The sequence below is a fragment of the Pieris napi genome, chromosome 23, assembly GCF_905475465.1.
Source record: "Pieris napi chromosome 23, ilPieNapi1.2, whole genome shotgun sequence".
Taxonomy (NCBI): Eukaryota; Metazoa; Arthropoda; class Insecta; order Lepidoptera; family Pieridae; genus Pieris; species Pieris napi.
Genome location: NC_062256.1, coordinates 9,876,677 through 10,013,890, shown reverse-complemented (window position 1 = coordinate 10,013,890; position 137,214 = coordinate 9,876,677). Strand labels below are relative to the sequence as shown.

Below are 137,214 nucleotides of genomic sequence, written 5' to 3'. Positions count from 1 at the left end.
TTTATATTTTTAATGTCTTCTAGTTTCCGCTCGGAGCTCATTTCGAGGATTTCAGTGTGATTTAAAATAGTAAATTGAGGCTAACAATTAAAACTTAATTATGTCTGGACGAGCATAATGTCAGTTAACTTATTAATAAAGCCAATAAAAAAGGTAAATAGTAGAACAATAAAGATCTTTGATAAAACTGAGCTGCTCTGCTACGTCGGCTAGGCGGTAAAGTGAACCAGTCTGGAACGCCCTTTTTGCTAATTAATTCGTAACTGTTTATATTCATTTAGTCTGTGCGAACTGTCTCGGCCGTGCAGTATGAGATAAAAACACGCTCAACGTAGAGGTATCAGTGCATGTGAAATAAGAGTAAGGGCATGTCGCACGGGAGGCTCAGCGGCGCAGGCGCAGGACCGTGTAAGTACTCGATCTGGTACTTCCACATAGTTGAGCGCGCGAGGCTCACACACTTTTTGCTGGGCGACAGCGGCGAAGGTCGGTCGAGGCGAACCACGAGCGATCTAACATTCCATAGACTATGAATGAATAGTCGCTCGACTGGTCGACGGGCGCATAATAAGTTACTTCAGATTAATTTGACAACAAACATTAAAGTTGGCGAAAACCGGAATGACAGTGCGCACCCGCCCCGTGGGAACGCCGAACCGCTCGTCTCCGCCGATTGTCCGATCGAAGTACTTATGTGATGCTGCGATCGTTGGGGCTTTGTCGAACGAGCCGACAATTTGCTTCGGAGCGTTTTTGTCTCGCAATTCACACGTTATGTTAATTAAAAAGCTTTAATTGAAGTTGTTATGCAATATTATTTTTTATTAATATAACGTTCTTTCTACAACGTGTTGTACATTCGAAAATACTAATTGGGTTCGAATCTCAACTTCGATAACTTGGCTTTTCGTTCAACCGTAGCATAATCAAGTTTAGTTAAAATTAAAAATGCAAAAATAATGTCCTAAAATTGTATCAATTGATACGAATAAATTAATGGAAATATCGCAGGTACAAATGTTTTCAATCGAGATTCCAACGCTTTCTAATTAGCCAAATCGTTTTGGGCGTCGCGACGTGGTTGTGGCATTTTGTGGCACCCACATTACTTCGAAGAGCAATAAGAATATTAGGACTACAAGGATATTTAGAGGTTTTAGCCGCGGCTAGCCTCGTGTAGATGTTGTCATAAATTATTTCTACCTTGCGACTCCCGTCCTTTAAATTATATACTGATGTGTTCCAGTATAAAAATATCCTATAATTATAGGAACCTATAAACTGCGAACATTAGAAATAGACATAATCCATTTTGCTCCTATGAGCTTATAGCGAACTCAGAACGAAAAATCCATTAGTATAAAGCCTTCTTTCCAACACACGACCTAAGGATCTCTTTAGACATAAAAAAAATAAACAAATGGTTTTCGTAATTACGTAATAAGTTTATCAAAACTTTAGTCTTGAGGAAGGTGACATAACATACGTTTTTTCATAGTTTTCCAACATTTAAATGAAAATTAATTTGGATTCGTTTCCTTTATAAGGCTGCCTTCCTTTTCAATAAAACCTGTAATCTTATTGCAAGAAGCAAGTGGAAAGCAACGGTCGCCCAGCGTTCGTTATTTAAAATTCGACCGTTGCAGAATTATGTCGTTATATTTCTGACGATGCTAATGAACTTCTGTTTTTAAATTTATAACGACAAAGGATTTGAAGGTTTCGCATAGATGAAGCAAATGTACACCACATGAAGAGGTCAAAGTTCTGTCGAATAGCGTCTCATGTGTTATGGAGGCTATTAGAGGATAGATGTATGGCCGAATCGCCCCCCAGCGCTCGACCCTGAACCTCAAGTGATGTTTATCTAGCGAATATCAAAATACACAATTTCGGCAGATGCTCGCCAAAAGATCCTTGATAAATTAAACGTAAAAAAATGACTCGTAGCTCGTGCAGGACAGAGCTCACGTTGCGATGTTTGCTAATAAATAGGGCACTACACGATAATTTTGAATTCCAAAACTAGTTTTGAGTACCGTCGGGCAATTTATCATCTAATTTATCTCATTTTTTATGTTTCCTCTTTTACAGGTTTATGGTGGAAAAACGAGTTGCGTGAATGAAATTGTTAATTTTTTTCTTTCTTGCGTACTCGAACGCGGTAGAGTTCGCGTGTTTAGGCAAGCAAGTCATATGTGATCAGTTTATATTTTTCACTTTTAAATATAAAGTGATAACACATCAACGATTGTTAGTAATCTTTTGTGTAGTTAAAAAAATAAACAAAAGATCGGTTAAATAATCGTCAGCAATTTACCACAAAACCAGTCCGAATTGGGTCCGTCCTTTAGAGAACACCCGCTGTGTGTTATCAGTCCGCTACTTCTATGTGTGCCTACCCCGATGCCTTCACACAACATCCTGTCGTTTACTTTTTCCTTCGGGACCTCTCGTCTTGCCCGCATTCCTGAGATTGAACACGTCCTCTTAGATATCTTACTTGATTAAACATTTCTTAGTAAAGTTAATTTGAATGAAACTCATCGAAAATCATCAAGTTTATACAAAAACAGCAAAAACATTGTCTAGAATGGTGAATATGAATTCTAAAGAACTAACAAAGTTAGCGGTCGTAGTCGCCTTGAGTCGGCCGTGGCAATGACTCGCGGGCCTTGAAACCGTGGTAGACAGAAATCGGGCCTCTTCGCTATCTCAAACTATTTATAAAACACGACATGAAAGGCAGATTCGATTACTAAACGCTTTATTGATAAATAAACAAAGCCTTATCTTATTCATTATTCTGCTAGAAGAAGCTCTAAGATTTTTTTATCAAAAATATGAAGTATTCAAGTTTCACGTATATGGTAAGGAATCTTTTAACATTATCTTAGAAAACACATGTAAGAAACGTATAAATATTAAACAGATGTGCAGCGTTATTGATACAAAGTATACAATCGTTTGCCGAATACTTGGTGATTTGATATTGCGAAATTTGTTAAACCCACTTCGACTCTTATCGAATGTGTTCGGTCATATTTGCGGCCGAATGGAGGTGTTATCGTTACTGCCGACGTACTTGTGAGGCCCATATTGCGAATGTACTAATAAAGCGCCCACTTAACATTCACTAAATAAACTGATCTTGCTTAAACGGCATTCTTAATTATTGTAACCGAAACAAGTTTATAATCAGTTTTTAAAAGAAAATATTTTTTTTTTAAATTAACATTTGTATTTTCATTTCATTATCAACGTACACTTGACATAATAAGAAACCAAGTTAATTTTAAAGACTGAAATGTCTATGAATTGTCTGAGACATTTTATAGCGAAGTGCCGGCGTCAACCAGGAAGAGTTATACAAATATTCAGCTTTAAATGTGTACTGATTGTATGTATAACATGAAAATGAGATCAAATATAACACGGGGCGTTTTGCATATAATAAGTTGTATTACATCTAATCATCAACGGTATACAGAATTCAAAGTTATCGTTGTGTCTCTATTTTGAATGATAACGCTTATTATATGATGATTGATACATTGTCTCTAATCTAATGCTATATTTATGTAACGGGGCAAACAAAGTTTTTAGTAGTCGTTACTGGGAAGGCTGCAATCACCATGCTTATTCATTGCAGTTTTTACTTCATTGCACGGCACTCAATTAATCATTTATTCACCCTCAGACTACTTAATTAGTTCCTAGTTCCTATCGTGGCCTATTAATGGTAATGATGTTCTGTTATCTTTTGTAAAACCTTTATTGCAATATTCAACACAGCGACCATGTGAAATTTTCACCAATACGCCTGGCCGATCGATTGTAATAATTACCGAAAAATGTACATGTAGGTAAGCGAGTTTTATTTAATGATACAATTCAGCACATACAGCCAAGTAATTGATTTATTCTATTCCCGAGGAAATACTATAGAAAACAAATGCCTTTAATTATGAAAGACACAGAATCCGCGTCCCATTTTGTCGGGTAATTAAACAATGTTGTATTTTCAAATAAACGACATTTAATAAATTCACATATCAGTGTAACTATTTACACTCACAATTTTTGTAATTCAAGGGTTTACTATATTCAGGACTGTTAACATTGCGATATCACGAACAAAAACTGCCAATAGCTGTATGGAGAATGCGTGCAAGATAATTAATTAAGAGCTATTAATCGACGATTCTGCTTAAGCATTCTGTTAACGGAATAATATTGATGTGAACTTTTTCCATGGCTCTTCGATTTACTGAGGTCGTCGAGAACTCATCTCAAGGGCTTTGTTTATGTATACTACAGCTCCCCGTCGAAGTCTAGGCAACAACCCCATGATTTATGGCGTAAAAGCGCCATGACTATGTTGTTTACGTATTTAATTTATATTGCACATAGAAAACATGACATAGTGTAATTGAAATAGTAATAATCACGAAATACAGTCTCAGACAACCCATGTGTTATACCGTAGTTATTTATTTAACAACTTTACTACAGTGAAGGAATATATTTTTAGTTACTATGATTATTATGAAAATTTGTTGTCTGTACTTAGGGACTGAAAATTCTGATTTTTATTGAGCTTATTGGGATCACAACTTGAAGAACAGCTTTTTGCTGAACACGTTTCTCTAAAAACATTCGAAACGTCGAGATATATAGAGAATAATAAACATATTAAATAAATGTGTAGTCCTCCTGGAAATCAAAACCTGATTTAAAAAAAACATAAAAAATCACCACAACAATAGAAAACAATGTTCACTTCTAATAGGCTTTAAAAAACACTTTATGGTTTAATATTAAGACTCATTAGAAGAACAGTTTTTCCGGTAATAATTAAGCTACCAGAGGTTCATTTTCTAGGGTTTATTGACCGAAAACAGAGAGACAACTTAGACAAGCACTGTTTCCTGTGGGGCAAGGGGACCACTCGCCAGTTCACACGACCCTGCAATGAGTTTTAATTGAGTACGGACGGCAGGAAGCTGCGGCCACGGTCGTTGCCTAGGGTGACCTTTCTACTCGCAGAATTGGACAACTAACTAATTAACTAAGCAAGCACTAAACATGTGCGCGCATGCGCATTACTTAAGACCATCCGGATCTTGTACTAATTTATAATTCGGCGTTGTCAATTGTTTTGGCTGAATTGTGGTTTAATTAGAGGTGTCAAAAATTTGGTAATTTATTCTTTAATTGGTAAATTGAGAAAAAGGAAACAATTAATAACGAGAACTTAACCGTTTTAAATTTATACTACTTTTCTAAGTTTTGTTACAGAAGTTTAACTAAGAGTTTTAGAACTTATATAATAGGAAAACCCACTTTAAATTAAAGTTATTTTTTTTTAAGATTTTAGGTAATTAAGACAACTCTTTATATTAGTTCAAGGTGGGATAGAGCTCCGGGCCTTTGTTAATGCACTTGAGCTTTAATCGAAAGGCGATTACCAGCTTAATCTTATCTTAAAAAATCATGAATGACGCGGAGATCTACCCCATACGCCATTATGTGATAACAAACTTACGAGTCAGTCAAATTAAATCTCATGGACCCTCGACATGAACGTGAAATTTCAATTATAATTTATTTCTAAACGCTTTGGACACACCTACAATCTGTTAGCACTTTTCTTTTAGATGAATCGCGTGAATAAAATCTTCGAAAATAAAAACTAAAAGTAGACAAGGTGCAAAAAAATCTATTTTCGATTGTAACTTGGATCGACGGTTCACTGAACGAAACAAAATTTTGAATGAGGCTGCGATTGGGAGTTTCGAAGTCACGAATTAATCGGGATTTATTTAGAGTAGTTCAGTTTTGCACTTGGCGGCCTCTTAGCAGAACTATGAGAACGTTAGTTACATTTCTTTTAGGATTAGTAATATAGTAAATATGGTTTTAATATTTATTGCTAAAATATGTTCCTTTAACCGTTTGCATCCAATTAAATTTTCTTTCCATGTGCGCGTTTAATACTTAAAAGTAGAAAAGAAAGAGCCACGCTGCGCTAAGTAAGGGATATACAGACTAAAGTGTAAATTATATTTATGACTTAATGCAAGTACTTTACTAAGTCTCGATTTTGAATCTTTTATCTTACTCTAAGAGAGGTTTTCGTCCTAAAAATTGGCGATGCGCCTGGCGTAGGGTAATCATCAACTTGCCCATCAATAGAATAAAAAACGTGGTATGAATGAGAAGCTATGTGTTGTCTATGGATCTCTGTTTACGTAAAATTAATTTTAGAATAATTGTAAAATGTGTGAAAGCACGAATTTCACCGGTGCATTGCAGCGTCAATAGTTAACAGTTATTCAAATGAATGCTCCACTTTATCGAAAAGACAAACGCTCTCCGCATTCCATGCGACCATCTTTGCCTTATTATAAATACGACGTAAACAATTAAGCAAGCTCATTATTATGTAAGCAATTAAAAAATATATTTATTTATTTTAAAACACATACTTAAATATAAAATATATGTTAAAGTCCGAAATACTTTAATATTGTGTTCTTTTTGTGCACGGGCATCACGTAGAAACTATGCATTACCTTAATTGTGCTATATTTTTAGAAGTAGATTGGTTATGCCTGATCTAACATATAGGCAATAGCTACAAGAATTAGAGAATAGAATAGAACCTTAGGTAAGGTAAAATGCTATAAAAAATTGTAAAAATTACAACCAAATTGATAGACTTTTGCTTAAATTAAATTTGTGACTAAAAAGCTAGTACATAACACAAGAAATAGCAACGTTTAATGTAAGTAACATATAAATTGTCACTAGTTGCGTTCAACAATAGCGCATCATTTATTTTCAGTTCATTTGTTTGTGTGATTATGTTTCAACACACGACAGCGAAATATTGCCTTGATGGAAATAATTTGCGGCACGATTCAGCCTTAGGCCCCTCCCAATACTCGCCACGCGCATCATAATAATTTCATGGACAACCTAATTTGCGGTTTGGCCCATCAAATTATTCACTAACGTCCTAATAGCGCTTATTTGTTTTTCTAACTGGTGCTAATGGATCTCGGGAATTAAGAATTCTCATATCAGGTTACGAAAATAGACAGGACGAGTCCCACAAGAGAGTTAAGCGCGAATAGTATGAGTACACATCCTCGTTAGGAAAGCTTAGTTATTGTGGAGCCGCAGGCTTCGCCGAGCCTCAAGTCGTGACGGCTCTCTGTTTGACTAATGACGAAGAAAAAGAATGCCGCCTCGCATTAGGTACGACTAAACGCGGCTGTTGACTCGAACAATTTGCACGCGCGAATAGTACTTGTCTCAGGTTCGACGTATTGTTATTTATTTCCGCTTGGATACTCGTTACGGTTACAACGTCGCAGGTTTTTAACGCCTTCCTTTCACGTCCGACGAATGGATAAAAAATTACGCTTTTTAGGTGTATTGTCGTCACATCTAAATGGGACAATGGCGATGACAATATTCTTCTGTAATTTATCGCGCTCATTTATCACTCCGGTCTTAAAAGAAAACGATAGAACGCGGCCTACTTGCAGAGGTGTGCATAAGTATCGAGCAGCCATACTTCAAAGGTGAGAAATTATGTTACAGATATTGACTATATGGAGCACTTTTATTCCGAGAATCGGTAATTAGCGACAGTGGCATGTGTGGCGTCCGCGGATCGCAGCATCGCGGGGGTAGGGATCCGCAGATGGAGCCCACGCGACACAACGTCTCAAAAAAACGTAGACACGATAAAAAGCCGAGGCGACAGGCGTGAGAACGACGCCACGTGGCCATTCATGCATTTGATTCATAAACTGAGGGCACTGCTTCATTATTCGCATGACCCCATCACAATAGGACGCTCTACATACCGATATAACGAACCACAATCGACTGCATCGAAATAATGCTTTATTGATGCAACTTTGTTAGCGCGCGCATGATAATGGTGTTATAACTAAACGTTGTAAAGCGCCGTGTATGATATCGTATTTTTTTGTATTCTTAATCAAAGCGAGGTTTTTATGAAGTACCCTATTATATTCTAATAAAATATAAAGATATGGGTATTACGAATAATATTATGTTTTCTTTAAATAGAGCTTATAATGTATGTAGCTTTAGAGAATTAAATAAAAAAAATCTATTATAATTAGGTATAAGATTATTTCATTGTATTCCTTATACATACAACTTATTAATAATAAGCGAGTATTTATGTTAAATACACTTGGTAAAAAAGAAGCGCACTGTGGATGGAATGTAGCAAAACAACTAATTCAATACGTGAGTGGGTGGCGAGCGAGAGTGAAAAAAATATCGTCAGAAAAGGCTGCGCCGGAGTCGGGAGCCTTCATTGTTATATTCTCCGGGATAAAATCGCGGTCTCGCGGCGCCCGCTATAAATCAAGATCGATAGAGGTCGGACGCAAGTTATTTTTTAAATTGCGTGCACAATATAGTGTTTAGGCGGAATATGATAATTGTAGGAGGCGCCGTAAGCCGACACCGACTGAGGATTACAGAGCCCGAAACCCGTCGTGTCTCGCAACCGCCCGCCGCGCCTCATCACGCCTCGTTACTTGCGGAGGAATTTACGAAAATTATATTAGATCCATTCACGGTGAAAATCAAAGGGAACCGTTGGAAAATAAGCTTTATGTACAACGAAGAAAACATCATGTGGCTTGCAAGGTATACGAGTATGGCGAGCTGTTGGTTCGCTAAGTTAGCATTGTCTAAAAGTAACCGAGTGCTGTTTTAAATGGTTTTAATGAAATACTTAAATATCAGTATCTTATGTACTATTTAATTTAAATAGGATTGGTCATAGTTGAGTAAGTTGTTTTTAAATGGACTAGCTTTTGTCCGAATCAACGAAGGACTTGAAAAAGTTCTGTGTAACAAAATAAGCAAAGCAACCCTCAATAGCACGTCAAACGTAATTTTACGGCGTTTGAGGTAAATTATAAAGCGTGTGGTATGTTAACGAGCGGGTTTTGTGCGTTTTTCAACGCTCCTTACCTGATTATTGGGGTCACAGTGACATGACAACTTTTTTATACGATTTCATTTACATTTGAAAACGCATCGGCGGGAAGTTAAACCGCTGACAATTACGAGGGAATGTTACCCAATAATGATAACAAAGCTATTATGGAATCTATGAATAATGCTTCGATATTAGAAATTAACATATTTTTTTGTGGAATCCTTTGGTGGTGGCCGCGAACAGGTACACGCTATGAGGGTGCAGAATTCTTTGAATGGGCTTCATATTGTTCGTCCGATCGAACCATTTTGAACTCTTACACCTATACTTAAAGTTTAAAATCGTGAAACAAGGCCGGAGTTGGAGTTATAAGGTGTACGCTCAAAAGTATCTTTGAAGCATGTTATTAAGGTATTTAATCACTTGTTTCGAAGGTGCGAAGGCAGGTTAGGCTACTATCAATCAGCAAGGCGCCATTGAGGGTTGGTCGAGGCTCGTGAGAAATCATAAACACTTACCCGCTTTATCGGTTACATTTTTTTTATCATCGGGTCCGGTCAATTAATGGTTTGCGCCGTTACTTTTATTTTTGGTTTAGGTATTAGAAAAAACTAATTTATTTTTAACGCCTGACAGGCTGGGTAACGAGGTGCACTAAAGGAATGTTATCTTTGGTTATTATAAATGAAGGGTATAATGTATCCTACGGGAGGCCGAACGATTAAGTCTTTATACGATTATGTATCGATATGAATTTATATTGTCTTAATTTCTAAATTATGTAGTTTAAAATATTTATGTATCCAGATTCCTGATCTTACTAGAAAGACCGATTGTAAGTTTGCACTAAATAAAAAAAGAGAGGATGCCCACCAGAAATCTAGGAAGATGGAATAAAAGGGATAGCGGAAATTGGAAAATGGTGCGGAGGATGATAGAGAAGTGGAAGAAGTTGGAGGAGGCCTGTTCTCTGTCGGAGGTCGTATAATGTACTTAACGTAATACCTACTGATTATGTAGTATTTGAATAAAGGTTCTTTTTACAAAAAAATTATAATCGTTTAGTGATAATCGCACTTCGTTATCTTAATTTAGTATGTTTATTTAGGAAAGTCGATGATGTTATTTAATTTTAAGCAGTACAGCAGGGTGGTCGGTTAGCTATGCGCATTGTCAACACGCACTAACCACACTAAACACTAGAGTTTTTTATAAGCACATGTGCGCCAGGATACCGAGACAACCCCAAATATTTGTCTTCAATTCTAAAACGCTTAAACAATTTGATATAACAAAACTGGTTAATTTTCTACACTCTACGTCTAAGTAAGGCATGACTTGTGACAATCCTAGTGCTTAAAAATTAACTGTACCAGTTCTTACTTGTTCTTCTTTGACCTAATTTTCAGAGCAGGACGCGTTCTTGAACGTACTTGTAAACTTACCCCATTACTTATTTAACTTATTTCTTGATACACATATTTAAACAATAAATAGGAAGCCCTAAGTATGTATCGGATATATTTATATTATGGATATATTCTTTGACTTAACTCAGTGAGACCAAAAATGGCTCACAGTTCTCAATCATAGAGATGAGGGAACAATTAATATGGGAATAATGGGAGAGGAATCCGATATTATTACACACACTTCGCTTTTAATCACAACCACTAATAGTTCAAAAAGCGCACAAAACCAAATAATATATACATTTTATTTACATGAATTAATTAACTAAATTGCCAAATATATAAACAATTACAAACTAAGTTACGTTATATCAAATCCAAAGCGAAATAAATTATTAGTGACAACGTGGCGATCGGCCGTGTAGAAACTCAAATAGAACAAGAGCATTTATTAAGAGAAAAGTAGTAATTTTTTTTTAAATCCACACGAGGACCGTGAGATGCGCGTTATCAAAGGAAGCCTCTATTAAAATATTTAGTTAGAAAACGCCCCGAGATGCCTTTTAGCGTAAAGCGGAGCCATAATAGCAGCTTACTGATTAGATATCGTCTTGGGAATAGATAACAACGTGAATTTGTTTCTATTACTACCAAACAAGATATTTCATGTTTCAAAGTCTAATTTGGTGTTAAACACTCAGTACATAACACGAATAATTTCATATTCATCAACCAGTTATTGTTAAAAAAAATGAAATATTAACTTAAGCCCATAGGGGAAAATTACTATAAACTCCTTTTTATAATATATTAATCTCTACAAGCATTTATAAACAAAATTTAAAATGAAAACAATCCCACATCCCACTATTATTCTATGTCCCATTCAACAGATATTTATATATCTGTTTAGTGAAGTCATTCTTGAGAGTGCGCTATGTTATCTTGCTAAAATTTTATGAATAGTACTATAGATAAATTTTTTTTGGCTCTGTTTGCGACCACGTTGTTTGATGTATAGTATAGAGATAGACATAACATTTGTTACTAAAAAAAACACACACATAAACACACAAAATAAATATAATCAAAGAAAAAAATATAATTAAAAAAAATCCCTTTTCCCATTCCGTTCGTTTCAAGGGTGTAATGCGTGTGTGCTGTGGTTGTAATTGGCCCTGGCTCAGAATTATGATGAGGAGCAGAATGTTCCACAGCGCTGGTCATTCTGCCTGAGACCACAGCAGCTAGTTTGCGCCTCAGTCGCAAAAACAGAAAGAAAAGAAATGTAATACTTAGTAGACAAAAATAATAATATTAGTAAAAGTACTTAAGTTACTTACACTGCTAAGTAATGAAGTCTTGTGTAAAGGTGTATAGTAAATAAAATTAAATAAAATTAAAAAAAAAGAATAATTGTTAAGAAGTAGATAAATCAATTTTTTTTTGGCCGGAATATAAACTAGATTTTAGCGGAGGAGGGATATCATTCCAACACTATATTACTATTCGCTACAATACAGAGCTTTATGACATCCTTGACGACACCAACATGATTCAATTCATAAAATGCAACAGGCTGAAGTAGTTGGGACATGTGCACCACCAAATGGCGGATGACAGCACCCCAAGGGCCTAACTGAACTTACTACCTGATGGCAAGAGAAAACCCGATAGACCGAGGCTGTACTTTCGGTAGTTGACAAGGACCTCGAAATAATTGGTGTTCGAAGTTGGACGCGAGAAGCTTAATAGATTGCGATGGCGAAATATACTTTAGGAGGCTAAGGCCCACAAGGGGCTGTATAGCCATTGATTATAATTCATTGTTTAATTCTTATGTTTCCTTTTACATCACTATTCGCTTAATAGACCAGTCATTATAGACATTCGAAATCGAAAATTTGATAATAATTCCAAAAGTTTTCAAACTTCGGTCAAGTGAATGGTACATTGGGACGACAATAAATCTCATTTTGCAACCTTGTCCGCAGTCCGGAACATTGTTAAAATTGCAATTAAATTAATTTTTGCTGTATGGTCGTGAAAAAAATTCCAAAAGTTCTGCAAACTTGGGGAAGTTTTCGATATAATATTTCATATCACGTATAAAATTTGCAACCAACCTAAGTGTACGGAACATTTTTTGTTATTTATTTTATTTTCGATATATCTGTCAAATTTGCAGAACTTTTGGAATTTTTTTCACGACCAAAACTTATTTTTAACAATGTTCCGGACCGCGGAGCAGGTTGCAAAATTTTATAGTTTGTTTTAATACCACTCCCGACCTTACATCAAAATTTGAAAACTTTTGGAATTATAATGAATTAATTGTCTTGACTGACTGGACTATAAGTTTTTAGTTTGTTATTAATATTTTTTTTTGTATTACTTTAGATTGAGGATTCTGCACTTCTCGCACGCATCATGTTTCTTTTTTTTTTTAGTTTTTCTCTTAACTAGGGTTGCCTGGAAGAGATCGCTTATTAGCGATAAGGCCACCCGTTACATCCCTTATAATTTTTATGTATTGTGTTTCTTCTATTTGCAACGAAGTGTAAATAAAAAAAATAAAAAATAAATCATTATGATGATATGAGAATGAATTTTGTTCAATTTCACTTAATCGAAATAATATGCTTAAAGATTTATCAGCATGAGTCAATAAATAAATAAACATTGCCTGTTTATCTAATGGGACGTGTCGAATGCGTGCCATCTATTCTCACGATCCGAATATGGTAAAAAACGACTCCCAAAATTATCAAAACGAAGCAACAAAGCTTTCACCTTGAAAACAACGAACCCTTGTTGTGATTTGAAAATTTCTCTAAAATGTTCATGTTAAAACATCCTATTTTAGAAATGAAAAAAAAATTCTACGTGTAACCTTTCTATAACAAAAACATTTAAATATTAAAAAATTTGGGCTGCTTTTAAAATGTTTGGTAACTTGCAAAAGTATTACCACATAATTCTTATTCATGTTAAAAGATATTTCCTTTATTAATGATATATTATCAGCAACGTAAATAATTCGGAACTAAGAAAAGTTAATAGGTATTATTTTATGCCCTCAATGGAGCAAAGTCACCTGTGTCTGTTTTAGTAATATCATTTCTATATAACCTTCAGTGTCTACCGACCTTGATGATGGTTTTGCCGGGACTACATTATAGTCGTTGGTCACTGAGCCACGAAGGGTGATTATAATATAATGATTTAACTTATAAGTCGAGATTAACTATTCATGTACCACCTGGATTCGGGCGGATGCTTTCTGTATGACGATAACCTAGTAGCAAATCAAGTAGAAATTTATACCTAGTTTTTAAATCACTTTTAAAATCTAGGTATACATTTTTTGCAAATCTTCATGATTTTTAAAATGATTGATTATTTTGATTAGGAAAACATTTTGCAAGTTGTTCCTATAACAAGGTATTCTCTCATTTTGCCATACCAACTGCTGATAGAAGTTCAATGCTTGATTTTATTATTATGATTGTTTCCATGACATATAAAGAGCAAAATATTTTGCGATTAAAAAGAGTGTAGAACAGTTTTTTGCCAGATCTTCTCGACTGACTAACTGTAAGTTACCTATTTAAGTTACGAAAACTTAAAATATAATATAAGATATATTTTCACTTAAATTTTTCACCTACTTATATATTTAACCAATTAATTTAAAGGCAAAAGTACAATCAAATTGTTTATCGGTGATAAATTGCGATATAGTGTTATATCTTTGTAGCAATAACGTTTTATCAACAGGGTATCTGCATTATCTAGATGCATCAATGCATAACGGAACAAAGATCAATAAATAAATCCATTCCACGTAATTCTCACAGTTCGCCCCTTTGACTGAACCTCATTCCTTAGCTTTCCTCTCGCTCCTGCGACCCCCTAACCCTATAGAGCTTTCTCTTTCCGCAACTTTGAATATAACCGCCCTCGCCCGAAATTCTGAGAAGTGAGCTCGTGGCATTTTTTGTGGGAAAGGGTGGTTGGACGGGCCTCGCAGACTAGTCGGACGAGTCAATTATCAGTTCTCCAGTGTCGGTGCCTGAAAGACGCGCAATGGGTGGTTATCCGGACGTTTTTAAGCTGGAATTTATGGGACATTGATAGACGATAGAATTTCACACGAACAAACCCTTTCTTAAGCCACACATTAAGTGTCTGACCGCTCATAAATCGATTCTATCTGTGATATCATCGGCCAGCATTCCTATCAGCACACTTTTGTAATATATTGTTTTTAAAATTACATTTTATGGTTTTATACCAAACATTTTTAAAAAGGAAATTTAGCGTTAATCATATACATCTTTAATAGCTGACAAAGAAGCAAAGAATAGCAGCTCTGACAGCAGCTCCATCCGAGATAATAATCGTAGCAAAGTGCTACGACGTTGTGCTACGCGTATCGTAGCCGTTGCATTCTCGTTGCAACCGGTAATCTGTAATCATCTTTCTTCTCAGTCTCACGTATATATCACATTCTTTAAGTTTACAAAGTAAAATTTCTTTTTATCAAAATCCGAACACTGTGTTGTAGGCCTCCAACGAAGAGTATAGGGGCAATCTACCAGGCGAGCCAAGTCTGACTTCGCGAATGACTCAGTCCTTATATCTAATTTCCGTTTCATTACGAAGTTTGCCTACAATGGCGGATATTAATATTCGAAAAGTTCACTGCGATTTTATTAAGAAAAATTGTATAGGTAGTACCTATACTTGTATCTCAGGAAACCACAAATTGAGAATACCAAAAGGGCCATCGTGTAATATCATAATATTACAGGTACACAGGTATTAATAATAGTCAGGGAAATAGTAGAGTATCGTTATTAAACCACCCACCGACGACCGCACAGGGTCTGAGGCCTACCGACTAAACATAATTTTATAGTCATTCTAATTTGTCAACTGAGTCGGTCTCGGCGCGGGGAGGGGTGCAATATCCGGCGCATGTGCAAGACAATACAGTTGAATGGTTCATTAATAGCAAGGCAATGAATGAGCGCGTAAACACATGTGCGACAATCACCCCGGTGCCCCCCGGCCTCTGACATATGCGGTTCATTGTCTTGTGCAAAAAGAGTTTCGGCCACTTCGAGGAATACATTTTATTGTCTACATCCGATGTTTTGTTCGTAATTTTAAACACTTTGTCGAGGATTTGGGGCTACATTATTCAAATTTCCTACTTTATAATAAAAAATAAAACTAAAAATAGAATCTATTCAAGTACTACATTAAATTACACGTAGTCCAGGTCGTTATGTTTTACACTAGTACTCGACCTCTGACGGAGTACTCGCCACAATGTTCCAATCCTGCCCCGCTATCCCTTTTATTCCATCTTCTCAAGTTTCTGATGAGCGTCCTCTCTTGTTCCTTCCTACTGGGCCATTCCAAGTCTTCTTGACCCAACTGTCATCACAAATGCGGGCAATGTCGGACATCAGCACATTTCCAGTGTTTGTACATATGTTCGTTTAATATTGTTTTTAACTACTACTGCTTTTAATATTTACATGAAGATTAAACATTTGAGCTTCGCAGACAGATATAAGAACTCTAAAAATATTCCTCTTAAAAGTACATTGATTTTATATCGCCAGCTTTATGCTGTCGAAATAACTCAATGGCTAGTGTTCACAGTATTATGAAAACTGAAATACTTTAAGTTTATATCTATCAAGTAGTTTCTATTGTCATATTCTCCCAATGACTATTAAAGCTTAATGGACCGTATTATGTGAGAAATATTTAACAAATTCCATGAAAACGTGGGTTTTGGGAGGCTTATTGTCATCGCCGAGTTGGCTTTCGCTTCCTGTCCTTTTAAAAATTATTTGTTTAGAAGCCAATGTAAGGCGTAAAGCCGATACCTGTGGTACAATGAGCAGGTACTTTTAACAATTGAGCAGTCTGTGCCGTTATTTGTCGATGCGACACGTTGGCGCCAGATCCTTGCTCCATTGTATAACACTCACAGTCCATTCTGTGTCCGATGAGCGATACTCCTTTATTTGGCGCTTCCGTCAACCTGCTATCCCCGGGGAATCAAACCAAAAACCGACCCTCATAGTTGATTTATTGATAACACAACCATTAATATTTGTTTGCATATAATATTTAGTTTATCACCTCGACGGCCGGATATGAACCGTCTCGCCGCCAATCCGACTGTTATCGGTAGGGATTCAATAAACTAATCTATATATGTGTGTATAAACTATATGAGCGGCAGTTAAATTTTGCAAGCAATCTTCGGATCGTTAAACGCCCGACAGCCCGCATTCGTTCATTACGAGATGACTTAATTGATGATATAAATAAGTAAAATGGGCGATGTCGTAATGAAGGTCACGTGGCAAGAATTCGCCACAATTGCCTCGTCGAGTAGAATTGAGGGTCATGGTGGGTGGAATGGGGTCCTACACGATGTGTTTATTACGTTGCGATCACGAAAACCATTGAATTAGTTTTTATTTGCTCATTGAAATGGATATGCCCGTATGTGTATTGGGTGACACGCACTCTCGCCCTTTTCAACATAAATATATACATATGTGTATTGCACAAAGTCAGTGTTATATTTAGAAGCCCATAAATATACGTCGATTATATTTGCAGTTGCCTTTCCTTGAAGGACCGAATTTAAAATAGATAATTCAGCTCGTGGGAATAGACGCCGATAACATGTTTAAGACGTTTGAACTTTCGCGGTATGTTTATCGATAAACCTGTTGCCTAATATCGATTATTACGTGTTCTTTTTTTATTAAAAGCATGTATTAAGAAGAAGAAGAATGATTGTTATTGAATTAAAAATATAATAATTGGGTAATATTATGACAAGAGCGGACTTGTTACTTTTTTTTATAGCTGGAGACGGAAATTAAATTAAAAAGTATTTTACAGCCAAAGAAAACTTATAAGTAGGCTTGTTTACATTAAAATAGTGATATAACTTCATTCATTCATTCATTCATTCACTTCATAAATACTGCCCGTTGCCTAATAACTTATGTAACCTACATTTTTTTATATGTATGATTTTGTATATTATGTGTACTGAAATAAAATAAAGATTAGCTTTTTTTAAAAACTTATAAAATATAATATTTACTCCTAATGCCTTGTCAACCTAATATTTTATGTTTGCTGCTGATCATGATAGTCAAAAATTATACGCCCTTGCCATTTCAATCGATGACTTTGGAAATGAACGTAAAGCATACAATCTCTGAGTCCTAGTCCTCCTCCTTTTAATTTGTTTCATGAAATTTACGAACGTCCGACACAAGTCCAACAGAATGGAAGAGAAGAACTGGCAATAAGCTCTCCGCCACTCTTTATAATCGCCAAGTTTTTTCTTACACAACGTTTGTATAGATCTGCAACCATTACACCATGTTCCACATGACATCTTAAGTAATTGATAATAATAAAATAAATTAAAAAACAAAGATTTGCCCTCTATCAGCAGGAGGCATGGTGAAATAGTAGCACGCACTTACATTCTCGTGGGAACTACACGCAAATACATAGTCGAAATAACTAACATCACCGCATACACGAATTCAAGTAGAGAGTTCTTCACTTCTGTATCTGCGCAAATACTCGCGCAGTATATTTTCTGCTGCATGGCTGGGTCACGAAATAGTACATCAAAGACAGGTGATGTAGTGCCGTTATTAACGTATCCATGGATATCTTGTGTGCATCAGTAATTCCCATGGTGTTGCATTTCCCATGGACTTATCACTAACATAGGTCAGTGATTTTCGATAAGCATTCTTATTGAATATCACAGTACAATCAACATTCACACCGAAGATTGACACATCTTAAGACCTATAGATATGAGAAACATCACAATAGTTATCAGGTGAAAGTCCTGCCTGTTTGCCCCCAGTTACTCAAAAATATAAAAAAAACTGAAAGACTAACTAAACTTGGACCGATTTCAGCAAAGAAAAAACAATATTGCTTTATTTTCTTCATTTCCACTTACTTCCATAATGAATATAAAAGATCTTATCTTAATAGTAATGGCATCAAGGCACTCGTGTTTATAGTACCATTATTATATTACGTTTATTTACTATTAGTTTATTTATTGACATATGTATTAAAAAATTCAACGTTTATGTGACGATGGAACATAAACTGATTACGATTTTTCTGTCCACCGTAGCCTCGACTTACATTACAATGATAAAATTATACTAAACGGAAAACGGGATAAATATAACTACTTAGAATTAAAAATCTAAATATAATAATAAAAAACAAATAAAAATTATTAGGAAGAAGTTGTATTATTTTAAGTACGTTATAAATCACAATATCCTAACACTATACGCATCACGAATGCGTCAGTCTCCGGCGAATATCCGAGAAAACGATTCTGCGATTATAATAGCTATGTAGAAGGTAGAATTAAAGTGATAAGGAAACAATTAATATAGGAACAATGTGGGAGGTTAGAACTTATATTTAGGTTAGACAAATACTTTGCCTTTAAGTTCAACCACAAATTGTTCACAACACGCAAATAAACAAACTATATATATTCATTTACATAAGCTAATCGACGAAATTTACAAATATATAAACAATTACAAATGCATCTCACCTAGCGTTATATTCAAACTAAAGTGAATAAAAAACCCAGTTTAAATGTGGCAACCAGCGCTGTCAAAAAATTATGAAAAAGCTATTATAAAGTAAAGAAACCGTACCAATTGATTAGACCTAGATTGATCTGACGAATGCCATCAAGTTACCTAGTAACATAGTGAAGTTGCAACAAGTAAAATTGTGTATCTATGCGATAAACGCCTACCGACATCTGCAACATAAAATCCATAAATAGCGCAGAAATCATTTTCGGTATGACAATCATAAAACTTAAACTATTGCCTGGTGCTGTATCAAATGTAATGTGTGTCAACCCGTCGCAACGCCAAAATGTCGTAAATAAAAACAAACCTTTTCTAATAAAAATATATTCACATAAATGTCAAAAGACACTTTGTCTACTTATGGCTAAGTTAAAGAGATTGTTAGCAAAAGTCTATTCTTATTAGCTCTGAAATATGTCTTATGGCCGATTTACATTATCTTAGTGTTTAGGAGAGTGCTTTAGGATAGTACTTTAGTTGAAACATGTAAACGCTACGCTAAAGAACTTGCCTTTCAACTTGTACTAAAATACTCTCCTAAACACTAAGATAATGTAAATCGGCCTTTAGGGAGGTAACTTTATACATATAAAATGCAATGTCTATTTTTCTTTTCGGCAGACTCGCCCGCCAAACAGCTCGAACTGTGTTGCCAAGGCTACAATATTATAACTACGAAATTGCTTATTGTCAAATCCTCGTTATAAAAATAAGGTTCTTAAATGCGATTATTATGTATATATATAGATGTATCTTAGGAAAGTCTTTATAGCGGAGTATTTAGCTTCGTAAAAACATAGGCAAGATCTAGCGAGATCATTAATATACAGAAAACTTTGACGTTTTCAAATTCCACACAAAAGGAATTTGTTGTCGATAAATATCAGCGGGGGGTGGCCGGTGGGATGACGAAGTGAATCTGTAATCAATACTAGTTAAGTCGACAACTAGGTACACTGATTAATGATATTCCCGACTTTGTCTGCCTAGAATTCATGATAATTAATTGAATAATGCTATGTTTTTCGAAATCGAATTTTATCATATGAATCGAGTTTACTACGCAATTTTAATTGCTGTTAATAAACAAATCAAGAACTTCCTTAACACAAATTTACTGCTCTGTTCACCAGGATGTGACATATTTGTGACAGGTTGAGGATGCTAAGAAAAATTTAGGCGGTTGTTTGATTTATGTAGTGTAAGAAGTTCATATATCTACTATATAAAAATAAGTCGGGTTTTCCTTCCTGACGCTATAACTTCAGAACGCACGAACCGATTTCCACGGTTTTGCATTCGTTGGAAAGGTCTCGGGCTCCGTGAGGTTTATAGCAAAGAAAATTCAGGAAAAATTTCAACAGAAAAGCGGGATCACCAAACGAAATGTTACATAAAACGAAGCCATCTGGTGGGGAAACGGAGTTCGCCGAGTTTGCTAGTTCAATATATATAATATGGTGTAATAAATAAATTAGTACATATTTGGATAATACTAAACTGGAATTCACTTGGTATAAGTGAAGAAAAATAAATTAATAAAAAATTCTAAACATCGAAAAAAAGCTTTCATTAATTGATGTAGGTAACGTAGATAAACACCAATATACACTTATGAACGTCAAAAAAGAAATATACATTAAATGCTTCTAATTCTACATTTACTGCCAGTTCTCAAAAGGGCATAGAACGGAATCAATTTACAGACAATTTACTAGATATCAATTTACTAGACAGTTCTTTGAGCAGTTTAATACATCACTTAAACTTATTTACATTTGAGAACAATTACCTATAGTCAATCTTAAAATTGTCGTTGAAAGGTTGAACTCAAGCATAAATTAAATCGAAATCACATCGAGACATGCAAGAGTGACATATATAATTGTTTAAAATATCATTACACACGATATGGTTTGCGCCCCGGAGCTTATTCTGTCTTTTTTAAATAACATAAAGAATAATCTCTAAAAAATAATCGTAAATATGGCATTTATAAACTTAAAAGTATTTAGAATAAACACAGCCTTATCGAGTACGCCTTAAACAAATATTATGGTGTCAAACAGGTGTTGGTGATTTACTTTCACAGCCAACACATGACGTACATTACGTTATTGACAGTATAAACCACCCTGAAGGACAATCGAGCGTGGGAGCATCGCGGGGGTACCCACTAATGGATGTTCAAAATCGTCTTATTACTTTTGTATTATTGTTGCTTTTTGTCCGCCATTACAATGACCGCATTGCATAATAGACGCACGCAGTCCAACGCAGTTTTTTGCAGCAATTGAAATCGTCCTGTCTCACATTACACAATCAAATGTGTCGTTGATTCGATACTGTATACCTAATAGATACTATCTATCTATACGGAGGATGTTTATCGGTGAATTCCTCGTACGCTACACTAAATCCATTGTCCTGCATCCGAATCGCTAAAAAGAATTTATTGTTTTACGACTGGAATTTAAATATTGTTTAAAGTGTACATAAGGGGGATAAGGGGGAAGTGTGGCAGCTAGGTGGATCAAGGAGGAATGCAACTTCGCCAACTCACACGCCCAGAATGAGTCGGATCTTTTTTTAAGGCGCTATTCCTGGAAGTGTTCGTGGATCGGTCGGAGGCTGGCGCTCGCCGGCCGTTGTGCCGCGGCTAGTTTTGATCTTATTGTTAATGGGACGCCAAGTTTTTTCGAAGGCTTCGGAAAAAAGGTTTCATGGTAACCCAGCGGAAACGTTACGGGTCCATGTGAAGTAAACTGTATATGTATACGTTCTACGAAGGTGTTATTTTTAATCGCAGGTCGTCCATTGTTGTTCAGGAATGTAGATGGCCTGTCATAACCGTAATGGGCGAGATGAGAGGATCCTGCATTTCTATATATCTCTCGTGAATTAAGAACAACGAATAAAAAACTATGACGTTATAAATTGTGCGACAAGATCTTAAACTTTGCGATTTATTTTATTCTCTAAGATGAAATTATTTATCTTACTTGTTTGATCGAAAGTTTATTCAAACTTTAGCGAATATTATTAAAACGACGATTTCTCTGTCTTGACGCTCAACTGATCGCTTTTAATTGTAACATTAACATTTATAAAAACGGTTAAAATTAACAGGTATATTCACAACATAAAAACTTTATACGCTCGAAAGTTCACTATTAAAGATGCCTACAAAGTATCGAATCATTCTCATTACTTTACACTTTCAAAGGAATCACATAAAATAATCTCCAACATATGAATGACACGGGTTTACGAGGATCCCTCAAACAAGAGGATTAATATCTGTGTGTGCGTGTGCCTCAAGGAATTTGAAGGTCCAATTACTAGCGGCCGCCTTTCATTAACAACTTTATTTATAGAGGCATGAATACATTGCGGCTTTTTAATCAATCATGTGGGATAAAACCGGCATCCGGCCTTATCACCGCTAAACCAGAGTAAAATATTGCTTGAAATACAAAACATACTTTTACGTCACGCGCGCACATTAACCGATTGTTTCATAACAGTAACGTACGCAGTTAACTCTTTATCAATCTAACCCGCAAGTAGGCCAGTTACATGTTTGTTGTGGAGAAACAGCTTTTACGAGCCATGGCAATTTCATGTTTCGAGAATTTCCAATTAGCTGAAAGAGAGCTATCCCGTTTCCAAGGTCCCATCGGTAAATGGTTCATTACCCAGGCTCGAGTGGCCAAAGCGACCGAAGGCCGCACGCACTTCCAAAAAACGTCCCGAGACGTAACATAATATTTCCCAAGCAGCCGTTTATTTATTAGACGAGCAACGGCCCGGCGCCGCGACAACTCTGCTTCTGAGAAACGAACACCGACGTGTCGACTCGAAGCCGTTACATTTAAAAAAAGCAATATTTATGTTGAAGAAAAAATCTGGATACCACTCGTACTTATCTCCGAACCGTGAGCTTTTTGTTTAAATCCCGATTTGCAGGAATCCGCAGGTAACGCCTCACTGAACTCGGCAACAATTTGTTAACCATGGTAAACATTTGGGTGTGGTTTCGGACATGGCAATTAAGAACATTTAGAGCCGCTTGCCAAAGAATTTTTTAACTAATTTTCTGTAAATATCTAGTAATATTCACGACGGGCGAGAATGTTAAAAGTAAAGCTAGGCTCCAAGTATGAGACGGAATAATTGTGCCTATTATATTCATTTAAATTTCATATGGAATGTTGTTAATCGTTGCATTGGAGGATCGTGTGACGAATTCTATAGGTACTTATAATAATTACATTACAAATTAACTTTAATAACCCCACATAAATGGTAGCTTAAAGAGAAGGACGGAAGAACGGCATACAGTTCGATTATCGATTAATGATTAAAGAAAATGTGCACAGACTTTTGTAAAGTAATCAAATAAGAATATGAGCAAAGCTCTTAAAATTCTTTTCGTTTCGTATTTTGAAATATGTATTTAATAACTAGAACTCATATAGCAAAAACAAAATATGTATACCTAATGATTAGTGTGATCTACCTTAACTTTTAATGTGTCATGTGTGTAATATAATCGACAGATAATCCTTAGATTAGTTAGCAATAATCTTAACTTGACAGCTTGACAAAGGAAAACCCGCTGCACAATAGATTGGGAGCTGACTCCGTAAGCCGATTACAATCCCCTAATATGCTGTTCTTTTTTAGATCTAGTTTCATTAATTTCAGGTAAATCCCTTAGTCAAAACCGTCTTCCTACTTCAATTGGTAACGCCCTTTTTTAATATAATTATGAGAGTTGTGTTCCCGAAAATGTATCAGTGAAGATACATTTACAGTTATAATGTACCAAAGGAATTAATTGATAGATGTTTAATTAACAAAACATTAGATAAGTAACTTATTAGATAAACATTGTTATATTTACCTGTGGATATTGTGTCAAACCCAAATTAAGACCCTCAAAAATATTATTAAGAACAATCAATATAAAAAGGTTTTAATAATGGAACGATATATTCTCGAATGCAATTTGGTTTACGACAACATATTCCAATAAGCTTCATATATTACATTGCTTTACAGCATTCGTGGTCAGTAGTCAAGTCTTATTTATATTGTTAAACTAGCAGACTCGGCCAAGCGTTGCTATGGCTAAGGAATTATTATTATTGTTATATTACATAGGAGTTAACTATTCAAGGGAAACGGTAGGAGAACACCAGTCATTGGGACCACCATGCTTTTGGCATTAAAATGTAGCTTATGTGAAATTTTGGTACATTCAACACAGCGCCATCCATTAGATTTGTGACTGTCAAATAATTTGCAATCAAATAATATTGCGGGTATAAATTAAGATGTAAGTTATCCTATCTTTTAATTTAGATCAAACTGCACACGGTGTGCAAATTTGATTGAAATCGTTTAGGATTAGGTTGAGTCCATAGCGGCCGAAAACGTGACGCGTAATTTATATAGGCATATTAAGATAAACCGACTCTTAACCAAGAGTGACCTGACCTCTCATTTATTACACAACAAAAATTCAATATTCTATTACAACAAGATAAGCTACCTATTAATGGTTACGAAATGGGCCTACTGTTTTTAGGTATTACTTAGTTACTTAACATAACTCCACGGTATTGCTGCTCACGTTCTCATTAGCAATACACGTTGCTTATGAACGTGAAATGAACAGCTTTGTTTCTAGGTGTCGCGTCGATAAGAATATAGAACGAACCGACCTACGTTTAGTTTTACAGTGGTTATTAAAACGGAATGACGCCGAGTTTGTTGAGTACGTTGACATGCGTTAGACCAATCACAAACAAACGTAAAGTGCCATCGTTTCTTACATTCCAGCGCTCTATTTTTGCTCTGGGTTATTAAATTTTGTATCAGGATGTTAAATTTAACGCACAAACATAAAACATCTTATCCACATAGGTTTTTAAATCTAGTTCAGAAATAAATCAAAGATCATACTTTATAAATTATTTATTGTACAAATCAAATGCTTTCATACACGGGTGTCAAATTGATTATACAGTTCTCGCGGGAAGATAAGATGAGCTTGCAGCAGCGAGTAGCCGATTAGCCTGCCTGACACGTTGACTTTTGGGTCAAAGACGGTCCGGTTTCTCCACCGTGTGCTCAAAAGAAAAGCACACGAACAGACGAACCCACGACCTCACGATTGAGAGACATTTGTTGTTTTAATTGTTCGTAAAATGTGACTATGTATCGCTATCACTCCCAGAGTAATCGGCCAACAAGGAGAGACCGGAAGGTTTACTCTCCGGCGCCTTTTCACTGCTCGAGACCGTGGCCTTTGCTTCACTCGCATCTGCCTTTTTGCTTCTCACGAGATTTGCTAAGGGATTTTTCTTTGAAATAACACCGATACTCCTGTTCCAAGATTCCGTTTTTGCTTGAGGTTTTGGCGGCGGGTCTTCCATCTTAATATGTTTTGCTGCCGGTTCTTCCACGTCTTCAATTATTTCTTCTGCGACCACTTTCGGTTTTGTGTTGGTGAATTTGACGGATCTGTAACATAAACGTATTTTTGCGTGAGTTCACTCTATGTGAATCATTTTCAACCTATGTACAGCAATTTCGTGTTTATAAAAGTAAAAAAAAATATATTAACCATTATTACAATTAATGCAGACAATATTAAACAGAAATATGTACATTGTACAGTATGTAGAGAATTCTCGTATCAATTTATGATTTATTACATTATTTTTTTTTTATACTTTTCAAATATATGAAGCAGGCGGTAGCAACTAATGGATACCCAGGAAAAACCCAGGTGATCATAATATATATTTTCTGTAAACCCGACAGAAAAGTAATATGAACACAAAAAATGGTATGCAGTAACGCCCAGACCCGTCATCTCCTTCCCTACTTCTCTATGAAATACGAAAATTTTAGCCCATCTAAAATTTTTTTTTAAGGTCACTCAGGTATATATAAGTTATCTTAAAATAGTAATAAATAGGCATCTAATTATAATTTAAAGAAGATTCATAGAGAAGCAGGGAAGGGGATGACGGGTCTGGGCGTTACTGCATACGATTATTGCATTTTCTAAGAAGATTTACTAAAGTAATATATATATATTTTTTTACCATAGGAGAGTAGAGATTTCAACAGACTGAAAGCACACCAACTTTTTGAAATAAGCTGATATTTTGACTGATTATTAGGCCGTTAACTCTCGGCCGCGATCCCGGATAGGAGAGGTGGGAAATACAAGACGGCGAGGAATTCTGAGTCTCCGTAAGGAAGGGAAAGGCCGGCTTCGCAGTCTCTAAAAGTGGAAAGCGTGGGTCCCGCTAAATAACCTCTGGCACAGGTTATTTTACCAGTGGGCGATGGGGTCGTCACATCCCGACTTCAGTAGTACTAAAAAACAGACCATTGAAATCCTTCAAAATGCTATTTGTTTCGAGATTGCGAAATTCCCCTAGAAATACTTAAAGTGCTCCAATTAGGCACTGGACACTGGTAAATTGCCATCTTTTACTTTAATACACTACAACTAAGAAATATGTTTTATTGCTCAAAATAAAACATTTATTATTATTAACATAATGAGTGACATTTAAACAACATTGAGAGAAGTAAGTAAACATCTTAAATTCTCCTTCACATTTTAAAACATTCATGGCATGGGTGTATCACTACACTAATTACAACTAATACATAGTATTAAATAGTATATAAAGAGCATAAAACTTATTTTTTCATTTGAGATGTAGGTAGCTAATCATTTAGGTTGTTTTATTTACAATATTTTTTTTTTCCATAGTACTGTAGAGTCAAAGTATGATAAAGTTCATTTGAACCTTGATGACTGGAGTTATGATTTCACAAGAAATGTCTAATTCAAACTACTTGGTTAGGCAAATTAATATTTGCATAAGTAATATTAATTCACTCTTGGTATATTTTTATACAACTTAAATGTCTTGAATTAGTGAGTCTAGGACACGGCTGGGGGAGAAAAATCTGTAAATAAAGAAGATGTGGTCATGCGAGGTAAGTACATGCAGAATTTCGTGCCTTTGACATGTTACCAAAAGATGGACTTTTTATAACAAATGCAAATAGCTTTGTGAAACTCTGTAATATTTGTGTCAGCATGTCAGACAGCATTCTTGGTACCCGGCAGTGCGCTCACACTTTTTACATACCCAAATAGTTATTATACATAACATAGAACTTCTGAATTAAATTATTGTTACTAAATTGTGTATGTATGTATATTTACTTTATAAATTCATTGTCTTCCTGTTCCTCTCTAGCTATTCTTTGTTCCGTTGTTTCTGGCTGATATTGTTTCAACATTCCTTCATAATCAACAGTCCTCTGTCTCCGATTTAACTCCTTCAACTCTTCTAAGCTTTCCAACAACTCAATTTCTTGTCTCGATTGCTCTGTTCTGTATTCTGCAAAAGCCAATTAGATAATTAGCAAAATGCAATAAAACAATGAATTTTTATTTACACACAAATATAGAAAAAATAATAATTAGAAATTTGAATATCCAAAAACATGTAAACTACAAACTAACACAATAAAACTAAATTTTTATGTTATTAAAATCTAGAAGAAAGCTAATGAGGCTAATGTGGAATACCTTAAGAGAGAAGGTAAAGGATGTAGGAAAAGAGGTAGATATTGTTTTCTCCCGTTTTTAGAGAAGTTATTGATTATATCATATCGGGTATAATTTATTGAATAGCATATCGATGAATACTAATAACAGACTATAATATATTGAATGATTAAAGATGATTCTTCCAAATCCACTTATTGTCATTATCTTTTATTATTGGAAATGGGACATTATTTACTGTTTAATTTAACTAATATCCACATATTGGTTAACATAGGTGTTTTCAATTTTTTTTCATAACAACTAATATGAGAAATGATTACTTAAGTATTAAGCAAAAATATTACCTAAAAGTTTCATAGGATTATTAGCTTCCTCCTCCTTTTGTTCTTCTTCCTCTCGCTTAGCTTGCTCCTCTGCTAATTTCAGAGCCATGAAATTTCTAGTAGCACCAGCCTCTATTTCATAATCTGTGTTTTTAGGGTCAGTTTTAAATGAAATCTCTTGAAGACACCTTGTGCACTGGAAATCCATAATAACAATTATTATTATTATTGTGTTGTCTTGCAAACATGAATAATATAATAGGGATGGTTTATGCAAATACTACACATTAAGAAATAACTTTATAAATGAATGTACAGTAGAGTCCGTTTATAATGACATCGAAGGGAATTGACAAACACGTCATAATAAGCGGACGTCATACAAAGCGTTTTGTGAAATGAAAAACCTTTTTCATGTAAATATTTACATATGTATGTACTTAAGTATTTTAATACAGAAACATAGTTATTATGTACATATGTATACAATATACATACATATTAAATCAAAAATGCACGTAATCAGCACATTATAACACATACAATGTATACAATACATACAAGTGTATTTTTAAAAATAATCTGTAATTTTTGTCTGCTTTTGTTTTTTCATTTTATTGTAAAAACAGTCTCTAATACTATTGTGTATCGAAGACATAGCTATGGTTAAATTATCATTTTCAATATTGCTGTGAACAAATCGTGATAGTAATTCTGCAGCTTTTAATGCCTCTTCTGCGGTAGGTAATGGTGCTTCCTCGACTTCCTCTTCCCCATCACTTTCGAGTTGTTCTTTAGCACGTGCCGAACGTCGTCGGGGATCAACGAACATTACCGGAGGTGTAAAGAATCATGTCGGTCATTATAACCGGACATAATCTATTAAAAATGGGTCATAATAAGCGACATGTCACTGTAAGGGAAGTCATTATATCCGACTTCTTTATAAAGAATTTTATATGAAAACCAAACTTCGTAGTGTAATTACGTCATAATAACCGGTTGGTCAATATAGGCGGAGTCATAATAAACGGATTCTACTGTATACGCATATTTACATACAGTAATTTTGCCAAAGCCTGCAAAAGACTTGTGTCCGTTAAAATATCAACTTACTTTAATATAAAACCGATATATCCGTATACCCAAATAATCTTCATTTTCTACATCCTCCTTACGAGCGTTGAATTTTTTTCCTTTATAAATGTACTCCCCACAAGTGGCACATCGCATGTTGAATGGGGCCATAAGACGGACTGTATATTGGCGATTTTTTGCCAATTTCATGCGAGGAATCTTCGATGGATCGAAATCAGGAGGATAGTATTTCTGAAAAAAGCAAAACAAATATAAGAATGGACATTACTTAATATTTACATACTACCAAACTGTAGTCCCATAGAAATACTTACATTCAATACTTTTCTTTCCGACATCTTTTATTGTTGATTTATATTATCAGTTTAAGACGTCTTAAGATAGAAAAACACTAGATTTTTATGAGAAATAATACGATCAACGATCACGATCACACGAAACTGCCACTTGAACACTGAACAGAGACACGGCTGACGGCGATATGTCATTAGTTTGAGGAATGACTGCTGACAGCTCTGTTGACACGACGGCACCAACGAGAAATGAGCATAGATAATTAGATAGCGGCGGTCATGCACTATAACTGTTTATTACTTAAAATCTATTAAATATACACCTAAATTATTAAGCTATTCTCCTATTTTTGATTAGCGTTAATTTTAATGCTGTGATATAATTTTATTGAAACCAAAACGTATACAACTATTTTATATACGTACAATGGTAGGGGAGCCCACGATGCTAACTGGGGATTTACTCGAGCGTCGTAGAGACCTATTGGGATGCAAAGCTTAAATAAAAAGAAGAAAAAAATGTTATATGATAAATTCCTTTTCATCGGTGGGGGAAGCGGCTATAGATTGTTAAATATGTAAAAAAAAACTGTTGCATGGACATCCTCGAGCGCGTCAGATATTGATAGCATCTATGCCCTACGTATTTTTAATAATGTACGTATGTTAATCTGATCGTTTGCATGATGCGGGTGGTTGTATTTAAGGGTTGAAAATTAAAAAAAAAAAAAAATTATCGAGCGCGTCAGATTTTCTAAGGGAGTGTTAAGTGCACCAAAAAAAAGCTCTCATTCACTAATCTGACGATTTCAATGGGACGCAAACCCACAGCCATTTTCTTAATTTGCAAAAAAAAATCGCAATTTTGAAATACTCAAGCGCGTCAGATTAAGATATATGTGGTTCATCTTTATGTTCTAAACGTACTGTCTCATAATCTGACGATTATCTAGAGGGATTCGCCTGATCTGACAAAAAAAAAATAGAAAAACGGTTCACCTAAAGGGCCATCCCTGCAACTTCCCGCTAATTCCATTCCTGGGCGCTTAAAATTGATATTTTGAGCTCGCTGGGTTCAAAGAAATAACATTTCTATGCATTTGAGCTCTCCCAGCTCGAAAGTCTGATAGAAGTTTCATAGAACACTATTTTTGGAATTTTCAAACCGCAATAACTTTTGAATGGATCAAGCAATTTTCACGCGGTTGGCGGCATTCGACGCAGTTTTATCATCCTCATAAATAATTTTGCAATTTTAATTGATCGAACCACAAATTTCGGAGTAATCCCGAAAAAACACTTTTTCGGGTTTCTTTCGTGTACGATATCTCTCGAACGAATCAACCGCTTTTGACCAGCTTGGTGGCCATCGACGTGGTTTTTCAAGCTCAAAGGCGGATTAGTTTTTGAAGTTGATCGATAAAGAAACCACTTAAAAAAAAAATATTTCTTATTTTTTAAGATTTTTCAAAATTTCTCAAAATCTATCGGTCCGAATCGGTTCAAATTCACAGGAAATGTAATTTTGAGGGAAATATTTAGAACGCCGTTTAGTAGATTCCGATCGGTTTAAGGAAATGTAGGCATCACGCAGCTGCACGCATTTAACTTTATCGACGAATTTTTGTTATTTCGGCTTGCGGAAATCGTCAGATTATATATTTTTCATTATTCTTGAATTATTTCCTTCAAAATAAAAAAAAAATTAGCTACGCTCGAGAATGTCGAGATGACGTTTTTTTTTTACAACTTTGTTGCCCTCCCCTTTTTTTCCGTCACTCTCAAATTGTCAGATTAGTGGAATATACACTTTTTAGGATGTAATTAACTCACCCTACCTTAATCTGACGCGCTCGGGAATTTCTGATGGTCAATTTTTTTTTACTAAACTGATCCTGTCTCCTTCACGTGCGGCTTTATATATGAGCCTCATATTTTGTGGAGGTACTTAACCGGGTACAAGGTATCCCCCTATATATTAATCTGCCGCGCTTGAGTAAATCCCGAAATCCCCTCTTGGGCTCCCCTACCACAAGGGACGCTACGCATGATTACGTCGACTTTACTGTTTCGAAGTTTTTATAAAATATGTCGACTTTGCATGTAGTGTTTTTAAATTTTAGGCAAGACAAGCAGCAAAAGCTTGAAGCAAAGTATTGGCAAATGTAATCCACATTTCTAGTAGAAATTTCGTACTGGAAAATTGTTTGATACTTTATTAATACACCCACAATTTCATTACAATTACACAAACAGTACAGGTACAAGGAAACAGTAATTTTATTGCTATGATATCAAATAGTATTGTTCTGCTTCTCAAAAGAAGATGAATTTCCTGAAACAATAGAAAAAATAGATATTAAAAAAATTAAGTAGTCTTAAGTTGCCAGTTAAAATTATATTTACATATTCTTCTAAAGTTCATATTGAAAGTGAATAGTATTTACGCTTTCCTCTTATTAATCATATATTTTAGGATTTGCGTTTTACCGCACGCAGAAAAATCTAAGCCGAGAACTTAAAAAAAAGAACTTAAAATAAGTTTGTAACCTGTCTTTCCGATTGCCGCCAGCTGCGAGTTCGTGTTCTAGAGCAGCAATTTTCGTTTCGTGGCGCGTTCTCTGCACTTGCGCCCGCCGCTGCTGATCCTCCAAAGCGAGGACAATCTTTTCCAGCCGATGGATCTGTTGCTGTTTCGTTTCTAATGTTGCAAACAATTCTTGAATCTCGTCGGCTTTGGCTGCGATTTGCTTGTTTACCTATTTAGCAAGAAACATCTTAATATTCGTAGACTCAACGTACGGATTTTCATTAGTGAGAAAATAATTTAAATCGTTGAGTGTACAGAAACCGGCAAACATCTTGAACACTAAATAAGGGAGTGGGGAAAAGTTTGCGCAGCGCGGGACACAAACGTCAACTGATTTACCAATCACGCGATCGACACGTCACTCTCCCGCCGCCGCGCAGCACCGCCCGTTGCCTCCCTCCCAGTGATACCTATAAATCGCTTCTGTGCAGGCAAGGACATTTGTTCAAGATGTTTGCCGGTATCTGTATCTAATCGTACTATTTAAAATGGATAAACAAACTTACAGTGCCTAGATAAAACTAAACTCCTTCTGAGCACTAATTTCCACTAGTAACTAGCAAATCTAAATTTATTATTAATTAAATAAATACAAATATATGATAAAATTCTTTCGCTACAAACAATAATAAAAAAACGCGTCTCACTCCATCTACAATTTTCATTCGGTGATCTAAATCTTGTTGCAATGCAGACAGCTCGCGAGTTTGCTCCATTTCTTTGTTCTTGAGCACGTTAATCAATTCTTCACGAATCTGTACCACAGCTTATTATAATTAACAGAATTACATTTAAGTGAAAAAGTTAGAATAACCATCAACCATAGAGGCTATTTTTGTAGTTATACTTCTTTAGGCGCGTTATGAAAAATTTATATACATATTTATAATATTTATCCACATGCTTTGAGTTTCTACATTTAAAACACGTGTTTTCATTATACAAGTGCGAATTTTATATGTGCGTCTGAATTATAATCAGAAGTGATTTAAATTGAATATTAAAAATCAATACTAATTAATATTAGAAAATATTTGTGAATAAACTGTGCTCATCAACCTTCCTAAGTGCTTCAATACAATTGAGGTTAACTATCCGTATACAGTATTATTAATAATGCCAAAGAAGTATAACTTCTTACGCGCGTACATAAGTACACGCACCCTTTTTTTGTGTCTATTTTATCGTCTTCTTTCTATTTAGTTAAATTACATAGGTACTCGTAAATCGTAATTATATCGGTTACAAACATCTGTACGTTGATAGACAACTACATATAAACAATATCCGTGAAACAAACCCATCACTAAAATGTGTTTTATAGTCTAAAAAAAAGCACTTAAAAATTGTTTCAAAAAGTATGACCTTGAGGAATCTTGCCTGTGTACGTGCTGTTTTGTCTTGCTGTTCAAGTTGTTGTTCCTTTTGCGCTAACATTTCGGAAAGCTCTTCGTTGCGATGCACAGCGTCCAGAAGACTCATTTTTAGGGTCATAACCTATGAAACGAAATGTATTTATTAGATACAAGATTTTTATCAAGATAAATTGTACATATATCTACCAAAACTACATATAACTCCTACAATTACCTCCTGTTGAAGCTCCGGATAACAAATTCCACCCGATGTATCTTGGCTATTTATTAAAGCGCGATTGTGAGCTTGTAAGTCGTGGACGTATTTTTCGTATTGCACAACTTTCTGCTCACTGCAATAGAAATTTGCAATTGTTATTATAAAAGGTGGGTTACCATGTAGGTATATATTGGATAAACATTGTTTAAAAACATATATTTTTAAAAAGGTCAAAAATAATTTAAAAAGTTAAAATAGAATTAAGTTAAAAGCTCTTTCAGTTATCTCTTCAAAATCCTTGACTCATAAGCATTAAATTTCAAATTCTACTATTACAGATTATATAATCTTAGTCTTAACAGTCTCAAATTCAATCAAAGGCTCAATCTTTATTACTCTACGACCAACACACGACTGGCACAAATAAAAAATAACATTAATCAATTATATTTTTTGTGTATATAGAAATAGAATACCAGTTACACTTACTGGAGCTTGATATTCTTCGTTAGATCACGGAGCTGGGTTTGCATTTTACCAATAATTTCCTCTTTACTCAACAATTCGGCTGCTAACTTTTGCTGCAAGGCCATTTCGTTTTCTGTGTCCTATTATACAATACAATACATTGAATTAATGTGTTAATATACTAATATGTATGAAAAAATATTATCACCTTTTAGTTAAACAGTAAAACGAATCTGGTACGAAACTCTACAACAAAGAAAACAAAAATTCATTTGATAGTTACCTGCTATGATTTGAAAAACTAATTTTATACTTTAAGAACATTATGAATGCATGCACTCGGCAAATGATGATTATTCTTAGTTTACGAAACTAAACTTGACTTTAATATATATTTTAGTAGCCAGAGAGAGCTCGGTTTACATTTTAGATTTAGGTTTAATTTCTAAAACAGTGAAGTTTATCACTCCCATAGTTATATTGATAAGGACGAAGAATACTGCAGAATTTCGTTAGACATTACTCGTAAAATAGTAATTAAATAATTACTGCTATTTTGGTCATAGTCTCCAGGAAGCGAACTTTTTCCCGTTTACATGCAATCACTTCATCTTCAGTCATGCGCAAAGTATCTTTCGTAGCTTGAAGCTCAGCCCACAGATCCATTTCCCTCTCCGTTGGAAGGTCTTAAAAATATTTCAAAATAAGCTTTGGTTAAAATAGATATTTATTTGTCATTTAAGTAATTTTTATCATATATATGGATTCATTCTCAACCTAACCTTTACCAATAGATATAAACTAATCTTTAGATGCAGTCCAACATTTTTAATATATACAATAGGGTACTTGATAATATACTTAATGATAATGATAATGCACTTTCTGAAATAGTGTGCTGGTTTTCTGCAAATAATTTACAATTAAATGCCACAAAAACAAAATGCATAAGATTTACTTTACCTAATGTTAAAACTACAACTATAGATCTTAAATTAAACAATGAAAAACTAAATTTAGTTGATTCTACGGTATTTCTGGGCATTACAATAGACCAAAAACTTCGATGGAGTCAGCATATCACAAAACTTTCTGACAAGCTTAGTTCTGCGGCATACGCTATTAGGAAAATTAGGCAACTCACAGACGAGGAAACTGCCAGAATAGTATATTTTAGTTACTTTCACAGCGTTATGTCGTATGGAATTCTTTTATGGGGCAAAGCAGCAGATATACAATCTATTTTTATCTTGCAAAAACGTGCTATTAGGTCAATTTATTGCTTGAAACCAGGCACTTCACTTAGAAATTTGTTCAAGAAAATCGATATTTTGACGGTACCTTCCCAATATATTTACAACTGTATCATTTTTGTGCGTAGTAATATTAGTTCTCTTTTAAAGAACAGCGACATTCACAATAGGAATACAAGAAATAAGGGAAAACTTTTCCAGCCGTCTTACAGGTTGCAGAAAATAAATACTTCATTTATGGGCCTAAGTATACGCTGCTATAACATGATTCCTAGTGAAATATTGGAACTGCCTTTAAACAGATTCAAAACACATATCAAAAAAACCTTAATGTGTAAAGGTTACTACACAGTCAATGACTACCTGGAAGATAAAAATGCTTGGCAATAGTTCTAATTATGTATGAATATGTGTGTAATGGTGAATGTGGTAAATCACAGAACAGTTTTTTTTTTTTTTACTTATGTAACTTTAATGACGTTGTGGTTTATGACATTTTCCTTTGAATAATTGTAATGTAAAGGGAGGGCAAAACTTGCTGAGTTTTTTGCCCGTTCTTCTCAGAACAAGGCCTCCTGGTAGTTTTGCGAACGGATGGCGTAGTCCTGCTCTTTCGTTGAATTTTGTAAACGTTGTTGACATTCATAAGCATGCTCTAAGAAGCATCTAAATTGAATAAACGTATTTTGATTTGATTGATTTGATTTGATTATAAAATAATATTTTAAAATAATACCAGGATTTGGCTTATTCCTTTCATATTCATCAATTTTTGCCCGGAGCTCTTCAATAGTATTACGACTCTCATTGAGTTCTTCTTGAAGTGCATTCTTAAAGCCTACTTCTCGTTGTGTCGTTTCGCGTTCTGCTTCCAAAGCTAGATTAAGTTCTTTTAGTTGGTTGTTAAGTTCTTGAACAGATGATTTATGCTGCGCAGTCATACTCTTTATTTGGTCTTTTAAATCGGCAACTCTGTAATAATCGCAGTTCATTACTTTTTACAATAATTACATCCATGGTGACATGGAGACCAGGATTTTTTAAGATTTAAAGGAACTTTTCGCGTAAAACTGATCTTTGTAAACTAATTCCTTCACTCGTTCTTAATGTTTGTAAACACTCATTAAGAAAAAGCTTACTCAGCTTCCAAGGCATCACGTTGCTGCACCAAATGTGTATTTGTAACTTCTCCAGTCTTAACGGAGTCCCTCCATTTCCGTGCTCTCGCTTCTAGTTGCACTTCACGCTGACGGCCCTAAATTAACAAAAGTTAACATAATAATAAATCCATGCTTTCACCCACAACTTCCGATTTCCATTACCTGGTCCTCCAAACTTTTCACCGTACTGGTGAGAGTAGTGATGCTAGCCTCAGCTTCACGAAGCTGTCTATCCATCTTAGATATGCGCATCCGCTGCTGTCTCACTTGAGCCTCGCTGGCCGCGAGTTTGTCCTTCATGGCCGTTTTCGCTGCTTGTTCATCTTCTAACTCTCGTCGTGTATCCTGCGATTTTAATTTGCGTGTAATTATTCTATTGCATTTAATGAAACATATTTTTGGTTCAGTTTTGAAAGTTTTACGTTAGAAGTTTCTTGAGCTAGACACGGCAGAGCTGAGCAGCGCTGCTTGAAATTTGAGAGATGTAACTACAAAAATTAAATAATGTTTATATATAAGTTACCGCCAACACTTTTTTGGTTTCTTCATCAGCAGTAGTTTCGCGGACTTCGGTTATAACTGTCGCCCGCGTTTCTATGTCTTGTCGCAAACGTGCTACTTCTCGTATCAAAGACTCTCCTACAGATATTAAGGTGGCTCTTTCTGAACAAGCGCGTCTGCAAAAAATATTATTTATTTGTAAGTGTGAATTCCTAAGAGACAAAAAACATGGCATTTGGTAATTTTTCTAACTTTGATAGTAACGTTATAGTTTCCACGGCGTCGTCAGCTCGTGCTTTCAAATCACGTAGAGCCTCGCACATTTCCAAACCCCTTTTGTTGTAGGCATCGATTCGATCTATTGCATCACTGTCTGGCTCCTCCTGCAAAACGTACAATTGTATACTTCGAACCAAATGTCCGATGCGAACTAAACTTGCTTTAGCTTAGTTAAAATTTCTGAGCTAGTCATAATAAAGAGTCGAATCGCATCGTATAAGCTAAAGTTCAGTTCAGTTTGTGTTGGACATTCGACGTAATGCTTTGGAATCTTCTATCACTCACTTATTATTGCAATACATGTTGTTTACATACCTCTTTCTCTATGTATCTTTTTACCCAGTCGATTAACTCTTGGCGTGCGGCAAAGGCTTGAAGACATAGCTCCGCGAAACAGGAAGGGATATTCATTGCCTTACATTCAGCATTGGTGAGAAAATTTTCATCTAATTAAAAAAATAGTCAAAGTATTGAAGCTACAAAAAAATACTACACTAAAATGGGCAGCTTCTAAGCAGCTAGCTATTGCCTCCGAGATGCCTTTCTGCTGAATTAAGTTTCTAAATCGGTGCAAAAGTGTAGTTGTAGTCTTTAGTAAATTATATCCGCCCATTAATAAAGTTTCGATTAAAAACGCTACCGTATTTCTTACCATCGTTACTATTTAAATAAATTGCAACCACGGTAGCCACCGTTGGTCCACGTCTTATAATAATGATGATGCGTTTTCCCCTTTGGATGTTTATGGATCAATTTGTTAAAATAAGATAACTTTGATTTATTTTTAAATGATTGCCATTTGTCTGAATGGGTGTTGGTAATTATTATATTGAGAATGTGTTAATTGTTACAGAAAGGACACTGCTAGCATACCTAAAGGAATGCTACTGTTAAACAATTCCACAGCACCATCTGTTGTAGTACTCTGTCTACACAGCTCATGGATTTCTTCTTCCGTCCAATCAGCAACATTACATAGTACGAGTTCCGGTGCACCTTCCCCACTAGCCAGATGACCCTCGTTTAGCAACCGTTCGTGTAAACTTCGTAGAGTCTCAAACACCTCTAATACCGCTTGCTGCAAAGATATAATAAATTAAAAAGACAAATCAAAAGTTGGCAACGATATAATATTGTCTTTTTTTAATCTAAGATGTTAAACCTGTAGACTGACGTTTCTCAATGTTCTCAAGATTAAATAAAGAAAAATCTATGCTCAGCAGGGGTCCAAACCCACAACCTTTAGTTAAGAACACTTTTAACAATTTATTATACTCATACGAGTATAATAAATTGTTACCTTACCTGCTTTAGATCGAGCTCCTTCTTCAGCCGATGAAACTGCTTTTGCTTAGCAGAATACACGCTTTTAATATCATTGTCATTTGATATTTGATTTGATCTTGGTTCATTCGTTGGGGTAACAGGGCGAGTGGTCTTTAAAGGAGTTTTCGGTCTAGGGGTGGCCTTTTGGGGGGTATTGGGTCGACTGCAAGGAGTGTTCGTTCTTTGTTGGGACGGAGTTGACGGTCTGCTTGACATGCGTGGGGTAACAGGGCGAGCTTTAGGTGTTTGCGGACGGCTTACTAAGGGCGTTTGTGGACGGCTATTTATTGGTGTTTGTGGTTGAGTTTCGTCTATTGTTTCTGAAATATAAATATATGAATTCCGTAGTTTTATTTCAATGTAAGTGAATTTTCTTAAACATGCCTATAAACTTAAGAGTGACCTGCACAAACTATAATGCAATTGATATTGTGTGACAAATATCTCCAACGAACTTATTACAAGTCCCATAATTTCCCCAATCGGACAAAAAATAGACCCAACGAGACAAAGGTCTCTTCATCAAAAGTCTAGTAAAGGTCACTTGTGTATAAACTACTAAACCATTGAGGTGATGTGATTCTATACGAATAGTCCTATATGTCGTTAATTCGGTTTGCCAATATTACTAGATCTACTAATTGACAGACTATTTAACAATCTGTCGTAATAGTAATTTCAGTCATTATTATTCATGTCGGAGCAATGGTGTTAGTGTCAGCTGCCATTGTCATTATAATTTCATAACTTCAGATAGATAAAGATATAAAGTGATAAAGATTCATAAATTAACGAGTATTCAATGGTCGGTAATACTAATGACCTTACTTTTAATAATAACTTATTATTAAAAGTAAGGTCATTATTAAAAGTACTACTTTAAACCTTTTAAACTTAAGTCATTAAATATTAAAGTAATCATTTTACAATTATTTCTACGACTGCCGTTTGAGTCTGTAGGCGATTTGGGTTCGGTCGTGGAACGTGTTCACGAAACTTGTTTGTGACAAAATCAGGTTGCTATATAAATACAGGCTCTTGTTTTGCTCACCATTTATGACCACCAGCTGAGCATCTTCTTGTTCTATGTTGTAGTTCTCTTCCACAACTGTCATCTCTAAAATACATACGGTTTATTTCGGACTGTAGAATTATATGGTCTTATTTATAAACAAAGTGTTTTGCCATGTTTTTATAATTTAAGGTTGTATAATTTTGTTTAATTGTACACAAATTACACGTTTTTCGACAAAGCTTCATTACTTCAGTACCACTCTTAAACAAAACTATACTTTTTACCCAGCGTTACATAACAGGGAAAATTTATGGCTGAAGTTTCCTTTTTGTTGTCTGTACTTATTTTGCTTTGGTTTTGTATTGTTAAGGTACATTTATATGCCTTCTACGCTTACCCTTTTTTTAAGACAGGACTCGAGCGAGGATATATCCAAAATGATTCCCGTATTATCTTCATGCCCTATAACTTCTTAAATAAATTGAATTTTGATTAAAAAGGCGCAAAAAAACCTTCAATGTTATTCTGGTGGATTTCTGCAAACGCCACAACAGGAACGTTTTCTACTTTGTCGACATTAATATCCGCCACTTCGTAAACTATTTGCCTATCCTGTACCTGAAAAATTCATATAAAGGTCAAAAGCCCATCAACATTTTCGTCATGTAGGTTCAACAAAATATTATTTATCATGAAATTTGTTCATAATGTTAAATTAACTTACTATAGTTGGTGGTGGATTCTCTGGTTCACGGTTTCTGTTCACCTACAAGATAACTTAAATTAGCATGACGCTCAAAGATTGCATGCCTTCCAAATTAAATATTTTTTTACTGTAAATGCAACCTAGGCATGCATATGTCATACCTACCAACCAACCAATCCGAAACAATATTGCGACGCCGAAAATCAAACCCCGGAACCTTGTGCGTTATAAATTAATTATTCAATAAATTAATTAATTTAAATAAAACTACCTTAATATCAGTCTTCGAGTCAGTCTTGCCACTTTTCAGAATAGCAGTTCTAACCTGCAAATGTATATAACGATTGATTTATACAACCGTTATCTAATCATAGCGTAAAGAAAATTTAACAAGAACAATAATTGAAAACTATGTTATAAGAGGGTAAATATAGGAGTAAGTTTTAGTACATATGCCATGAGTTGGATAAAGTATATAAATGTGTTGGCGTCAGCTATTAGTTAAGGCTAGCAAAATTCATGATTTCACCCGCGCGTCTCCCTCCACCCCCTCTATTGACTAGTGAAACAAACGTATGACTGAAGCTCGCGTACGGACGTTCGCGGAACAAAATTATTTTTTGGCTAAAATACTCGCCATGATTGATAAAAAGAAAATTAGGGAAAAGTTAGAGGTGACTGTGTTTTTTTTTTATTAAGGAATTTATATTGTATTGTGTTTTTAATTAGAGTCAACCATTGATATTATAGTGAAGGAACATTACATATTATTGTTTTTAATTCAATCACATACTTAGAAAAAAATCGTCCGCTCTTAATCTCTTAATCAGTTAGCAAACAGCAAAATATTAAGGGTTAGCCCTTAATTCATCGTTGCAATTAATTTATACCCGAGATGAAGTTGGAGACGGAGGAGATCTAACCGGTGACAGGCGTGTGGATGGTGTTGTTAAGTTCCTGTTGGTGGCATTCTTCGCAGCACGAGCTGCCGAGGCGGCCGTTGGCCTCGGCGCAAGTCGTGGAGCTGCCGTATCTGTAAATACCAGTTCATTCCTCATTAGCATGGTTAACGAAAATGTACCATAATCATTGTATAACAGACTGGATGTATAAAGTCTAACCCGAATTGACCTGGAGCAATTATTTAACCAAAACTGTTCGCTATTACTTATAAGAACGTAACTTACGTGGTTTATCTTTGTGTGATTTCACTGTCGTTGACATTTTGATTCATTTGCAATAGGCCAAATCATAAGACAATTAAACTGAATTTTGAAATAATAACATTTACAAGAGTGAACTGAAAGTATGTCTATGTCATAGTTGTTCTGATTTCGAATAGGACAACTTTTTTTCCTATACACTTGACATTGTCTGGCCGTGCAGGTTCTATGTCTCCAATTTGGCGCTTGGAGCTTAAAACGTACAAAATTTGTTGCATGTCGGGAAGAGACACATCGTCGATATTAGTGCCTGAAGATTTTCTAACCATGTTTTACTTAAGAAAATTGCGCTTGTATCTTGTTCTTTCATGTTTCTTGTAGGTTAATTCATCGGGCTATTAGGACCTACAAACACTTGGTTAGCAGTGCTTCAATAATTAATGTGAGAATACATTGTTATGTTTCAATGTGAATTGTGTATAATATTTTTTTTTGGTAGATAAAAGGCGAGTATAAAATAAAGGACCTTCTTGATAATTTGACATGGGTCGGTCAAAGTCGTACAAAGTTGGAACCTTTGACTTTGCTTTTTGACAGGTTTTATAAATAATGTTGTGATATTAGCCTTATTTTGAAAATTTTTGTTATTTTGAAATATTTATGAAATTATGTTTAGATAAAAATTCAGCTATGTCTGGAGATATCCGCGTAAAAGGTATGCTATACGTGTATAATGTATATGTATGTTTGTTTGTATGTTGTACCAACATACATATACTTTAGCCTTTTACTAAAGCAATAAAACGTCGAAAGTGTAACTGAAATTACATAAAAATAAATAAAAAGTAATTTCAAACAATTAAAGCGCCTTAAATATCTGCCCACTTTATATATATATGTTCCTATATTGTACTTATCCCTCCCAGAAATCTGTGTATGTAAATACCCATATCATTGAACCAATATTAATAAAACATTAAAAAAAACAAAAAGGCTCATCTCGAAATGACTCCTCCCGATAAAATGGTGGAATACATCCCGAAATTTAGTACACGTTCTTGGAAGCCTAAATATATATTACAATATACTCAAATACAATGCAACAATATCAAATACAAGTTAAGCTGATAAGCTCCTTTACAATTTCAGATGCATCAGGCAATCAACAAAAGTCTCGAATACCACAAAGAGTTGTTACTTCGGGTTCTCCCCGAGGGCGACAGCGTTACCCTTACAAACCTAGAGTTAACATCAATGAAACAATGGTTAACTTTTTATATCATAAGTAGACGTCTTAGTAAACAATATCTTTTTAAATGGACGCCCAGTAGTAAGCACACGAGCCTTGAGAACGAGAGAAATCTTAATATACAGGGTGGCCAAAAAGTCGTGGATCAAACGCAAATAGGGGATAGATGAGGTCATCAGCGGCAAAAAATTGTTTTACGGGAGGTCTCTAAGGTCAACCCCTGCAGAGTTATGATTTATTTTGGTTTTTATATGAAAATTGACTTTTTTTAAATAATTTTTCTTAAAATTCGAAAATATCTACATCCTGTATCTTTCTCATAATATCCACTAGATTGGTACTGATGAGTTCTTGCGTTAGACATACTATTTATAGTTGTTTATTGAGTGTATTCAAGATTATATTAAGTGATACGATATAACATTTTTTCAAATCATAAATTTTTCTTTACTTTGGACCCCACTGTGAAAAAAAATTACTCCACCGAAAAGTGTCCCTGTACTACAAGTTTTGGCGCATTTAATAGGGATTCTGAAAAGGTATTACACGTGGCCATGAGTCGCTCTAATTTCTTTCTAGGAAGAATTACAAACAACGATTGTGAAATAATAATTGTATTAAAACAATTATTTCTCAATGGTTGTTTGTAGGAAACAAAATATTTTACAATAAAATATGCTCAAAATTCCTGACTCTGACCATAATACTTAATCTGCACCGTCTAATCAAATTCCTACGTAACCCTCCAGCCATCTGTCCAATTTTTTGAATCTAGTCCCATTCACACTGTACTGGTCACAGGTAGGTAAATAATCTATCATAGGTCCAAATCGTTGTTGTTTTTTCGTCCTAGAAAGATATTAGAGCGACTCATGGCCATGTGTAATACCTTTTCAGAATTCATATTAAATGCGCCAAAACTTGTAGTACAGGGACACTTTTCGGTGGAGTAATTTTTTTTCACAGTGGGGTCCGAAATAAACAAAAAGTTTTGATTTGAAAAAAAAATATATCGTATAACTTAATATTATCTTCAATACACTCAATAAACAACTATAAATAGTATATGTAACGCAAGAACTCATCAGTACCAATCTAGTGGATATTATGAAAAAGATACAGGATGTAGATTTTTTTGAATTTTAATAAGAATTAGTAAAAAAAGTCAATTTTCTTATAAAACGCAAAATAAATTATAAATCTGTAGGGGTTGAGCTTAGAGACCTCCCGTAGAACAATTTTTTGCCGCTGATGACCTCATCTATCCCCTATTTGCGTTTGATCCACGACTTTTTGGCTACCCTGTATATAAATCACGCTTCACGTTGTTTGTCCGCTATGGACTCCTGAACTACTTAACCGACTTCAATCAAATTTACACAGCGTGTGCAGTTTGATCTAAATTAAAAGATATTATTTTATTGCAAATTATTTGTTTATTATTTGATAGTCAAAATTCTGACAGATGGCGCTGTGTTGAAAGTACTAAAGTTTCACTTAAGCTACAATTTAATCGCATAACCACCAATAAGCATGCTGGTCCCCATGACTGGTGTTCTCTACGCCTCCCCCGAATAGTTTACCACCATTTATACACACTATGTTTATATAGAACCTTATAAAACCTGCTAGTAATGATATATAATGTGAAATTAATTCTTACACACACGGTGAAAGAAAACTTCGTGAGGACAGATGTCTCCCTTAGATTCAGATTGGAGACTTTTCGCATATTGACAAACTCCCGGTAAGTGTATGTAAAATGTTTTGACGTTTTTGATAAAGAGGAATCATACACACTTTGAATATTGTCCTAACACCCAATAAATAACTGTGCGTGTTAGGTTTTGGCTGTATCAAAAAAACATGTTTAGAAACAAATACAGAAATTTGATGCCAATAACATTAACGTAATTCTCATTAACATTACTGGGGACGCCTTTGTGTTGAGTTTTTTTTCTGTTTATTCTAAGAACCCACATTTGTAAGAACCTCCTGTGAGCTTTAACCAAATAAATGAAAACCATTTTGTCGTCATGCTATCATCGTCATAATAATTATTCAATATTGGCTTCAACAGAAAAACAAAGTAGAATCCGCTCCTTCGCCTGCGCTACCTTCGCGTCCTTCTGTGAAAAATACCAGACCGAGGTCGTGTGAGGTAATATTCTAATTAAGTAATATTTTGTACTAATTATTTAATACATAAGTAAACTACACATTCGTATTTACAGACTCGGCCATGGTCGGCCAACAAGAAAGAGGAACAAGTACAAATGGATCCCGCTCTACGACCACAACGGATTGAAAGGGAAAGATTACTCTCCCAAAAGGTATTTCATTTAGAACTGAATTGAGTGAATTAGTTACGACTTTCTATAAATAATCTTTGCGCGTTTCTTGGCCTTGTATGGTGGAGATAAATTCGCGTATATGTACTAATAGAAAATCCTAAAGTTATTAAACATTTCGAGAACTATACCTATCTGGATCTGTCTTCTTTGTATTTATAATGTATCAGGATAGAATTTGACTGATTTGTTTAATTCGAAATTCCCAAAATATTGCACAGATTTTCAGTCCGATCCTATCCAGTCATATCAGCATATACGACTCAATGCCAATGCTACTTAATCCCATCTTACTTGGATCACTGCAGAATAGAAGGTGTTATCCCCCAATGGGGCATAGGATACTTTGCGTTTGCTTTATTTATCACATTTTAAGACGTACGTCTCTGTGCGATTTATTTTGTTCCGTGTAACATCACAATACATAAATACTGAACGTAACTAAATATCTACTTATCTTCCCTGAACTGACCTTGAAAAATGTTATCAATGCTCGTGTTAAGTACGGTGGCGTTTTTTGGAGGGATGGTCAAATATGTAACTTAACTAATGTGAGGTAAGATAACTCTCGCTGGCTTAAACTTTAGATTAGCTCTTGTTTTAAGTTCCCTTAAAACAAGAGCTAATCTAAAGTCCAGTTTTTATATAGTTGGCCTCCTAAGCACTTAATTGTTTTGTGTCGAGCATGGTAGTGTATAACTTTTTTTATTGACGTTCAAAAGTGCCATTTTAGATGGTCTTATTGGAATAAATGATTTGACTTTGAATAAAGATATACTAATAGATTTTCCACGCATAGCCTACATGCCCGTTACACGAATACTAATTAAATATTTTATTCCATTCATAATTAAAAGATTAGTTACGACCTTAGAGCAATCTGTAACAATAGGAAAACAATAGAAACATCTTTTCAGAAAGTTTTACCAACATCGCCGAAGAGGAATACTAATGAGAAGTTGAAAGAAGTTGCGGCTAACAGAGGATTAAGGCCGATAATCACAGTTCCCAAACAAGTAAATACATTTTAACGACCATTGTAATATTAAAAAATAAACGTGTGTACACGCGTTAGAAGTTATACTTCTTTGGCGTAACAAGATAAAAATCTTTTCAACATTTTTATGATTCGTTTGTAGAAAAACGACACTAACAATAAAAAAAACTAAACTGTTGACTATAGCTAACTTCAAGGTGTCGGTTTGTTGTGACGGAGTGGGCGCGCATCGTAAAAATTTACTCTCATCAGTTTTCCCTAACGCACTAAAAGAAGTATAACTTTAAAAATAGAGTACAGAAAGGGCCGGGCTAAATCAAGGACGGATTGGAAGAACTCGGTTTAATCCGTCTCCAATATCAGCCTTGGTTGCGTAGCGATAAGCTTTGTCAAATGTATTTTAGGTTCGTGAGGAATCCGGCATTTAGACGTTTCGTTTTCTTTAAACACATTCTTATATACGATACTAGTGGACCCAACAGACGTCGTCCTGCATGATCGATTATAATATTAGCAAAGTATGAAAGTACCGACTGCAGCGCCATCTGCCGGGCTAATTTGTGAATCTAAACTATCCAGGGCTCCACCCAAACGCATATAGTAGAATTATATATATGTAAGATATCCTATCTTTTAAGTTAGATCAATGATGGAAATCGGTTAAGTAGTTTAGGAGTCCATAGCGGACAAACAACGTGACGCTTCTATATTTCTTATTTGTCTTGAATTAGATAAGATTGTTATTAATCAATTCGTATCACTAAAAAACCTAAAAAGCCTAAAATGTTAGTGCTGATATATTTAGCTAAATGAAACCATTCTTACAAGGCCTAATACCTGTTACTCTAGTCTACCGTATTGCGGGTTTATGAGACAGGGAGATTGTTGATCTATGAATATATTTTCAGAAAATACAATCAAGAATACCATATATAAACAGAACATCCACAATATTACCGGACCAAGTAAGTATTAATATAACATCGTTATTGCAACGAGGTACAGCTTTGTCTGTTTCACGCACAGCCTTGCGATTCTGTAACTCACTTTTCGAACTCGCACAGCGGTTTTCGCATCGGCAGTTATTTTATGATTTGGCATTCTAATAAACAATAAACTACAAGCTCCCACCATTAAAACGGATATGATCTATTTAAGCAAATTTATTACAGAATTTACAATCTCCAGTTTTAAGTTATATAGGGTATTAGTTTCGAAGCGATTAGTCCACCGTTTAAAAAATAAATATTGAATGTCTTCTAAAGAGTTAAGAAGCATTTTAATGGCATATTTTATGGGTTTACGTTAACCAAAGGTAACCGTAGAGGCGAACCTAGGCTATTTTAAGTAAGAACGCACCAATTCTGAAAAGGCCGACAACGCACACGCAGGTCGGCAGTAGTTTGACTTAACATCTGACGAGCCTCGTACGCCATTTATAAAGATATAATTTCACAATTTTATGATAAATACATCTTAGGAGACGATAAAAAGATGTGAAGAACTGGAAGCAAACGACGACTTTGGAGAAAGCTTTGACGTAGACGGTTCAAACGAAAATTTTAGTTATAATGATGAAGGTATTACATATATTTATTTTTATATTGGTATTGATGGCCTTTTTTATTAAATGTAAAATTGGACTCGGGTGACGCATTATCAAGAATCATTCATGCATTCCTATATATATATATATATATATATATTTTTTTATATATAAGTCTTTATCTTGCAATCAGTCAGCTAGACTATGAGCAGATGTGTTGAGAGCTGTTAGACGTTCAGAGCAAAATCTCCATCAAGACTGCTCCTCTCTTTCAACCGTGTCTATCAAGACTTAGGATTTGTCGCCTTTTAAGCCTATTTATTAGGTCCGGTATGGTTAGTTGCGTGGCAAGCTTATTAGGATGCATTTCTAGCCTTTTTCTGACTTTCATACTCCAGCTCTTGATCTCCTCTTTGACAGTCCTGATTTTGAGGTGCTCATGAATCTCCGATGTTTTTATAAACCACGGACAGTTGGATATTTGTTTCAAAATGTAATTTTGAACCCTCTGTATGATACTTATGTTAGAGTCACACGCCGAACCCCATAGTTGAATCCCGTATGTTCAAATTGGTTTCAAGAGCATTTCGTAGATGAGTAGCTTATTATCTACTGACAGTTTGGAATTTCTGCCAAGAAGCCAGTAGAGTCCTCTGTATTTTAGGTTGATTTCTTCTCTCTTCATCTGTATGTGTTGTTTCCATACGAGTCTCCTATCAAGGTGTATTCCCAAGTATTTTATACAGTTTTCTTGCGGAAGTTGTTCTATATCTATATATATAAAAGAAAGTCGTGTTTGTTACAACACTTATAACTCGAGAACGGCTGGACCGATTGCCATGGTTTTTGATTTGTTGAATTTGTTTCCGTCCCGAATAGCAGAATAAGCAATAACATCCGATATGTGATAAGTTATCGAATAACAATAAATAAATTTATTAATTTTACGAATGCAAAAACCATATGGTGTCTGTTGACAAAACTACGCATCATTTTACGTCGAATTCGTGTCAGTTCAAGAAATTCCGATCTTGAGGTGAATGAGGAGATGCATAACCATGCTTTGATCCTGATCAAAAGATGTTGGATATCAGAAAGTGCTTAACATGCAGTATCGCCATATTGTCGCTAGAGAGAAGATGCCTAATGTAAAACTGCCATTCTTCTTTCGCAATGGCAAGCAATAAAACATTTCTTTATTTGCAAAAAAGTTGTATTAATGTAATACTTAACATTAATGAAATCCTAAAATAAGTTAAATTAAAGTAACAACGATATTATAAGGTTGTAGGGCGGAACGAAGTTAGCCAGTTCAGCTAGTATATATATATATATAGAAATGCATCTTCTTCTTTGCAGTATTAATTACTGAAGGTCGTGCCTATCTTGAAAAGCCCTAAGCGATACGTGGACCCCGACTTGTCCTGCCATCACTCCTCTCTCCCATCACCAGCTTGTCGAGACTGTTCGTTTCTCTCCAGACAATATGGCCAAAGTAGCTAACAACCCATTTGTAAATGATAGTTGACAGTCTTGTGGTGATCTTTAGTTGGTTGAGAATGGACTTATTGATTCTTTTTGCAGTCCATGGTAGTCGCAACATTCTCCTCAAATACTACATATCGAATGCCTCTATTTTTTTTTCGGAGCTCTGTACGAATTGTCCAGAGTCAGCAGTTCCAACGTTCCGTTCAATGAAAAATGCATAATTGTACTGACAATCTTGATAATTCCCCCGACTAATAAGTTAAGCATTAAAAACCTATCCCGGTTTCCAATTGACAGCCATACAACGATTAAACCCAAAACCAGGAAGTATATGGCACGTACTCATTATTAAAATTATTTAAGAGTAATAAAGGTACAAGACCGTTATATTAAATTATTGTAAAACAGTACAATGATGTATATTTTAGAGTCCCTAACGTCGAGAAGTGAAAAGTTAGTTAAATTGAAAATGAACTGGCAAGAAAAGGTTGTTCAGTTTGAGAAAATGAAAAGTGAACTGAATGACCGTCAGGTAATAAAAATTTCTATAGTTAATTTTCCCGTAGCTAGGCAGACATATTTCTGCATCTGTTTCTTCATCATTGTGGGTTAGAAGGTGATCTGAAAGACGGCTTAGTTATAGTTATATTTGAATCTGAGAACTTAAGATCTACAGAATATTTGCTAATCACTGCACCTTAAGCATAATATGAATTATTAATAATATTATTATTTATGTAATAAGTGTTGGTCTAGTGGCTTCAGCAGCTCTTATCCCTGAGGTCGTAGGTTCGATCCCCTGCTGTGCACCAATGGACTTTGTCTGTTTTTGGTGAAGGAAAACGTAAGAAAACCGGCTTCCCTTGACCCAAGAAGTAGACGGCGTGTGTAACTCTACTTACACCTGATGACCAGGCTGATCACCAACTTGACTTTTAGATTGACAAATGATCACGAAACTGATACAGAAATCTGAGGCCCAAACCTATAAATGTTGTAACTTCACTGATTTATTTCGTTTTTAATAATAATAATTAACATACTTCCCGTGTAGAATGACATACTTCAAGTATATGCATCAATGCGAGTAGCGCATCAAGAACTGTTAAAATTGGGTCAAAAAGCAATTCTCCCCACCACAGAAGACCTTAAAGTTATGAATGTTGCTAAAATGACGCCCGCGCAATTGCTTCAGCTATGTGAAGAGACCAGGCGACAGAAAAATGGCAAGTTTATTTTATACCACCTTTATTAAAGAAGATTTAGGCGATCTTTATAAATTTGTATCATCTAATAGTATAAGATCCCGCTATACAACGCCCTTCACCGAGATCCTTATTTAATGAAACTTATTTTATATTTAATTTAATATGTCAATAAATATAATCCATATGGGTTGCCTTGCAAATTTCAGTCCAGAGTATGTTTAATTAATATTTAAAAAAAAAAATTATAATTTGCATTTGCATTTTATTTTTTGAACTTTTTTCAATCAATATTTTTAATCAGGGTAGTATTATATATGTATCACTATAACCTTCTTTTATACTAAAGATGTATATATACTTTAGTGTCACATAAAAAATATACACATAAATAATTAATTGATTAAAAACAACCTAACGTTTGCATATTCTATGGGCTTCATACTTTCCATTGGTATAGAATTTATCTAATAATCATACCGGTGAAATGTTTAAATTTTTTTTTTTAAATATTAATTAAAATTGTCTGGACTGAAATTTGCTAGGCAACCCATATGGATTATATTTATTGACATATTAAATTAAATATAAAATAAGTTTCATTAAATAAGCATCTCGGTGAAGGTCGTTGTATAGCGGGATCTTAGACCATAATAATAACGGCTGTATTCACCACCTCTACTTCTATGGGTGTTTGTTTTACATTTGTGCATTTTATCATATTTTTTTATAGGTAAGTAGGTAATCTACTTCTTTTATCCAGCACGTTGTATAGACCAATATAAGACAAGACATATTGTATGATAATTAATTTTTCCATTTTTACATTAAATTTGTTTAGTTTCGAGATTTCAACTATTTCTCCATTTGAATGAGCTTAAGTATAGAAATATTTGTAATTCTATTATATTGTGATTATAAAAACTTTTTTATTTTAATATATTCAATTACGACCAAATCATATGTTTTAAAGCCAATGTTTTTTGTTTGATGAACGCAGTATTCAATTTATTAAGGAGAGCTATTTGAAATAATGCTTACTTACACGCTTAGATCTGTATTTAAGAATAACATCGTGTATTTCAGACACCCAAGTGATTATAAAGGATTCCTTGACTATTGATATGACAAAACTGAACAATATTCCTGCAAAACTAGTCGAAACCTCCGAATTAATTTTAACACAACAGCGAGAATTCACCAAATGGTTCCAAAATGTTATAAGTCAGGAAAAGGTGTGTTTTATTCTATTTTATTTATGTATTTATAAGTCCTAAAACAACATGTAAGCTCACACACACATACACATAAATTATATTAGAACATAAAAATTTCAAACTACCAAGGAGAAAATTAAACATAAGCAATCAACAACAAAAAAAAGCTAAAACTAAAAAACCTTATTATAAGCGTAATACGCAAATTACATTAAGTAGGAAGATTGTTGTAGGGAGATAGCCTATTGACTGGACCATTATAATTAGTAGGTAAGCGAAAAGGCCTTTAGTTCTAGTAACTCTAGGATTACAACGAGGGGAAAATTTTGCAAGCAGATCAATATGAAAATTCAATATATTATACAAATAAACAAGGTCTATGAAGTCACGTCGGAGTTTTTTTTATCTAACTCGAAATAGTCCAAACGAGCCTCGAATGTCTGCAAAAGACTACGCTAGTGTATACGATTGCAAAAAACAATATTCTATATGAATGTCGTCACATTTATATCAACAAAATATTTTTAAACTAATCTAACAAACATGAAAATTTTGTGTGAACACCACACCTTACTAAATTTGAATAGTATTATAAAAACACATATTATACCTTTTCATTGTTGCAATACATTGCACCAACTGTCCCTTCTTAGTATTGTTTTAACAATTATGGATATATTATGTCCTTATATTATAAATAAGTCGGCAACTTACTCGCGAGCCGTCTGGCAGTGAGACTGTCCATAGGCGGCTATAGCTTAAGTGAGCCTCCTGCCCTCTGTTCGTACGTATTTATTATTTCATTTTGCAGTAAACAAATGAATTATGGTTAATATAAGAGAATAAATTATAATGATCTCGGAGCAAAGTGCAAAAAAAGTATCAACATTTAAAGTGATGGTTAAATTGTTCGATTTGAAAATGCGGGGTACCAGCCGTGCGATTCTGTAACTCACATTTCGATTTGAGCGCGACCGCCGCTGTGAGAGTTCGAAAAGCAGTGGCAGTTGTATCGTATATTGTAGCAGGATTCATTAAAATTTAATTACTTCGTCCTAGGAATGCAGCATAAGAGCCTTATCAAAGAAAATTAATGAATTTAACGCTGAAAATGAAATGCTGAATGGTTTATTACATACAAGTCAAAATGAATTTCTCAAAGAGATTAATTATAATATGGACTTTTTGAGGTATTCTATTATTATCTTTGAAATAACTTTTTATTGACCATTACCATACGATATAGGTTAAAGGCTTATTTTATGTAAGTCTGTGTCTGTATGTTTTGTCAATGTGTCTTCGTCGCTATTTATTGCTAAAAGGCGCGCAATTACTCTATTCACTATGACACTATTTCTATGGTACATTCAAATATTTCCTTATCTATGATTGCACTCGCATTTCGGGTTATATATTCATTATTCATACCTTTTACGTTTATTACATTAGGTATATATTTTTGTATTCAGTAACAAATTATAATATAAGATGAAATAAGAATTGTAGATAAACAAAGACAATTTTGTCTCTTTTTTGCGAAAATAGTTAATACAAGTATGTTGCTTTTGAGCCTGGCTTATAAAAATAAATAAAGAAACTTATTTTTACAGAAAATGTGTGAATGAAGCAATTAGCAATCAGTTACGGAATGAAAAGTTAACATGCGAAGTTTCCGAACTAAATTCCAAAATTGTAGATCTTCGCAAGCAGCTAACAAACGCAGAACAACAAAAATCGTTTAATAATAAATATAAAATTGAGGTAATATCATAAAAAATCAATTTCTATTTTTATCTAGACCGAACCGCATACACACTGATCAACTTATTTCCTACGAACATGGCCAAGCCGGCCTTTGTCGAGAACATTATTATATTTTAATTTATACATAAACTTTCTTATAGGAACTCGAGAAAGACTTGAAAGAACAAAAAATGAAATGCAAGTCACTTCGGGACAGAGCATTTCGAGCTGACGGCCAAGTTAAAATGGAAGCAGAGCGTTCAGCTAATTTAGAAGCAGCGTTGAACCAATCAAGAGTCCATACACGTGACTTGGAAAGAACTATACTACAATTGAAAGAACAGGTTTGTTTGGCTATCCTCTGCTTCTGAGAAATATACATAAAAGTATCTTCTTCTTCCACACACCTTTCGCGCCGGATCGGTAGGAACGGGTTGTTTTTAGTGTACAATTGAATATGAAAGAAATAGCGTATGTTTTACGACTCGATACCAATGAGGCAATCGTTCTGTATGCGTTTATTGTTTTTAAGTAGTCGGCCATCTATATAAAAAGTATTTATTATATACTTGAATCCAGAAAATCAGCCATATACACCATGTGCATTACTGACTAATCTATGAACCCAGCTGTATAATAGATAATTGTTAGTTTCAAAAAATTCACAGAATGAAAGGTTACAAAGCGACTTTGACACTGAATTAAATAAATTAAACGAATCAATTCAAGAAAACAGCGTACATTTAGAAGAAATTGCCGATGCTCGTGAAAAACTTCAAGCCGAGTAAGTATATCTTTCATTTCAATTAAAGAGAGAGGTATTAGCTTAGCGTTTATATATAATATTGTATAAATATGTTTATAGAAGAACTTTATTCTCATTAACAAAATTACATTTTTTTTGTGTCCGCTATAAAGACTGGCTTTTACGAAAAAGTTGATCGAAAAATCTAAGTTATCTCTCAGTGATGAATCAGATTCAGAATTGGTACTAGGCCGAATTATGACTGTATGTCAAAATAAAGCAGAAGCAGTGTTGGCCTAGTGGCTTCAGCGTGCGACTCTCATCCCTGAGGTCGTAGGTTCGATCAAGACCTTAGACCCAAAAAGTCAACGGCGTGTGTCAGGCATAGGAGACTGAAATCTATGATATTTGTCATTTGCCAACCCTTATTTGACCAGTTTGGTTACCTCAAAGTTGGTCCTTTGGAGTATAAATCCTAGCAACAAATAATTCATGATTATTTCAATATAGGCATGTTTATAATTCGGCCGGTCTAATTTCGCAGTGTTTTAATGTTTAGTATTTGACCTCCTTCATAGCTTGATAACGCGCAAAGTTTGAAACCTTGAAGTCCAAACAGATATTGTAGCACACAGAGTACTTTAGTCGTTAAAGATAAGCGGCACGATGATTTTTGAATTGATTTTTGAACACTAACCAAAAAATTTTATTGCTAGAAAAGAAGATTTGGAAAAACGCTTAGAAATTTTATCCATTCATTACAATGAATCTATTAGTAAATTAAAACATGAACTTGGCGTGAAAGTTACACAATTAATAGAGACAGAAAAGAATAATTTAATAGAGGTTGAAGAAAAAAAGAAGTTACAAGGAACAGTAGAAGTTCAGTGTACAAAACTTTTAGAAGCTGAATTACAACACAAAGAATTGATGAAGAGGATAGAAGAATATGAAGAAGAGTTAAGTAAGTGAATTATTATGAAAGCTCTGTCGTCTCCTATTTGAGAGATCTCAACATACATGCATACACAAATAGTAGTAGAAGAAAACATAAATTACCCTAATATTCATTATAGGATCCTTACAATATCCCAAAACTCAAATAATTTACATCTAGATTTAGTTTAGTTATTTATTTGAACACGTTATGTCCAGATACAGTTTTATATACGAATATTTACCATGTAAAATATATTACTAAGTATTTATCAACAGATAAATCTCGTGAACGAGAGAGTAAATTGGAAGCTGCAAGAGAAGAACTAGATAGAGTTAAAACAGAAATGGAGCAGTACAAACATCGATTATTGGAAAAAGTGGAAATTATGAAAGAAATAGAGGTGAGTTTAGTTTTGTTCAGTTTCCGAATAAGTTATCATATTTTATTAAGGGTCTGTTTCACAATGTTCGAAAAAAGTACCAAATAGCTATGCAACACATAAATTATTTGGAAGATAAATTGTGCTATTTGACACTTCATCGGACTCATAACTTATGATGGACTTTATGTGACGAATAGCGCTATCTGACAGTCGTGAAACGCAACAATAGTGTTTATCCTACCAATAAGTAATAAATAGCTAATTTGGAACGTATGAAGAACTTATCGTACATTGTGAAACAGACCCTAAGTCTTATTTTCTATTAGAAATGTAATCTCTTAATATAAATTAATAAATCTTAGTAGGAACCTTTAAAATATATCACACTTATTTGTTCAAAATATTTGTATACCTACTGTTTTTTTCCAGATTAAATTTAAAGAGTCTCGAGGATATGAAGTGAAACTCAAAAATGATTTAAAAACCAAAAATGATTACATCACCGCTTTAGAGAGAAAACAAATGAATTTGGAGGAAAAACTAAGGGAAAGGTACCACACATTCTTGTAATTTCTTAATTGGTTGTTCAATTACCTTCTTATTATTTATAATTTGTTGTCAGTGAATCTGAAATGGAGTCCTATAAAGAGCAATTGACGACGCTTAAAAATCATATAATGGAACTGCAAGAATATTTTGGTGACGTTGAAAATATAAATGATTTGCGTGATATGGTGAGTTATATTTAATTGTAATAATTCTGACTTTGCTTTTAAAGACAGCCGTAGTCAAATGCAAACGTTTCCTTAGAACTGGGTTTCGTTGCCAGTGGTACAATCCTTTAGTGATAGTTATATACTCGTATACATATATACATACATAATGAAAGCTATTTGTGAAATACTTTTAAACTACGCATGCAGCATGTGCCCTTTTTAATTTTTATCACAGTTTGTAACATAACAACTGATTTAATTTTTTTATTTTAAGTTAAATGAACAAAAGCATAAAATGGAAGTTATTACTCGCGAGAATCATGAACTCGCACAGACATTGCAAAAAAGGAAAATAGATCTAGAACTTCTGATGGAAAAGAATGTCAATCACGAACATGAGATTAAGCAAAGAGATGATATTATTAAAGTTCTTTCGCAAAAGGAAGAAGAGCAGGCTAACATTATAAAGCTATTAAGAAATAATTTCGAACACAGATCTAAAATTGATTCCGACGTAACGTATCTTTTTAGTCATCTCGTGTTGAAATTTATTATTTTATTATTATGTGTGTAATTAAACTAAATAAATACTATATTTGTTACAGTTAAGCAGACAAATTACAGAAAAAAATGAAGAAATCGATGTTCTTATTAATAACTTGGAAACGAGGAAAGGTCAAATATCGCAACTGGAAAAGATTATTCTAACATTAGAAGATCAAATGCGTAAAGCTAGTCAGCAAAAGCGTAAAGATAACGAAAAGATTGAACAGCTCGAAAGAAAGTTTGAGGAATATAAAACTTATATAGAAACCAAAAACAATGTTCCGAGCAAAAATCTAGATAGCTTGTTTGAAATACTGGAAGATGAGTTGGGAAATTCATTTGAACAACAGTTCAAACTAAACGATTCACATAAAAATAAGAAAACTAAGCATAACATTATGAATGATCGCTCGACGATTCCAATATGTCGGGCAAAACATCAGTTGATTTTGAATGAACCCAACGAAGCGCACACTACTATTTTAGTGGGTGATTTTCATCATGAAAATTTTCCAAAGAAAGACAACCAGGTCAGAAAGGACTTGAACCGAAAGAAGGCTAACGTGGAAACATTTAAGTGGGCTGCAGATTGCAATAGAAATTCTTTGAATATCCCCCCATGTTCAGGAGAGGAAGCTTTCACAACCATTAAGGAATCCGCTACGGAAAAACATGAGAAATATATAACTCGAAATCTCCAATTACTTGTACCAGATAACTATAGAGATGACAGAAAATATAAACAACTAAAATTGACAAGTCACCGAATCTAGTTTGTTATGTTATGTGATGTTTGATTACTAAAATAAAAGTCAAGTTTGTTTTAATTTAATTTATTTTCACAAACATTTGTTTCACACATCCTAAAACTGGCTGGAATCTGAAAAAAAAAAATACTGTAATGCTTGCTTATTTCGATCGGAATTCAACGTTTTATTGTTTTATATGAACTAACTTTTACTATTAAACACACTGTGTGGTTGTGAGGAACCAGTGCTATGACGGGTCCTCAATATTTCACGTTCAAGTATCGCTCTTCGTCGTTCTAGTTGCGTCCTCACACGGCCTTCCCTCTCGAGTTGCAAACTTTGCGCCAGAACTGCGCTCTCCAAATGAATAACTCTGGCACGCTCGGCTCGTAATGCTGACCACGTATCCGCCGCGTACGAAGACATAGATGTCAACGATCGTGATACCTATAAATAATATATGTCAGTATAGGACATATAATTATTTGTATTCTAAACTCTGATTTTTCAAAGTGTTGCCTTTAAAAAGTTCTTCGCCGAAAAAGCGACAAATTTGACCCATTTAAGGGTTATAAAAAATAAAATGTTACGTATTGTTTACGTACAAAAAGGTAAATCTAAATATTTACTTACTCAAGTGATCTAATACAAAAATAACAAATATTTCAATTCAATATCGAACAATATATCGAATTAACTTAAATTACTTTATTTTTTTGCGTTTTTTGTTTTGTGATGAAAAGGGACGTAATTATCACTCGCCGTAAAACAAATTTTAATGTGGAGCACCGCACTTTATAAAATTGATACATTCACTAACAAATAAAATGTATGACTCAGATGTGAAATTGAAAACTGTGCCCGGCCAAAAAGGTTTGTAATCTCTATCATAGCTGTCAGAATTCTACGGAATTAAAAATCAGAGTTTACACTAAAATACACTACACGGAAATCTTGGGTTTGATTCCCGGCGAAACAATAATTGTTTAAAATAAGACAGTACCTCTATCGATACTGTTTTACAAATAATAATTAACAAAAAAAACAATGACTTTAACTGATACTTCAGCATGTGACAATTCACCGTAAGTAATGTCATGAACATACCTCAGGGAAAATAGAGGCATCAGATTCAGGTGGATCAGGGCGGCCTTCCAGGATCGCTTGTAAGTCCCTTCGAGCCCGCGTCATTTTCGCGAAGAGATCGGCAGCTCGCTCATGCCTCTCCAACATGAGGGCGCGAGACGCCGCGGCTGACACCAGGGCGGATCTCTCTCGTTTTAACGTTTCCACTTGTATCTGCATGTCTAGTAACTTAAAATAATATTTTGTATTTATAAATAATCTTTTATGGCTTATTATTGATTATGGTTCAAGTAAAACATAAGTAATTTATTTAGAAGTTCTAAAACAACGTGTATGCATAAAATTATACAATAAAATATGACATCACAAATTTTACACACATACACTTCAATTATATTAGAACATAAGCAAGCTAGCAAGGGAAAAAATTAAACGAACAAAATAAAATAATAACTAGAACTAAATGAAAACTTAAGCCTCATTAAGAGCATGATAAACAAAGTTACGGTAGGTTGGAAAACTGTAAAATATTTTGTCATTAATATTAGCAATCAAATTGTTATCTATACTTACAACGATTTTGATGACTGAACCTAACCAAGGTTTTAACACAAGTGTTTAATAACTAAACACCCTGTAGGGATATTTATAAAAATATCACCCCTTTGTGTATTATTAAGAGGATTAGATTACTCTAGGACGATATCACTTTGCCCCGGTATATGTTGAAATATTTAAACTTGATAAACAAACAAATTTTAGTACCTCTGTCTGTAAATCTTGGTAAGTAATATCCTTGGAATAACAATCGTAGTTTCGCAGCTTTTTTATCTCCAAACGCATTGCAGCAAGCTGATTTTCATATTCAGTCATACTCTGTTCCCTAATAATAAAAAGGGATATTCTTCTTTAATGAAATCCCAGAGGCTCTTTTATCTCTGCCTTTTAATAAATTTAAGAAAAGCTGTGTAAAAAGGCTTACTATAAAGTTAACGATTATCTAGTAGATAAAAGGGCCTGGGACTAGTGCTAGACAGGCTACTTCTAATTAATTTGCGATATTTGTTTTAAAATAAGTGTTGTTGATGATTTGCTATTTTAAAAGAGTACCGAGAGTTTTTTACGCCGGCTTTTTCTCTCGGCCTACACCCTCTGTCTTCTTTGCCGATGAGTAGGGATGCCTACAAATTCAAATTTAATGACGTGGAATAAGTGATACCTGTATCTTATGTTCCATAATAAACATTTTTTTTTATAATAAAGAACATGAGTGGTGCCAGTGACATCCTATATCCATCCTAATCCATTCAAAATGAGAATTAACAAAATTACCTTTGTACAACTTAGTTTTAACTAGATATTATAATATACCCTATACTGACAGCTAACATGCTTAAAATGGTAACCCGAATCTCTTCAGTGGCAAACGCTTGGTAAAGATACCGGCAAACTTCTTGAGCATTAAATAAGGGAGTGGGGGAAAGTTTGTGCATCGCAGCGCGGGACACAAACGTCAATTGAATTACCAATCACGCGATCGAAACGTCACTCTCCTGTCATTTTGTTTGTCAACAACGTATTTTTTATTATTTTATGCACATTAAAGATTTAGTTAAGAATAGTTACGAACATGATTTTTTCGTTTTCTAAATGGGTTTCAATCACTCGCTGGAGCGCCAATATTTTCTGTTCTCTACTTAATAATTCAGTTGCCAACTTATCATCTTTATTCGCTCCTTCTTCTTGCTATAAGATATCAACGTTTATATGCAATATTCAAATATCAAAAACCATATTTTAATATAACAGAAAAAAGTTTTGACATTTTAAAACGTAGCGTCTATGGAAACTGATACAGACGCTTTTGTCCATTAAAATGATACATATCGAGAGAGTACAATGAAATTACCAAAGTAACACTAACATGAATATTGTCTACTTCAAATGTCTAAAGCAGTGTTTCCCAAAGTGAGTCCTACGCCCACAGGGGGCAACTAGATAGTTAAGGGGGGCTATTCCAAAATTTATTACTTTTTTCAATAATTATATATAAATTCAGGTTTTCATGATATATTGAATAATTAAATATATATATAATTGAATATTTAAAATCTACTTACTGTGTTTTGTTAACAATTTACAAGTAATTTCTTCCTAAAAACTTTCATTTAAGTCAGTCTTAAATGAGCAAATCAATTTAAGATATTGCATATGATGTATGTTGCATGGGGGAGGAGGGTGTGTAAGGGGAGAATTTTAGTAAGGCTACGGTGGGGCATGGCACAAAAAAGGTTGGGAAACACTGGTCAAAAGTATTAACATAACCAGCGCCAATACTCGGTAACTTTTAATACCGATAACGCGGTGTTTTTGTACCCGAGTTGGATTGAATGTAATATATTATCAGCTCAACACTTCAACCTTGGAATCACTCGGAATAAAAACTCAATATCGTAAACAACATCTTTATCGCTATTAGGATTTAGAGAGTATCTGCGTAGGAACGCTGAAATTGTTCATATGAATTTTACAGACCAACGAAAGATCTACAGTAGCATTTCATCTAACAACGTCGGGCACCAAAATTACCGCAATCTTTGATAGTGAATTCAAAAAGCTCTCCTTATCAGCTCGGGCTTGGCGAAGGTCATCTTCGGCTCTTGATAAAGCTACACGTGTCACCTGAAGCTCCTTCCAAATCTCCGTTTCATTATCAGACGGTTCCGTTTCTAGGGAAAATAAACATATTTTTTAATTTTAAAATATTTATTTTGACGCTGATTACCTAAATAATAAACATTTATATCATAGAGTATAGCTGTAAGCTTAATTAAAATTCAAAAATCATAATAAAAAGTTATTTGTTAACAAAGGATATTCATTTGTAAATACCTATTTCTAATCTACGTTCTACTCGAGTCTTCTACACTGGGTCCAAGCAGTCTGTACAGTTGTTAGTATTAAATTTAAAAAACCTCTTATTAATCTAGTGCCCAGCACGTCGGACTGCACATGATGAAGTCTTCGATTCGAATCACAGATGACCTAAATAATATTCCAATGATTTACCCTTCGATGGTATATATTCCAAAACACGCTTGCGTTCCAAATCAACGAGCCGCATTGAGCGTTCACGAATCGATCGTAATTGTTCTTCCAACTCCTTTACCCGAGCCTCTAGTTCTGCTACGGTCGATTGGGCTACCTTTCTTCCTTTTTCCTTTACAAAATTAAAGTCCGTTCATATCAACAAACATTGAGCCTGACATATATCGACCGACGCCCGCGTCACTGACGTTGGACTAGGTAGTTATTCCACCAGAGACACAAATTTGGTCGTACAGACAATTTTATTTTCCGGCAATACTAGGCAGGAATCTGTTGCATCCGCGTAACGATTGTTATGAATAAATTACTTGTTTGGATAAACATAATTTTGTCTTCCACGCTTAATGTTTGTCGATATAAACAGATATTTAAACTTTAATACGTCATTTTGAATAATTAGTGCTTTGTACTTCACGTCTATCTAAATACTTTGTATAACTTCATGGCACCTGCTCTGCTACCTTCGCCTGCAGCATCTCGTTGCGCGCCTTTTGATCCTGTTCTCGTAGGGCTGCCTCTTTCTCTGCGGTTTCGGCTTCTTCTCTCAACTCTTTCACCCTTAAAATAAAAATATCCATGGAAACCTCATTTTTCAGTTAATGGTATAAAAATTCGTAATCAAAACTGTTTGTGAAAACAGAACAGTGTAATTTAAAAGAAAACTTACGTTTAACTAGATAATTATCCTTTACCAAGTGTAATTATGTATAGTACGTATATCCGATATCAATTTAATCCAAAAAACATTATTATTTATTTAATTTTTATATAAATACTAGCTGACCTGGCAAACGTTAGTATTTCCATGAATGTTATTTCTAGGAAACATTTTTTTTAGGTCAATAACAATATCTACAATAATAAAAACTAGAGGTTGATCGTAGAGGGGTGAAAATTAAGGGTTGTATGTATATATAGCCGATTTTAAGACTTTCTGAATATGCATAAAAAATTCATAAGAATCGGTTAAGCCATTTCGGAGGAGTATGGGAACGAACATTGTGACACAAGAATTTTATATATATAGAGATTATATAATACCTTAGTTCTAAAGCATCGCGTTGTCGTGACAAAGCGTCAATCGTCATTTCTCCAGTCTTCGAAACCTCTATAAGCTTTCTCGATCTAGCATCATAACTAGTTTCTCGGTGACGATACTGAAAATAAATATATTTCCATATATAAAAGGGCAAATACTTTCATTTGTAATATATAAATTCCTAGCGATTTTGTTGAATTAATACAACACACATATATGATATCATAGTTTGATTAGTTATTTTATCTCTTTCTGTCAAATTGTGACAATGAGATATATAGAACTTAAATAAACATTTATTTTACTTTCAGTCAAATAAATTCTTATTTTCCTACGGCACAATAAAGATGTAGAAACGATTCCAACGTTCGGCGGTTTCGAAACCACAGATATCCTTCAAGGTACTTACAAGTTGTTCCAAGTCTTTGTGCTTCTTACGAGCAAGTTCCAGCTCTGCCCGGGTATCCTTCAGCTGCTTCTCTAGAGTCGCGACCCGGGCCCTCGCCACTCGCAGCATGCTTTCGGCAGCTGTCACGACGTCCTTTAAAGCCTCCCGTGCTGCTTGTTCTTTGGCCAATTCATCACATACCGCCTGTTAATTTGCATTTTTAATAGTAAACCATGCCTATATGTTAGGGCTTCTAAAATTGTGTAACGAATACGTTACTATATTTACCATAATTAATATTTATGGTTAGTTTATATCGATATAATTGATATATACTTATTGTATTTAATAATTGGAATATAAGTAACACTTCTATTATATTGTGTGGAGCGCGCGCTCCCCGCCACGTGATTCATGCGCGCGGCACATCCACACCGCCTGCACATTTGGATCGCGATGGATCGTTCGGTGTGGACGCAGCTATTGAATAGAGGTGGGGCACAGCGTGGGGCTAGGTTCTGTATATTTTGGGGAACTATTAATGATTGTAATAAACAATAATATTGTGTGATAAATCAGTGTGCAAATTTAGAATATTTACCAAATCTATTGTTCTCTTCTTTAAAACGATATCCTGCATTACTGGCTGGAACATGTCTAACATATATAATATAGTACATAGTAGTTTAAACTAAATCCTTTTGATAAAACACCAGCCCTGAGATTCTGTATCTCACTTTTCGAACTCACACAGCGGTTTTTGCGTCGGCGGTCTCTCTGAAATCAGTCGTGAAGCAGTCATTTTATGATTTGGCATTCTGAAAAGGTGGGAGTTTATTAGAAAGCCAAATCATAAAATGACTGGTTCACGATTGATTTCAGAGCGTCCGCCGATGCGAAAACCGCTGTGTGAGTTCGAAAAGTGAGTTACAGAATCGCAGGGCAGTAAGTTTGCCTTTTTTTTAAAGATTAATTAAGGTTATGTGCAGTGGCGTAACTATAGCATCTGGGGCCCGTGGCAAATTCGATTGAAGGGGCCCAGAGGCCCTATCAGTAAAGATCGTCACGATGTACTCAGTTTAATTTTAATACTTAAAATAATAACTTCGAGACTTTCAGCGTACTCCATTACACGTTGCATATATCCCACTAACAGGCCTTCTCTCTTAGGCGAGAGGGTCTGTAGTCCCCGCGCTAGCCCAATTCGTATTGGAGACATCCATAGAACATAATATCTCTTGGGCCGGGGCCCTCTTGTGTCGGGGGCCCGTGAAATTTTGCCAGCACTGCCACCCTATTGTTACGCCACTGGTTATGTGGGGATAATCGTGATGATTTACTTTAAATTAGGTTGATTCAAGTTTAAATATAAATTAGTAGGTAGGCTCGAAGTTTTTTTTTAAATTCGTTCATAAATTATTGAGATATAGAAATTATTTATAATTTTGTTTATTAAAGCAGATAATTAAAGTCTGATAAATACTGAATTACTTTTCATATAAAACATGTTACCTGGTATTTTCCTGCACTGTCTACATTCTCGTCTGGCTTTTCACCATCGGCGTGGTTTTCCTTTTTCGTGAATTCCTCGATTTTCATATGAAGCAGGCTGTTATCTTTTTGCAGGCGCTCTATTTTTTTCACAAAGTTTTCTCTATCCAACCAAGGCACCCTGATAATCATATAAAAGTCAATAATAATCCTCTTATAAAGCGTAACCCAAAGGCTTGTTTATTGTACTAAGTATAAAAAAGCCTTTGGATTACGCTCAAAGCAAATTAAAGATAGTATAGTATAACATCACATATGCGAGAATAAATAAATAATAAATGAAAGAAATTATAAACTATTTTTAAATAGTTATATTATAGTTATTACAATAAGTAAGAAAATTATTATCTAATAGAAAGCCTTGCTGGGGCTCTTAGTGTGGCCTTAGGTTTCTGTTCCTCGATAATGTTTATTTAAATGGTCCTATGTTGTGATCTGCCTTATACTCGTATTTATACACACAAAGCACGAGTATACAATGCGCTAAACTAATGTTAGAAACGGTGGTCCCGTCCTGCTTATTAGATAATAAAGTCCTATCCTAGGATATCATACGATTTCCGCAATAGAAATTGTTCATTTCACAAAAAATCTTACTTAACTAATTCCATGGAATATGTGATCTTCTCTTTCAAATTTTCAGCAGTACCGGCAACAAGTCTATGGAGTTGCTCTGTTTCGTTATCATAGTCACTGTTTTTGGTTTTCCATTCTAAATTCTGAAAAAAGTAATCATCTCTTAACCGTGTTCATATGTCGTTGAAGGTAGATTAAATAGTAATTCCTTTTTTTATTTATCAACGTAACTGTATGGTGCGTGGCACGATCACAACGATGTTTGCAGCGGAGAATGTTAAGCAGTTCAATCCGTCGAGCCATGATCTCAGCTCCCATGCTCAACACTTGTTCGGGTATAGGCCCAAGTTGTGCTTCTAACTGCTGCAGTACTTGTGTTCCTGGCATAAGTAATTAAAGTTATTCTCTCTTGTATATTTATAGGCAAAATTGACCTTTAAAAGTCAAAAACAAAAGCATTTACAGCTTTAATTTTGTAATTTGATCCCCAAATTGCAAACTATGCGAAATAACCAGCAAAGGCTACACAAAAAATTCATATGAGTTGGAACAATATATGTAGTGTGTACTCAACAATGTCAAAGACGTTTTTTTCGTGTGTACGATTTACGTGTACACAAAGCCACAAAATATTACATATCAAAAACAAACCTACGTTAATGTACATTTTACCTAAACAACCATTCGATTTGAATGGAGTTTCACCATCATGTCTCAACAGCAACAAGAGATCGTGAGCCGGCCACCCTGGTAGCGAAACTATTCTGATGTCAGTCAAAGTCTCGTCGCAAACTCCAGCTCGAGATTCAAGCTCCTTCAACGCAGCCAGGTGCTCCAAGAACGTGTCCTGTAGAATACACACAAAAGAAGGTGCTACATCTCGACTGGTATATAGCCTTCTAGGCCTGACACGCGGTTTCGATTTTTTCAATAATGCACATAGAAAGTCAAATCCATCCGTGATTTACGCAAATGAGGTTATATTTCTCATTATAAGTCTCAGGGTTATATTTTAACCATAAAACCAACACGGGCCTGCCATTTAATACCATATAATTATATTTTAACGCCAATTAAATCCAATTTAAACTAATTTCTAAACCTAACAATAGAACTAACATACTACATTAATATTATATGTATATACATAAAGTCTATCATTATAGGACATTCAATGATTATTACTCATTCACAATCGAGAATAAAAGGACATTTGAATGTTATCTAATTTACACTTTTTTCCACAATTTATCCACACAACACAATTAAACTAATATAATAAAGTACAAAGAAATTGTTTTTATATGTTAACTTTGTGTTGATAGGCGATTTTTTTTTTATTTAATTTATAATAGTCTCTAAAAGACAGGTTGAGTCAGGGACAAGAGCCATGTTGGATCGGAATCCTAATGTTTTATATTAAAATTGATTTATAGTCTAACAAAAACCATTGCTTTATACGAATTTATCGACACATATTATATGCACCGTTAAATTAAATAAATCAATTAGTTTCAGTGCTTCGAAATGAAATGAAAAATAAAAAAAACTCAAACCTGTTGATGTAATAGAGACTTGCGTAATTTTATAAACTCTCGTTTCTTCGTCGCTATAGCTCGTAGTGCTTTTGATACTAAGCAATGGGGCATGGTCATAATATCTTTCTCTGACAACAAAAACATACTTGTTATTAAGTTTATGCAACTGTATCCGATTTCCAGAGGAATTTTACTTGTTTCGGTATGGTAAAAGCCTTTACTTCTAAAAAACGTTAATAAATCAGAAGCCGAAACATTATATATATTCGGGACAAATAATACGTATACAACATAGAGAATAATCGAACTACAAAAAATATCTTAGAAATAGGGAAAATAATGTCTATTAAATAAGAACTGAAAATTGACTGTTAATTTTTTAACAAAAACGTTGAAAATATAAACGTAAAATAAAACAAACAAAAAATGCCATTGAGCCCTAGGTACGCCGTCGGCCTTTATTCAAATAATGCCAAGTGCTATAAAAAACCAAACTATAAACTGACCTGGTTCGTGGTTCACGCTATTTTGAAAACTCTCTATCATCGAATCTAGTTTTTCTGGCGCTGACATAAATTCTTTGCCGTATATTGTATTTTTATCTTTTGTCGGCTCCATCGGCTTTTGGATTTGCTATACGAAAACAAACTCGTTAACTAATTACTAAGCGCGTTCGAACAAAAGTTTATCACAATAAAGAATTATCAGTTTAATTAAATTGTATATTAATTAATTGCTAATCAGTATTTATATTCTAGGGTAAATAATAATGGGTGAGTCAAAAAATAGGCTTATGAATCCATGAAAGGGAAATGCAAAAATTCCAATTTTGTAGTGTCATCATTTTCAATGATAGACCTACCTTTCACTAATACATATATAAAATCTATAAACTATGATTATTTAATCACGTCTTTGTTCACGATTGGAATACCTGTATTTCTCTGTTTAAGAGTTAATTTGAGGATCTCTTAACGGTTGCCATGACGCCTAGGGTTTGACTCCAGGTCGAAGCGAAGATTAAAATTAAGTTTATAATGTTTTCTCCTATCGAAGGTCGTGAGCTTACGAATAGGGTGAAAATGTTTGTCGTGCCTGGGAAAGAAAGCTTATAGCGACCCCTGAGGGCCCTCGGAATGTCGAAAAATAAACAGACAAAGCAACAACACTTACTTGAGGATTTAGGCTTCTGCATCTTCTATCCTTTCCACTTTTATCAATCGGATTAGGACTCTGAATAATAAAGATAATATTTACAATTCTTGTCACGAACTTTGAACTGAACCTTCTAAGAATATCACTAAAATAAATCAAGTACAATTCCGTGAATTGTAAACGAGTATTCTCGCCATCCAAAAGCAAAAAGATCGATCTTTTTGAATACCATCACTCTTTGGATATTAATAAAACGTTGCATACTTAAAATAATATGTCAGAGCAGTATTTGTTTTTGTCTTATCACATTAAAACGTATTAAGTAGAGGCAAGTTCTAGCCAGTGTTTATGGACAGATATAACTTTTAATCTTGTAGGCATGAGCTCATGATAAGAGGGTTATAATAATAATTAGGGGCAAAAATTATCATATATGTTTTATTTGTATATATTTTAGTAAATATATGTATGTTCCAAAACTTACTGGGGTTCTAAGACTGCTGGGGCTGAAGGAATGTGCTCTCTTGTTCAAAGGCCGTGGTGTGCATTTCCGCGTGGTTTTATCACCAACTGTATTATGATAACGAAAATAATTATTTTAGTTAAGCTTGGTTCTCTCCAGCAGTATAAGTCGTGGAACAAGTCTCACACTGACCACGACTGCTTTAAATCATTCGAAACGTCGAGACGCAAAACAATGTAGTACTCGCAACGTAACAAAGACAGGACAATGTTAAAAAGTTTAATGATATTTCATTTAAAAATCATGATTTTAATATATCGGGTGCTAGTATATACTACTATTACATTTGTTTTGTGTTATCATGTAAGGCAGACATTATATTATCTGGATCAAACGACTTTAATCTCAATTGAGGCGATAAAAACAATCGCAATATTGCTTTATTAAATATTTCGCGATACATACATACAAAAACAACTTGTGTTACTATACGTATCTAATATTATTTCGAATATTTAAATGGTAAGTGATATTCTTATCTATAGATTATGATTAGGTGATTTTATTTTTATAGGTATATCTATTATATAAGAGCAATAATACAATACCTATACAATAATTCACTTTAAATTTTAAATATCTAGTGTAAAAGAATTACAATTAGTTTAGTTTTTTTCTTTTAATAAAGCCAGTTTCGGCCACATCCATGAACTTGAATTGACAAAATAAAAGAATCTCGGACTTGAGGAAAATAGCATATTCGCGGTTTCATTATAATCCTGCAAGCCATCCACGAATATACTTAGAGTTAATTAACCTTTTGACCCCTAGAACGGGCACATCGAACCGAGGGTCAATTTTTATACGTTATCTTGGAAACAGAGACGCGATCGCGAATGTATTTTAACTAATTGTTATTGATACAACTTACCGTCGCTTCTATTCATCTTTATTTTAATTTTTGGCTTTTAACGAGATTTTTATTAAATTTTGAACTGTCAAAGAAAGAAGCATTATGTGACAATATATGATAGAAACGTATCAAGAAGGTTTTATAGCAGAAAAGGTGTCAGACGTACCTCGTTATTTTTTTAAATATCTTATATATATAATTCTTCTGTGAGTGTGTATGTCACTGAACTTCTCTCAAACGACTGGACCGATTTTGATGAAATTTTTTGTGTGTGTTCAAGGGGATCTGGGAATGGTTTAGATTCACAAATCAGCCCGCCAGATGGCGCTGCAGTCGGTACTTTCATACTTTGCTTTACTAATCACTTGAAATATCATGCAGGACAACGTCTGTCGGGTCCACTAGTTTTCTATATAATTCGCCGGCTATGTTGTCGTCGGAGGTGTTTAATAAGTAGTGATTAAACACTACTACCTATTTCTTTTAAAAAATTTTGTTGAACTTAACGTGATACCTGTCGTATACATACATTGGACAGTCGATCAGGACAGGTAACACCATCTCTTCAGCTGTATCGCCACAAGGACAGGCAGCACTTTGTCTAACCCTGAACCTGTAAAGTTACGACAAGAATCCACCGTGACCTGTCAACATCTGGGTAATCAATCCCCTTGGTTTTATTTGTTTAATAATCGAAACGTACGTAAACGTATTAAGTGACGAAACAGATACATTTCTACGCCTGTATCATTAAGCAAATTGGTGATAATTTCTTGGACCCAGGAGCTACGGCTGAGTAAACCACTTATCTACGCTAATAAATAAATAATCCAGGCCACCGCACATCGCATCGCCTCAAATGGTAACATCTGTTATTGATTTTTTTTATCGGTGATGACTTGTGTACGTGATAAACATTGTACAATTTTGGGTTTTCTCAGTATAAGTTGAGCGTATAGAATAAATTAAATACAGCCGGAGTCAAATTCAAAGCCGCTGGGGCCAACACAAGCAGTGTTTCGGTACAGTATTTTATGAACACTTATAACGAATTTTTCAAACGTATTTTTTTTGCCCTTTTGCCTTTGGTATCTTTGTAACAAATAAACTCTAAAATCACTGGACCGATTAAAAAAATATTCATCTATTAGAATGCTACATTAACGATATCCAAAATATTTTGAAAAAAAAAATTCCAGACGTGAAGGGGCAGGCGGCCTATTCCTAATTTTTAACATAACGACCTACGAGCATCTGGTTGTTTATTGTCATTGAATTTTTTGAACCTTGACTAGATATAAAAACTAGGTCAGTTGATAACTTTTTGCGCATCAAACGTTTTTATTATAAATATTAAATAAGGTTTATCATTTTGATCTGTCAATTATTGTTTAAAACATGAATTGCGTTCTACGCGTGATCTGTTTATTCAAGAGTTTTCTATATATACAATAATACATTATACATATTTAAAAATGAATCCCTATTTCCCTTGGCCACGGCATTTAGGAGGAATTTTCGTTTCGGAGTCCCAAATGGGGCGAGAGCACATTTCTATGACTAACATATAAAATCTAATTTTATTTATCTACATGGTTCTTATTATAAACATTCCTTACCTAGAAATATTCATTCAGTAATAAGTCCTAATTTCTTAGGAACGCTAAAATTATTTATTATAGTCAGAAAGCCTAAATATCTCACCCTAAACACACTATTTGTAATAAAAAACGAGTGTTATCGGCTAATCAAATATATATTTTTAACTGAAGGAAAATAGCACGACTCACGCGTGTTTTCACGGCCGGCGTATTTTTATCTAACGTAACGGATAACGACTAAGATATCTGGACCGCGAATTATGAATTTTTAGTATTATTTGTAATGTAGTAGTAGAAGAAGAAATAAAAAGTGGAAGAAGTGAACTTAATTATTATTTATTTATTTATTATTGACTCTATGTAAAGGTCTTTAACCTATTGAACACTAGAGACGTGTAAACATTATTGCACCTCAATTGGCAGACTTAACGCTTATCGTAACGAGAGGCTCGATAAGAATTGCCCGTGCGCAGACCGTCAGTACCGTGATCGACGCCGGCGCAGCGAGTTTGCGCGCCGTCCCATACGATTTATAAACATTGATATGTACGACCTGTGTTTAGTAAACTGTGCTATGAGTATATAGTGTTTGTATCAATTAAACGTTGACAAGGTGAGTCGATTTCAAAATACGTGCAGTTTTACAAAGGTCGTTGACTCGCGAATTGTTTATTTATATAAATATTTCATCTAAAAACAAAATCTAGCTCGTGTCGATGTATCAGCGCGTGCGCAACTAACCGTTTCTTACAATTCGGTTTCAATTTCACTCTCCGTAGGTGGTATTGAATTAGAACTTTCTTTTCTTTTCACTGCGGAAGCATGGTTCTTCCATGTTGCAAATGTACCACGATCTTATTTCATCTCGACCTTAAGTTACTATTTATTAATTTAAAAAATAGTAATTAAATTATGGTATTACTATATATGTATTATGGTACAATAGATAATTAGCAAGTAATATTTTAGTTCCTCTTAAACTCATTCCTAATGAAGTTATAATTAGAAATGAGTTTAACAAATAACAGCGTTTCGTTTGACATTTACACTTAATACCTGAGTGATGACATAATTCTGTAATTACATAAAATTAGCATATTATTAATTAAATACATTTAGAAATATTGCTAAGTCCATATATAAACGTGTAATTATATAAATCGAGAAAAGAAAATAAAAAACTTATCTAGTCTAAAAGATATGCTAACGGAAATTTTCGTCTTTATTTATCTTTTATAAATGTCACAAGCTATGTTTTCTAAAATACAAAAAAATATAAATATGCAATAAAAATATTTCACTTACAATTTTAGAATTTACTAATAATAATAAAATAACGGATTAGCTACCAAGCACATAACAATTCTTTCTTTAAAATTGATCAGCCCACTATTCTGTTATGTATAATCGCGAACAATTCGAAAGAGAGGTGCCTGAGGTTAGTTTTTGCAGACCAAGATTGGAAAATTCTCCTGATTTTGAATCTGATTTTGAATTCCCAATGAATAAGGGATGACAATGTTAATGTTCTGTATCTGACCATTTAACAACTTGTATAAGAACGTAACACCGGCTAGATTCATAATAATTGTATATTTATACATAAAAAGTAACACAACTATGCATATTTACATAAAATTATTGTAATATTGTAATTTACACTTAATAAATTACAGTAAAATATAAAACAATAAAATATTATTCATGTTATACATTATATATATGATAAAATGGATAAAAACGTTTTGTTGCCGACGTCTGTCAGCTGATTATGGTAAAAATATCTATGATCTAGCGCATCTTGTTTTCAGTTTTATTCTTACAATGTATCATAGAATTATCTCTTGGCTGGGATATAATTAATTTATATCAAGCTTTATTTAAAACTAATGAGTCATTTGAGTCTAGCCTCTTTGTTTAAAATTAAATTTACCAAAAACAATATTATTTTTTAACTCATTTATTAAAAACGTTTTAAGCCAGACTTAGTGTATGTAATCAAACTAACCTTACCTAACCTAACGCACTAACCTTTGTAAATAACCTTTTGTAACCTTAAGTAAATAAAATTTAGTACAAATTAATTAATTAAAAATACAATTGTAAGGCAAGAAAAATTACCCAAATTTCTTCACTCGTTAGAATGTTCATCTTTGCTATCTGTACAGTACATTCGGATAACAAAAGCGTTTACTTATTATTAATATCATAATTACTGATTAATATCAAAACTTTTCATAATAAAAATAATCCACTGGCACCAGTTATGGGTTAAGCCGCAGCTTGCAACCATTCAAGACTTCTTTAACGGATAAAAACGCAAGTTTATTACATTGGTTAGATAAGTGTACGCTTGTTTCTTTTCTTAGTAGCAATGCATATATGCTGTACTACTAACTTTTTTATTTCCGCCTTATCCGCCTTTACACAACTGAACGTACTGAACGAGTAATGTTTGCTGACTAACAAATCAATTGCGAACTAACTCCACTTATATTATATCATGAAAAGAGAGACTTTTGGCATTAACATAAGTGATCATGGACGGCCAAGTCACTCATTAATATCGTGAGCCGCCTGCTTGTTTGTGCTGTTCGAAAAAAAGTAAATATAATTTATGATTAAATGCATCTTGTAATATGGTAACACTGATAAGAAATATAGTAACGGTCGTTTATTTACAACAAATATTTGGTATTAGATAATAATATTGGTTATATTCGGAATAATATTTCGTTGTTACCACTTCCGTTGCGGTAGACCGGTTAGATGTCAAAGTAGTTACAATTCTGAATGTCTGCATTTTCTCTTAATTGTTATAGTATTAGATAAATGTATCGTAATAACAGTACAATATTTCCTAAATAATTAATCAACATACACATAGTGTTTTATCTAAAATAGATTCACCGGAAAAAATATACGCAAAACAGATAGACAGAACAAGCATTACAATCGTATACCCAGGCGTTAGTCAAATAGATTTGAGAATATGTTTAGATAATTTAAGCAGCGATTCATTCTCGAGTCAAAATTGTTACGCAGTATCGTGTGAATTATTTAAAATAACGTAATGTTTGCGAATCTCTAACCTTTAAACAGTATGTTTTCGTTACTTTACGATTACTAACTGTTTAATACTTAACAGCCTATAAAACTAGTTTATACATAAATACGTACATAGTATTTTTAAATAACAAAATAAATGAATTGCAAATTTGTTTAAGAAGGTTTTCGTTTTGGTAAAAATAAAGTGGTCGTCATTGTATGTTGATACAGATTAAACGTCTGCTTTCAATTGCCGGAGATTGTCTATTAGGAACTTGAATACTTCCTTCGTAAACCCATATCGCTTGTATATGTACTTTATAAATGAATATGAGCTGAGTAAAACTGTTAGTTAAGAAATCGGATAAGAGACTACCATGAAGCTCCATGGCTACAATGGTTTGCGGACATGTGGCGCTAAAACAAGGCCAAGGCCAAGGCCTCAAGGCCTCTTCTCCAAGGCCTCAACTTTCTGTATCTGTTTCGTAATCACATTCTTTTTCTTAATTTGCTAGTACGTGATCGGTATTCTGTGTCTGTCACACGCCACTTTTTGAGTCTAAGGCATGCCGGTTTCCTCACGATATTTTCGTTCCCCGTACGAGCGAGTGTCGAATGGACTCATAGAATGAAAAGTCAATTCGGGAAGAGGGATTTGATCCTACATCCTAAGGGACTGAATCAAGTCACTAGGTCAACGCTGCTCTCATGAGAGGGTTAGGAGACTGAATTACTATTAGTTCCGTAATTAGTTTGTTAAGTAAAAATTAAAATCTCACGTACAATAATTGAATTAAATTAATAACTTATACTTATACTCACATATAATTATTTAACAAATGTAACAAAATATTGTAAACCTATTTTAAAAGAGTAAGTGTGGAGTTTCTTGCCCATTCTTCTCCACACGAAACTACCTTTTGGAAGGGGCAACTAGAATCATCTTTATATATTTTTTTTTTTGACGTTCAAAAGTGCCATTTTAGATGGTCTAATTGAAATAAACGATTTGACTTTGACTTTGACTTTGACTTTTATTCGCAATAAATATGCAAATTTATTTTAATCATGAAATAAAAAAATCTTTTAATTCTTTATTTTCTTTTTCTTTATATTCTTCGGGCACCCCCGAAAATTGAAAAAGAATTACTACTACTACCACTACCTCGGTGCCCAGTTATTTAGAGACTTTTGATATCTCTAGCACTAGCCACAACATACCCACAGTCATTATCATATTTTCGATTTCCATCTGACCCGATTGTCCTTTTTTAAATATAATCTATGTCAATGTGTGTCAAAATAGATGTTGGCAGTTACGCAATAAAATTCTTGAGTCGTAAGGACGCCGTATAAGGACGAATTCGGCAATGTTCCCTATTACGTGTGACACATAACAAATGTTGTATAACGAATGACGAACATTTAAGAAAACACTTATTTACATAATATAACAATGGATTCTTTTATGAATATTTATTTATTATAGCTGTATTATCCTAGTAGCTAAGTATTTGCTTCTCAAATTTAAGGTCGTGCGTTTGAAGTAATAGATTTATCTTTCCATGTGAGCAACTAACAGTTACAAAACTTTAATCCGGTAAAAATGTGTTTTCTTTAAATTAACAGTTAATATAGTGAAGAACGTCTGGTGGCAGAGATGGCTGCTTATTTACTTACCAATAAAGTAATATGGTCAATGATAAAGACGTATTGTATGTTTTCCTTATGCGTATAACTTTGGAATAGCAAATTATTTATGAAAATATAATTTAAATTTGGGTATTTGTACTCGTCTATTTTTAAACAAATTTCACTGTTCTCAAAACAAAAATATTGTGAACGTATCAGAATAGTCTCTGTATTTCCCTACACTTCTTTTTAGCTCAGTCTTCATCTACGAGATCTTGAAACAGAAAAACTTTTAAAATTCTCTGCATAAGTTACCTTTTTGCCTATGTTTATTAACAGAATACGAACCGATCACCTCACTTATACACCCCCGCACTTCCTTAAAACTAAACTTGTTCCAGCTGATCTAATCGGAGACCACAATGGCTATGAAAGAATATCTCCAATGGTTGCCACCTCCTCGTTCTCTGCTGGCGCTCTTGTTGGCTGTGACTGGCTTCAGTGGACGTCTATTTGCAGCTCACGTCGCACATTCACCGACAGTACTTGTGGACGCCTGCCATTCCTTATGTCGACTAATCGGTCTTATCACAACTCTATTAGCTTTTAAGGTAGGCATAGATTGAATGGTGTTTATCACGAAATGTTGAAAACCGCTTGACGTATAAATATGAAATTTGTCAGACTATACACCTACAAGCGTTAGCTAAGATGATGCTTCATCTTTTGCTGTTGCTACGCGGACGAAGTCGCGAGCAACAGCTTGTCATTTTTAAATGTAAAATGACTTCTAAATACAACGCAAAAAAGCTGAAAAACTTCTGCCATAAATTGGTCAAATATGCACAAGAGGTAACCTCCATCGGGTCCCTCGAGCAAGCGGGCTCCAACTCGGCCATAAATTCCATGATGATATTTCCGGAGTAGTCGTAGACCGGGCCCGCGCGGGAGATGCCAAACTCTTTAAGCAAATAAAGTCCCTTTTAGGGAAAGGGAGATTTGACACTCCCTTGCTGACCAGCTTCTCGACCACACTGTTTGATCTTGTGCCTGTAAGGCTACTATTTAGGAGTCCTAGAAAAAAAGATAACACGTTACAACCAAAACTACCAAGGCAGGAAATAGATAACAGAAAGATTCTTCAAGGTGATTCTAAATTGGAACATTTCGCCCAACTTGATAGGCTGCACTGGTTGTTTTGTATTTTCGTTTCATTTATTTGAAAATATAACTGCACGGCAACGCTTCAGTTCTTATCAACTGTAAAATTGTAGTTTCTTAACAATCCGAATAAAATGCATGAAATAATCGTTACTCGAAGGTTATTTTTTATCGTTACAATTATAAATAATATGTAAGTAAATAGTTATTTTTTATAGATTATTCCAAGGTAAGCTTATATCGACTGATTATTTGAACGTAGAAATTTTCTAACGGCGGTACTTAGAGTCAAAATTATACAGTTGATAACTTTTATAATAAGAAGCATGCTAGGATATATGGGCCGTACTCCTTGAATAGACTAGACACACTCTTTTTGGTATGTTTATTGATTAGGGTCCTATTATTCCAATTTAAATATTGTTTCACGGGATTCAAACCTCTGGAATCTGCGTTACCATGTTCGATAAATATTTAACCACGATAATAATAAAAGGTATATCGATGTGTAAACATAATTTAAACTGTATATATGTAGTTTAACGTTTCGAATTTGTATTATTCACTCGGCAACTGAAACATATGTGATTAGGGTTAAAAAATAACATAGTTGACTTTAAACATATTTTTATAGTATGAACGAGCTGATGAAGGAGCTGGACGCGAAGGCCGTCTCCGGAACACATTCGGTTGGGCCAGAATCGAAGTCCTCGGAAGACTTGCGGTGCACGTTCTCTTCGCGTCGTTTTCCCTTGCCTTAGTAGTGAACGCGCTGCAGCTGGGCGTGCATTCATCTCATGTTCAGCCTCCAAGATACCCCAGGGTCATTTTGGGAAGTGGTGTGATCGGTCTACTGCTGAATGCCATCAACTATCTTCTCCTCGCGGGTGAGTTACTTTACAATTTAACTATAATAATACAGTAACATAGTTGCATACCACATATTATTGAAAAAAAATCATTACACTAAACGTCTATAGATACTTATATTTTTAAAAAAAAGACTTTTTTAAATATAAGTTTAGACGTTTTCAAGTAGAGAATCATACATAAATACGTAATACATAATACGTAAATAACTGCCAATCGCCTTTATTTAAGTTGGTATAAAAATAGTATCGCTTTCCATTTGAAGTAGGCTTACCGCGAAGAAATGCAGTGACATAATAACTACTAACAAGTGAAATTCTATTTCCATCATACTAACATACTTACTCGTATTATATTAACTTTAAAATATTAGTTTAGTATTAATTTTTTTATAGGCAAATTTTATTCGCTACAATATATGAAAAGAAAACCGTAATATTATTGTGAATGTCATTGTATAATTTCAAGACATTTATTTTTGGTCAATAAATAAAATCCGCAATTCTTAAGGATCTTAATGATTGACAGGACGAGAACTAAGTTATAGTAGAAGACTGAGTGTGACAGAGAGCGGGGGAGTGGTTCTCAAATCAGGATCAAGGGAGCCTGTACTGGCGCATGCACCGAGCGATATTACAAGTATGTATCAATCATGGGAATTATTCCGTTATATCGGTTTTGGTTAGCGTGCAAAGAAATTAATAAAGAGTTTGTTAGTTCTGTTAATATTTTAAGACGCGTGGATTTTGCTGATTCATTCCTACCGTAAATGTAGGATAGGTTGAGAAGGTTTCCGTTCGACCATATATTTTACTATTCTTCGTGAAATATATTAACATTTATATGTTTTCGAAAAGGTAGCTTGTGTGTGATGGCTGCGGGCTTAACATTGGAATGGGAGCCTAGTGTGGCGGGTGTGGCTGACCCCGCCCTTTCCGCGTGTGCTGCTATACTACTTGTCACAATTAATTATCCATTCTGTAAGTATTTATTAATGAGATACAAGTTTAGGCCCTCTCATGACATTATGTTTCAATCTCACTTATCAGTATTTATTGTTGCTAAATAAGATTACTCTTAAATCCGCACTGATAATAATACATAGTATGTTTCTTTTATCACTTTCATACCGAGTTCCGGTTTACCCCCTATTCTATATTTATTTTTATGGAACAGCGGGCAAACGGGCAAGCGGTGATGGAATCCTCCCGTGGACACTCTCAATGCCAGGGGGTCGCGAGTGCTTTGCCAGCCATTTAAGAATTCGTACGCTCTTTTCTTGAAGGACCCTTAGGCGAATTGGTTGTGAAATACTTTGGCAGCTGGTTTGACATACTCGTAGTGGTGGCGCGGCAAAAACTGCCTTAAAACGCTCAGGTGTGGAACGGCGGCATATCAAAGAAATTGTAATAAAGAATTTTTAAAAAATAAATAAATAACACTACTATTAGAAGTGTTTTTTATTTATTTTTTTGAGACTAATCAATCTTCTCAGCGAACCAATCAGAAACAAATATTATTTCGCCTAAAATCTAACCTAGTTTCTCCACTATACTAAGCTACAGAAGCGGTCCGTTCTAATTTTGTATAATATAACAACTTTAGAACATTTATATTTGTAGTGCGGTAAATAGTAAACACCATTTAGAGATGTATCAACAATTTCTTCATCTTGGTTTACGCGAACACTATACTCGTAAATAAAATTGTATACATAAGCCAACGTTTAGACGGTTTTTTAACCATCGTGGTCATCGAATGACGGAGTTGTAAGAAATTTTATTTAAATCTTCAAGCATTTAAAAAGCCAAACATACATCACGTCATACATGTATTTCGATGCCGGTTTCATTTATTTGAGTTCATTCACCTCCATTTGTATTAATAATTTTCTCTTGCGTGTTTATCAATTTATCATCATCTCATTACCATGGCTTATCGTGCTTTATAATCTCTTGAAGCTTAGAAAACGCAAAAAATCTTAGCCTCATTAATCGTCGCGGTCTATTTGGAACCTAGTTGTCGCTATGAGTAATACAATTATTTTGTAACGATTACAAATTGTTTATCAAATTTATATTCATAAAATATAGTCTATCATCTACATTTATACAGGATTTTAGTAGTTATTAGAGATATATTATGTCTAAAATCTATTTCACGAATGCAAGTGTAAAACAAATAAAATAATCCTTAAATCCTTAGGCTAGCTTACATTAAAAAAACTGCCATTTTGATTCCAAAGACGAGTCCGAAATAATTTTCTAGATTTCATTAAACTGCACAAAATGTATTTCTCTATTCATTGGTTCAATAGATAGGTTGGTATTTCGTATTATAGTTTTTTTCGTATTTAAATTATATCAATGAAGCCAAATCACGTTGAAATAATTGTTGGAAGGTCATGGTGCTGTCCACATATAATTGTCTATGATGCACTGCATTTAAATTTGGAATATCTTTATTTTATTTTTACATGTGCGGTGTCATTTAATTTAGTTCATATATTTTCTCATACAAGTAAACACAATGTTTCCAATTTATTTTGCATTTTAATTAATTGCTTTAGTCCACCCTATCAATAATTATTACATACCTAAAAATATCCTAAATAGGAAATTTATTGTACTAAAAGTTCAAAAACTTATACCCGAATAGCATTAGCTATGTCTCTATCAAATCGTGAATTGAAAACGGAAAATACTTTCCGTTCTTCTTTTAATGATGATATATATCTGTGTATAAGTGAGCTTATTTCTTGCCTTTCCCAGGCTAGCCCGATAAGAAAATAATCAGTCAAACTGACATGAGTCTTCTATTATCTACCACAAGTCCGTCATAAAAAACACGTGTCACCGAACTTAAATGTTAAGAAATTATATATTTGATAATAATGTTGCAATGTTATACAGTGCGATCAGCCGGGCTGGTTCTACTCCAGACGGTACCAGAAGGGCTCGGAGCCTGCGAGTTGCGAAGTGCTGCATTGCAGGTGCCAGGAGTCCTCGCCATACATGAGCTGCATGTCTGGCAGCTGCACCGGGACAGATTGGTCGCTACTGCGCATGTCTGTTATAACTCTGAAGATGTGAGTGTAATGCATTCTTTTAATTAAAGCATTGTTTCGTCTCCTGTCGAATTTTGTTTGTGATGAGCCATCAATGAAAATATATGTTCTTTCGAAAATATAATTATAAAACTATACATAATAATTTTTCAAATGCTTTCGATATCTTTTCGATAATCTTCATTGCAAATATATAAAATAATCAGTGTTTCAAGGCCTGTAATTTAGAGTTATTCTTCTATTCTTCAATTTAGAGGGAATTCTTTTAATTTACAGGATTTTCTGAAAAGCTCAAATCAAGTGAGCGATGTATTTAAACGTCATGGAATAAACTTGGTTACATTACAGCCAGAGTTCAGCCTTGCTGCAATCACAGGTTTTTATAGATTTTCATTTAGCTAATAGAAATGTAACACATTTTTGTATCTTGAGTAAACTACTCTAATCCAAATAATCCTCTATGAAATATATCACTTGAAACATATCAAGACATATATCGCAACCTTGCCCTCGTTTATCGTACAAATGTTTTATCGATAGATACTTGGGAAATGTTAAAGATGACAAAATAGGTCATATTACTTTCAAGTGGGCAAAACTAGTGATTCAATCTGGATTTTCTTACTTCGAACTTGTGAATTCAAGTGTACGTTTGGCTATCGTTACCTTGGCTTTTCTACTAACGTAACACCCAAATGTTTCTAGAATGTTCTGTCATATTTTAGTGCTACGTTAATGTAACTTTGAAGAACGTCGGAAAATTTTCGGGAAACTTCCTGGCAAAACGTTGCACTTTAAGTCACATAATAAGAAGTAACAAGTCACTTGACTAATCATTTGTAATCAGTTTTAATCTAATATTGATGTCTTTGGAAAACTAACCACAAACTCCAGCCGTATAATAATCAAACAAAATTTCCACTACTCAAACTCTAGAACTGAGAAAACACTTTAAATTTGATTAGTTACATTTTTATTCTCTACGACAAAGGTTAACTTATCAGCTTGATTATTGACTAATTTATATTCCTTGGTCTTTGAGAATACATTATTTCAAAAAAGACACGTGCTATCTTTACCTAGGAGTTATGTACGCATTATTTGTAATATTTGTTGTTTATTTTTTTATTTCCAGATTCGGGTGAAGAAAAGAAAAATTTAATAGATTTAGCAAATGCTTGCTGTTCCTGTCCGTGTGCCAAGGAGTGTACAGCACCGCGGTGTTGTGCGGCACCTCCAAAGCCTACCATCACACGAATATAGCACTACTTACAACCGTTCTTAAGACACAACCTTGTCTGAACACTATTTTACTCATTCGAAGCTTGACTCTGAGTTGTCTACATTCTGGGATTTGATACCGTAAATGTTTTAGTTTTAGGAATCGTTTTATTTTTATTGTCTCAAACGAGGTTAGAGGGTGTATTCAATTATTCTTAATTATGGTTCGACCTACGTTATTTTATTATTAAGCCCCGATTTATAACATAACGGCAAAACAGGGACCCTGATACGGGCTATGTATGTTTCATTGATGCCTGTTAAAGGAAGATCAGCCTTCATAACCTGTTTCGTTGGGAATCGAACCCAGGCACCACATGCATTATACATCGCTACGCATATATATATACGTAGTATATATGAAAATAATACATTTTATTTAATATATCTTCGATATGAAATTATCTTAAAGATATATGAGGTAAGCAAGGTTATCTTATAGTGCCAATGATATATCTATACTGTGTTACCAAGTTAGGACCTAATCTTCGAAATACACAAAATAATTATGTGAAAAAGAGTTAACTTGTGTGTTCTGTAATCTAGTTTATACGAGTAGGTAGATTAAGTAAAGCCAAAGACGACTTTCCTACCAGTTGGAAAGTGACATTTTCTATTAATACTAACTTTTACGCTCTAGTTGTTTCGCCGTAACCTACAAGATATTCAAGTTTAGCTTTCGTGATAGAAAACACGTGATAAATATTAAACACTTTATAAATCCAAACACTATATTACAATTATTTTTTAATTACAATAACAAACTGCACCAAATCGTCATTTTTTTTACAAAATTGATTGTATACGTCTGTCGAAAGTCCTATTTTACCAAGTTTAATAAGGTATTTCATACACATGAACTGAACAAGCACACTCTCGTGTAAATCGCATCTGCGGCCCACCGCTTTAAGCGATGAACTGACATTTATTTAATTAAAATTAAAAGTGGAGAACACAGGTCCAATGGTGTTAGTAAACTGTTTTAAATGCTATGTTATACATTTCATGTAACTGAATATTTTAAGGTTTTGACATCAATCTTTTATTTTAGCTTTATTGAGAGGACTGCGTGTAGAAGACTATAACGTCATACAAAAGCTTTTCCTTTTAATTGAAAAGCTACTCGGTAGGAATTTTGCTTACGTCGTCTACGTACTTTACAAAAATAAAAATCGTAGTTTGACGCTTTCAGCACTTTTTATAGTCATCCACAAATGCAGTAGAGCAAAAGACCTTACAATACAATAAACGATAAGCTGATAAAAATTAATGAACTAACAATCGTATGACAAAGAAGCGATTGTTGCATCAAATGGATTATTGTTATCTTACAATGCCTTTTCTTCTCAGAGGTCACATTCATTTTAACCGTTAGTGCAAAAGTCGATGACCTTTAAAAGCTCACCCGAGGTTCCCGAACACTTCGTTGAATATGCTTTATAAAAAATATTTAAACACTTAAACAAACTAAGACGCTATTTTATAATTAACCTATACTAATTTTATGTTGAAGTTTGAATTGGAAAATTATTTTTGTGTCATAAGTTAACGCGAGTAAAACCAGTTGGTTAAAAGGCGAATTCATAGTAAAAGCAAAACAGTTTTGAAATGAACTTATTACCAAGAACTTTTTTATATACCGCGTCGAACGGCCAAAAAAGTATATTAAAAGTAAGAAAAGTATTGAGTAAAATGTATCAATTTTTTAAAGCTTCTCGAAGTAGGTTTTTTTGATCGAAATTTAAATTTGAAAATTTAAAAATATAGCACTAAAAACGTGTATTGTGTTAGTAGTAAAAACAGAATATTGAGAACTTTTTTAAATACAGTAAAAAGTATGATTATTTTATCGCCGAATAATACTGAATGAAGCCTTTTAACAATATTTTGCTACAGGCACCTCATCTACAGCTATCGTCATTTCTTTGTATCCATATAATTATTGTACTGGGTCACGCCTGCGGCAATATTTGTATCCAGAGTATTGTTGAAACCTACGTAAATTCGTTGAAGCTTGCCCGTTTATTTTAAGTAATATTGTAAGTTTATTTGTGCTAATTGTGATGTACATGTCTCAAAAATTCAAAATATATCTTTCATTAACCGTTTTTTTAGAAGTCTAAAATATATTATAAAAATTTGAAGTACCATTTGATATACGATATATATATATATATATGATTTGTGGATACGTAAAATGGTTTATTTTAGTTCCTGTACATCAAAATCAGCACCAATCTGTTGCATTTTGAGCGTTGTTCAATTAGTACGTAAGTTAAGTTATCATAATGAAATGTCTGGAGTTGTAACTGTGATGTTCCTAAGAGTATTATGTATTATATAATTATAATATCGCTAGAATTAGGAACAAGTGATAAGTAATATTTTAACACGTAATGTACAAATTAATAAACACTATTTTTTAATTTCAACCCTTGTTTTTATTCATTTTTCAAAACATTTTAATTTAAACGCGAATTTTAACATAGTTACGTAATAAATATTTTCGAACCAATGTTAGTTGGGTCTTTCAAGAACAGAGCGTACCAATTCTTAAAAGGCCAGCAACGCACGCGAGCTTCGGGTAGTATTGATACCGAGTGCTGAAAATAATTCAAACCGTCAAGTATAATAATGTAATCAATACGCGTAATTTCCGTTAAAGAAGTTAATTTAAATAGCTATTAAAAATGTTTTATATCTACGTTTTATGTTATTTTATACGTCTTCAATAGAAAATTAAGAAATAAATAATTGCAAATTACAGTGTGATAAATAATATCATAAGGTTTCTTCAAGCACGCATTATCTAAGTGTAATTGACAAGACTTTGCGTATTCGATTTAGACTTACGGGAGTCGCGCTGTGTCTCAACTGGAGTCTTCAAACTCAAAATATCTTTATTCATATAGGTAAACACGTACACTTATGAACGTCAAAAGAAGATAAATTAATTGTAAATTTACATTTACTACCAGTTCGCAAGTCAAGGCGTAGAGCGGGTAAGAATAATTGGCAAGAAACTTTCCACCAGTCTTTTTAATCGCCAAGTATTGAGTCATACAAATTGTTTGAAATGGAGCAAATCAATCCCAAGGATTAGGATCGTTTAAGTATTCGTCAAATTTATAAAAAGCTTTATTGATTAATTTACGTTTACCGAGGGCTTTGAATTTATTTACTGATAATTCGCTAATTTTCCTTGGGAGTTTGTTGTAAAAACGAATACAATTTCAATATAAGGAGTGTTTATATTTTTTGTACATACAACAAGGTTTCATGAATATATTGAGACAATAAGAACAAGTAAAAAACAACTCAGCCGGGTTTTGTTTTTTTTTGAATGGACCTATTGAAAAACAGGTGAGCTTTCTCAAAACCTTTATTTCAATAAATACAATAAAACATTTAAGCAGCTTATGTTTATTATCAATACAAGAGATTAAAATAGAACTATTCGTCTTCACCGTAGGTGTCGGTCAACGTGCTATTCAAGGCTCTACAATGCCTCGGTCTACAAATACGACTCTTTACTACTTTCTGGCACGGCTTCCCGAAGCCAGATGCGAAACGCTGAAACATATATACACACTTTAGTAAACATAACAAACAATCAATATGTCTAGGTAGTCAAATCGCGACGGTATTGATTAGATCTTTTTAAAAATATAAAAGAAACTTTATTAATTGATTAAAACTACAAATGATATTTAAACAGTGGTCGATGTTAGACTGACTTTTAATATTCATACATCCTTAATGTTAAATACCTTATGTGATAAAATAATAGAAACTAAGCATTCTGCATTAACGCTTATTGTGCGTTCCGGATACATGTGTGACAATGTAACTAGGTACTAAACATTGTTGTGTTTACGTAAAATTGCGAAATGATATTTGAAATTGCATTTATAGTTCAGAGTCATACTCTTGACTCATTTAATCTATGCTAATATTTACTTATTATATAATATTAGATTGTTTCGTCAGAAACTACTGATTTGGATAAGAACATTCCTTGCTTTTGGGTTATCTATTTATCGAGGAATATGCGAGCAGTGTTGCCTAGGGGCCTCAGCGTGAGACTCTCTTGAGATCGAAGGTACGATTCCCGCCACCAATGGACTTTCTTCTATGACCGCATTTAACATTCGTTTGAATGGTGAAGGAAAATATCGTGTGGAAACAGGTTTGCCTTACAACCAGAAAGTCGACGCGTGTGTCAGGCAAAGGAGGGTTATCACCTACTTGCCTATCAGATTGACAAATGATCATGAAACAGATATAGAAATCTGAGGTCCAGACCTAAAAAGGTAGCGCCACTGTTTTTTTTTAAATATTTATCGAGGAAGGGCTATAAAACCTCACACTACACGCGACTTAGCGCGATTACAACCGCGAGGCACGTTATAAAAATGTTATAAAAAATCTATAGATTACACAACACTGTTAAAAATTAATTACCTTAGTAGTACCTTATAAACTGCCGAATATGTAAATTATAATTCAATGCCAATTTAGGATCAAGTTGAGACGATATTAATATTATGAATAAGGTTCATTTTAGTACGTTTATTTGTAGTTTAAAGTAAAAACTATAAAACACGGTTCTTACCGTAGCAGCATACCCCGCTGTCACAAACTTTAATGTTAACACATTTTTTCTAACTACCTCACTGCCACGAAACCTTAGAAATCTTTGAACTTTAAGCAGGGTCCACACTATGCCGGGGTAGGCCGGGCGGGCTGACCCGAGCGGCCTAAGCCGCTTTGATGTAGACGCCCCGGGCGGCTTTGCCGGGTTAGAAAATGCCGGCCCGGGCTGTGCCGATCCCAACCCGCATAAAGTAGGTACAGATCAAAGGAAGCCGAGCCGATCCGAACAAAAATATAGAGTGGGGACGTGCCGAGCGGCCCCGAGCGGCTTCACTTACAATTAAACCTCCGACCGAACTAGACGAATTTAACACTAACTCTTTAAGGACACTTTAAAAAAACTTCTAAAAAGTACTCTTCAACTAAGTCACCAGTCTTGGTGTTGAAACTAAATAATGTAGGTAGAAATAACCCGGTCGGCTTCGTTTTCGATGTGGACGTCGTGCCGGCCCGAACGTACCCGCCCGCCTTAGCCCACCCGGGTCAACCCGCCCGGCATACCGCGGCATAGTGTGGACCCTGCTTTACAATATAATTATCTAGAAATTCCAGCTTAAATGAGGCCTAAACTCCAATCAGTTCCATGAAACCCCTTTTCAAAGCGTGTGATGCAGCTATTAGTACTAGAACTTACTCGTACAAGTCTATAGTTGAGTTTGATAGCATATTCACAGTCCCCGAAGCACTCGGACCAGCCGAGCCACGGTTCCATCTCGCAACTCACATCTTCGAACCGCCGTTGCCACCGATAAACACAAAAATAATACTTAAATTAATCGAACATTTTTAAGACTCATAAATTGATAGAGTTCAAAAAGTAACTTTAATATTTTTCTCAATTCCTTTCACTCCGCATTTATACTGGCAATCGAATAAAGTATCTCCGGAACATATACAAAACTGAGAATAAAACCTTTATATAAAATCAAACGCAAATCGTGTGTTTAGTGTGTGCACACAGACAACATTTATTGACACAAGTAAATATAGTAATACGTTACGCTTATTAATTAAATATATATTACAATGGTAAAAAAAATTACAACAAACGTCAAGAAACAGAAGACTTATTAAAAATACAGCTATTACAATTTTTTTAACAGTTATAAAAAAAAGAAACCAAGATAAAAGAATACAAAGAAACAACAACAATGAATAATACATAGAAGTAATTTGACAGATAACACATTAATGCCCTTGATATAAATCTATTGTATTTTTGAAGTGAAACTTCTTTAGGTGCATGAGGGTAAAATTGTAACGGTTAAATCGCAAATTGGCGTCACGAAGATGTGCAGCGTTTTTGTCGAAGAAAAAGGAGAGAGCGATTGAGACGATTGAGAAAGCGTGAGAAAGGGCGAACAAATAGCCACGGAGACAGATCGAGAGTAAGGGAGATCGAGAAAAAATACACGCTATTGGTTGATGTATTCGTTTAGTGGTTACATATTAGAACTTTAGATGGCCATTCTGTTGCATCTGTTGCTGTTATTTATATTATCATTAGCACGTATAAAGTGTGTAAACAGTCTGAATATACAATAGATGGAGTGATCATATACTGGTACATGATCATCTATTGGGGCTTTTACCATAGTATGTAATAATAAATTTACAAAGAAGTTTCACTGCGTACTTTGTACGCGCGCACTTTTTTTATACAACAGGCATACAGCGCCTGTGAAATTAATAATCTAATGCAACGCCACACAGACTGACCCATAAAACAGTTCACAAGGAAGAATAAGCTGCTAAATTTTTTGTCAAATGCAGTTGTAACTTTAGCAATAATAGGTAACTCACCAACTCGCGGTGAATCGTTCGGCAAAACTTCGTTGTCAATAGCGGGAGGCGTAGCTTTTAGCTTTTTGGTGCTCGCCTCTGCGACTGGAAAAACTATCAAATACTCACACTTTTAGGTTTATTTAACTAATTAATAATTAGGGGAAGATCGTTACCCTTCGTACGCGGGGCACATTCATACAGTCAAAATAAATATAATGAACGAAACAAAGTACAGTCTTGCTTTTGTATGTGTGCATGAGTCGAGGTACCAACTATACATCAACGAAGTTTCGTGAAATTCGCACCGATGAGAGTGAAGTTACAGGCATGGATGTGTTTTCGCGCTCGGTAAGTAATTTTTTGATCTATGTTTTTATCTCTTGTTATCGTAGATAAAATAAGTTTTCGTGTAGAGTATTCTATCAGTAACTAGCAAAATATACTTAAGATACGTCTCCAATACTTAATTTATGACGTTTTCCTATTAATATTAAAATAAGTTATATTTTGTTGTTATTCAGTTAGTGGGGCACATTCGGACAGCACTAGATGGGGCACATTTGAACGAATTGTACAACTAAATTTGTATAAAAATTTGTCGACGCGAACTGTCATTTTCATACAAATTAAGTTTTCGACTTTCTACATATTACACTACTGTTAAGGCATCTTGACTACGGTTGATTTTGATGCTTGTGAACCAGATGCTGTGAATAATTTACCAATCCATCAAATAGTAGTTCCTTCGAAGTCAGTTTTGACACCAGAGGCATTTCGACCCTATTCGCATTCTGTAAGAAGTAATAAAACAAACAAAATGACAATGACGGCCAGGAAAACCACGAATTTATACTGCCACACCCGAAAATAAGAAGTTCTAATCCACACCAAAGAGTAAAAAAATTAATTCTAAATTTAAGATACCTAACTAATTAAATTTTGTTTTACATAAGAAAAGTATTTTATTTTTGTTTAATAGAAGTTAAATCTTTATTTTTGTGTTTAATTTCATTAAGTAAGAAGGTACCTCCAACACTGTACGAAGGTGCCCTGTTGATGGGGCAGATTCGTACGTATTCCAGATTTAGTTTAAATCATAATTATGGTTGAAACATCGGATGAAATCATTTGTCATTTTTTTATTTGAATCTCAGATAGTTAGACTATAAATTTAAGCTATCAGGTGATTGATTCATGGAAAAAGAAAAAAATAAAAAAATAAAATGTGAAAACCGTACGAAGGGTCCCCACCTTCCCCTATATACCTAAAATCTTTATAAAAGTAATACTTATTACTTTTATAAACATTTTAAGATTACAGCTTCTTTATGCAACTGAAGAAAACACGAAAAGTGTTTTGGCCAATTACTAGTAACTATTTAGAGTTTATACGAATAAATTAATTAAGAGTGGTCAGTTACGAATATACACTGGCTATAAATTATGAATATATAACCGTAAATTTAAGCTTTTTTTTTAAATTACGGCAATTCGGTATAAAAAAATAAAATAAAATATTTATTTTGCAAGCTCATCTTCTTAATAATAATGTATCGTTGAATTCATAACGTCCTGCTTCAGTTTTTTAAGTTTGTTAAAAAGAAGTGATGTACTAATAAATGCCTGAAGAAAACGAGATAATCTCTTTTAAGTTTTAAGGGAATCCCTTATATATTTATCCCTTACCAGCGGATATATTTTTCCCAGCACACGCTCGATCACAAGTCTGCTTGTCTCGAAAGTTGTTTGCATTCCCACCACACCCTGTAAATCCAAACGGCTCGCATACTCCTGTAGAGTTATCGTAGAACCATCTCTCTTCGTACAAACGGCATGGACCCACCGACATAGGCAGTGTGCATACCTCTGGGAATAATAAACGTTACAAGGTTTAAAGTCAGTTTTCCAAAGATTAGAGCAGTATTGATCTAGTGGCTTCAGCGTGACCATCATCCTGAGGTCATAGGTTCGATCGCCGCCTGTGCACGAATGAACTTTCTTGATGTGCGCATTTAACATTTTTTTTTTTTTTTTTATATAATAGGGGGGCAAACGAGCTTGCGGGACGACCAAAAAGGGCAGTCCACGCAGCCCATAGACACCCATTTTAGTGGGTGCGTTGCCGGCCTTTGAGGGAGGAGTAGGCTCGTTTTTTAAAAATTTGGAGGTCGTATCTCTGAGGGAAGACCCCCCCCGGGAGCCGATTCCACAGTTCGCTAGTTCGCAAAAGAAAATTCCTTGTGAAGCGGACCGTGGAAGACCTCCAACCATCAAGATGATGCTGGTGAAATTTAGAGGTCGTTCGGCTCGTACGGTGTTGAAAAGAGGCAGGAGGGATCAACCCAAACAATTCTTCCGAACACTCTCCGTAATAAATTTTGTAAAAAACGCAAAGAGACGCAATGTCTCTGCGTAGCGATAGAGAATCAAGCCGATCAGTAAGACATTGGAGATTGACAATTCGACAAGCCCTTCGCTGAATTTGGTCAAAATGAAAAAGGTGGTATTTGGGAGCACCGGCCCAGAGATGCGAGCAGTATTCCATATGAGGTCGTACTTGAGCTTTGTAGAGCTGCATACGTTGCACCTCAGTGAAATACTGCTTAGCCCTACCCAAAACACCCAGCTTTTTGGAAGCCAGCTTGGCTTTTTCTTCCAGATGACTGCGAAATTGGACTTCTTTCGAAATGCCAACCCCAAGGATACTGAGGCTGTGTGACGAACTAAGGAGAGCGCCTTCAAATTGAGGAGATACGACAAAAGGATCTTTCTTGGCAGAAAACGAACAAACCTGAGTCTTTGTAGGATTAAACTTAACAAGGTTGTTACTACCCCACACAGAAACCTTCTCCAGAATCGACTCAATTTCGAGAACAAGTATGTTGCGACTCTCATCGACTTCAGATCGAGACATGTTCGGATGGCCGGAATATAATGTGTCGATGGTGCTGTCGTCTGCATAGCAATGGATGTTGTCGATATTCAACAGGTCATTGATATGCAGAACGAACAGGGTCGGCGAAAGGACACAACCTTGCGGAACGCCTGCATTGATGGGTCTAGGATTGGAACACGCTCCGTCAACTAGGACTTTAATGCTACGACCTACAAGAAAATTTGCCAGCCATCGGCATAAGCCATCGGGCAAACCGTATGACGGTAGTTTCGAAAGAAGCGCCCTATGCCAAACCCTATCAAAGGCCTTAGCTATATCCAAGCTAGCGGCCAATGCCTCTCCCTTACTTTCCACAACTTCGGCCCATCTATGAGTTAGATAGGCAAGAAGATCACCAGCCGAGCGGCCACGGCGAAAGCCATACTGACGATCACTAATTAGCTGGTGCTCCTCCAGATATCGCAAGAGCTGCCTATTGATGATAGACTCCATTACCTTTGAAAATAAAGAAGTGATTGCGATAGGTCTGTAGCTGGATGGTTCAGAGCGGTCACCTTTTTTGGGAATGGGATGAACATGCGCAGTCTTCCATGAGCTTGGAACTACGCCCGAGGAGTACGAGAGTCGAAAGAGCCGTGTAAGCACCGGAGTCAGCTCAGAAGCACAGGTCTTAAGAACGATCGAGGGAAGGCCGTCAGGACCACTTGACTTGTGGGTATCAAGGGAGATTAAGGCCCTCCGCACACCAATCTGTTCGAATCGAACTTCAGGCATAGAAAACCCGCAATGCGGAATAGTGGGCGGTAAGGTCCCTGAGTCATTCGCTCAAATGGAGGAGGCACGGGAGTCTCAGGAGGCTGATAACCTACTTGCCTACTAGATTGCCAAATGATCATGAAACAGATTCAAAAATCTGAGGCCCAGCCTTAAAAGGTTGTAGCGCTACTGATTATTTTATTTTTTATTAGTTTCTCACGAGTAAATTTTAATTTATATGTCCGCTCACATCAACCATTTAATCTATTTGCATATGCTATTAGATTTTAAGATTCGCGATTTGTAATGACGCGATTGACGGTGGTTTAGTCGCAATAAAATAATAATAGCGTAATTTATACTTTATTATCTAATTTTATATTTTCTAAGACGTTCAAATAGAATGTAAAAAACGAGTTTATTCATTTCTACAATCTCAAAATAAATTTTAAATTCAATTGAAATTACGATTTTTGTATCTAGTATTAAATTACTTTATATTTTAAAGTAAAACAAGGAAGAGGTTGAACTAATTATATAAACTTAAATTGATAATAATATATTCAGGACACAATTCTTTTTGTAGTTCGATAATTTTATTTATTCATTATTGAAATATAAAACGATGAAAGAATATTGCAGGTTAAATGTAGGAAAAAGAATGTAACATCTTATACGTACCCTGAGGAACTTCAGTGTCGCATGAAGGGTCTTCTCCATCACAAAGTGCCTCCTGCTGAGTCAAAGTGTCCTGACAGCGATCCAAGTGCTCTTGTACCAAAAGGTCTACGTTCGGATTTTCACTTGTCACATTTTCCGATGGTACTGTCTGAAATTTATGAAGACGCTATCATTTAAATTATACACTTCTACTCGCTCCTATACACTTTAATCATAATAAAACCGACTGTTACATTACCTAAAACCTAATTGTGTAGTAGTGAAAATCAAAAAGTGTTTGTTACTATCAAAACTTATACAACTTTGTGTTAACAGTTTTGAACTGAATATGAAACAATACTTCTTACTGATCAAAAAGTCCTTAAAATAAATATGAGTAAATCATACCAAATTCTGAAAATCAGCAAACAGCTTATTCCAATCGGCGAGCAGTCTCTTCGTGAGCAGGACTTGTACCCGCGGGTCCTTCGAGATATAAAGACGAGTACGAATACGTCGACCGCGGCCGCAATTTGCGGAACACGGGGACCATGAACCCCAACTTGTCACTGCGCATTCGCCGCGGGGATTGTCCTATAAATATTTATATACAGTAAGGAAAAAAATGTCCAACATAATTGCATATAAAAGAATAAAAGACCTATAAAGTTTGCTTTAAGTTTTTAAATAAAACTGACTACAAATCGTTTAAAGATATTATTATAGTAATAACCGGCTAATATGTGTGATAATTTTTAACAGTGCGTTACTATATCATGTTCTCATTGTATATTTTCAGAAGAAATTTAAAAAATAAAAATATTACAAGAGATTTTTAACATTGTCTCTCTCTCTGTACATATGATATATAATACTTACAATATAAAACCAATCGAAGTTTGTGGAATTTGCAAAAGCGCTGGGTGCTCTGGAATTCAAATCATAACAATATGACAATGTATCTTTAGTTCATAAATCTCAAATCTTCAAATATCTCTTGAAAATCCTCTATCTAAAACCGCATCAAATCGTTTTTTAATACATCGTACAGGAACAGACAGATGCGGCAGACTTTGCTTTATAATCACTACATAAACTTTCTTTGTAACCCGGTCAATGTTTTCTATCAACCCGTCTGATAGGACTCGACTACTTCTTAAGGTTACTGCGTAACATGTGTGTATAATTTACTTCTTACTTAAAACATGGTCCAGCTTCACAAGGCATGGCCTGGCTGAGGACCGTTCGGGCCTTGAAACCAACATGGCAGCGTTTGTAGGCACGCGGGACTAAATAGTGCCTGGTCCTGGCTCGAACCCCACACCCTTCACAGGGGGACCATTCGGACCAAGACGATACTGCACAAGGTCCGCTGGATTCAGCTGGATCTGGCTCGTATTCTGACTGAACTCTAAAAAAGTGAATTATAATATAGTTATTAAACTTTTAAGCTATTGCATAGATTTTATCGCGGGCTTTGAGCGCGAAGATCGAATCATGAAATTCCGTAACGAAATAAAAACCTAACACTCGATGACGTAATATGGGTGGGGCCAATACGCGTTAGAGCGGGACAGAACGCATAATGCGTCTCACATCGGTCAGAGAGACAGACTATATAGGCGTGTTAGTCTGAGTCTGGTAGATTGAATTAATTAATATCAAAGAAAAAAAAATACTGCGTCAATAAACAATAAATACATAATTATAATTGCATAAGTTGATAAAAAATGCTACGCAATAGCGTTACCGCGGCAGTCCCCGAGTGCCACACGTTTTTTTTTATAAATTGTTTCTGCACAAAGACGCAATTTAACATTACGATCTAGCCTAACTTAAGACTAATAAGTAATTTAAATCATAAGCAGGCTTTTCATATAATCATTTACCGGCAATGTAACCTAGGTCCACGACAAGGTCGGTAATCGGTGAGAGGGGTTCTACAGGCGTCTGCCTTGGCCCGAGCGGGCCACATGTAGTCCCTCTGCCGAGCAGCACGCCCCTCGCCACATGTCACGCTACACGGACCCCAAGAGCCCCATGACAGAGTCGCACATGACCCGCCACCGGTACGTATTGATGCATCAATGGTTTGCTGGTTGCCAGGATCTGGATAAATATTTATGTTTCTAATATACTACAGTTTAGTACGATCGGTATTTGTTTTAGCAGACAGTTTTGACGATAAATTCGCTACATCAGATATCGCTCTGGTAGAGTTTATGTCGGACGTTGGAATGTCAGAAGTTAACTTAAACTAAGGTAACAATAGCGTAATAGAGCATATTTTCTATAAAGCTGGATAATGCTAGACAAGATGGTCTTTAATGAGAGGTGAGTTTAAGTTCCTAATAGAAACACTCGACGAATAATTCATGTAAATTAAATTAATACCTGAAGATTCGCAGCTCTTTTCGTACAAGCGCAGTCGATTAAGCCTGAGGCGAGCAAAGGGCCTCATTTCTCCCGAGGAGGTGAAAAATGGCGAGCGGGAATCTTTAGGCCACTCGGGTCTGAGAGCGCGAACTGGAGCTGGTGGTACCGTCGGGTTGCGACGGGACTATAAAGTCAAGAAGACTGTCTTTTTACCCTATGTCATGCTAATGATTTATTTTCTTAAGACCCACATCTAATTTCCGTACATAATAAAAAAGAAAGTTTAATCTAAATGGATATATAAACTTTACATACCATGTAACTTATACCACTATCAGTTCCAGTATCATAAGGATAAAGTGGTAAGACAGCCGATCTTCTCCAAGTACAGTTCAAGTTGCATAGCTCCAATGCCGAAATACCAAGAATCCAATCTGGAGATGGCGCCAGTTTCGAGGCCAAAGACACTAGATGATGTTTGGCATCCACCCTGAATACTGCAAAGGTGGTGGGAATACCAGAGCCGGCCACTTGTTGCCAGGAAATGCCGCGGGCCTTGATGATCGTCCGTATATGATCGCTCTGAAAAATAATTTTGGAGTGAGGATTATCCAACGCAACACTAAAGATATTAAATGTATATTAAAATACAAGTTATAGTACATATTATATAGGGGTATTTGACTATTATTCACGCTCTATTTCCTAAGTAACTTAAACAGTTGGAAAACTAACTAAGAAGTAATTATAACTTTCATACTTGACAGCTTTTAAAGCGTCATATCGGGCATAAAAATTTAATTCTACAAATTTTCCTCATTTATGCCTTACGTACTCGAGACCTATGAAACATTACCTCAGATTTCAATTCCTTTTCAAGGGTAGTGGTTGTACCATCATCAGCTAACTTTCTTAATCCAGCTGTTGCCACTCTTCCCTCTTGCCAAACTCTAAATTGGGCCGTATGCGACGCACCTATAACGTCGCTGAAATGCGCCCGCGCTGATTCCGGAGGGAATTCTCTAGGGTGAGTGTTCCGAGACCACAGACCCTCGAATGTTACCTGTGTTCATTTAATTACCATTTAGGCTACCAAAACCTGAAATTGCCGGCGAGACGGCCAGAGTTCCCAACTAACATTTTGGTGATAAGTATTGGTGATAAAAGAGTTATTTTCTAAAAATAACCTCTGCACAACTTATAATTATAAGTTACTAGCTGACCTGGCTAACTTCGTTCCGCCAACCTTATAATATCGTTGTTACTTTAATTTAACTTATTTTAGGATTTCATTAATGTTAAGTATTACATTAATGCAACTTTTTTGCAAATACAGAAATGTTTTATTGCTTGCCATTGCGAAAGAAGAATGGCAGTTTTACACATTAGGCATCTTCGCTCTAGCGTCAATATGGCGATACTGCATGTTAAGCACTTTCTGATATCCAACATCTTTTGATCAGGATCAAAGCATGGTTATGCATCTCCTCATTCACCTCAAGATCGGAATTTCTTGAACTGACACGAATTCGACGTAAAATGATGCGTAGTTTTGTCAACAGATGGCACTATATGGTTTTTGCATTCGTAAAATTAATTAATTTATTTATTGTTATTCGATAACTTATCTGATATTTTATTGCTTATTCTGCTATTCGGGACGAAAACAAATCGAACAAATCAAAAACCATGGCAATCGGTCCAGCCGTTCTCGAGTTATAAGTGTTGTAACAAACACGACTTTCTTTTATATATATAGATTTTTTACGTTATTTTGGTATTAAAAACTACAATGAACATTCTCCCACAACGATAAATCTTGACATTAATCGATTAATTGATGATTAATAATTAATTTAGAATAGTCAATATTCTATAAAAGACCTTCAATTCAGTTAACGGCTTTATCCATTAATGTACTTAAATGTATCTGTATAATATCAGAAGTTAATAACTTTAACAAAGGTATATTCTCTGTTAAATTTTCTTTTACCTCATATTTAGCCTCATCGCAAGCGCAACAAGGCTCCACAATAGGCGGTTGTCGATCAGGCGCAGTAGGAGCTGCAGGCGCAGGACACAATTTACGTGCGAGAATTGATACCGTAGTGGAATCAAGATGAAAAGCGCGCGCGCACAAACGTACACAGCTCTCAGGTGTACTCGACGGGGCGTTCCATATCACCTAAGAAATATGTTATAAATCCGAATTTACTATCTATTTTCATACGCAAGACAATAATATATATTGCGTTTTTTAATTCTTAATCTACATCGGCAACGTTTCAGCTAGAATGTATTTTGGTGTTTCAAAGCATATTACTAGCTGACCCGGCGTTTGTTTTGCCATGTCTATTATATTATTATTTGTATGAAAATTTTTTTTAAGTTCAATAAAAAATAACTGTCTACAATAATAAAAAATAGGGGTTGATCGTAGAGGGGTGAAAATTAGGGTCGAGTATGTATTTTGGTATGCTGTATCATATAAAAATAAATACAAAAAGTTTTGTTTAAAAAAAAAATTAGGGGTGGAACCACCCTTAACATTTAGGGGGATAAAAAATAGATGTCGTCCGATTCTCAGGCTTACTGATATTCATAAAAAATCATAAGAATCGGTCGAGCCGTTTCGGAGGAGTATGGTAACTAACATTGTGACACGAGAATTTGATATAAGATTAGCTGACCTGGCAAACGTCGTTTTGCCATGTAGGTATATCATTTACAATAAAAATAGGGGTTGATCGTAGAGGGATGAAAATTAGGGGTTGTATTTATTTTTTAATGCTGTATCATAAAAAAATAAAACTTTAAAAATGTATCTAAAAATTTAAAAAAATTAGGGGTGGACTACCCTTAACATTTAGGGGAATGAAAAATAGATGTTGTCCGATTCTCAGTTATACCCAATATGCACACAAAATTTCATGAGAATCGGTCGAGTCGTTTCGGAGGAGTTTAACCACAAACTAGATTTATTTAGACTTACTATCAACATATTACTAACATTGTAAATTAGATAGCCTATACGTAAACTAATATTTAACCTGAATTTCTGTCTTTGGATGAGCGGTAGCGTTATCCACAGCCGGCTTGCACAGTTCGTGAGGCTTAGTCTGGGCATCATACGCCTGGAAGGTTCCAGGTGAACCACTCATAGTAACATTGGTAGCATTAGAACTAGTATTTAAATTATGATCTAATTCCGCCCAAATTATGAAGCCTGTGAAAGGGGCCGGGCCTTGTCCGCTGTCTACACCGTGAAGCGATACTGAAAATACAATATAAATTAGTTAAGCGTCACTGGAAAAATGAGAATTGGTATAATGCCTAGTCAATTAAAGGTACCTACGTCAGTAAGTGCAGTGTCCGTTACTTTAGAACTTTATAACAGCTAGGTGGTAACAGAAACATCAGGACAGGTTTTTTAAAAACGTTTTAATTTTAATACCACTTAATTTTTTGAATTGTATCGTTTCCTTACAATTGCATGTATCAGAATTTTATTTTTAATTCTTCATAGATAATATGTTAACCTTCTTAAGTTTAATTGTGTTTTAAAAATCAAGTATAGCCTGGGTATAATTGCCAAAAAACCAGGAGGTTGCCAATAGTACTCTGGGTAAAATCCCAATAGAAGTACTGACGTGGTATTTCGATTTAGCAGGCATGCAAAGCTAAGTTTTGCCCCCAAAGTTTAAAAGTTAGCATCAGTTTCAGTTTTATTTAAATATACACACAGATTCAGTAAGATCTTTATTTTATTACCTGAATATAGTTCTCCAGGAAGAAATAAGTCTGGGTCACCGGCGACTGCCAACTTGTAGTGGGAGTCAGCCGGCTGCGCGTGTGGTGGAGATCGCTCACACAACTCGGACATAATTATACCACAAAACACCAAAGTCACGAATGCCAGAAGATGCATTTTGTTTAAATTATATATCAAGGATCACCTATTACTTGGTAAGTCAAGTATTACATTATAATAATTTTATTTTTTTATCCGGTACATTGTTTTTAAATGTGTGATACTACAATTGTAATTAAATATTAAAAAACCTTACTTTATTCAGAATTTATTTACGTGGCTATATCGATAATAGTACAAACATACCGCCCTCTATGTTGCCTGACTTGTGTGTTCTCAGTAAAGGTTAACTTAAAGATTAGATCAACACAATGAGCTATGCTAAATATAAAGTTACACAAAGTAAAATGTGATTATATTATACAAAAAACTAAAGCAACCGTTGCTCTATCACAAGCTCTGAAATTAAAATGCCAATGGGCTGATCATGTAACTCGGTACCTGGACAACATAGGACCTTAAAGACAACACAATAGAACCCGGGAAAAGAAGAGTGGGTAGACCAAAGACACGGTGGGCTGATGAGTCATAGCAGGAAAAGACTGGCAGACTATTGGCAAAGATAGAGCCATGCTGAAAGGATTGGAGGAGGCTTTACTCAAAAGAGGTCTGTATCCACATGCGACTAACATTTAGCTATAAGCAAATACTAACAACATTTGAAATAAAACAAGGCTTTATTATTATTATGGACAATGGTTAGATAATAATGATTATATTTTTAGGAATTAATGCTGTGAGAACAAAATTATATTAAAAATTCCTCTCATGAAAAGTATATAAAATAATAGTGTCAAAATTTGGGAGTATAAAAATTTTATTCGGTAAATTTTTATATCACAATCATGAACATCATGTCACTAATGGACTTGACAGTATATGTATTACAAAAATATATCATTAGAAAAACCATATTTGCTAACTAAGCTTACTGAATTTTCATAACTTTATTTCTAAGCTCGCACCGTTGCACTCTATAACTTTTTAATTAAAAGCTTGAAACGTTAACAGGAAGTAGAAAATTGCTTTCTCTTAACTTAATTTTATTTTTACTTTGAAGTTGAATTTTTTTATACATTTTTTAGTAGCTCGCCGTTCACTTCTTTGTCTCAAGCTTCTTTGTATAAAGCTTTTGCTGTAATTTTTTTTTACCGTTTTTAATATACCATTTAAAATTAATTAAACAAAGAAAATGATAAAAGGCTCCTACGTACTTGTTTGTTGCAATACTATTTCAATTCTATTTACTCAATTTAAAATAAAATAGACATATATTCATCCGTCGCATATAGATATATCCTAACGTATCGTTTTAATATTGCTAATCTGTTAAATTACGTAGTACCTCATTAAAATACACAAGTACATACATGAGCACCCTTCAGGTGTACAAAACGCGTTAATGTAATAATCCAGCCAGCAAATACAGAGTATATAGAGTTCACTGACCTCGCTTCTTCAATTAATTTATCTCAGATATGGTATAATGAATATGCTATTGATTATAGAAAAGTTATTGTAAATTCTCTTTGTTGTACGGGGATTAAACCGCGCAGCGTCCACCCTCTCTGGTAGACTCCCGCCACGATACTGCGGTCTCACCCTCTCATATTAAATTTACAGGGTATCCGAACCCAGATATATTTACTTCAGTCGATTGAATTGTATTTCGAATTGATTGATTCAATATGAACTGTAGACATAAGTGATAATGAAAATGTAGTGGGCTATTTATACAGGCTTGCTTGCTACATTAAATGTAATACTTTTTATTGTTTGTTTTAAAATATTATTGAACTGAAAAGATTGAGCCGCAATTTTCAGTTCCACAGTTGCAGAATGAATAGAAAAATGTTTTTTGCAAATATTGCATCTCTATCTTATCTCATCTAATCAAGAATTGACTAATACTGTTTTAAAATATTATTTTGCAGAAGCTTTTTCTTTGAGACACCGGGGCGGCGGCCTGATTATTTTTAAGCACAAACACTTCAATTCTAATATGGAGTTGAATAATTGTTTAATGTATTTCACTGATTATTTTTCGATACCAGTTAACATCAGATACGTCACTGGCAAATCAATATACTTTATTTCTCAGAAAACAAAAGCGAAACAGACTAATTAGCCTCAGAATTACAACTTACAAATCTGTAGAAAGGATATTTGAGTAACTACTAAAAAAGTTAAAAAATGTTGTTGCCAAGTGGTCATAGAAATAGGTCGCTTTTTGACCCCGTGCCTACACAGCACTAACGATGGCCCTTAAAATGTGATAGAGGAGCCTCAAAGGGGCATTTTCAAGAGTATGAAATTTTCTTCTTAGGATATTTTTCAATTCAACGTGAATATGTATACAAGAACTGGCTGTTAGGTCTTCATTCGGTTGATTAAGGTATAGTAATGTTTGAACTACATTTTAAGAATACCTACAAACATATATAATATATAATGCTGATGTAAACTAAAATCTATACGTCTTTACCTCTATATCATAACTTTTAATTAAATCGTCATTGTGAGCGAAATAATACAAAAGCTTTATAAGTAGGTACTAATACGATTTTATTTTGTTATCGAGGGCCTTAAGATGAAAACAAATGAAAGTCAATGTAATTTCTATTTATTTTTGGATTTCAAAACACATCAATACAATTGTTTGAATTAGATATATGAATGATTAAATACTGATTACATAATGTTAGCTTAATACTATAGTGAAGTATTTAATTTAAAACATCCAATTCTCTGAATACATTAAACCCTAACAAGTGGTCTGAAAAGTTTCGTAGGTTTTTTATAGAATTTGATTTAATTATTGAGCGATACAACGATTATATGGTGGTTATAAAAATAAATCGATATTATTTTTATAGTAAAATTCGTCGTTAGCCACAAAATAGGCTTCAGTTTCAGCAATTACCTCTTCATCAGCGTAAAATTTCTGTTCAGCGAGCATTCTCTTGAAGTCTAAGAATAGGAAAAAGTCGATGGCCTAATCTGGAGAATACGGTGGATGCGGAAGCCATTCAAAACTCAATTCATGGAGTTTTGCCATCGTTTTCATTGATTTTTGACATGGTGCATTGTTTAGATGAAACAGCACATGAGGCCGTTTTCCGCGATTTTGTCTGAAAAACGCTGCTTAATAGTCGCTGTTAATGGTTTTTTCCCTTTTTAAGAAAGTCGATGAATATGGTATCATGCGCATACCAAAAAAATTATGATTAATGGCATTGAGGCAGATTATGAGAGAGAAAACGAGCTAGCCAAAGAACCACAAAAATAAACCGACCTACGATCGCTGCCCGCTGTCGCACCTAAAGCGCGGGAACACTGCAAAAGTGGGCTACAATGTACAGGAAAGAAATAGCAGGAAAAACAACAAAAATATTCCTCCCGGATGCCATCGCTGCATACAAAATAACTAGAAACTTAACATTAAATAGCAAACTGAGGTGACTAGGGTTTTTCTGCTTTCTTTTAGTTTAAATCTACGTAGGTACATAGATTTAAACTAAAAGAAAGCCCGGCGTGTATGTGCGGATACGCAGATGTTCCACATATTTTATTTGACTGCCCTATTCACCTATACGAAAGGTTGAGAACTGGCGAAAAAAGATAAAAGAGATACTATATTTATATGGCTGGCAAGTATTTATCCTTGCCAGCCGACTTTTGCGTCTTTCCACGCTTTGGAGTCATATCATCACGTGCAGTCCATTCTGTTGTCTGTCGATTGTACTCCGGTGTAAAATGATGGAGCTATGTTACATCCATTGTCCAATATCGACATAAAATCGCAAATCCAAATATTCATCTAGGATATGTCCAAAACGTTACTTTGATATGTTTAGGGTCTCTATGTTTAGCTATCTTAATCAACTTCACTTTTCGGTTATCCAAAATTATTTTGTGGACTTGATTGATGTTATCGCCGGGGCAGCAGCCTCTTTACATCGTAGGTACTCATTTCGCCTTTTTTTAAACTTAAAGATAAGCCTTGGCTTCAATAACTTTGGCCAAAAAGCAATGCTTTAGTAACACACGAAATTCCCTTTTATTTTTTTAAACAAAAGTTCCTTCACTCAAAATACAGTAAACCCCCTTACAACACGGTACTCTGATAACGCATTTTCGTATTACGCCATTTCCCTCCTTCGTATAACACGGGTATTCCCCGTATTTAACGCGGGAGGCACACGTTCTATTTCTGTACTGTGACATTTATTTTAATTTGTTCATAACATAGTTTCTTTTAATATTCGATTTAATCCCCTTTAAAAAGAAAGTTAAACGTGGGTAATTTGTAGGTACATAACGCGTAATATGGGCATACTAGCGCGTTATGAGAACATACTTCTACAACGCGTTCCTATAACGCGGAACCAATCTCCCGTGTTGTAGGACGGTTTACTGTATATAGCATTCACAAAGTAATAGCACGAAAGTCGTCAAATTTAAACACGCGTCTTTCGAAGGTTAGGGCTCAGAAAAAATCATATTAATTTAATATTAGTGGCGCCATCTATGTGTCAGACTACGAACTTTTCAGCCCACCTTATACACAGACTATAATTTTATGAATTCAAGTTTTTAATTATTATGTAATATAAATTACTGATTAAAATGATTATGGTCTATGCTTAACCTATTATTACGAAAAACACCTATCATACAGGTGACAGGTGAAGACACTACAGAATATTACAGCAAAACATTTATATACAGTGCTCCGTGAGCGTAATTAAGAGACAATGGAGCTTTTATATTTGTTTTCGCACGGGAAAACCAAAATAAGACATAGTAAACGACGAACGGGCTTAAACGCCACATTTTCCCACGCATCTGTATAGTTTGCAATAAAATTATATGTTCACGCTTCCGTGTTAAAAATACACTCACGAAACGCTGCATAATTATTTGTAACTATTTCCATATTATTTGTAGTATTAAATTATATTATATAGAAATCATAAAAACGTTCGGTGTGCGCTAAAGTACATAGTTATAATATAAAAATCATCGTGATAGGAGGTTTTCTTAATAAAATTGCATATATGCAATATAATTAAATATAAATATCTAAAATAATATAGGCCCTTACTTAAAATGCATAAAACTTTTTTTTGAGCACACTCAATTTACAGAATTCATAAATTATAAAGTAGGTTTTAAACCTCAAAATAAATGTAAATAAAGACTCCTCAAACAGCTTAGTGAGCTTAGTGTTTACTTTATTTTACTGTGATCTTGAACTCTAGTTAATTCGATTCAAGGGGCAGGGACGCGTGAGTCTATTATTCGACGAGATTGTGAACGAGTCTACTATTATATATTTCCTTTTGTTTACTTAAATGTTTTTTTATCAATGTATTAAGACTTCTGAAAGTCTTCGCCGTATTCTGGGTATCTACTGGCTCGAGAAGATCTAACGAGCAACTTTGGGAGCGCTATCGAAAAACGCTGGTTAGCAGATCAAGCGACGCAAGTGGAAATGGATAGGGCAAACACTCCGAAGAGATCCAATTATATCCCGCAAGGAAAGCGGAAGCGGGGCCGTTGCAGACGAGGCAAAGAGAGCCGGAAAGACTTGGAGGCTCGAGACCCAACGCGACGGTAGACGCCTCCCTGTGGACGCCCCTCGCCCCATCTAGGAGTTATGGGACATTGAGGCAAGTAAAAATGAAATATTTGAAAAGAAAAGAAGATCACGCCTATGAATCCCTCTCTTTGCGATTGCGATTTATTTTTGTAACAAAATAAAAAAATAAATAAAAATGGCCATCTAATTATATATTTAGGACTGCGGTCTGTTCGGTGGATTCTCCCTCATCTCCAGGACGTGCTCGAGGGGTTTGGGCTTTCCGTCCGGGCCGATCGTCGCCGGTTTGACCACGCCCTCAGATAACATTTTATCGAATAAATTCACCAACTTCATAGCCTCGTGTTCTTTCTGAAAATAAGATTTCTTTTAAGACACAATTACCACTAATCATTTATTTAAAATTAAATCTCATTACATTTATATGCATAAAATATAATTCAATTACATTATAATCATTATTAGATTACAAACCGTACCTGTTCCTCAGTCATACTCTCAAACGGATCGACCCTGGGAGGTCTAGTGCATCCTACGACCGGGTCGATATGAGGCTGGGCCTCCAAATACTCCTCAGTGTCGGAGTCCTCGCTACTCGACGAGTACTGTATGGGGCCACGCCCACCGCACATGAGACCCTTTTGCGCCAAGTGACCGGCCGCGTTACCGAAACCGGTGTACTTCACCATACGGCCCACTGTAAAAACAATAATATTTAAATATCAGGCCAAAAACAAATGCATCGAAAGATGCTCTCAAATCGTGAAAATCTTTTATTATATCTCGTGTTTTCTTACTAGTGTCAGCTTTTTATATTTATTTAATTTAATTCTAAACATTTTTTTAAGAAACATATTCTTAAGAATGTTGCTACAAGTGCGCATGTGCAATAGTTACTCATTTGACTCGTTCGGTTGTTCACGAATTGACACGAACAACAGCCCGAAGTGGGATGGTCGGGTCGGAGTAGGGAATAGATTACAAAAGAGGTTGTGACACATGCGCACGGGCAATTCCTTAGTTCAAGTTTGAAGTTATACAGTTCAAGCAAAATCAGTGAAGTGAATTATAGTGAATCACCGTTGGAGTGTTTAATTTCCTACCCTAGGAACTAGATCAACTAGCCCTTACACTAGAAATTGTGTTTGTTTTAGATAGAGTAAAAGACACAATTAGGAGAAATTTAACTTTAATGAAGACCTTTTAAGAGTAATATACATTTTCAGATTAATAAATAGACTTACCTTTCTCTTTGCACAGAATAAACAGAAACTCTGCAACGAGATCCCTCACAGACGTGACCGGTGTAGTCAAAAGTCTGCAGAGTTGATTACGAAGGGTGTTCCCCTTTTCCGGAGGCAGGGAAACGTCTTTCAGGGGCGGAAGCACCGTTTGTCGTAAATATTTACGATGAGCTCGTACGTTACGAGCGCTCTTGTTCAATACGGTCAGAATCGGTGAAAGGTTTTCGTATTCATTATTTGTACCCTAAAATAAAATTTAGTTTACACAATCTTAGCGAAGCACGACTCCCGTGTGTCGAAATTACATTTTTGACGTTTGACAGATGTTTCACTGAACTGTCGACCCTGAATGACAAGCTCTGACAAGTACATTGCTGAGATGCAATTACCTGCTTTAGTGTGATGTAAGAATATCTGTTTGAATTATGAATCGGTAAAACTTTTGCGGGTGACCATAAAAGCTTATGTTTCCACATAATATTGTTGTTGTCTTAATTAAAATAAGCATTTTTGTAGTTTACTGTGTGACTGTTTATTGAATACAATCTAAATACTATAGAAAATATTCACACATATAAGATTTTGATTTGTCTTACATTTTTATTTATAAATTGTTTGAAATAAAAGTATTAAATGTAGTATTATTTTGTAAGTGTAAAATGTTTGAAAAAAGCATAACTTACGGTTGTAACTGTTAATCTGTGTTGTAACAATTGTAATAGAGCATGCAGAGCTTCCATATTCTTTCCATCGTAGACGTACTGTAAACTCTCATCTTCACTACATTCGGGAGTTAAGTACTGATAAAATTCAGCTGGTACACTGCAATAAAAATTTGAATTTTATTTGTCTACCCTGTGCAATAAACAATTTAGAGAATATGAAATCGCTATTATCCATTTTTCAGGCTACGCTAATAACAGAAAATATTAATAAAAAATTACAAAACAATAAATACTGAAAACTTTAATAATGGAATCTTTTATTAACTGTATATCAAAGATATCATTAAACCAACTTTCGCAGTTTGCTAATTTGCACAAATTAAATTTTGTGACCCCCACAATATGATAATTGTATTTAAATTTTTAAACATAACGCATACAAACCATGTCAGTAAATTGGCTATGTTAATATGTAGCTCTGTCAACTTGTCCCAAGTAGTAGTTTCAGCCGTGAGTAGAGCAGTTAAAATTGGCATTAGTTTCAAGACCAATGCTTCTTCTTCTGCACTAAGAGGCTCATCAGGACCCGTATGGTACATCATATTAAACTGGGTTTTAAGTATTTCACATACAATTGCTTCTTGCTTATCCTAAAAAATTTAGTTGCTTAAAACTCTAGTACAATCATTAAAAATATTTTTTATCAATAAACAATACACTTAGACAAATTTAGTTAAGTATGGTATTATAACAAAACTTACATTTAGTACAACTATTTGATGTTTACAAACATTTGATGCTTCAATTCTATGCTCTGTAGCCTCGGACACAAGTTCATTCAGGCAATTTATCAAATATATCATTCCATGCAACTCATTTTTTATTTTGGCTCTTATGTTTTGTCTTAAAGCAGTTAAAATAAATAATAATTTCATGTCAAAGAGCATTATATCTTCCTTGTAAGGTATTTCACTGTATGATCTTAGTCTTGCCACAAGTCCTTGTGCAATACTTGTATGAGCACACAATGCTCTGGCCACTTCACTGTTAAATGTTATGTTACACAAACATTTTAAAGCCTCCACAGCTATGTCTTTGCTAGGCAAATTTTCCTTTACATCATCAGTTACATCAATGAAAATGTATAAACCGGCTTTTTCAATCAATGTTATCATCCATTTTTCACAAATTAAATTTTCTACTTCACTTTTGTCACGACTGCAAAATATTACATTATATCTTAATAAAAAATAATATCTTTTTAATGCAATACAATTTTGTTTTTAAGCTATCAATTTACCTTAATATTCTTAGGGTAGTCAAACAGGAAATATGAATGATTTCAGCTGATTTATCCTGAAGCTGCTCAAATAGTGCTGCCCATAATGACACCCTCATGTTATTCTCCGAAAGATAAGGGAATGAAAAATTTGTTTCATTCTGTAATAAAATAATGGCATTGTTTAGTCAATTTGAGAGATTTATAATTAATTACTAATAAGATTAGCCTCTTTTGGACTGTTTGTAATTTACAGTTTGCAAAATATATATTTTGCTATCTTTACGGTAGTCAAAAATAACATATACGTACATTCTTAATAAATTTTTCCAAAATTTCCGAAACATTTGCAAAGTCCTTGCTCCTTATAATCGATATTTCATTTTCATCCATGGCGATAAATTACTGGAAATATATAAAGAGAAAAATGGCTCAGTCCTCGACTCTTCGAAGTATACTACGTAGCGGCATCAACAGCGCAGCTTTAATTTTAGATCTAAAATATTATAATGTTAGATAAATATTTAGCACTTAATTGGTCGATTTTCTTTAATACCAATCACTTTTTATTCGTAAAACGCAGATCGCCCTTTAGCTAAACAATTAAAATGTTGACGTTTGACATTTTATTTAGATGATCGATCGGATTCACAGTATAGTAGAGGTAAAGATCAAAAAAGACGTTTACTGGGAACGGAACTACAAAGTACAAATGTGCAAAAGCGCGGGAAACTTCGTTCATGGTAGACGTATTTTTCACGGTGGTGAAAATTTAATTTAATTTTACTAGTTAAAACGCAGAGGATAAGCTGGTAGTTTTAATCTTTGTATTATATGTAATCTTTATAACATATTTGTGTATAGTGTCATCGTGTAGAAGTTTTTGTCATTTCTGTAAATATTGTATGAACGAGCCCCCGATCTAGGTCATGGGATGATGGCCATGTTGTCCTGAATCTCCCTGTGGGATCAAATATATATGTTGGTTCACGAGATGAATTTGACAAAATGGATACCGATTGTTCGGTATCATCTCAGACAGGTGAAGGAAGTCGTAAACGAACATGTTATTTGCGCCTTTGTCGGCAGTGTACGAAAATTAAGAAAAAGAAAGGTAGTGTTTCTAACGGTGATTACTGTCAGTGCTAAAACTTATTTTTTTTTTCTAAAAGACAACTCACACCAATTGACCTAGTCCCATGCTAAGCTGGTGAAGCTTGTGTTATGGATACTAGGCAACGGATATACATACATTTTATAGATAGATATACATATAAATACATATTTAAACACCCAAGACCTAAGCACAACACCAAATGCTCATCACATCGATGTTCGTCTCAGCCGGGGATCGAACCCGGGACCCATGGATTCGCAGTCAGGGGTACTAACCACTAGACCAATGAGTCGTCATTAAAAAGGTTACTTTTAAACTTATATCTCAATCCACGTCATCTCCACACTGGCAAAATAATAATAATTTACATAACACATCCTTTCAACCATCAACATCTTACACGGAAAATTCAAATATCTCTCAAGACTATTCAATCACCAAAGCTAGTAACCAGTAACGTAAAGGTACAAAGTTCCCCTGACGACGGGATCGATTATAAAGACGCCAATAATTTTCTTAACTGCAATCTTTTGGAAACGAAAAAGTTTAAAGCCTTCATTCCCACTTTCAGCGTAACAAGAATGGGTCTAGTTCGCGAGGTCCCTGTAGATTGGAGTGTAGAGGAAGTTCAACAAAATGTATCCGTACCTATACTTGGCACTAACTAAACTAGGCTGCGGCAAAATACTTAAAATAAGACGTTTGAATCGCAAGGTGAAAATTAATGACTCGGTTTCTTGGAATCCCTCTGAATCAGTTGTAATAACATTTGATGGGCAAGTTTTACCAAAAAGGATTTTCATGTGCTATATTGCTCTTCCAGTAGAGATATATTATACTTATCTTACGATACAATGCTATAAATGCTGCCGTTATGGTGATACCAAAGTTCAATGTCGTTCTAAGACTCCAATATGTTATAACTGTGGAGGTCATGTGACAGGTCAGATAAAGATCCTCTGTACTGTGTAAAGTGTGGTCGAAGGGTCCCATTCAGCAATAGATAAGTCATGTCCAGAATTTGTTAGACAGTGTTAGTCTTGCTCCGCAGCGCAACCGAGGCTTAGGGCTGCTCCAGGCCTGCCCCAACGACCGCCCCGCCGTTGAGCGGGGCGCGTACAACGAAACCCCCCGCAAGCCCATGGGCGCAACGGGGTTCCCAGCGCCACCTTAGGGTGATTTCGCGGAAGACAGCAAGACTCTTGGGAAGTCAAAAACTTGATGTCATTCAGTCAAAAGCTTTGAGAATTGTGACAGGAGTGATTAAATCTAGCCCAACCAATGCTTAACAAGTAGAATGCTGCGATCCTCCTTTAAAATTAAGAAGGAACTTTTTAAGTGATCGATTCTTGTTCAATCTTATGCAGTTTTCTAACCATCCTCTACATAGAAAACTGCATGAATCGAACAATATTATTCATACATCCCGTTACTGGCGTCACAAATCATTAATATGTCTAATAAAAAACTTTCGTAAATTTTTAACAATACACAGCCGCCTTCATCGTTCTCCATTATTACCCATATTTATGACACAATTAAATTCTTTAATTCTAGATCCGGATATGAGATATGATATAGGCGTCAGTAAGCAAGATATTCTGGAAACAAATATTCGTTTCATGAGTAGCGTTAAAGCTAAGATTTACCGGATGTCGGGAAACTCTTCGCCGAATATTATTGCCTAATGGCTATGAATTTAAGAAAAACAAAAATGAACGTTCTTTGTTTATTGAGCGCAATGACATATTTGCCTGGAGACATTACTATTTAAGATCTATATCGTTGAAACGTGCAAAAAGAAAGCCAATAATTTATTTAGATATTAGAGAAACTTCTGTCCATTAAAACTACAAGCCCAAAAAATCGTGGCAAAGTCCCTCTACAAGTGGTGCTATTGAAAATATTTCATCTGGAAAAAGGTACATAATTGTACAATGAGTGTCGGAGAAAGGTCTTGTGCTGAACACATTATTAGTATTTAGCATTAAATCAAATGGCTGATTATTACCATGATATGAATGCTGCCAACTTCAATAAGTGGTTTGAAGAAAACATACCCAATTTAAGCGTCATTGTTTTGGACAACGCCAGTTAACTTTCCGTTATAGTAAATAAAGCCCCTACGACACAGAATCGCAAACATGAGATAAGACAATGGCTTACTTTGAATAATATTCAATTTGAAGAGAACCATACGAAAGCAGAACTGCTATGTATAGTAAAACGGTATAAACCAGATCCAATATATGAAGCCGTTGAAATTTTAAAGCACAATGGTCATGAGGTATTGAGACTACATCCATTGTTATCTAAATGCTATTGAGCTGGTATGGAGTCTAGCAAAACGCAGAGTAGCAAGTAAAAATATTAAATTGACTACAGAGCACTTAGAACAAGTGATTAAAGAGTCATTTGAAAATGTAACAGCAGAAAAGTGGAAGAAAATGACTGATCATGCTGTACATGTGGAAAATAAATATAAAGAAAGGCACAGTACTACAGAGGAACATTTAGAAAGTTTCATAATCAATGTGAGAGACAGTGATAACAGCAATGACTCTCATGAATCTATGCATATTGATTTTTTGGATTCTGATTTTGATTATTGCGAATAAAGTTGTGTTTTATAATAAATATAGTTTTAGTTTTCCAGGCAATGCCAGTCATTTTAAGTATTAATAGTAAAACACTAAATACGTATAGTATTTAATTTCATAGAAATACAGTGCGTTTTCCAATTACAGCACTAGAGCGCATTATGCGGCATAATGCTCAACGTTGAATGTTCCAACTACAGCAACGCTTTGCACAATTGAGCACTCACAAAACTTATGCTCTCGCCTGCTTCTCGCAATCAATACCAACACAGTGACAGAAAATTTACCAGTGTTTTTCTTTAAGTTGGCATTTATCGAAATTTTCGTTAGTAAATATTATTTATTGTTGAAAAATTTGTAAGGCTTTCGTTTCCTCGTAGATTTTGAAAATAATTAAAGTTATTTCAAACTGCTAAAAAAAAAAAATATAAGTATGGATGAAGGTATAAATAGTTATTTTTTTTATATTCCACATTTAAAATATGAATACAATTTTATTTTAAAATTCAGATCTGTAAACAAATTTAATTTACAGGATTATACTTTTGTAAACATTGCAATGGTTATGAAAAAGTATATAATTTTTTTAGAAATCATTTTTAAAAAAATACTCAAAACGTGAATGATGTAGTAAAGAAGTTTTACGTTTTGTTTGTAAGAAGTTTATTACATGAAACTAAATATTTTACTGTTAATTTAGCTTGTTAAAACCTTATATTCTTTAAAGGTTTTCTCTTATTTCAGTAAAAAAATGTTAATGAAATAATTTGATTATTACAATAAGCGTAAATAGTTTTCAACCAATTATTATTGTTTAACACATTATTTTATACATTAATGAGGTTGCTAACTCTATTCAGAACATTTTTTTTTTCACCACTGACTTAGCGCACTCTGCTGATGCATTTGAAAACTAATTCACGTTCCAATTAAGCTTCAGCAAAATGCGGCATTGTGCGGCACTGAGACGCATTATGCTCTGTAATTGGAAAACGCACACAGTTACTATCAATGTAAAAAAAAACAAGTATCAAGTAAGTTTAGTCCACAAAATATATCAAACTTTTAGGGATTTTCGGTAGTGATTACGATAAGTACCCATTTAAATCTTCAATTAGCGCCTATTGACTTCCTCCTTGTTTATAGCGGCTCCAAAATCGCTGGAATACTGAGTTGACCCATTAAATAAAATAAAATTGAAAATTAACTACGGACAAAGACAATTGATTATCGCATAACTAATTTTTGTACTGACAAATGACAACTGATCATCTGGTTTTGACACTGACAAAACTACTGTAATAGTAGTTATTTTTTTCAAGTTTTGTAATGAATTTAAACTGAATATTGATTAAATCGACGAAATAATTTGAAAGGAAATACCACAATTTAAGCCTCAAAATGACTTCATTGGCATTAAAAGGCCCATCGGTATCCAAACTCCTGTGTAAGTATTTTTTTTTCATATATAATGATTCCCGAGATACTTATTTGATCTTACATAATTTGACGTAAAGCCAAATTTAATAAATAATAATAATACTAAAAGTTTTACCTATTCACACTAATTAATATATTTTTGTAGGTAAAAACGGAGCAGTTAGCATCATTTACATCAAATCGTCATCATACAGTTCCGATGCTAAAACTAACCTTGCTGCTATTAAGAGAGGTACTGGTGGCCGAAGTAGCTTCAACGGTATTGTAGCCACAGTGTTTGGTTGTACCGGGTTTGTGGGTCGCTATGTGTGTAACAAATTAGGCAAGATTGGCACTCAAGTATGGTATAGTTGTTTCAATGTATATAAATAATATAAAAACCAAAAACACACCTTGATTCCTCTTTTTTAGATGATTTTGCCATACAGGGGTGATTTTTATGATGCAGCTAGATTAAAAGTTTGTGGAGACCTTGGTCAGGTTCTTTTTACACCTTTTGATATTCGTGATGATGAATCTATTGCCAGAGCTGTACAATATTCCAATGTGGTTATCAATCTTGTTGGTAGAGACTATGAAACTAAGAACTTCAAATACAATGATGTGCATGTTGAAGGTGCCAGGCGTATTGCAAGGTTTGTCTTTAAACTCATTTTTTAAATAAATTAATCTTTTAAATTATAATATAACCTTTACAATACTTAGTTTTTCAATATATCTATAAACATATTTAAATTAAATAAATAAACACAGCTTTTAAATAACTTTTTTTAACATATCCAGCTTATATAAACTGGAAGTTGCTCTTGATAGTCTTATAATTTCTAACTAGGCTGTTGTAATAAATTAAATAATAATTATTATATCTTTACAAATTTTTGCTTAAGATCTTAAAACAAAATTTGTTATAGAATCAGCCGTGAAATGGGTGTTGAAAGGTTTATTCACCTTTCATACCTAAATGCTGAACGCAACCCTAAGCCTCTTGTTATGAAAAGCCCATCATTATTCAAGATCAGTAAGTTTATGGGTGAATGTGCTGTGAAAGAAGAGTTTCCAACTGCAACTGTAATTCGTGCTTCTGATATCTATGGCTCGGAGGACAGGTTCCTAAAGTATGTATTGTAACTTATAAATTGAAAAAATATCTGGAATGAAACCAATGGCTATATTTTAATTTTAAGTTAGATAATTGTGCAAGAATTTTTATTAGTTGTATTTAAGCTTATTATTATTCCAGGAGTATTGCATCTGTTTGGAGACGTCACTCCCAATTATTGCCTCTATACAAGAATGGTGAGGCTACTGTTAAACAGCCTGTTTTTGTGTCTGATATAGCCCAGGCTATTGTCAATGCTGCTCGTGATCCTGTTACTAGATGCAAGGTCTACCAAGGTGTTGGGTATGAATATTTTAAAATTAACATACAAGTTTACTAATTTACAGTGAGCTGTTAGATTGTTATGATAGCAAAAAAAATTATACATATAAATAAACATTTATTTTTAGGCCAAAGAGATATCTTTGGAAAGATCTAGTGGTCTGGTTCTTCCAATTGATGCGTAAAGATGAAAGCTGGGGATTTAAGCATTATGACATGAAATATGACCCAATCCTTTTCCCACTAAAAGTAATGGTAGCCAATAAGTTATCACCTGCATATCCATTTGGTGGTCTGCATTGGGAAGGTCTTGAAAAGGTAACATTTAAAATGAGAAGATCACTTCTTTTGATATTTAATTAAAAATAAATGTAGCTATTAACTCAGAAATTAAATGTTTCGAAACTTCTGCAGCAGTCACGGTCATCAAGGACAAGGATGTTTAAATGGTCCAGTTGTAGTTTGATTTAAATTTTTATGGTTAACATATTTTAATGAGAACTATGTTTCTACCTAAGAAAAGGGGTAAAATAAGAAACCCATAATTTCTCCACATTTTTTTTTAAGGAATGCACTACAGATGTTGTGGACATGAATTTACCAACATTAGAAGACCTTGGTGTTACTCTTACGCACATGGAAGATCAAGTACCATGGGAACTGAAGCCATACAGGGCCCACCAGTACTACATTGACCAAATTGGAGAGTTCCCTACTCCACCACCACCACCTGTGTACACAGCTTAATCTGAACAGTAGTAACATTTAAATATGTAGATGGAGTTTCAATAAATTATTTCTGTTTTCATTTTTAGTTTTTGTGCAATCCTTATAACTTTAAAATAACACATATTGAATTCTTATGCCTTACTGGAATTACTATTACTGAATGTTTAATTAAAACCTTTCAGCAAAACTCAAAGTAATATAGAAAAAATTAAGCTGGTTTTTTTTAATTTCTCTAATTTCTGACAATGGAAATATGTTAAAATTATATATTCTACACAATATTCTTTAAAAGTTATTCAGTGTGAAAACTGGAAGGCCTACACTTTCCTAAGTAATTTTTTCCAATTTACGGGAATCAAATCTAAAAATTTGTAACTCTTACATACACCAAATATCGACATGGCTTACTATAGAGATTTAAATAAAAAAACAAAATGTTATGTTACAATTTTATTAAACTTATTTTAGGGTGTAGGCCTGCCGCGTCCATATCCTCCTCTCTGAAACAATATAGGAAAGTTTATTTATTACCTGTATAATACAAGTTATAAAGGACAGTATTTGTTTTAGGCATTTTTATGTGATTTATCATACAAACAAACAATGATGGACACATATTTTAGTGATAGTATTTAAGGCTTAAGACTTAAGATTGAGAAACAATACTTAGTGTTAAGTCTGTCTCCCATATGTCAAAAATTAATCAGATTGACATTTTGTATACAGGGCCCTAGTTTACACTAAGCCTTGTTTCTGAATTCTATTCTAACTACATACAAATTATGAACCAACTTACAAATTCAAGATCTGCTGTGCCAGGTCCAACATCAGCTTTCTTATCATGAGGTGCACCAGGTGTGGTTGGTGCACGACGGTATGCTGATCTGTCTTCTGCAGATCTGGCAGGAGCATCAGGACGGCCCACAGCTCCACGCCGGACTGTCTCGGTTCTTACTGATCTCTTAAGGGTAGCGGGCACAATTTCAGGTGGCAGATGAAGGAAAATCCTAAGGTACTCAATACCTTCATTGGTCAAGTACCTGAAAATCAATTTGTTAACTTTTCATTCTGGATACAATTATTTGTGAATCATAATAAAATATTACTGTAATTTCCTGGCCAAAAAATATAAAATAAGGGTCATTTTTCCATCTTACTCCTCTCTCTACCTAGGTTTGGATAATTCTTTATTAATGTTTTAGCAAATCTTAAGGTACATACAAAACTTCTGAATTAATGTAAACATAACTGAATTAATAACGTATTTAAGTTTTGTTTGCCCATTAATTATATCTGTTGAAAGGCGTATTTCATACAAAGATTATAATTGATACAAGCAGGAAATAGCTTAGGTTAGCTGGAACAACAACGTCTGAGCTTTAAACTAAGATAACTCCTCATATATAAGAAAATTGAACATGATAATTTATAAATACGTAAGTGGCTCTCAAAATTTTTCGAAGTCTTTGAGGTCGTTCATGAATTAATTATATTGCACACTTACCAGTAAAAATGCCTCCATGCAAACTGTTCCTTAACATAACCTCTTGATTTTAAGGATTGCATAGCTTTGATAACTTGGAGGTTTGGAATCTTTTCTAGATCCGGGTGTTTGGGGGCATGGTAGTCTTTTTTGGCCACCATAACACCCTCTTTAAAGAGGTACTCGTAAATAGAGACACGGTTTTGTTTTGGCATCAACATCTTGAACCAATACCTGCAAAACACGAAAGTTTAAGAGGTTATCTCCAGAAATTCACGAAAGACACCACTCTTAAAAATATATGGAATTAAGGAATTATTTAACACTGAAAACCAAATTAAATATCTTTTAGTTAAATGTTTGCAAATGATTATCGAAATAAATTTAGATTTACTCGTAAACACTACCTTCCGCAACTTTTGACAAGTAAAAGAGTGTGACAGACGTTTTGTTTTCAATACCATTCATTTTTGACATCATTACTGACATGGCAATTGACTTTGAGTGTTTTGCAAAGAAACCGTGCTTGTATAGCAAACTGAAGGCCCATTTAGATAGAAAAGTAGTAGTAGTTCTAGTTTCTCGCGACTATCACCAGTAATAATCGCCATAACATTATCGTATCAAAGTGTTTACATACAGGCAAGAACTAAATTCTCACCTAAGATTGTCATATGAGATTCGCCAGTGATTTATCGCCAGGCGATAATTTCCTGCGTCTGTTTACACTTCGAAATTTCAGTAAGAAGATTCTTTCTTACGTGAATCTCGACTAGTATAAACACGATCTCGTATGACATTTTTTTTATGTTCATACGAGTATCGTACAAATCGGTTTGAACCATTTTGAGTGCGAGATTTTTCATTCGAGTTTAGTGATTACTACGGTATTGACTATTGTTCTCAAAAATTACACAAAAATTCTTTTAACATCGGGGCTACCGATAATATTAAGTTAATTGAACTTTATAGAAGTAACGAGTGTTTGTGGGACATGGAAAAAGAAAATTATGGCATAATAATATGTCGTATTTTATTTTCTAAGGCCATCCAAATTCATAAAAAGGGTATAAAACATGTCTGTCTTGTTTTATTTTAGGGAGCGTTCAAGTATTAAGTTTACGTAAACATTCTTCCCGGCTAGTGACGGCCTTGTGTTGACCTCACATCCAGAGAACTACCAAGTGCCCGTCGACCCTTCTCTGGGTTCGTCGGATCATTGCATGGTCCAAAGCACTGTTCCTACTACCGCCCACCACTTTAATGCTTTGCGGGTTGTCATCGTATTTTGTCGAAAGTGAGAATGGTTTAAAGCGTGGGCGGCATCTCGTGATGCTAATACCAGTGAATTTACAAATGCATGTAACTCAGTTTCCAGATAGTGCAAACAGGATATTGCTACGGGCCTGAGGCTTGAGACCCAATCTGCTGGTATCTATTGCACCAGACTTGTCAGTATGTTATATTTTGTGAACAATGATGTTAATGTATTGTCAAGTGTCAACTGTCAATATTGACGAACTATACAAACAAAATTTAAATTCTATATTCCTTAATGTATAAGCGCTTGATATTATAAGCCATTATTAATCGATAGATAAGCATTGTGTAAACCTAAATAGTTACAATTCTATGTAGGAAATTCCTAACAATCAATGGATTTTCAAAATCGGCCTGGTGGAAAAACAGGAGGCGGTGGCGTAGCATCATGGTCCGAAAGCAACAGAGATCGCCGCGAGCGGCTTCGGCAGCTTGCCTTGGAAACAATCGACTTAAATAAGGATCCCTATTTTATGAAAAATCATTTAGGTTTGTATTTTATTGGCAAAATGAAAATAACCTATTTACTAGAGCCTGAGGTTATCTTATTCCTATTACCTTTTGTAAATTGCAGAGGCTAATCAAATGTTGCTAACTTATAAATGATTAAAAGTGTATCTTTTTCAATCCAGGTTCTTATGAGTGTAAACTTTGTCTAACTCTCCATAATAATGAGGGAAGCTACTTGGCTCATACACAAGGAAAGAAACATCAGGCTAATTTAGCTCGAAGAGCTGCAAAAGAAGCCAAAGAAGCGCCACAACAATTGGCCCCAGAGAAACCGAGGATTGAGCCTAAAAAGTTTGTAAAAATTGGACGCCCTGGTTATAGAGTAACTAAGCAAAAGGATCCTGAAAATGGACAGCAAAGTTTACTATTTCAAGTTGATTATCCAGGTAAATATCTCCAGCCAAATTTGTTCTCTTGTTCTCAACATTTTAGTCTGTAACCATGAGACATTTGAAATTTTATGTAATGTGACATTGTTTCAGTTTTAATAGAACAGTATAGTGAATAACTTGGCCAGTATTATTATATGTGCAGACAGTACATACTTAGTATGTTTTATTCTTACAAAGGAACAATTATATATTTCCACCCTCCTATGCGTAATCTGGCCAAGTTACATGCTGAGATGAATACCTATTGACCTTTTAGTTATTTAAATCTTACTTTAGTATTAACCTATCAAACTTCCATAATGAAAATATATTTTTACAGAAATATCTGAAGGTGTGCAGCCAAGGCATAGATTTATGTCAGCCTATGAACAAAAAATAGAACCTCCGGACCGCAGGTGGCAGTATTTATTATTTGCGGCAGAGCCTTATGAGACAATAGCCTTCAAAGTGCCTAGTCGAGAAGTTGAGAAGCATGATTCTAAGTTTTGGACTCATTGGAATAAGGATACAAAGCAGTTTTTCTTGCAATTTGCATTTAAATTGGAGCCATTGAGATTGCCTCCACCTCCTTCGAAGATGTGGGAAAATCATGGGATTCGTTTACCACCCCCACCTGGTGCACCAATGATGGGAGTTCCACCACCACCACCCTTAATGCCAGTACCACCTCCTCCTCCATCTATGTAAAATCGATGTGCTTTAGTGTAAGATTTACTTAATAAAAGGAGATAAATAAACTTTATTTCTTTAATTTAAAAAACTGAACTTTTGTTTATCCTCCAAAATAAGTTAAATATGACATAAAAGTGCCATTATGGGCAACTACCAAAGTTTACTTTCTGAATGCAAATTAACAAGTCACTATAAAAAATCCCAAATTGCATTCTGCACTATTTGAAAAGTATTAAAAGTAAGCAAAGATTGATTCGCAACTCATTTTCAGATCCTGATTTTAAATTCGGATTAAAATTCCAAATCCAACCCCAATTTTTTTTATGAAAACCAAAAACACTACATGAAACGTTAAAACTTCAATTAAATTAATTAAAGGCCCTCAAACAATTCTCCTTGGTAGAAAACTATAACAACTACAATATAGATGTGTCTAGAGATATATTGTGAAGTGATACATGTATCTTATGTTCCATAATAAACATATTAGGTCCTTAGTTTACCTATAAAATTAGCGTTTTGTCGTACTGTGCACTTTGACCTCCAAATATCTCCTCATTGGTTAGGAATTCCAAGTTTATTTTTTTACAGCTGTTTTCCTGTGCATTTGTTTTTCGAATACCATGATACATTTGATTTTCCCGTTTTCGTGTTTTTTCTTTGCGTCACTTTGTTCTTAGTTTTTACCCTCTTATTTGTTATCTAGTGCAGTTTGCTAATACATACGTATAGACACTCCAAAATGGAGTAGAGGAAAAATCTGGCAAGATTCAAATAAAACACCTAGCGATCAGTTTTGCAGTTTTAGGTCAAGAACTGGTGGCAGTTAGGGCGGAAGTTTTAGTCCAAAAAGTCCGTTTATGGACCTTTGTTTTTGAACTTTTGCTATATGAATTATGATCAGGCAGCACATCGGTGTACCTACCAGAAAGTGATCTCCCGGTCTCCGGCGTTAATTTTCATACCACCAAAATTTCGATATCTGGTCAATATATTCTTGAAGCCTTGTTGTATGAACAACTAAGCGTACGAACAACCAGGCTCCAGAAGATAAATGACTTATATGGAAATTATATTCGTTTTTACAACAAACTCCCAAGCTAAGTTAAAGAATTATCACTGAATAAATTCATACTCTCGTTAAACGTAAATTAATCAATAATGTTTTTTTATAAATTCGACGATTATTTCAATGACCCTACTCCTTGGGATTGATTTGCTTCAGTTATATATATGGCTGTTCTGCCTTACAAACAATTTGTATGATTCAAAACTTGGCGATTTAAAAGAGTGGCGGAGGTTCTTGCCCGCTTTAAGTCCTTGACTTGCGAACTGACTAATGTAAATTTAGAATCAAATTAAAATCTTTTTTGTTGAGGTTCATAAGTGTACTTGGTTACCTATATGAATAAAGTAATTTCGAGTATGAGTCCCATATTATCCATGGCAAACACCAGATCGCGCAATGTAGGAAGTAGGCTCGGCGACTCCGATAACTAGTGACTGAGGCCTATTATGAAGATATGACTTTAACCATTTCAGTTGTTGCCTCCAATTTTATAACCAAACAGCTTCTGAATCAAAATGGGGTGACTGACTGTAGCAGAGGCGTTGCGTTGGCATCTTGGCCTTTATTAAAGTCAGTATATATTGTACCTATCTCACGCCTACTATCTAATTTTTGACATGTTTCGGTCACAAAAGAAAAGTTTGTTGGAGTTGAACGACCCCTTCTTAAACCACGCTGTTCATCACAGACACAGACACAGATTTAAAGAGCTTGGAAAAGCAAGATAAACTACCGTCTGTAAGTATATATTTTACAAGACGGTAATTTTATATGTCAGTAATATCTACCTTTTATATTGTGGTACAAGGGTACAACACGAAATCTATCAGCAAGTATAATTAAGGAATTGAAAAAATTGTTTATTAAGAATTTTGTAGAACTCAGATACCATATCACTAATATTGTCATGAGCGTAAAGGCTTTTTAAAGTTGTTTGATATAGATACAAGCTTCTAAAAATTTAGTACTTCCTCTCGTTCGCAAAAAATATATTTCAGTATATTTAAAATTTCACAATAAATACTTAACGCGTCAGACAAGAAATCAATCAAGGGCCAAGGCAAAGCCAAGAGGATTGTACCTATTAGTTACAAGTAATAAAACTTCGTTAGTTGGCGAATTCCAATTAATTAATTTGAAATTATATCTTTCTATTAAATTTTTTTTTAACATTTCTACAATAAAAAAGTTTACAAAAAATAGAATTCCTAGTATTTAATAAAATAATACATATAAATATTTATGTTGTACATAGGTATACAGTCTACAAACGTAAAATGAAACGTAAATTAACGGTTTTTATAATTCAATACAATCTTCATTGCAGCTGTCAGCTGGCATAACGGCCGCGAGCTGCGAGGATTCAACGTTTAGTTTCGCGCGTAATCCCAAACTGGAACTGTATTTCATTATTCACATGTGTGCATGAGTTACAATTACGAACTCGTGTAATATGTTTTCAAAGGCTAAAAGATTTGAACCAATTGGTAAGTAAATTTATTGTTAAATTAAATAATTTTTAAATATTCCCATTCCTTAACATTTTTGAAAACAAATGAAACGATTAATTTAACTGTTGCTATTAATTATCTATTTTTACCGGTGTATCAAGAACATCGTTTGAATTACTTTATCGTCTTAAACAATTACAGGTATAATTTCACATATTCTAAAACAAAGGCAAATTACACACAATGGTATGAACTATTTATCTATCTGGGTTAAAGGATATGTGTCGTCCTATAGAACTAACACTAGTTAACAACTTTTGTTTACATGAAGTTAGGTTTATCTGCCTGTAGGTGAAATCTCTGTTTTTTTGTTTAGCTCCTGTGAAGAATCAACACAAGTTGGTACCACCAAAAGAAGAAAAAGTAGTCAAGAAATCTGCAACACTCAAGCCCAAAGTAACACCACTTTCTACACCTAAGAAACAGTCAGACACTCATTCACAATGTAGCTCTGTACAGAGCCTTAAATCATTTGTGACTGTAAGTAGAAAATTATTAGTTCATATAGTTTGAGAAGTGTAAAGTTTCAATCTATATTTAAATTATTTTCATTAAACAGTAACTTCTTTTACAACATTGTCCTTTTTTTTAAATGTAAAGTACAAAATAGCTACCTCCCATAGTGGGATATCTATGTAAAATTATATCAATTTACATTATATGAAACTTAAAATAAAATCATTTGAACAGACAGAAATGGTACTTTGCATTTTTGTGCTCCTTTAGATTAAGAAGACAGTGAATATTTTCAAAACTTTGATTAACAATAATATTAATACTTTCAGCCAAAACCCTTAAAGTCCATGATAAAAAGTACAAGTACTCAAAAAATAAGTGCATTGCCTAAATCAACTGCCAAAAAAGTAACTACAGCGTCTCATTCTCCTAACAACCTAACGCTCCAAGATGATCTTATAAAGGCTCATGAAGCTGAAATAAGGTATGCATAATCATTTATTATATTTATTAAAAATAAATAATACTCTTTTCTATTGAGTTGAAATTTATCTTTTTATTTTTTACATTTTCAGAAACAAAGATTACACCATTTTAGAATACAATAAACAAATTGAAGATCTAAAAATTCAAACTGCCAGTTTGAAAAAAGTCATTAAACAATTGTCTAATGGAGATATTAATATAGAATCCCTAATTAAAAACTTCAATGATTGTACTTTGCAAAATGAAGAGAAAAGTAATTCTACAGATGATTTAAAAAATCAAATTTATGAATTAGAACAACAATGTAGTTTATTAGGCCATGAAGTGAATCATAAACAAATAGAACTAGCATCTCTCGAGGAATTAATAACTATAAGAGATAGCTTGTGCTCCGATCTACAAAAGAAACTTTCTGATACAGAATCATGTTTAGAGGAGACAAAACAAAGATTAGAAATGGTTAAGGGGCATCATGCCCTAGCCCTGGAAGCAAATGAAAGTATTAGAAGGGAATATAAACTTGAATTAGAGACACTCAAAGCCAAAATAGATGAAGAAAAACAAAGTATAATTAGCAAATGCAAAGCGGACCAGGAAAACACAAAAATTAAATTTAATATAGCCATAGAGACTATTAAAAATGAATTGGCAAAGGAGAAAGATGAGAAAATTGATGAATTGACAAATAAATTATTTGATAAAGAGAAAGAAATGAAAGCTAAACTGGAACAAATTGATGAGGCCACTCGAGAAAAGTTAAAATTGTGTGAAATACAGTTCGAGGAGCGCAGCAGCAACATTCAAGTGTCTCTGGAGCAACAACAGAAAGAGCTGTACGAATTGCACGATGAAGCTAAAAATCTTAAAGCTAATTTAACTGCGACTGAAGAGAAGTGCAATGCGTTACAAAAAGAGTTAGACAAAATAAAAGACGAAAATGAAACAATGAAAAACGAAAAATTAAAAGCAGTCCGAGAATTGGACGAACTGAGAGAAGAGAACAAATTGAAAATGATAGAATTTGAAAATGAAATCAATAGGTTGACAGTCGACGTAGACAAAGCTGTGAAGGAGAAGAGTAAATTTGAACTATCGTTATCCGTGACGCGCGACATTGTCCAAGTGCTGACCATGCGTCTACGGGAGTCTGACAACGAATTGGAGCATTTGGAAAATCAGGTTCAGTCATTGACAAATTCAAAGGAAGTCTTGGAAGAGGAACTGACATCGTATAAAAATACTCTAAACAATGCGGTGATGGAATGCAACGAGTACAAAGAAGCATTAGTCAACATATTGAAATCCAAAGCGGCTCTTGCCAAAGAGCATAATCGTATCATGGAACACAACGTGACCCTGATTGAGAGTTTACAGAATGTGGAAAAGGAGGCCTATCGTGAATTGGGCTCTATCAAGAGTGAATTGATCGAAGATGTCGAACTGATCAAGAAGGAATCCAATTCACAAATCAAATTGCTTCGTGATGAGGTGAGGTTTTCACAATATTAAATATCGTTAGTTATAATAATTGATGTACTCATACGAATACTCACATTTAATATTTTTTATTTTAAAACGGATTTATCATATTTACAATTAATATGTATTATTGCAAAATTGCTAAAACGCGTTTTGAACCGGTGAATAGTACAAAGGTGTTTTATTAATGTTGATAATGAATCAGGTGGAGAAGAAGCGTATGCTCTGCGAGCTGGCGACGGAGCACGCCGGTCAGGCGAGCGCGGCCGCCGAACAGTCCCGACTTTTGTTGGGTCAAGCGGCCGCCGAAATCACCCGCCTCGAGAACGAAAACCACTGTCTTCAGCAACAGGTAACTTATGGACGGCCTTTCTGTCTTGCATTTTAATTTGTTTTGCAGAGAAATCGTTTGCTAGGTAAATTAAATTTTTCTAAATAACGTTTTCTTGGAATAAAAACTTTTTAATTTTATTCATGTAACTAAACATAACAATCAAATATACAGTATTTACAATTTTCTTAACCTACATAGTAATAATAAAAATAATTAAAAATTAATAAAAAGAACCTATGTACCTTTGACGCGGGCAGAATTTCCAGGCTCTGCCCCACTTAAAAAAAAAAGGGTGCGTGTATTTATGTACGCGCGTAAGAAGTTATACTTCTTTGGCATTATTAAAAATAGTTTTTGATTGCATGCAAATAATTATTTACAATTAAATAATCATTCAAAGATTACATATGAAAAATTGAATAAATAAATATTTATCTCTTACTTTAAGTGTAACATAAAATCTATTATTATTCGAATGTTGTTTTTAAATTATGTCCAATGCCGGATCATCTCGTGGAAAAGTTCATTCTGTTAATTTTGTGTCACGGCGCTCGCGCATCGTAAAATTTCACTCTCATCAATTTTTCATAACGCGCCTAAAGAAGTATACATTAAAAAAAAAATTTCTTTTTAAGAAAATTGAGTGAATGCCTAGGACCCTTCACAATAAATATAGATTCAATAAAGTACTCGACTAAAATATTCATAAATTAGCATCGTCCGTTGCAGAAGTTTTATTGCGACCGTATTTTGACATTTGGGGCCATCTTTCAGATTCAAGATCAACAATCGCTGGTGGTCGAACTCTCCCTTCTTCGTCAAGAAAACGAAGAGTTAACGATGAACATCGCGAAGCAGACGTCTTTACTCGACAAAATGAAGAAGGACGCGGAAGTCAAACCCAAGTCGCCCTTGGCCATTCGCAAATCGCAGAAAATTGGCAAAGAAAATGTTCAAATCATTTCTCCACTTAGAGAGAGAAATCATTAAATTTTATCTGATATTCGTTGGTAAATTGTTTTTACGACAAAATTGTGTTACTGTTTGTATTTATTATTTATTTGCAGCATGTTTTTTTAATTTAAAAATATTTGTCATGAATATTTTGTTCAATTTATATTAAATTTATTTGGTGATTCGTTTTGATATTTTATTTACTTTGATAAGAAACTTATAAAAAAGGTGGAAGAAAATATTGGAAATAATGTAGATTTTGTTTGTATCTGATGGCAGCGAAATAGCAAAAAGCGCTGGAAATATTTAAAGGAATTTATTAAGTCATAGTCTGAGTTCACATCTTTTTATATCAGAAAACAAGCGAAATACAAGTAATTATTTATATTAAATAGTCAATATGTCAAAACTAAAACATAACTTTTTAACAACTTTTGGCCAAGTTAAAATATAGTAGGTATATACTCTTGGGTTTAAATGACAGGATTCACTAATACTACAGTTACATTAACTCCACGCAGACTAGCAGCTAGTTATTAATGAAATATCTATATACTAGAATCGTCATAAATAATTGTAAAGCGATGACTATCCTCTAGTTTATGCAACGTGATCTATCCAGACATCTCCAACGACTTTAAGCTAGTCCCACGATTCAGTAAAGATTGATTCGCCATGCGGGCATATGTATCATCCACTTATGACTCATTACATCAGGTATTCCGCCGATGCTGGTATTTTTAATTTAATTGGAAGTTAAGACGCATGTACTTTTCATTATAAGCTTTTATTTTAAATGAGGGTAGGCGCTGACAAATCTATTAATTCCTTATTATTACAATATTTGCAATTGCTCTCCTAATTTATCTATTGAATATCCTATCTGATTCCAATGACCCATTTATTTAGTTGGTATCTTAAACACCCCACCCCGGAGGGCAGCGCCCGTGTGAGTCGCACACAAGCGCAAAGACATAAGGGCGCCGCCACCGAAATAATTTTTGTTACACCTACACAACAATATATTATTTGTAGTGGAGTATCGATAAGTAAGTATGTAAAATAGTCGCAAATTTAAATAAAAACAACATATATTACGCTTATTGTATAATGTATACGTCTCCCAAGATAATACATATTAACGTTTGTGGTTTAATTTTACTTTGTCCGTCTTATGGTGGCTGTACACACTCGTCGAGACACCCCGAGACAGGCCGAGTGCGAGAGTGTACAGTAGAGCTCTCGTCTCGCCTCGCTTCCTCGCAGTTGGTCTCGCCTCTCTCGGTCGCCTGTCGGTTTTTTGCGCACGAGTCAAAGGGTCTCGCGAGTAAAACGAGAGCGACCTGTACACACTCGTTCAATAATTAAATTTTGGATAATATTAAAACTTTATGATCCTAATTACCAATTTCTGTTGCGGTGTATAGTCAGGGCCTGATCAAGAGTTCTGACCGCTCTAGGCTATTTACCAGGATGCGCCCCCGCCAGGTGACAGGTGTATTACGGTCGGTCTAAACCAACCATGGACGTGGTCATCTAGTATGTGTTGTTGCTTCGACTTAAGTTATTTTTAAAATATTTATACTTCTGTTGCTATCTTTAAAAAAGACGAGAGGAATCATACAAGTGAAACATTTTTTCTAATGATTAATGATTTATTTGAAAATTACAGTAATTAAGTACCTAATTATTATAAGCTCATACAAAAGGCCTTTTTCTTGCTTTAGAGTTTGCAAATTTTTCTAAATTTTTTTCAAATTTAATAGTTTGTAAAAAGTCACTTTCTATGTACATTAGCGAGAGCGCTGCAAGTTTTTGCTGGCGGAGTGTGGAGCGCAAGTATTTTTTTACTCTTTTAAGAGCTGAAAAAGATCTTTCGCCGAAACTTTCATTTTTTCTAAAATTGCTTTTGCTTCTATTTTGGTCTCTTTACTTTGATTTTTGTCTTCGCAAATAGAGTTTAATACTTCCAGAACCTGTTTGTATGAACTGTATAAGGCTTTGCTTGCATCTGCTCGCGCACTCCATCGAGTTTTTGACAGATTTTTTAGTACCGTCGATTCTTCATCTAATTTGGATACTAAAAGTTGCCATCTGCTTGTAGATCCAGAAAAAAAATTGTAAAGTTGTTGTTCCAGTGTAAAAAAAGCAGCTGACTCGTCACTACTTTCCGCGGCAGCTGATCCCACGAGTTGGAGAGAATGCGCTGCACAAGGAACAAAAGTAGCCAGAGGATTTACAGCTTTAATTCTTGACTGAAGACCTTTGTATTGACCAGACATGTTGCTAGCATTATCATAACTTTGGCCACGACAGTCTTTAATATCAAGTTCCAAAGTTTTATTAATGGTCGTAAGAACAGCCTCCTCCATGTCTTCACCTTTGTGACCGCAATTGGGTAAAAATTTAACAAAGCGTTCGACAGGTTCTCGTCAGGCAAAATATAACGAATAATAAATGTTAACTGATCGGTGTGTGAAATATCTGGAGTAGAATCAATGCTTATCGAAAAATATTTAGCTTTTTTTATTTCTCCTACAATCGAAAGTCGAACTTCGTCAGCCAGCAGTAAAATAAATTCATTGATTATAGACGATGACAAGTAGGATGAAGAACCTCTACCTTTTTGCCCAAATCTTACCAAATGTTCAGCCATGAAAGGATCAAATTTAGATATAAGCTTAATACAGCCAAGAAAATTTCCGTTTAATGCAGATCCAATAACTTCATTTTGACCGTGAAATGGAAGCCCACGAGAAGCTAAAAACTTTATTGTTTCTATTACACGTAGTAATACATTTCGCCAATAAGTCATTTCTTCATTATATTGTTTGACTATTTGGGTATCCATTCTTTGTAAAAAAAATCCTCTTGATACATATTGTCCCAAACATTTACGATGATCCGGAGAATTGTCATGATCAGTTATTAGGTTAGCATTTTTCCAGTCATTAAATCCACTTTTGGCAAATACGGATGTTCCTCCATATTACTTGCAAGGACCACAAAACACGTGACCTGTGGATTCTGAATACACTAACCAGCTTCTCTTCACAATTTTGCCATTAACGAGCTTCATTTCGAACATGTTTTTAGATAGAAATCTTTTTTGATTTTTATACTGCCTTTCTGATCTGGAAAAATCTATTTCTTCGTTTTGTTGCAGTCCTTTTTTAGCAATATAATCTCGAAATTCATTGTTTACTTGCCATAGTGCAGGGTCACTTGACGGAATGCTTGACGGGGGCTTTTCTTCTGTTATAATTTCGTTTTCATAGTAGATCATCGGCCTTATTGCTACTGTAGGGCTAGTGTTGGACGGAGAAACGTATACATTACAGTCCGCGGTGGAAGGACCAGGGCAAGAAATCGCTGAAGATACTGCACTATTCGTCACCGTTTCGTTCCTTTCTGCAGAGCTCGTAAAAAATGTTTCGATTTTACGAGTATTTTTTTTAATGTTTTCTAGCTTCTTTTCTTTTGCTTTTTTTCTGTATTCTGCTCCACTTGGCTTTTTTACTATAAAACTATTCTCATTACCACTCATAAAACGTCTTAAAAAATACAATAACACTTAGGAAAGGACAATAAATAACACCAAAAACGAATATACGCGAGCTATGTTATGACGAACGAACTATTAGACAAATATAACGCAGAAAAGTATAAATAAACTACAAAATATGTTAACCACCGGGGAGTCCCCGTGCGTCGTTGATGCGTTTCACCGGGCGCAGCGAGCTGTGCTATTGCCATCTCACTCGCTCTACCACCAATCGATTTGAATGACAAATCAGTGTTTGTTTTACGCGCGCTTTTTTAAATTTCAACATCTTTTGTTAAAATCAGGGACTCCCAAGCTTTTTCAGTTCACAGTTCATTTAGTGTTTTGTCTCGGTGTAGTTGAATTATGCAGGGGATGATGCTAGCAAAGACACGATTTCAGCGCACCTGCGCCCCCCTAGATCGTCGCGCCCTAGGCTTCAGCCTAATTAGCCTAAGGGTTAATCAGGCCCTGTGTATAGTGACCATCTTCTTCTTCGCCATGGCTTCGTATTTTTTTTAATGGTTAACGTGAAGAAAATTATAATAACTCATTGCACAAAGACAAACAGCAGCAGCGGTTGCCACGTCCATTATTAACGGTGTTTTAAATACAGTAAAAGTTCCCTATTCGCGCTTCCTTTATTCGCGTTTTCACTATTCGCGGATTTAAAAAATGCAACCCAATTTCTTTATTCGCGGCAAAAAAAATTATTATTCGCGGATCTAAAATTTCATACAAAATTCCAATAGGTGTTTAACGCAATATCATGTATATGGAGTGTAATCCTGATATGAATGTTATGGAATGCTGGAAGAAATTTGACATAGCAAAATGCATCGTAAACATAAAAGAATCATTGGACGAACTGAAACCACACACATTGAAGTCATGCTGGAAAAAACTATGGCCTGCTCTGACTGCGGAAAATGACGAAGAATCCGTGCAAGTTCAAACTTTGACTTTGGTTTAAGAATGGCAAATGAGCTTTGCGATTTCTTTATGAACATTGATCCATCTATGGAACGAAGTCTTAATTTTAAGAGGCAAATTGCTTATGCGACTGCTGAGTATCAGTCTGAATTGAAGGAGCTATTAAAAACTGCTAAGCAAGAGAAAATAACAAAATTCTTCAAATCATTGCCTAAGCCTGAGGATAATGATTACATAATCATAATGTTCAATAACATCAATAAAATTGATTTTCTTATATATTTGTGTTTTTTATTTTGGCACCTAGGAACGTATCCCCTAATAACCCATATAAATTACCATTCTGTATTCACGGTTTCTGTATTCGCGGCATATTTATGGAACGTATACCCCGCGAATAAAGAGATTTTACTGTACAATTAACGTAACGAGTGTGTACAGGCTGCGCTCTTCTCTCGGTCCTCTCGGTCGAGACTCCCGGCGAGAAGCTCTCGCCGAGTGTGTACAGCCACCATTAAATTAGATGATGCCGCCAAAGCTACGTCCATTTCTCTCCCTGAATAAGCAAACGGAAGGGAACTAGTTTAACCTATTTAGGAAAATATAATCTATCTATATATAATAATATAAAATATAATACATATGTCTATAGACATAATATAAAAAGTACATATATAAAACTGGTGAACATTTTATTCGGTAAAAATTAACATATAAAAAAAATACGTTGAAACATGTAGATTCGTAAAAAAAGAGGCGCTTCATAGGTTTCGCATACAGGTGCCGAAACTGCCTGGTGTCGGCTGGGCCCTGCCACCCCAAGTGTAACTTGGTGCTCACCTGCCCGCGATCTAGCTGGGAATATGTCTGTTAAAGCTAGACTTGTTTGAGTTGGTTTCAATGGGTAGTCTTGATCAGTACAATGGTATTAAAAATGTAAATAACAATACCTTAGACTTATTTCTTCTACTTTGAATTTTAGAAAAAGTGATATCAGCAAGTCTATAGAAAAATTAAGTAACGTCTATTGGACTCTCATCAACTGATGTAAATGAATATATTAAGTATTAACACATTTTATTAAACCATGAACACCTGCATTACTAATAATACACCGTATTACCGTAATTTTGCGTCACGCTCCTAATGAGGTTTAAGTTTCCATTTAATTTTTGTTTTTGAAGTGAAACTTCTTTATCGGCGTCCCTACCACGGTTGATCCGAAGAGATTCGAAGCCATTAGTAAAAAAAATATATAATAACGATAACAATGATAGTAATACTAATAATTCTATTAAAATTAATAAAATTCTGTAATAATCTTAGTACTACATAGTAGTACAGTAATAAGTTAAAATGAAATAATTGTATTTGTATTCATGTCTATGATAATAAAAGCCTTTTGTTAAACTTTATCTAATTTAACTTTATTTAACCAATTTCTGTAAAGTTGCATAATTATAGTGGATCATTTTTCGAAAAATAAGGTCATAGAGAAGTTTCACTTCTTACGTGTGTACACCGAGTACACGGACACATTTTTTTGTTATTGTTTGCATCAGAAATAAATAAAATAAAAGATGTAATTAAACTATATATAAATATATTTTAAGGAATTTATAATTAAGTTAGTAAGTGTTATTATGTAAGAGCTGGGTTACCAAATCTTACACTTGGTAATGCATATTATGTAGGTACTTAAAATGAATAAACACATGTTTATTTTATTTTTATATTATGTGTTTAATTTTTTCCTTGCTAGTTTGAAATAATTTTTGTTCTAATATAATTGATATGTGTGTGTAAAGTTTGTTACGTCACATTTTCTTGCATAATTCAAGCATACATGTTGTTTTAGGACTTATAATTAAATTTCTGACTAAATCAACATTAATATTATTAATGTGAGAATTTAGTTAAAGGAATATTCAATAAATGGTTAATCCTAAATCCGAAATAATAAACAAAATTCCAGTCTTAAACATTTATTGCTGAAATACCAATTTACAAAACAAAGCGACGGTATACAACTACGCATTAACTCTAAATTATCATTGATCACTTTTGGTATCAGCTCAGTATATTAATGACAACTATACCAGTTCATTAATTTTCACACGTAGACAAGAAATTTGGTATAAAATTCATTATTTGGTATAAAAATGCAAAGCGAACATTTCATTGGTAAAAACTATCGAAGCGGTATTTTGGTCATAATTGTTAAATGCAACACGAGTACAACTTATACATACACACGTCTTGTACAAAAATATGAGAAATGTTTTGTGCAAGATATGTATATTTTAATGACTACGACACACAAAATGCTATAACTATGGCTCATACAAATGCTATAAAAATTACTCTTTGGAAAGTCAGACTTTAAATTAAATTACGTTTATGTACGTAATCTTGCCTCTCGAATACAAAAGTGAGTTAAAGTAAAAAAATACAAACTTATTACTTATCTTATAAAACTAAGTTTACCTCGGGCCCTACGTCCGAAACGACTGTTTTTTTTTACCTACAGTATTTTGAAGGTAGACCCCGGGCGTTCGTCATATTATAAAAAGTAAGGTAACCAATAATACTTAAATCAAATGAGCATTTCATTATCACTGATGAGATTGTTTCTGCAGAGATCCATTTTATAAAATCACAATCAGTCTTATGTAGAGTATAATAAATCGAAATAATCAGTGTTTGTACTTGAAGTTTCAATACTTTTAAAAAACACTTAAGTTAAAAGTTAATATCGCTAACTACACGTCGACAGATACAAATAGTAATCTAAATAAATCTACAATAAGAAAATAACGCTTAAAAGTCTTAGAAGATCTCGTCGGCAAGTTGAACTAATAAATAAGTGCAAACTAAATTTCGCTTAAAACTAGATTACTGGAATATTAAAAACTGTCAAAGCAAACGAAAAAACTAAAATGATTCAGTCGATATGTGCGTACCTCGGGACGACATCTTCCTGGATGAGCATGTCGCAGGCGGGCAGGCCGCGGTGGGGCAACAGGTCTTGCCCCACGGCGATCAGCCCGCTCTCGGGGCCCGACAGGCGACCGTGCCACACGTAGTAGTAGAACAGCTGCTGCATGGCCGCCATGTAACGACGCTGTTCCGGCACTTCGGAGTCGAAAGTGCCCAAAATGGCCTCCACGTCGGCGTCGATTCCGGCGATTCCCGACCCTTTAACTCCTCCGCCGGCCCCGGATCCGAGGACCACGTACATGGGCGCCGCGAGCCGCATCCTCGCCAAACTGACCAACGGACACAGGGTGCGAATCGAAGTTATCAACTCGACGAGGCCCTCGTACGTCTTGTTGAAGTGCTCGAATACGGTCGCCGTCAAATTCTTTTCGCCGATGTAGCTCCCGTTCACCGCGGCCTCCACGGCCTCCGCCGTCCAGTCGAGGTGCTTCATCCTCAGCAGTTCCGAGTGGCCGGAGTGTTGGGTCGTCCCGAACACCATCGGCTTGAAGACTCTCTCCTTTCCGTCCTTCTTGGCCTCCCTCTGGGCGTCCCAGCTCTCGTAGGCGTGAGTTCTCAAAAAATCTCCGTCCAAAACCAGCCAGGAGCGTTTGACTTCCTCGGCCGAGGGCAAGGCGTCGACGCCGTTGCCGAGCCACGTGTCGGGAGTGGAAGACAAAATTTGTAGCGGAGACATGTTTCTGAGGCAGTCGACGTCGTCGCACTTACTGATCCGTTTGAACTGTTCGTTGTTTTTCTCCGACAGCTCGAGCGCTTCGCCCGGGAATATCACCGAGGCGGACGACAGCCAGACGCGGGAGAACAGTTTTTGGGCCTTTTTGCTCGTGGTCAAGGCCGCGGTGAGGGTCGCCCCGGCGCGGTGCCCCAACAGCGTCACGGATTCGGCGTCTCCGCCGAAATGCTTGATGTTGTATTTGATCCATTGCAGGGCCACGACGAGGTCGCTGAGGGCGTAGTTGCCCGAGGTTTCCGGGTACCGAGATTTGGAGATGATATCGAGAGCTAAAAAGCCGAAAGGTCCGAGTCGGAAGTTGGGTCGAACGAAGACTACCTCTTTGGTGCGAGCGTAGAGGGCGGAGGGCTGGGCGGGGCTGACGCCGCCGGCGAGAGTGTTCGCGCCGATCAGAACCACGACGGGCAGAGGCGAATCGTACCTCACGTGGGGCGTCACGACGTCCAGGGTCAGGCAGTCCTCCTCCCCGATGATCGTCCCGTTTTCGAGGAACTGCAGACACTTGGGAGTGGGCTCGAGAGCGCTCAGGGTGTCGTTCCAACACAGGGAAAGGTTGTTGAGAGGTTGCGCGTACGTGAATCTTCTCTCGTCGATCGGTGGCGAAGCGTAAGGAATGCCGTAAAACTTATAGACGCCTTCGTCCAACAGGCTGGAAGATATATATTTATTTACATATTAAATACGAACGTTACATTTAACTTTATTTTATTTTATTCGACTTACCCCTCCACTAGGCCACAAGTAGTTTGAGTAGTGATAAATTTGCCAAGTCTGAGCGGACGTTCGGAGGGTGGCCCCGCTTGAGCGCCGATTGAAACCCCAATTATCACTGCTAGGATTACCAGAAACACTACCACGCATACCACTATATCATCTGTTAAGAAAATATCGAATGATTAAGTATAGCGTATTCATATTTTACGCGAGCTTTAAAAATTAAAACGAATTGTAGCACTTCCACATGACAAAAACTCAACAACTTAAATTTGACATACGGGAGTCGTACTTAGCATATATGTATATCAAATTTGTTATATCAAAATAAGTTGTTTTTTTTTAATATTTCATTCCTAATTTTTTGAACTATTCAAGTTCTAAGGTATTATCAGCTCAGATTTATACCAGATTTTTTAAACTTACCGATAATGAATTTTTTTTGACGAATCCTCTCTTTCAATGGTAGTTTTGTAGCGACTTTTCCATCCTCAGGTTCCTAAGAGAAATCACCATTTTTATGTTTTTTAAATAACCCTAAGAGTTATCTAACAATTAAGTATTGTTATTCCATTACATCTGCACCAAATGGGACAATATTTTTTAGTTTAAGTTATTGACAGAATTTTTAAGTATCATAATATAAAAGTATGCACTAAATGAAAATGAAGATATCTTAATATAAGACAAAATAGGAGACAGTCCAATTAAGAGAATGATATATGAGGGTGCTGCATAATATCATGCTACATGATTGTCAACAAATAGTACAACTTACAGCCACATCTAATTTGATATTCTCCATTCCATCATTTGTGGTATCAAGTTTATCTTCCAGTGTCTCCATAGATGCTAATGTAGCCTCAGCATTTTTACGAGTTTGCTTGTTAAACATTTTTGGATATTTCAAGCCGTTGAAAATGGCAAAACTTCGGCTTTTTTCTGCATTTCCTTCTAAAAATGTACAGCTTAGACTTAATATGACATTTAAGCTCTTAAAGATTAATTACAAAATAAGTATAGACTGGGAATTGAATTAGTCAAAAACAAATGAATAAGGAAATAAATTATAGTTGTCCATATAGTTGAAAGGGTCCATAAAGCCCTACTCCAAAAACACAAGAAAACCCAAGAATTGCAGTTTAAAAAGTTAATATATAAGGATAGAATAACTCACCACTATCATTATGAGATTTTTGTAAAAAGCTTGTAAAAGGGCAACTTTGTAAAAATTTAAAGTGATTCTTTGGATGACTATCTTCATCCCTTTGATCTTGACATTTTTCTGTCTCTGTGTCCTTTTCAATTGCTTCTTCTTCCTGTATAAGAAAAGGGCTATTAAGACACATTAAATTTATTAACTGACAATAAAGACATTAAGTAATAAAGAGCATTAAAGATAACAATAGATGGTTGAATTGATAGCTGTGGCTTATGTATTTTATGTATGATTGTGCAGATACAATAAAACTTGCTTGGTCTCATACCTTGGACTTTTCCCTGTCTGAGTTTCTCGTGAAAAATCCTGGCATTTTAATTGCGCCAATAGGTATAAACTTGGGTTTGACTTCGCGTCCTTGTTCCGTGATGTCCCCCGACAATGCTGTCTTGACCAACCCTCCGTCACGCCTCAATTCTACGTCATCCTCGTTATCCGCTTCAGTTTTTAGCATGACTTCTTTTTCCTCAGCCTCTATTTGCTTTTTATCCAACGTTTTTTCATCCTCGTTTTCAATTTTATTAATATCTATTGTACTCATTTTAGCTGTTTTACCTGGTCAAGCACATTAGTTGGGTATTTTATAAGTTTAAACAAAACTCACCGGTGTATATTTAAACTAACACGAAAGAATATCTATATTAATAAGTTTTTAACACAATACAATACGAAATTTGGTGACCATTGACACAACAAGAATAAAACAACGCGAGACAAGGCTTTGTTCTTTTGGGACTTCCTACAATACTCTAATTTCTAAAAGGAGTACGACACTCAACGCCCTATTTTAAACGTATCTAAGTGTTTGGCATTTTCAAACTTCAAAAGAATCATGCATTTAGCGCGAAGCAGGGCCGTCGTTCGCCGCTTCGGTTGATTGATTTTTTTAATTTTTTGTTGCGCACTGCGCAGGTGCGAAACTGCGAAATGCTGTCCACAGAATTTAAAAACAGAAAGTAGAAACCACAGTCTACAACTATTAAAAAGTCATAGATCAAAGTGTTTGGAGCGAATATAATTGATATTATGAAAAATCCACTTCAAATGAAACTAAGTAGCATTATAAATAGCTATACCAGGATTTAATTCTATTTTCTTGAATATTTTTCTATTTGTTTCATCTAGATGAATAACATAACTGAATACGGGGCTTGTGACAAAATAACGAATTTGTATGAAAATAGTCATAAGACAAAGTGAGCGTCATAATTATTACTTTGCCTTACGGCTTACAGTTTACACTAATCACGCTTATCGTAAAGTGATATTGCCTCAAGCCCACGATTAATAGTAAGGTAGGAAGTAAAGACTCCAGTCTGCACCCTAAAAACTCATATACACAGAACACACACACAGTTTTTATACTATGTCCAATTACAGAGCATAATGCGACTCAGTGCCGCACAATGCTGAAACTTAATTGGAACGTGAATTAGTTTTCAAATGCATCAGCAGAGTGCGCTAAGTCAGTGTTGAAAAAAAAATGTTCTGAAT

General features: G+C 34.7%; 12 protein-coding genes across 30 annotated transcripts; 5 read left to right on the top strand and 7 right to left on the bottom strand.

Annotated features, from left to right (window-relative positions):
* Window positions 1-25,100: 25,100 nt before the first annotated feature.
* On the bottom strand, window positions 25,101-29,624 carry LOC125061583 (splicing factor YJU2). The gene is made up of 5 exons (XM_047667061.1): window positions 29,486-29,624; window positions 29,190-29,402; window positions 28,095-28,269; window positions 27,400-27,577; window positions 25,101-25,664 (listed from the first exon to the last, which is right to left on the bottom strand). Exons 1-5 carry the CDS (start codon window positions 29,507-29,509, stop codon window positions 25,355-25,357), a joined length of 900 nt encoding a protein of 299 aa, XP_047523017.1. The 5' UTR covers window positions 29,510-29,624; the 3' UTR covers window positions 25,101-25,354.
* A 2,041-nt stretch (window positions 29,625-31,665) lies between these two features.
* Window positions 31,666-41,662, bottom strand: LOC125061590 (trichohyalin-like). 5 transcript variants are annotated; one of them, XM_047667071.1, is made up of 21 exons: window positions 41,525-41,662; window positions 41,228-41,370; window positions 40,609-40,662; window positions 40,356-40,397; window positions 40,144-40,249; window positions 39,668-39,733; window positions 38,596-38,936; window positions 38,164-38,368; window positions 37,606-37,736; window positions 37,264-37,394; window positions 37,034-37,187; window positions 36,673-36,855; window positions 36,490-36,605; window positions 36,087-36,322; window positions 34,647-34,783; window positions 34,119-34,237; window positions 33,645-33,762; window positions 33,420-33,551; window positions 32,702-32,809; window positions 32,015-32,223; window positions 31,666-31,799 (listed from the first exon to the last, which is right to left on the bottom strand). In XM_047667071.1, the coding sequence occupies exons 1-21, from the start codon at window positions 41,559-41,561 to the stop codon at window positions 31,781-31,783; spliced, it is 2,787 nt and encodes a 928-aa protein (XP_047523027.1). In that variant the 5' UTR covers window positions 41,562-41,662; the 3' UTR covers window positions 31,666-31,780. The 5 variants fall into 5 exon arrangements, with proteins under 5 accessions (XP_047523027.1, XP_047523028.1, XP_047523029.1 ...); XM_047667072.1 differs by having other exon boundaries at window positions 33,435-33,551; XM_047667073.1 differs by having other exon boundaries at window positions 41,261-41,370.
* A 394-nt stretch (window positions 41,663-42,056) lies between these two features.
* On the top strand, window positions 42,057-57,452 carry LOC125061589 (myosin-13-like). 2 transcript variants are annotated; one of them, XM_047667069.1, is made up of 20 exons: window positions 42,057-42,215; window positions 42,650-42,765; window positions 44,830-44,910; window positions 44,984-45,082; window positions 46,018-46,116; window positions 47,006-47,062; window positions 47,578-47,677; window positions 49,560-49,663; window positions 50,186-50,357; window positions 51,423-51,571; window positions 52,613-52,743; window positions 53,164-53,314; window positions 53,458-53,640; window positions 53,965-54,080; window positions 54,758-55,005; window positions 55,257-55,381; window positions 55,793-55,914; window positions 55,986-56,097; window positions 56,354-56,593; window positions 56,685-57,452. In XM_047667069.1, the coding sequence occupies exons 1-20, from the start codon at window positions 42,161-42,163 to the stop codon at window positions 57,396-57,398; spliced, it is 3,174 nt and encodes a 1,057-aa protein (XP_047523025.1). In that variant the 5' UTR covers window positions 42,057-42,160; the 3' UTR covers window positions 57,399-57,452. The 2 variants fall into 2 exon arrangements, with proteins under 2 accessions (XP_047523025.1, XP_047523026.1); XM_047667070.1 differs by lacking the exon at window positions 56,354-56,593.
* LOC125061591 (rho-associated protein kinase 1-like) lies at window positions 57,443-69,308 on the bottom strand. 3 transcript variants are annotated; one of them, XM_047667076.1, is made up of 19 exons: window positions 69,210-69,308; window positions 68,300-68,385; window positions 67,834-67,893; window positions 67,167-67,293; window positions 66,679-66,788; window positions 65,795-65,969; window positions 65,354-65,502; window positions 65,144-65,265; window positions 64,508-64,667; window positions 63,017-63,199; window positions 62,610-62,725; window positions 62,018-62,126; window positions 61,530-61,680; window positions 61,050-61,189; window positions 60,091-60,206; window positions 59,226-59,343; window positions 58,482-58,688; window positions 57,581-57,821; window positions 57,443-57,505 (listed from the first exon to the last, which is right to left on the bottom strand). In XM_047667076.1, the coding sequence occupies exons 1-19, from the start codon at window positions 69,223-69,225 to the stop codon at window positions 57,489-57,491; spliced, it is 2,403 nt and encodes an 800-aa protein (XP_047523032.1). In that variant the 5' UTR covers window positions 69,226-69,308; the 3' UTR covers window positions 57,443-57,488. The 3 variants fall into 3 exon arrangements, with proteins under 3 accessions (XP_047523032.1, XP_047523035.1, XP_047523033.1); XM_047667079.1 differs by having other exon boundaries at window positions 58,482-58,673; XM_047667077.1 differs by having other exon boundaries at window positions 62,030-62,126.
* Window positions 69,309-71,255: 1,947 nt separating this feature from the next.
* LOC125061560 (zinc transporter 1) lies at window positions 71,256-84,283 on the top strand. Of its 2 annotated transcripts, none has more exons than XM_047667034.1 (8): window positions 71,256-71,405; window positions 75,877-76,083; window positions 77,268-77,520; window positions 78,032-78,142; window positions 78,361-78,483; window positions 80,416-80,591; window positions 80,847-80,946; window positions 81,706-84,283. In XM_047667034.1, the coding sequence occupies exons 2-8, from the start codon at window positions 75,895-75,897 to the stop codon at window positions 81,831-81,833; spliced, it is 1,080 nt and encodes a 359-aa protein (XP_047522990.1). In that variant the 5' UTR covers window positions 71,256-71,405; window positions 75,877-75,894; the 3' UTR covers window positions 81,834-84,283. The 2 variants fall into 2 exon arrangements, with proteins under 2 accessions (XP_047522990.1, XP_047522989.1); XM_047667033.1 differs by having other exon boundaries at window positions 71,257-71,405; window positions 75,874-76,083.
* A 932-nt stretch (window positions 84,284-85,215) lies between these two features.
* LOC125061204 (spondin-1-like) lies at window positions 85,216-100,695 on the bottom strand. 9 transcript variants are annotated; one of them, XM_047666454.1, is made up of 16 exons: window positions 100,222-100,695; window positions 98,752-99,014; window positions 98,031-98,254; window positions 96,974-97,165; window positions 95,837-96,043; window positions 95,296-95,562; window positions 94,999-95,164; window positions 94,494-94,713; window positions 93,803-94,015; window positions 93,484-93,532; window positions 93,013-93,198; window positions 92,626-92,773; window positions 89,979-90,158; window positions 88,311-88,394; window positions 87,142-87,233; window positions 85,216-85,424 (listed from the first exon to the last, which is right to left on the bottom strand). In XM_047666454.1, exons 2-16 carry the CDS (start codon window positions 98,906-98,908, stop codon window positions 85,305-85,307), a joined length of 2,505 nt encoding a protein of 834 aa, XP_047522410.1. In that variant the 5' UTR covers window positions 98,909-99,014; window positions 100,222-100,695; the 3' UTR covers window positions 85,216-85,304. The 9 variants fall into 9 exon arrangements, 7 of the variants coding, with proteins under 7 accessions (XP_047522410.1, XP_047522402.1, XP_047522407.1 ...); XM_047666446.1 differs by having other exon boundaries at window positions 88,311-88,403; window positions 100,222-100,691; XM_047666451.1 differs by having other exon boundaries at window positions 88,311-88,403; window positions 98,752-98,942; window positions 100,222-100,691.
* A 3,872-nt stretch (window positions 100,696-104,567) lies between these two features.
* Window positions 104,568-108,280, bottom strand: LOC125061205 (synembryn-A). The gene is made up of 8 exons (XM_047666455.1): window positions 107,957-108,280; window positions 107,666-107,805; window positions 107,127-107,583; window positions 106,810-107,015; window positions 106,384-106,522; window positions 105,701-105,944; window positions 104,936-105,153; window positions 104,568-104,807 (listed from the first exon to the last, which is right to left on the bottom strand). The coding sequence occupies exons 1-8, from the start codon at window positions 108,035-108,037 to the stop codon at window positions 104,652-104,654; spliced, it is 1,641 nt and encodes a 546-aa protein (XP_047522411.1). The 5' UTR covers window positions 108,038-108,280; the 3' UTR covers window positions 104,568-104,651.
* A 4,356-nt stretch (window positions 108,281-112,636) lies between these two features.
* Window positions 112,637-114,990, top strand: LOC125061236 (NADH dehydrogenase [ubiquinone] 1 alpha subcomplex subunit 9, mitochondrial). The gene is made up of 7 exons (XM_047666563.1): window positions 112,637-112,808; window positions 112,947-113,140; window positions 113,213-113,436; window positions 113,713-113,916; window positions 114,042-114,203; window positions 114,311-114,500; window positions 114,750-114,990. Exons 1-7 carry the CDS (start codon window positions 112,763-112,765, stop codon window positions 114,927-114,929), a joined length of 1,200 nt encoding a protein of 399 aa, XP_047522519.1. The 5' UTR covers window positions 112,637-112,762; the 3' UTR covers window positions 114,930-114,990.
* A 356-nt stretch (window positions 114,991-115,346) lies between these two features.
* Window positions 115,347-116,953, bottom strand: LOC125061237 (40S ribosomal protein S10). 2 transcript variants are annotated; one of them, XM_047666565.1, is made up of 4 exons: window positions 116,802-116,953; window positions 116,416-116,628; window positions 115,708-115,951; window positions 115,347-115,411 (listed from the first exon to the last, which is right to left on the bottom strand). In XM_047666565.1, the coding sequence occupies exons 2-4, from the start codon at window positions 116,613-116,615 to the stop codon at window positions 115,376-115,378; spliced, it is 480 nt and encodes a 159-aa protein (XP_047522521.1). In that variant the 5' UTR covers window positions 116,616-116,628; window positions 116,802-116,953; the 3' UTR covers window positions 115,347-115,375. The 2 variants fall into 2 exon arrangements, with proteins under 2 accessions (XP_047522521.1, XP_047522520.1); XM_047666564.1 differs by having other exon boundaries at window positions 116,789-116,812.
* Window positions 116,954-117,891: 938 nt separating this feature from the next.
* Window positions 117,892-119,350, top strand: LOC125061582 (splicing factor 3A subunit 2). The gene is made up of 3 exons (XM_047667060.1): window positions 117,892-118,203; window positions 118,347-118,610; window positions 118,936-119,350. Exons 1-3 carry the CDS (start codon window positions 118,050-118,052, stop codon window positions 119,301-119,303), a joined length of 786 nt encoding a protein of 261 aa, XP_047523016.1. The 5' UTR covers window positions 117,892-118,049; the 3' UTR covers window positions 119,304-119,350.
* Window positions 119,351-121,678: 2,328 nt separating this feature from the next.
* LOC125061584 (putative leucine-rich repeat-containing protein DDB_G0290503) lies at window positions 121,679-125,626 on the top strand. Of its 2 annotated transcripts, XM_047667062.1 has the most exons (7): window positions 121,679-121,844; window positions 122,010-122,054; window positions 122,185-122,348; window positions 122,654-122,808; window positions 122,900-124,298; window positions 124,495-124,641; window positions 125,398-125,626. In XM_047667062.1, the coding sequence occupies exons 1-7, from the start codon at window positions 121,811-121,813 to the stop codon at window positions 125,611-125,613; spliced, it is 2,160 nt and encodes a 719-aa protein (XP_047523018.1). In that variant the 5' UTR covers window positions 121,679-121,810; the 3' UTR covers window positions 125,614-125,626. The 2 variants fall into 2 exon arrangements, with proteins under 2 accessions (XP_047523018.1, XP_047523019.1); XM_047667063.1 differs by lacking the exon at window positions 122,010-122,054 and having other exon boundaries at window positions 121,680-121,844.
* Window positions 125,627-132,023: 6,397 nt separating this feature from the next.
* Window positions 132,024-136,650, bottom strand: LOC125061193 (neurotactin). The gene is made up of 6 exons (XM_047666436.1): window positions 135,989-136,650; window positions 135,679-135,820; window positions 135,280-135,455; window positions 134,928-135,000; window positions 134,511-134,661; window positions 132,024-134,436 (listed from the first exon to the last, which is right to left on the bottom strand). The coding sequence occupies exons 1-6, from the start codon at window positions 136,259-136,261 to the stop codon at window positions 132,999-133,001; spliced, it is 2,253 nt and encodes a 750-aa protein (XP_047522392.1). The 5' UTR covers window positions 136,262-136,650; the 3' UTR covers window positions 132,024-132,998.
* Between the last annotated feature and the right edge of the window lie 564 nt (window positions 136,651-137,214).

Excerpts from the sequence above, each read along its gene's own strand:
- LOC125061204 (XM_047666446.1), bottom strand. The coding sequence starts at position 98,908 with ATGCATCTTCTGGCATTCGTGACTTTGGTGTTTTGTGGTATAATTATG. Across the intron at positions 94,714-94,998 it reads AAAGAGCTGCGAATCTTCAG|ATCCTGGCAACCAGCAAACC; the intron begins GTATTAATTTAA and ends ATATTTATCCAG. Across the intron at positions 85,425-87,141 it reads TCAACTATAGACTTGTACGA|CGTTTCGCATCTGGCTTCGG; the intron begins GTAAGTTCTAGT and ends TATATGTTTCAG.
- LOC125061205 (XM_047666455.1), bottom strand. The coding sequence starts at position 108,037 with ATGGATGAAAATGAAATATCGATTATAAGGAGCAAGGACTTTGCAAAT. Across the intron at positions 106,523-106,809 it reads ATAGCCAATTTACTGACATG|TGTACCAGCTGAATTTTATC; the intron begins GTTTGTATGCGT and ends TTTTTATTGCAG. Across the intron at positions 105,154-105,700 it reads TATTCTGTGCAAAGAGAAAG|TGGGCCGTATGGTGAAGTAC; the intron begins GTAAGTCTATTT and ends TTGTTTTTACAG.
- LOC125061237 (XM_047666565.1), bottom strand. The coding sequence starts at position 116,615 with ATGTTGATGCCAAAACAAAACCGTGTCTCTATTTACGAGTACCTCTTT. Across the intron at positions 115,952-116,415 it reads GCATGGAGGCATTTTTACTG|GTACTTGACCAATGAAGGTA; the intron begins GTAAGTGTGCAA and ends ATTGATTTTCAG. Across the intron at positions 115,412-115,707 it reads GCACAGCAGATCTTGAATTT|AGAGGAGGATATGGACGCGG; the intron begins GTAAGTTGGTTC and ends ATATTGTTTCAG.
- LOC125061589 (XM_047667069.1), top strand. The coding sequence starts at position 42,161 with ATGAAATTATGTTTAGATAAAAATTCAGCTATGTCTGGAGATATCCGC. Across the intron at positions 44,911-44,983 it reads CCAGACCGAGGTCGTGTGAG|ACTCGGCCATGGTCGGCCAA; the intron begins GTAATATTCTAA and ends TCGTATTTACAG. Across the intron at positions 51,572-52,612 it reads ATGTTATAAGTCAGGAAAAG|GAATGCAGCATAAGAGCCTT; the intron begins GTGTGTTTTATT and ends ACTTCGTCCTAG.
- LOC125061584 (XM_047667062.1), top strand. The coding sequence starts at position 121,811 with ATGTTTTCAAAGGCTAAAAGATTTGAACCAATTG. Across the intron at positions 122,055-122,184 it reads AAGGCAAATTACACACAATG|CTCCTGTGAAGAATCAACAC; the intron begins GTATGAACTATT and ends TTTTTTGTTTAG. Across the intron at positions 122,349-122,653 it reads GCCTTAAATCATTTGTGACT|CCAAAACCCTTAAAGTCCAT; the intron begins GTAAGTAGAAAA and ends TAATACTTTCAG.
- LOC125061582 (XM_047667060.1), top strand. The coding sequence starts at position 118,050 with ATGGATTTTCAAAATCGGCCTGGTGGAAAAACAGGAGGCGGTGGCGTA. Across the intron at positions 118,204-118,346 it reads TTTTATGAAAAATCATTTAG|GTTCTTATGAGTGTAAACTT; the intron begins GTTTGTATTTTA and ends TTTTCAATCCAG. Across the intron at positions 118,611-118,935 it reads ATTTCAAGTTGATTATCCAG|AAATATCTGAAGGTGTGCAG; the intron begins GTAAATATCTCC and ends ATATTTTTACAG.
- LOC125061193 (XM_047666436.1), bottom strand. The coding sequence starts at position 136,261 with ATGAGTACAATAGATATTAATAAAATTGAAAACGAGGATGAAAAAACG. Across the intron at positions 135,001-135,279 it reads ATATCAAATTAGATGTGGCT|GAACCTGAGGATGGAAAAGT; the intron begins GTAAGTTGTACT and ends GATTTCTCTTAG. Across the intron at positions 134,662-134,927 it reads TCAAAAAAAATTCATTATCG|ATGATATAGTGGTATGCGTG; the intron begins GTAAGTTTAAAA and ends TTTTCTTAACAG.
- LOC125061560 (XM_047667034.1), top strand. The coding sequence starts at position 75,895 with ATGGCTATGAAAGAATATCTCCAATGGTTGCCACCTCCTCGTTCTCTG. Across the intron at positions 77,521-78,031 it reads CAACTATCTTCTCCTCGCGG|GACGAGAACTAAGTTATAGT; the intron begins GTGAGTTACTTT and ends AATGATTGACAG. Across the intron at positions 80,947-81,705 it reads CAGCCTTGCTGCAATCACAG|ATTCGGGTGAAGAAAAGAAA; the intron begins GTTTTTATAGAT and ends TTTTATTTCCAG.
- LOC125061590 (XM_047667071.1), bottom strand. The coding sequence starts at position 41,561 with ATGTCAACGACAGTGAAATCACACAAAGATAAACCAC. Across the intron at positions 40,250-40,355 it reads AGAATCCACCACCAACTATA|GTACAGGATAGGCAAATAGT; the intron begins GTAAGTTAATTT and ends TGAATTTTTCAG. Across the intron at positions 32,224-32,701 it reads GAATGAAAATTGTAGATGGA|GTAAACAAGCAAATCGCAGC; the intron begins GTGAGACGCGTT and ends CTTGCTAAATAG.
- LOC125061583 (XM_047667061.1), bottom strand. The coding sequence starts at position 29,509 with ATGTCGGAAAGAAAAGTATTGAAT. Across the intron at positions 29,403-29,485 it reads CGGAAAGAAAAGTATTGAAT|AAATACTATCCTCCTGATTT; the intron begins GTAAGTATTTCT and ends TGCTTTTTTCAG. Across the intron at positions 28,270-29,189 it reads TATATCGGTTTTATATTAAA|TGCACAAGGTGTCTTCAAGA; the intron begins GTAAGTTGATAT and ends ATGGATTTCCAG.
- LOC125061591 (XM_047667076.1), bottom strand. Across the intron at positions 62,127-62,609 it reads CGCGATGCTTTAGAACTAAG|GGTGAAAGAGTTGAGAGAAG; the intron begins GTATTATATAAT and ends TTTTATTTTAAG. Across the intron at positions 61,190-61,529 it reads GGAATATATACCATCGAAGG|AAACGGAACCGTCTGATAAT; the intron begins GTAAATCATTGG and ends TATTTTCCCTAG.
- LOC125061236 (XM_047666563.1), top strand. The coding sequence starts at position 112,763 with ATGACTTCATTGGCATTAAAAGGCCCATCGGTATCCAAACTCCTGT. Across the intron at positions 113,141-113,212 it reads TAGGCAAGATTGGCACTCAA|ATGATTTTGCCATACAGGGG; the intron begins GTATGGTATAGT and ends CCTCTTTTTTAG. Across the intron at positions 113,917-114,041 it reads TCGGAGGACAGGTTCCTAAA|GAGTATTGCATCTGTTTGGA; the intron begins GTATGTATTGTA and ends TTATTATTCCAG.